Genomic DNA, 144,179 nt, shown 5'->3' with positions numbered 1-144,179 from the left:
TTGTACGATAATTTTCTGGAGCTTTTTGGTACATAAATATTTATTCCAAATTTGATTATGTCCTAGCATTTTTCAGGGGTGTTTGGGTGGTGTCACTGTGACTTGTTGCTCTGCATTGGTGTGTACATAGTTGGGGGGGGTGGGGGGGGTGCATATGTGTGTGCCCGTAACCTTTCGTCCTCCCCCTCCCGTGTGTCGTAGGTGCAGTACTCACCGTTGTCGTCTGCGCCGGACTTCGTACTCGTGGTAGATGAGAAGGTAGACGAGAGCAGGTAGGATGTTTAATTCGGGTTCCATGCTGTCCTCCTTCCTCCTGGAGTGCGTAGTGGTGAGCGTTTTCCCGTCCGTAGTCTGTTTCCGCCGTGTTTTTATCGGCGGTGCTCCCGCCCCGGAAAAGGTGGCGGATTGGTGAGTTGGAATAGTGTGGGCGGTACATTGGCTGCCGCCTGGCTGTTGGCGGTGACCGCCGTGCTGTTTGTTTGAACCGCCGTGGCGGTCGGAGTGTTAAAGTGGCTGTCTGTGTTGGCGGTTCCCGCCAGGGTCAGAATCCCATATTTTTTACCGCCAGCCTGTTGGCGGGTTGGCCGCCGCTTTAACACCGACCGCCAGGGTTAGAATCACCCCCTTATTTAGCAAGGGGAAAAAAAAAATATTTTTTCAAAACGAAAATCCTTCTTTGGGATTTTCTTTTAGAAAATAAAAAAATAAAACAGTTGGTGCAGGGCTTTGTCATGTTGCAGGAACCCAGCACCAAACTGCAAAAAGCATTAACATGAACCTCTGTGACTGCAGGCAACGTCTCCATGATTTCATTCCAAATTAAAATATGCCATTTCTCTTTTCTGGATTTTTTGATCCTATTCACCCAACTGTTGATCAGAAGTGGGTTGCCCGCAGGACCCTGACTTGTGCTGCCACTGTGAAATACACTGTCTACCAAAATGCCGCTATTTAAAAAATACGGAGCTGTTACGCAACTGAGAAAAGGGGTTGGCTGAGAAAATAGATGAGGTAAGGGGATCCTGTATTTATGCAGATATCTCTCGGTTTAACAGTTTGTAGCCCCTGTATAAATACGTTATGCCTCAAATGACTAAAAAACTCAAACCTACACTTAAATTTTTAACCTAGTGGCTTCATACCTGCATTAAAATCTCAAAGCTCTTTTAATTCAGCCTGCTTCTCAGGAAAGTTCTTAAATTCAACAGCTGCTATTCCAACAAAATGGCATTCAGGAGTGCCTCAAATGTTTCTTGAATACAGAATATTAGCACTCTAGTTGTTCATTAGAGCTCTCTGGGATGCTGCAGTTAATTACAAGGGGTTTAACTGACAGACTACTACTGGTGTTGGAAGTATATGTTTCACTCTATATATTAGAATATTTCACTGAAATGAATGAGCAAAATATTTGAGAACTCTTAGAAAGTGTGTCCTCGTTTTAGCTTTCTAGAGCACTAACTGTAAGTTCTATGATTAAAAGAACTTCCACATTTTGTTCCATTACTGCAGTCTCCGCTGCATGATAGTCCTTTCAGTTCTGCAGCTGTGATTCCATCGAGATGGCATACAGTTGTGCCACACTTTCATAATAAATATAGTATGTTAGCACCGTAGTTGTTCATTAGAAACCTGTGGTGAAGCTTCAGTTGATCACTAGTGAGTTAACTGGCAGACTGTTGTTGGTGTTAAAAGAACATGTTTAAGCCTTTATGTCAATATGCTACTGCCCTTTGAGAACCCACAGACAATGTGTTCTCGTTTTAGCTTTCTTGAGCACCAACCATTATTTCTCTGACAAAATGAACCTTCTCATTTAGTTATTTTCTAAAGGAAATGCTATGAATTTTACAGCTTTGATTCCATCACATGGCATTATGGTGTGTCATAGTTTGTCATCCGTATAGAATGTTATTGCTGTAGTAGTCCATAGGAACACTGATTAACCTGCAGTAGAACAATGGGAAATCAACTGACACGCTGCTGCTGTTGGGTATGCATGTTTTGCATAGAATATCAGACTTCATTCTCAGATGGCTGAGAAATGTTGTGAACTACAGAAAATGTGTTTTCAGTTTAGTTTCTAAAACACCTACCGTAACTTTTAGGAGAAAATCATGAGACAGAACATAGTTCAAAAAATTCAAGCCGAGGGTCAGTATTTTTCACAGAGAAATATGCACCAGAATTACTAAAATAAGTATAATACAACCAACAAATGATTTATATTATGACTAAGATATGTTATTGTTCCTAATATGTGTTCCTTTTTGTGGCCATTAAAACCTGGCATTCACTATAGTGCATTTCAACGAAGACCATGCTCCTGAATCCTGTAATGGCTGTCACAACATGTTGTCCATATTGTGACTAGCCAATCAAAGGAGGCTCCCTTTGGAACTCCCCCACTTTCCCCTGGGATCAAGGTGTACTCACCCAATCCCCTTATTTTTTAATTAATTTTCAATACTTAGGGACCATGACTCATGAAGGGGTCCTTCAGATCCTTCAGAGTTTGCTGCTGATCTGATGTAAGCCTTGTGATATGAGTGGGCATTCATAGTGTACGTCTGTGGTGCTGAAATGAAAAAAGATGTGCTTTACTGAATACTATATTGTGGGTGAAATCTGCACCAAAGAATAGTGTTGCCATAGTTACGCCTAGAGGCTAATGTGACCCACAATTCCTACAGTAAAAACGGAGTGTAGGTTTCATGTTACTTTTTCTTATTTGCACTCCTAGCAAATCAAGATTTATCATGACTCCTTCAAGCAGCTCCTATTGCTGGGATAAGATAATTACTCTGCTGGCCACATAGAGGATTAATGGCATCCCAACAAAATAGGGTGATATACCAGTGCCTGGGCTTGATCCTGGGAAAATAAAGGATGGGACTAAATGTGAATGCGATAAGTACTCTTTATAGGACAGCAGGCCTGAGAACACTCATCCCAAGGAGGAGAAAGGGGAGAAAGACAGACCTCTGGAACCAATCACATAAGGGGCTCTCTTTTGAATTTTTGGAGGGAAGGAACTAGGCAGCGTTGGCAGGAAAGGGCATGGTTTCAGGCTCTTTCAGAGGTCTTTCAACAGATCACTTTAAGTCACCATATAGAATGTCCCAAAAAGATGTACAGGGCGTTTGGGACATGGTTGGAGTTACGATTTGTCATCGCTGGACTGGAAAGAGGTGCCTACCTATGGAACTTTCTGCCCTAAGTTAAAAACAATAGCACAGGGGAGAGAAAGAGAGAGAAGATGGATTTTGCAAGAGCCTAAAAGTGACTGGACCTCTATCCATGGTGCTCGAGAACTCTATACTAAGCGTGGAAGTGACTTTACATATCCAAAGCAAGTGGTACTTGTCCCCTACGCAGATGAATTGATCTGTTGTGGGAACCTGGAGGGGAATTGTTCCCATGGAACAACTAAGGGCTGAGCTTTCAGAGATGGAACCCTCATCAGAGGGCTTCGCCCTGACTTCTGCTATCTCACAATGGCCACTGCAGCTATGGGGCCTGAAGAGTGCAGGCATAGAGGGAATTCTACCTTGAGGGGTGTGTGGTACCACTGGAGATGCTCCCTGGCTAAGAGTAACCGCAGGTGCTAGACAGAAGACAGGTCCTCACTTAGGGGCTAAAGCACAGAATAAGCAGACTACTCAAAGAAACGCAAAACTATAGCAGACAGGACATCTGTAGCAACTCCTCCTGGTGGTTAGGGCAGGTCCCCGGGAGCAAAGCCAGCATAAAAAGTGCCAAAATTGTCCTAATTGGGGCACAGAAAAGGAGGAGAGAATGTTGGGTACTCCAAGGGGACAGGCTAGGACTGGGGACATGCAGCACCCCGCTCTCAGCGCTTCAGTAATAGCACACATCCCCTCCCCTAAGTAAGTCTTGAACTCCTTTGTCTCTCTACCCTGAGATAGTCAAGTGTTACAAAGGTACTTGGTTCCCAGTAGCCGGAAGGTTTCCGACTGACTACATGTAAAGGACCCACGTAGGAATCTTGATGACTCACTGTAAACAACATAGATTTACATGATGAAAGAGGCATGGGGTGTGGATTATTGATGAATGGAGCCTCAGATAGGAGAAATTCTCTCTGAGAAGATAAGGCCAATATTGTCACGAAGTACCTGTGATGGTTGTATTTCAAATGTTATGCCCATGGGATGTTGAAACATTGCAGAAGAGTTTTTTTATCAGATGGTGGCTGAAATTACAAAAAGATTAAGAGAAAAAGGAAATTTTCTCAACTTTAGTTTTTGCTTTATATGACAGCGTTATACAATGGTACACCTTCTTCTTCTTTTCCTTTTGGCTGTAAATTTCTAGTTTAATATTTTTAGCTAACCTAAAAACCAAGAGTCATTTCTGCTTTCTATGTGTGCTGATTTGTGGTCCCAGATTGACAGTTTTCATCCGGGATAGCAAGCAGTGAGGAGTTTAAATGATCGAAGCAGTAGGATTGGAATCTATAGTTGGTGCGGATTGTTGGATCCATTGAAGTATTAATTATTATTATTATTATCATTACTATTATTACATTTATAGAGCACCACTGTTATCATGAATTTTGTGCTGCGCTGATACCCAAAACAGAGCTTCAGAAGTCTGTCAGCAAAGCCACTTAAAGAATGTAAAGCCAGGCGTTCAGTGCTTTCCTGAAGCGCAATGGGTTGTCGAGAGAGCCCAGCGGAACGGGAAGCGAATTCCATAGCTGCGCCGTCTGAACAGAGAAAGCTTGTCGGACAATGTGCACCTTCCTAGATACAAGATGGCAGAACGCAGGGGGCAGTTTGGATTATAACTCTTCAATCTCATTTATAAGTAGTGAGGTCCCGTCTGATGTATAGCTTTGTGAACTATACAAAGGGATTTAAATGTAACCTTTTTAGGCACCAATAACCAATGTGAAGTGTCCAAGTGTCCGAAGAAGAGAATACATTCATTTAATTTAAGCAGGTAGTCTGACGCATGAATAGCGAGTTACCAGTACAAGATGATTTAAGGTGGAAGATTAGATCACCAGAGGACGGAACTGGCAAGGAAGAAACACCAACGTTTTGCGGAGAAGCCGAATTAAAGAAAAACAGCTAGACGACATATTTTACTTCAGTAGATATACCTTGAGATTCCAAACAGCAGTGGAGGCAGTTGGGGTCGGGTTTCTGGGCAGTGACCACAAATCTGCAGGTGGAGAGCAAGGTGGTCTGCCTGTGGAACAGCAGAGAATCTTGTGTTGTCTCCATTTAATTGTAACATTACATCCCAGTCATAGAGAGATTTGCCACAGGCGGTTATAGAAGGCTTTCAGTGGGAGGTGGTAGACTGAACAACTGCTAAAATGATCTAAATTTGATTGACGTAGTTCACCTCTTCTCTTGCAATTCCGCTGCAATACTGTCTGGAATCAAAATAACCCAGGTGTGCCTGCTGGTCTTTTCTGAGGTTTTATGGCTATCAATGGGTTTTAATAATTTTATGGGAAATTCAAATCCAAATTGGGCAGTCAATATGAGGGAGCTCTTGGAATAGTACTCCGAAATTTCAGGTGGCTATGTTTTTTCTCAAGTTTGTAGAATTGTTTAAGGATGCTCATATAGATTAAAATCCCTATGGAGTATTCTGAATAATGGGTTTGTGTAGAAAATAGAGTTACATGGACAAATTATGCCCGCATTTGAAAATGTGATTACGATGAGTGGCCGCCACTGTTCACACAGTATACTTATTAATATTCTAATACTGTGAAATGTTGAATATATGTTTGACTAATGTAGTAATATGTCATATTAAGGGTTATGTATTAGCTTTATTAATAGTAGGCCTTAACTTAGCGAAGGTCTTGGCCTACTTGTCAGGCCTCATGTCAAGTTGTATTTCTTAACGTTTAATAAATGCCTGACCTAGAGTGTTAAATGTGCAAATGCTCACTCGTGTACAAAAGGCGGTTCAAAATGCTCATTTATAACCACAAATGCCTTTTTGGGACCTGTGTCTAGCTCCTGTCCACCAAACCAGCAGCACATGTCCTACAGCTGTAAGTAGTGACCTCTGAGTGCAGGGCCACGCTTATAGTAAGGCCCTGTCTCAGTACTCATCCCATGTCATCCCACTGAACCATTAGTGTGCTGACTTTTGCCGTGTGGCACAACCATTGTGCACAGTGAATGTGCAAGCCCTGCCCCATCTACATTAGTTCTACATGGTCTTTAGCTGTGTCAGTGGATTTTTGTTTCTGTTCCGAATCCCATGAAACTAGATGTACATGTCCTTCATCTATGAGCAGCACAGATGTAGGTCAGAATAACGAAAGCCATTAGAACAAATGGCTTTACAACGCTGTTTTTACAATGAAAATTCCATTACAACTAAAGTCTTTTGCAAATTATGTTTTTTACAACAGCTATGCCTTTACCACAAAAAATTAAGTATTTTCCATCTGATCCCTCTCTCTCTCTCTCCATATATATATATATACATATATATATATATATATATATACACATATATACATTAAAAAAACATATGTCGGTCGCCATTAGGTAGTTATAGTTAGGACCATGTTTCCATAGGAAAATAATTTTTTGACTTGCCTATATCTTTGTTGCAGTTTGATGGATCTTCCTGAAGATTTCCAAAAAAAAGTGTGCTGGTAATTCTTGTTGCACATGGAAAGTTTCGAGGTGATCTGTCAAGCGGGGACCGAGAAAAATGGTGTCATAAAAAGTGCATTTCCCTTGCTAATTCCCATAGGAGGTTTGAATATGACTTCTCCCCAAACCGCTGGACGGAATTGCACCAATCTTGGGAGAAAGGTATAGTTTGTTCTGCAGATTGTGCTTTTTGTTATTTGGTGTAAATGCGTTTAGTAGTTGTTGAGTAATTTAAGGAAATCCATATTTGTACTTCTAGGGTCGCAGTTCCTCCACAGGCGACTTCACAAAGAATAACAAGCTTGTGCATAGAAATGCAGAGCTCTGATTGGCTGCCAACAATTCTACCACAAAGTGTTGGCAGCCATCATGGGACTTGGCTTGCAGAAAAGAAGAAAAGGGGGCAGGGTACGAATACTCTGCCCCTTTATCCTTCGTCCAGATGTCCCAGCCCGACCCGGCCAGGGCAAAAAAGCATTAAAAAAAAATAGATGTTGCTGCAAATTTGCGAAATTTGCAAATTCGCAGCAAAAATGTTAAAAAAAACAAGCGCAAACTTCCACACTCGTTTCTAATCAAGCCCCGGGGTGGCCCAGGTACTAGGGGCAGGAGGTGCTTTAAAATAAATTGAGTGGGCGCATGGGGCCCCTCTGCAAGGACTTATTTAAGCTCTGGGGACTGCCACCTCCTTGGTGCGAAAGGTAAATAGAATGCAATGGGCCACACGGCCCCCCACGACCCGAGGACTATCACCTCCCCAGGGCAGAAAATGTTAATTGTAATAGGGGGGAGTCCTATAGACCCCCATGACCTGGAGACCACCACCTTCCCAGAGCTTGAAGATAATAGTATGCAGGGGGCCGCATGGCCCCCGCACCCTGGGTGCCACCACCTCCCCAAGGCAAAATGTTATAATTATAAAAGGGGGGATCCTGTAGAACCACCTTCAGGCCCTTGGGACTGCCACCTTCCCAGGGCTACTAAATAAAATAATGAAGAGGGTCTGTTACTAACCCAAGGCCCCCGGGAACACAAATTCCCTGGGGCTAAGTTAAACATTGGAGGGGGGCAAGCAAACCAACTTGTGGAGCCAATTATGGCCCTGGGGGCCACCACCCCCAGGCCCAGCACCTGCTATGGGTTGGCAGCTCCTGCCAAGTCAGAGCAAACACTCCGGTTCCAGTGGGTAGAGATACTGGCAGGGAAGGAGATGAAATGATGGTTCTTTCAAACAGGGAGCAGCATGTGCATGTTTTGCGACTCCTGTGTGTAAGAGCAATGCTGGCTCCTGCAGGAGGCGGGGAGACAACTTGGACCATGGGGGCCTTGAGGATCTCCCCCAGTCCTTTTCCCATTGCACACTGGGTGCTGTGAGGGCACCCAGGAGACACGGGCAGGCCCTGGGCAATGGGATCCCTAGGGCCTAATTCAGCCGAGGGAGGGGGCTGCGCAACCTCTTCACCCACTGAATTGAGGTTGGGCCCAGGGGACGTGGTCCCCGGGGCTGAAATTGGCCCATCGAGAGGGCTGTGCACCCCCCTTCCGCATTCAATTAGCCCTGCATCGTCCACCCTAGTAGTATGCAAGAGTCTCCCACCTTATGCCAGGAAGACGGGCTGCTTACCAAAGGGCCCCCCAGTGCATTTCCTGCCAATTTTGGTGGTGGGTTCTTGATGCCGAGGAATATAAGGATATCCCCACCAAACAAAAAAGCACTTACGTCATATAGATAAGAGGAGGGACCCTTGTTTGGTGGAGGGTTACAAATTTGTAGTCTCATTGGCCTCTTTGTAGGAGGATTCATGTTATCACAGAATTCTGGAGAAAGATGTACGAGAAACAATCACATTGCCAAACACACACATGGTCGCTGGAGGCATTTCCTCATGGTCCATTACGCAGCTGTAGTGTATAAAACACAATGGACATTTACCAAACGAGGTAGCACTTACTAACTAACCAGTAAAAATCACTTCAGTTGGGTAGGCATTCTGTGTAAAACTATGGAATCTTGTTGGATAAACAAGCAGGTGACATTTCTTTGTGGCAGAGTCACTCACACAGCTACTGACACATCCACACAGACACTTACACACTCACTCACAGATGCACTCAGACACTCAGTCAATCATGAACCCACTAAGAGACTCATGTACTCACTCACAGACCCACTCATACCCTTTTAGACATTCATGCACCCACTCACAGACCCACACAGGCTAAGGCACCCACTCCCACACCCATTCAGAGACTCATGCAGTCATTCACAGACTGATACAGAAACTCATACTCACTTACAGACATACTCAGAGACTCTTGTACCCACTCACAGACCTACTCAGACACTCACACACCCACTCACAGAACCACTTACACACTTATGCACCACTCACAGACCCACTCAGAGACTTATGCACCCACTCACAGACCTACTCAGACACTCACACACCCACTGACAGACCCACCTAGACAATCTCACATCCACTCACAGATCTACTTAGACACTTATGCTCTCACTCATGCACCCACTCGTAGTAGTTACACTAAAATTTAAAAACAACTTAGCCCTTCAAGTAAAAACACAAAGGTTACAAGGACTTTAGAGTTAGGAAACAACATTAAAAAAACTTTTAAAATTCACTGAAAAAAACAAAAGGTTACAGGGGCATTATAGTTAGGAAAGAAGAATGAAAAAACCTTAACAATTCACTAAAAAAAACAAAGGTTACATGGACGTTATAGTTAGACTTACATTTCACTTGTACAAAACCAGTGAAATTCAGAGGTTATAATCACATGAGATAACTATAATTTCTGCACCCGCAATGCACTGCTTATGACCTCACACATTACATCACTCACAACATTGTCAGTGACATCACTGATGACATCTCAAATGACATCACTGATGACATGATCCACAGAAGCACTCACACCCCTATACAATCCCTCATACACCCACTCATGCACCCACAGACCCAGAGAAGTACTAACACAACCACTCACTCATCCTTAGAGCCACTCATACACCCATTCACCCACTCATATAGGCACTCGCACAACCAGTCACCCACCCATACATCTACTCATACAACTACACTTATCCATACAGCCACTCACAGAGCCATACACTCACCCATACAGCTACTTACACACCCCTTACTCACCTATACAGCCACTCACACACCACTCACTCACCCATACAGCCTCTCAACACAGCCACTCACTCATCCATACAAGCATTCACACACTCACTCACACAACCACTTACCAATTCACACATCCATACACGCACTCACACATTCGCTCACTCATCCATACATGCCTTTACACAGACACTTACTCTATAATACAGCCACTCACTCTCCCATACAGCTACTGACACACCCACTCACTCACCAATACAGTCACTCACACAGCCACTCACTCACCCACACAGCTACTTACATACCTACTTATTCACCCATACAGGCGCTCACGCACCCACTCACACACCCATACAGACACCCAGACACCCACTCACACACAGATACACAGTCACACAGCCACTCACATAATATATGTCAGAAACAGTATCACTCCTTAGAAGTACAGAAAGTATACTATTTAAATGTGTGTAGTAGCTGGTTTTGTATGAATAAAAAGTGGACCTAACTATAATGACTCTGTAACCTTTGTTGTTTTTCCGTGATTGTCTCTATATATGCACACACTTATTATATATAGACAATTTAAATGCATATTTATTTTCTAAATATATCTATCTATCTATATATATATTTTTTTCTCTCTCTCTCTCTCTCTCTCTAGATAGATATATATATATATATATATATATAGATATGTATATTCCCTTACAACCCAAAAACCCATACCTACCCTATACCCTAACAATTCTCCTACCACCCAAAAACCCATACCCACCATAAACTCTAAAATACCCTTGACACCCAAAAACCCATACCCACCCTAAACCTAAAAATTCCCTAATCAACCAAAATTCCACCCCCACCCTAAACCCTGAAATGCCCCTTATCAACCAAAACCCCATACCCACCCTAAAGCCTAAAAACATCTCTGCCACCCAAAAACCAATACCCACCCTAAACCCTAAAAATTCCCCTACCACCCAAAAACCCATAACCACCCTAAACCCTAAGATTTCCCTTGACACCCAAAAACTCACAGCCACTCTAAACTCTAAAAGTTGTGTATATATATATACATATGTACATACTCAGATAGATATGTACACACATTTATATTTCATATAGATAGATAGATAGATAGATAGATAGATAGATAGATAGATAGATAGATAGATAGATAGATAGATAGATAAATAGATAGACTTTCTACTTATTTGCAAACTACTACATTTACCACAATTCTCATGGTAAAAAGCATCTGTGGTAAATGCACAATTGCTGTGAAAAATGTGTTCTCAAAGACTGTTGTTGTAAAGGCTTTTTATTGTGCAGACTTTGTTGGAAAGACTGTTTCCCAAGCAGCACTCACTGGCTGTGGACAGTGATCTCTGGGTGCAATGACAGCTCCAACCTTGGCACATGCAAATCAGTCTGTGTCAGTGCCCATCATACTCTAGCAGTTGGTCCCTGTCCAACCAATGCAGGTGAATACAGCCTTTCATCAAGCACAGAGACCTCTGGGTGTACCACCTGGCCTTTGGTCCAGCTGAATTCCCAGCAGCATCAAGCCCAGCCAGATACTGTTTGTTGAATGTCTATAAACTTTGATTGCCCTTCACAGACCTGAAGGACAGCTTACAAACCACAAATATGTTAAATTTGCTAAATGTTTGCCAATCTATATGTAGATTCATCAAAAGCATTAAAGATATAAGTAATTCATAAGATACCCTTTCAATAGAAGCTGAAACATACCTATAATATTAGCTTATTTAAAATGATGCCAACATTTTCACATTTCTTCAAATTCATGAATGGGTATGTCACAAAACATGAAAGGCATTTCCTGCTCCTATCGAGATTGCCCTCTCTCCCTTTCTAGTCCTACAATGTTCCTTGTGACCACCCCTTACTCCCACAAAATATTTTCCTCAATGTAAAATTTATGAATTTGTGCACATTTGTGAATTCAAGATGGTGGAAAAAGAAACTGAAATGTAGGCTTTTCACCAACCAATCCCATAAACTAAAAAAAACAAATTTAGCAGTCAAGATAGCTATCAAATGAATCCTCTGAAGTATGTCTGATACATTCCTGTTACACAAATATCTCGAAACCTACTGAATGGATTTCTTATATGCGCTAAAATTGAAAATGGTTCTTATAAGAAATTGGGTTAGTGGTTGAGGGTGGTGGAAGCCCCACTCAGGCAACAACCATAATCCTTGTCAGGGCGAACCACAGAAGTAACTAAATTAATCTGTGCTGAACTCTCTAGTAGCTTGGCACAAAAGTAGTCAAGTTTAACTTGGAGGCAATGTGTAAAGTGGTTTTGCAGCATACAAACAGTAACAAAGTGAAGACCCAACATAAGAAAAATTCCAAACCAATTTAGAACAATATGTGAAATATAATGAATACAATGACACCACAACAAATTGAATTCAATCTTTAGCAAAAGAGTTATGATTTTTTAAAGTGTTTAGTGTAAAATGCGCCTAAAAGATCAAAGTGCCAAACACAGGTCTCTGATTGCACCGGACTGGGGCAAAGTCAAAACCGAAGACTGAATGTGATGGAACACAGGTCAGGTACAAAAGATGGATTGAGCCCAGACTCAGCTTACTTTCAGATTTAGAAAAAACCTGAAGAAAAGTTCCTGAGAAAGTAGAGTTCAACGGGGCAATGCAGCAAACTGTGTACGAGGAGGACCCCTCGTTGCTGGGGAGTTGATGGACAAGGTCTTGGTGAAGCCATTGACAATAAAGGGACAAAGTTCAGAGTGGGAAAAGCTGGAATTCCTAGCTGATGTGTTTGTTGTCATGGGGAGCCTGTTGCAGTTGAGCCCAATGAATTTTTTGGAGGTCAAAATCCTTCAGCTGGGTGATGCTGAGGCCGGATACTATTATCAAGAGGGCAGGGTGAACAGGGTTTACTACTGTGGAGAAGAACGTAGCAGGAGTTACCATAAAGTCAAGCCAAGCAGCGATGTACCTTAGGCAGATCGGCTGGTAGGTAGATTTCTGTCTTCTGTCGGTTTTTAGGGCAGTTTTTGGTAAACATTTTCTAAATCCCAACTTTTCGGGTTAGAACGGAGCAGCACCTCTAACACCACTTCCATGGGGCCAGGAGCTGGAGGCACCAGTTGTGGGATTAGGACTCACTCCAGCAGAGGCCAAGTGCAGGATTCAAGATTTCTGGAGCTTGTGATGTCCCTGTAGCTCACACAGGAGGCTAGCCAACTAGTGTGTGGAATCACTTCATTTGTCCTGGGTTCAAGGAGATGGTCCAGTTCTTCAAGCAACAAGGTAGGTCTTTAAGCAGCACCAAATGGTTAAGGCAAGAAAATGCCAATTTTCTAAAAGTGGTAATTGTGACTTAAAATCTGATGGTATCATTTAAGATGATTTTAAATTATAATTCATTTGAGCCCATACATGATATTTCTATCTTCTCCCAATCAAACGTTAGCACTCATTACATGTAATAGGGTAACCCAGACTTATCCAGTAGGAAAAATGGACCTTACAGTAGTGAAAAACAAATTTAGGGGCTTTTCACTAGCAGGACATGCAAAACTTAAACGTACATGTCCGGATTTTTAAATACACTCCCCTGCCCTATGGGCCTTCATAGCCCATCTTAGAAATGACTTATATGTAATAAAAAGGAAGGTTTAGGCCTGGCAAAAGGTTATTTTGCTGGGTCAAAGTGGACGTTAAAAATGCACCACAGACTGCAGTGGTAGGCCTGAGAGACGTTTTAAAGGGCTACTTCAGTGAAGAGTATAAACACTGGTAGAAGGCACAGAGTCCTAATGCCAACAAAAACAAGTTCAGAAAACAGGAGTTGTGAAGGCAAAAGGCTTAGGGGAAGGCCACACCAAGGATGTTAGTTCTAACCTTCTTTTTTAAAACCTACTTTAACCAAAGTCCACCAAATGGAGTTATACAAAGTACTGAAGCTTAGCTGAATTTAGTAACTGGGTTCCAGATTTTATAAAGATTCACCAAACAATACCAAAGTTATTAGTAAACCAAAAAGTTCTTTACAAAGTCACTGTTGATGTATTTAAAGCATAATTTTACATTTCATAGCAACATAAAGTCAAAGATAATATAGCACATTGAATTCATGACAAAAAAAAGAAAATATCTCAAATAATATGTATAGGTTGTTTTATTTCAAGTCTTATTGGGCATACCACCATTAACCGTGATACTCATGCTTTTGAAAGTCCCTTTCTTTGGCTTACAGGTAGTTGTAATATCTTGAAAAATCAATGGTTTTGATTACAGCACTTTACAAAATTCAAGAGGTATATTGCAGAAAATGTTGCTTACATTACTGATTGCATTCTGTTCCCTCTGGTGGGGTTCAATCAGTTTTAATCAGTTAAAAGAAGCAGAAACTCTAGTTGTTGATTTTACTAGAAGTGTTGATCATAAGCTGCTTTGGTTTCAGCAAACACCCCACTGTAGTAATTATTGGTGTAAATTAAAATGTACAATCTTAATGTCAAGGAAATTAGTTCATGCAATGGCCGTGGTCCCCCTTTTGGCAACATAACTAATCTAATTTAACAGGTAACCAGGTGGAGATTTCTTTTGAACAACTTGGAAATGGAAAATGAGAAACTGAAAAAGTTGAGTGTTTATGCTTTATCATTGACTGAATCAAGGCATTCACCAGAGGGACTCTGAGATCTTTGATGAGGAGTGGCAGTGTACTACCAAGCAATTTCAGTTGCTAGACACATGATTTAGTGTGGTTTGCTTCTTAGTTTCCCAGACCCAAGTCACAATCAAATTGAAGGAAAAGGAGGGGAGTTCATAACCACAAGCCAGCGGAGACCATCTACTTTTAAGCTGGAAGACATTAGAAAAAAAATCAATTTGTCTTGGATTGAGCTTTAAATAGTTCATGAACATCCACTATTTGGTAACAGCATCTGCTAAAGTGGTGTCTGTTTCTTTGTTTGAGCAAGTATTGTGCAGCAAACCAAAAATTACTTGGGTATCATCAGCATGCATGAAAAATCTAGCTCCCAATTGCTGCAGAAGGAGAGCAATGGGACTTATTTAAATGCTAAAAAGAATGGGGGATAGGATTAACCCCCTCAACACAAAGGCTTTATTCAAGAGTGGCCTGGTAAATGGAATTGTTTTTCCACACCCCAGAGTTACATATACTAGGGGTACAGGTAACTCCAGGTGTGGGGAAAATCTGGCCCATTATGGGTTGGATTGTGTGGAGTCCCTTAGAACTGGAGAATCATCAGGGGAATCAGTAATTCCTCATTTTGGGCCAGAGATTTACATGGACATTTTGGCTGCTTTTAGCAGTCAAAATCTCCGGGAGAAAGTTAAGAGGTCATTGGTATTCCTGCAGATAGCATAATACTGAGGGAGTTGGTGACAGCAGTTGCCAGCCTCGTCACAATGAAGAGGCCAGACTGTGTACATTTATCCTTCTTGGGTCATTCTCCAGTGCTATCCAGAAACATTGATGAAGACTGGCAACTGACTGTGTGCTGTGCCGCTTTTGATTAGCTGTTTAAAACCAAGTATCAAATACCACACAAACAATATTAGCATAGCATACAATTTGTACTAAACATAGTCTTAGCAATGTTAGCGCAGGAATGGCTGTTATTTTGCTACTTTCCAAGCTGGCCATTGGTATCACTTAACTGTTAGCGCATTAGTAAGATCTCACCAATATGACTTTGCATTGACTTGCTTGTGTTGGGTACCTTGGGTTTTGTAACTTTATCGTTGTCGAGAAGTCCACCTAACTCACTGTTTTGTTTGTTGTCTTTTCAGGTGAGCCAAGTGGCAAACTTCTGGAGATCATGGTGGGAAGATGGTCGCAGATGATAGAGCATTGCGCAAGGGCCAGGTGAGTTCTTGGGTGCTGGATGACGAAGATCGGGTAACTTTCTCTGGTGCTAGGCGACAAGTTGAGATAGGAGTTGCCTTGGTGAATCCTCATGAGGCATAGAGCGTTCTATAGCTTGGGTGTCGTGTAAATGCCATGAACGTGCCCAAGATGACCATTACGGATTGCCACGATCTTGTGAGATCTCTGCAAAACCAGCAGTAGGATTCAGATACAACCCAATACAATCCCCGATCAGCATGCAGTGATGGGGAGTCTGATTTCTTAGTTGCAAGGCTGCCAAGTACCTTATAATACTAGGGGGCTGAGATTTAGTATGGCCAATAGTGTTCTGTGGCATAATACATTCAAAAGTCATACATTATAAATAACAGTACCAGGTTGGTTGACATTTGGAATGGGCCAACATTGTTTGGCAGCACAATAATGTTCTGTGGCACAAGGATTACAGATTACAAATAGAGAGGCACGATGTGCCATTGCATACAGGATACTCATGGATCAATATGGAACCTGGGAACCATGATATGTGGCCCAGGAAGGAACTGTGATATGTGCAATAGCCTGAGACAAATTTCTCAAAGAGGTACGCTTTGCATCCGCTCACATAGATCCCCTTATGTGGCTAGCAGAGTCCTAAAACAAGAAAGCACCATTCAAGGTGGTCTTTACTTCATAAAATGGACCTTATTTAAATCTCCCTACCCCAGACCTATTCCAACAGGCACTTCATAGGTGTCATTCCACACCCATGGTACCCATGGTAGGACATCCAGGAGAGCATAGAAATCTCCTATCCATTCAACAGTGGTTTCTGCAGCAAAACCAGCATAAGGATGCACAGCCATTTGTCTAGCCTGCATGTTCGGAGCCTGTAGTAAAAGCATGCATTCTCATTCCACTTGACTGCTACAGTCTTTACCTGCACCACATTCCTCTCGGCATACTACAACCACGGAATATGTAACTGATTTACCACCAGTTTGTGGCCAGGCCACCATATTGGCCATAGTGGACATATTACCCAAAATGGCACATTTTGTTCCCCTCCATAAGATTCCCAATTGATGATGTCTCTAGCGTGCCTTCTCTCATAGCCCTATCTCCCTTATCCCTTCATTGCCATTAGCGTGCCTTCTCTCATAGCCCTATCTCCCTTATCCCTTCTTTGCCATTAGCACTGAGCTAAGTTTTGGAGGTATTTGACACTGTTAACTGGGAAGGAGATGGGTTGTTTCTACATTGTTCCTGCAGTAAAAATCAGATCTACAGTTTAGTGGTGACTTGAGTCTGACATGGCCAATCTTCACTGGGCACGCTGAACACTGAGTGCCTGTGGTGGACTGGTTACAGGGACCCACGATATGTGACAAACTCCTGCTGCGCATGGTAGACGTCTGTGCAACAGGGTTGGTTGCTGCAATAGGTGTTGACTGGCCATGGTGGTTTAGGTGCAGTTGCTTAGCCCCGCGGCTCATGTCTGAAGACCACATGCAGTGGTAGTTAGTCACCTGCATTTGGGTGTGTGCCAAATATGGACAACCTCTGCTGCACACAACCAAATTCTTATGCAGTGGGGGTTGTTGGCTGCCTGAGTTACTTCCTCACTTTCACGCACTGTCTCACTTACTCTCATTCACGGTGTTATTGTCACCTCTCATCCTCTGCAGCACTTTCACTCACTGCTGCTTCCTCTCAATCACAAACAACATGCTTTTCTCATTTTAAAAAATATAAAACTTTGTTCTGAAAACAGTCTTTACTGTTTTTTTAAATTGTTTTTTAGTTTTTTGTGCTTTTACTGTATGGGGCAATACAAAAACAAAAATAAAATACAACGTGAACAATAAAGAACAAAGTAATATATATATATATATATATTTAGTGGCCTTCTAATGAAGTAACACTTGATTTTTCTGTTCTCCTGAACTTTGCTCTCTGCAAGAGTTTACCTCGTGGCACACCAAACATAAGAGTCCACATCTGCAAAGCAGGTATCAATATATTCTTGCTCCCACTGCAGTAAGTGTTTTGACATCACCTCTCCAGGAGTAACGGCCTCTTTATTTGGCTAAGGAAGATGTTATTGGCCCTTCAGCCTTTCTTCTCCTTTTGGCAGCACTGAACTGCTGACTATGCTAAGCATTACTGTGCTTGTGAATTAGAGATGCTCCAAAGCTGTTTTCACCTTGCTTCCTCTGCTCAGATTAATGTTACAAAAAGTGCATGTAGAATATTTCGTAGATCATTTTTTTTCACCATGTGCAATTGTGAATCATTTCCAGGATTCTGTTGGTGAACTTGAATCCTCCGTTAGGGCATCTTCTTCTAGTTCTTCATTTGTCATTTTTCAATTTTTCTCAGCATTTCCTAGATGCAGTTACTCAATGTTGTGGAGCCCGGTAAAAGAAAAGTACAGAAAAAAAAAAGTCCCATTTGCTGCAGAGTTTTTCGATGGCAAGGTGTGCAAAGATCTGAGCAAGAAAGTTAAGAACTATTTGAATGTGGATCGATATACATATTCAGGAATCATTCAAAGGTCTTCAGTGCTTTATAAAAACCAACATGGGCCTGGAGTTTGCCTGAAGCCATGGCCCTTCAGGGTCGTGGCATAGGGAGCCTAAGCATCCTCCTGCTCTCTGGGACTGCTGGATTCTGTCACAGTGCAGCTGTCACTTGCTTCTGTCGGTGTGGGTCTCTTTGTCCCTGGTTCTGCTTCCTGTGCTCTCCTCACTCTTTTTCTGCCTGCTCAGTCCTCCTCTTCCCAATTCCTCAGGCAGCGTCTGCCCAATGTTGCTCCCTCCTCGCCTGCAGCATTGTTCTCATAGCTCCACACCCCTATGCCTTCACCTTCCTCTACGGGTTTTCCAGCTTCACTTAAGTCAGCCGCAGGTAGGAACGTCCATATGAAGGTGCCCCTCAAAACTGGTGCACTGATGTCTACTTCCCATAGGAACACGGTGGGGGTCATGTTGGATTCCTTGGAACCCATAGGTGCCCGACTACACTGCTTCCCCTCCAAGACTGGGCAGGAGGGCCATTCAGAGACAGGGTACAGAGACAGGAAGTCCACATTCCCCTGCAGTCTACCAGGCACATGGAGAGTCTGAAATGAAAAAGGCTGTAATGCTAAAAACCATCAGATTTTATGGTTAGTATCCTTATGTTGGGCCAACCAAGTGAGAGGGCCATGATTGGTTAGGAGGAAAAAGCAATGCCCCAGGAGATAATACTGGAGGGCCTCCATGGCTCACTTGATAGTGAGACGTTCCTTTTTGATCGTAGCATAGTATACCTTCCTAGGGAATAACTTAATAATAAAAATATAACTGGGTGTAGTTCCTCACGTATGTCAGGTTGTGAGAGTTTGGCTCCTAGTCCTCGACCCAAAGCATCACTTTGGAGTACGAAGGGCAACTGAAATCTAGACATGGAAGGACAGGGGCTTTACATAGCAGTTCCTTCAGTTGTCTGAAGCTATGCTCCTGGGCTTCAGACCGTATAATTTGTTTATAGGAGTTTTTGCTTATCAATAAATCAGTGAGTGGGCTCGCAATGTCTGAAAAATGCAGAACAAATCTGTGGTAATATCCCATAAGTCCCAGGAAGGAACATATGTGTTTCTTTGTTGCAGTATGTGGGATTTTCTGAATGGCTTGCAACTTGTTTCCTTGTTGTTGCATGACCCCGTCGTGGATTGAAAACCCCAAATATTCAGTACGTGGAGCTGCAAACCCATTTTCTTTTTGGGTTCAGAGCAAGACCTGCTTGCAGGAGTGAATGAAGAACCTGTTTCAAATGTTGTAGGTGGGTTGCCTAATCAGAGCTGTATACCACTATATCATTCAGGTACGCCACTGCATGTGATTGATGGGCACTATGAAGTATGTTCCTAAGTTTCTGAAATGAGGCAGGGGCCCCATGGAGGCTGAAGGTTAGCCCTCTGAAGTGATACATACCAATAGGAGTGGCAAAAGCTGTTTTTTCCCCTGGCCTCGGGAGTGAGTGGGATTTGCCAATGCCTTTCTGGGAGGTCGATGGCAGACATAACTCGTGCTTTCCTCAATCTCTGAACTAACTCATTCACCCGCAGCATGGGATTTGTATCGAACCAGGAGATGGCGTTTAGTCGGCGGAAGTCGATACAAAACCGTAATCTTCCGTTCTCTTTCGGGACTAAAAGTACAGGTGATCACCAGGCACTTTGCAAAGGCTCTATGATATCAGCTTTTAGCATTGTTACATCTTCTGGTTCAACCACTTGCCTTCCTGCTCCTGGAATGCGATATGGCTTCAAATGCACTATATGTGTGGCTTCTGTCACTGTATCATGTGAGACCAATGTGGTGCAACCAGGGATACCTGAAATAAGGCCTAGGTATTTCTGCAACAAAAAAATCAGCTGTTCCTTTTGTTGATAATTCAGATTGGTACCCATATTAATGGAATCTTCACTAGGGTCCTGACGTGGTTAAAGGGGAACATCAAGGAGGGAGCTAGTGGTTATTAAACCTATGGGGATCACTGAAATACCCAGTTGTGGGGTCAGCTCTTCCCATTTCTTAAGTATATTCACATCATATATTTGTCCTACTTATCTACCATGGGGAATTGCTACCCTGTGTTACCAGAGTCACTTTTTCCATATGTCAAACGGGCCTTGCCAGGTGGCTACGAGTTTTCTCTTTATTGTAGGGAGTAGGATACGATCCGCTACATCAAACTCACTTAACTTGGTGTTGAACATGGCCCTTCTTAGGGGATTTCCCTGAAACGTTTTGCTTTTCCTTCCCATTTTTTATTTCTGATTCTGACGCTTTACTGCAGTGGGTAAATGAGCGTGCCTTTCCTACATATGCCAGGAAGGGGTGCTTACATGATTGGTTTAGGTGCTGTACCCAGCAGTGTCTTGTAAAAAAAGTACATCACATAACCAGGGCGAGTACAGCCCTGAGTTTTCCACCCACCAGATTAGCCTGTCAAGCATGTATCTATCTGGCCTGACAATGCAGGCCTCCGGAGGCGCCGTTATGCTGGTGCTCAGGTTGGCACCTCTAACTCCGAATCCAATCCTGAATGGGCCCTCTGCTACCCCTAGAGCACCACCTGAAGAGCAGAGCAGGTGGTAGACAGAAGGCTGGGATGGAACACATGGGTGTCCCATGCCCCAGTAGTGAAGAACCCCAAAGTGGGTTTTCCCTACCTAGGGGATCAGCTCTTCCCTGAGGTTTTGCTGATTCTGTAGCCAGTGACCTTAGGGCCCTGGGCACTTACCCACTGTAAGTCCAGTATGAAGTGCATGTGCCTTTCCTATGTTAGGAAGTGGCAATGGCCAGTATGTGCATGGTGCCCACTGGTGTTTCAAATATGCGTTGAGCCTGTCATATCAGACCTGTGTGTGCACACTTGCACCTATGGTGTTCTTAAACATGTGTCTAGCCTGTCATAGCAGGCCTGTGTGTGGGCACTTGCACCTATTGTGTTCTTAAATGTGTGTTCAGGCTGTCATAGCAGGTCTGTGTGTGCACACTTGCACCTATGGTGTTCCTAAACCTGAGTCCAACCTGTCATAGCATGTTCTTAAACATGTGTACAGCCTGTGTGTGCACACTTGTACCTATGGTGTTCTTAAACATGTGTGTGGCCTGTCATAGCAGGCCTGTGTACGCACACTTGCCCCCATGTTGATCATAAACATGTGTCTGGCCTGTCAATACAGGCCTGTGTGTGCTCACTTGCACCTAAGGTGTTCTTAAACACATGTCCAGACTGCCAATGCAGGCTTGTGTGTGTGCACAAGGGCATGTACGCTCACGGAGTGAAGAATACCCATGTGTGTTTTTATTACCTATGAGAGCTTTCCTGCCCATAGGTTAACATAAGGAAAGTTTACAATTACTCCTAGCTCAATAGTGGACTCCAGTGGAGCAGCCTCATAATCTTTTCTATCGCTGGATTTGTCCTGACAAACCCTTTCCTATGGTAAAGCTGGCTTGGTCAATAATAAGTTAGAAATGCCACTTCTAGAAAGTGGGCATTTCTATGCTCGGAAACAGTTATGTGTGCCTTTTTAACCCCTTCGCTGCCAGGCCTTTTCCACCTCCTGTGCCAGGCCTTTTTTTGGCTATTTGGGGCAGTTCGCGCTTAGGCCCTCATAACTTTTTGTCCACATAAGCTAGCCAAGCCAAATTTGTGTCCTTTTTTTCCAACATCCTAGGGATTCCAGAGGTACCCAGACTTTGTGGGTTCCCCTGAAGGAGGGCAAGAAATTAGCCAAAATACAGTGAAAATTACATTTTGTTCAAAAAAATTGGAAAAAGTGGCTGCAGAAGAAGGCTTGTGGTTTTTTCCCTGAAAATGGCATCAACAAAGGGTTTGCGGTGCTAAAATCACCAGCTTCCCAGCTTTCAGGAACACGCAGACTTGAATCAGAAAACCCAATTTTTCAACACAAATTTGGCATTTTACTGGGACATACCCCATATTTACAATTTTTTGTGCTTTCAGACTCCTTCCAGTCAGTGACAGAAATGGGTGTGAAACTAATGCTGGATCCCAGAAACCTAAACATTTATGAAAAGTAGACAAAATTCTGAATTCAGCAAGGGGTCATTTGTGTAGATCCTACAAGGGTTTCCTACAGAAAATAACAACTGAAAAAGAAAAATATTGAAATTGAGGTGAAAAAAACAGCAATTTTTCTGTACGTTTTACTCTTTAACTTTTTCCAGCAATGTCAAATTTTCGAAAGCAATATACCGTTACGTCTGCTGGACTCCTCTGGTTGCGTAGATATATAGGGCTTGTAGGTTCATCAAGAACCCTAGGTACCCAGAGCCAATAAATTAGCTGCACCCTGCAGTGCGTTTTCATTCTATACCGGGTATACAGCAATTCATTTGCTGAAATATAAAGAGTGAAAAATAGCTATCAAGAAAACCTTTGTATTTCCAAAATGGGCACAAGATAAGGTGTTGAGGAGCAGTGGTTATTTGCACATCTCTGAATTCCGGGGTGACCATACTAGCATGTGAATTACAGGGCATTTCTCAAATAGATGTCTTTTTTACACACTCCCTTATATTTGGAAGGAAAAAATGTAGAGAAAGATAAGAGGCAATAACACTTGTTTTGCTAATCTATGTTCCCCCAAGTCTCCCGATAAAAATGATACCTCACTTGTGTGGGTAGGCCTAGCGCCCGTGACAGGAAACGGCCCAAAACGCAACGTGGACACATCAAATTTTTTTAAAGAAAACAAAGGTGTTTTTTGCAAAGTGCCTACCTGTAGATTTTGGCCTCTACCTCAGCCGGCACCAAGAGAAACCTACCAAACCTGTGCATTTCTGAAAACTAGAGACCTAGGGGAATCCAAGATGGGGTGACTTGTGGGGCTCTGACCAGGTTCTGTTACCCAGAATCCTTTGCAAACCTCAAACTTTGGCTAAAAAAACACATTTTCCTCACATTTTGGTGACAGAAAGTTCTGGAACCAGAGAGGAGCCACAAATTTCCTTCCACCCAGCGTACCCCCAAGTCTCTCGATAAAAATGATACCTCACTTGTGTGGGTGGGCCTAGCGCCCGCGACAGGGAATGCCCCAAAACGCAACGTGGACACATCACATTTTTTTAAAGAAAACAGAGGTGTTTTTTGCAAAGTGCCTACCTGCAGATTTTGGCCTCTAGCTCAGCCGGCACCTAGGGAAACCTACCAAACCTGTGCATTTTTGAAAACTAGAGACCGATGGGAATCCAAGATGGGGTGACTTGTGGGGCTCTAACCAGGTTCTGTTACCCAGAATCCTTTGCAAACCTCAAAATTTGGCTAAAAAAACACATTTTCCTCACATTTTGGTGACAGAAAGTTCTGGAATCAGAGAGGAGCCACAAATTTCCTTCCACCCAGCGTTCCCCCAAGTCTCCTGATAAAAATGGTACCTCACTTGTGTGGGTGGGCCAGGTGCCTGCAACAGAATAAGGCCAAAAACTTGTAGAGATAGAGGGGATAGCACAGCGAGTTGATAAGGACATATTCTTCTTTTATACATCTTTAGGCTGACTCTGCTTTGGGGACCCACACAAGTGAGGTGTCATTTTACTTGGGAGACTGAGGGGAACGCTGGGGAGTAGGAATTTTGTGCTGGAGCGGTGATCGTACAAACAAAAGTCAGGAAAATATGCTTTTTTAAGCATATTTTGCGGTTTGCAGAGGCGTCTGGGTAAGAAAATGTTGGGGGATCCACGCAAGCCACATCTCCCTGCACTCCTTGGGGTGTATAGTTTTAAAAAAATGTCTGGGTTTGGTAGGTTTCCCTACATGAAGGCCGCACCCAGGACCAAAAACATAGGTGGCCCCTCCCCCCCAAACACAGGTCGTTTTGTAATATATCATTTTGATGTGTCCACATACGTCTGTGATGTGCCAAACACTAAAATTGTGAAAAGAAAAGCACTTAAGTTATGTGAAAAAGACCCCTCACCCACCAACCAAGTTGGTGGCATGCTTCATCATCGGGGTCCCACCTGAGACACTTAGCGTGTCTCAAGTGTGCTGCGACGCCTGATTACAGCGGAGCAGGTTTTGTCATTTATACCACACATACTGGTTGGATTTGGCACGAGGGTGAGTGATAGTTCAGTAGATCAAATTTTATTAACAAGAGATTTTACAAAAATGAAATGCACTGTTAATAACTGAAAGACAAAAAACTGAACCAATAACTCACAGCTCGTGAGCTGTAAAGCCGCGACAAGGCATCAACCGCTTTACAGTCCATTCACACACCTTTCATACATGACACGCACAAGACCATTCACACCGCCAGCCACGGGCCCAGCACATTACAACACTCACATCGACAGACAGCACCACTCAAGGGCCCATCACTTACATACGCCCAAATGCCTGATACAACAATCACACCAGCTGATGGGAATGTGGACTGGCGTTTGGCAGACACCGCCAGCCAAGCACCACCCCACCCACACCCCCAGCCAAGCCCCACCCCACGCACACCACCAGCCAAGCGCCACCCCACGCACACTGCCAGTCAAGCGCCACCCCACCCACACCGCCAGCCAAGCCCCACCCCAAACACACCGCCAGCCAAGCCCCACCCCACGCACACCGCCAGCCAAGCCCCACCCCACGCACACCGCCAGCCAATCCCCACCCCAAGCACACCGCCAGCCAAGCACCACCCCACGCACACCGCCAGCCAAGCCCCACCCCACGCACACCGCCAGCCAAGCGCCACCCCACGCACACCACCAGCCAAGCGCCACCCCAAGCACACTGCCAGCCAAGCGCCACCCCACGCACACCGCCAGCCAAGCGCCACCCCAAGCACACCGCCAGCCAAGCGCCACACCACGCACACCACCATCACTTTTTTTTGTTTATAAACAACAAAGAAACCACTAACTAATTATAAAATAAGCACAAAACTACAAACACAAAAGCTCTAACTAAATACATGACAGAGATGCCAACCGTGAAACATATGTAAATATAAAACAGACAGCTTACGCTCACGGTATTTCCCAGAAGTTTTTCCTTGTGTGGTAACTTCTAAAACAGCTGGGCACACACATCCCGGGCTTTGAAGGGCATTCGGGGCAGTACATCCGGCCTTCCCTCCGGATTAATCTCCGGGCACATACTCTACATTTCTTTGTGGGCAAGTCTTTTTTGGGAGTGGGAGGAATGTGATCTGGAAAGTGCCGATCTTTCAATCTAGCCACATCCTCCACCACTTCTACTCTAGGAACCCTTGCCTGTTCCACCACATTAAGGCTTTCTATCACCGACTCCTGAAATTGAACAAATGTCATCCTTGACTCAACTGAACAATCCTTGAATACAATAAAGGCATTAAAAGTTGCCAAATGAAATAAATGAAGGGCCAACTTTTTATACCACACGTAAGACTTACGAAGAGCAGTGTAAGGTTCCAACCTCTGATCTACTCTATCAACACCACCCATGTGCCTATTGTAGTCCAAAATGCACGCAGGTTTGCGCACTTCCGCAACCTGACCCCAAACAGTCACAGGGGAAGTACTCTCATCATGGATGGTAGATAGCATATATACATCCCTCCTGTCTGAAAATTTCAGAGCTAGCAGCTCATTATTCCGCAAGGCACTGCACTGTCCCCTCTCAAGTTTTTTACAGACAAGCTCCCTTGGATAGCCTTTCCGGTTAGAACGGATTATGCCACAAGCAACAGTGTCCACTCTAAACAACTCCTTGAACAACTGCACTCCAGTGTAGAAATTATCTACGTATAAATGGTGACCTTTGTTAAACAGCCATCTACCAAGTTCCCACACAATTTTTTCGCTAACTCCAAAAGTGGCCAGACAACCAGGAGGGTCAATACTGGAATCCCTCCAGTGTAGACCCGGAAATTATACACATATCCTGTACTGCTGTCTGACAGCATATACAATTTAATCCCATACCGTGCCCTCTTACTAGGAATGTACTGCTTAAAAACTAAACGCCCCTTGAAAAGGACCAAAGACTCGTCCACACTTATCTCTTTGCCTGGAACATAGACCTCTGAAAACCGATCTACAAAATGATCAAGGACAGGCCTAATCTTAAAAAGACGGTCACAATCAGGGTGATCTTGTGGCAAGGCTAAAGCATTGTCTACAAAATGCAGCTTACGAAGAAGAAGCAAATACCGATTACATGTCATAGTTGCAGGAAATATAGCCGTTGCCATCAAGGGACTAGTAGACCAAAAAGAAGCCAGTGACGGCTTCCGGATCAACCCCATCAAAAAGTCAAACCTAAAAACTTTTTCATCTCTTCCAGATATGTGGGAACCCACTGAGTAGCTCTAGACTGAGGCTTAAGTCTGGCAGCGTTGTCCCGCAAATATTGCTCTGCATACAAATTAGTCTGCTCCACAATCTCTTCCAAAAATACATCGTCCATAAACAAGTGAAAGAAATGGACAGGCAAAAAGTTTTCCGTATTAACTCTACACCCTGGGAGACCAGTAAATGCAGGTAACTGTGGCTGCTCCATGTTTGGGGCAATCCAGGTGTCAGGTCTTCTAATGGGAAACCCTTCAGCCCCAGGCTGCTGCACTCTTGGCACATCAATGTCCTCCTCTACAACAGGCCCTTCATCTGCACTGAGAGTAGCTTCCTCATCAGAAGAATACTCTTGGACAGAAAACTCACTTCCAGAATCTCCCACTTCCTCCTCTGCCTCAGATGCAGAGTCAGTCTTGTAATCATGGCCTGAAGACGACTCAAAGAGCATGCCAACAACCTGCTGAGCGGTCACTCTGCGGCTAGCCATGATCCTCACTAACAACAAATGGATTGCCAACAACAACTAGCACTAAAATAAGTAATAAACAAAGTGTAGCTTTATCACAAAGAGTTATGTACTAAAAAAACTATACCACTCACTTGCCTGAAAAAGCTACTCACCAAGCAACTACTCTGCACAGACACAGTAATCACCAATGATATCCCACTAAAAAGAAAAAAGAAAAAAGAAAAAAACAAATTAGACATATGACAACACAAATATCATTGTGCTCAAATCTAAGGACAATTTCACACACAATACTGCATTTAGTACACCACCTACAAACATGTCATTCATGCATGTCAACAATACTCCTTTGGAGTAAATTGCTTTCACTTACCTAAAACATGCAACTATTCAAACTGAAGGACAACTACTGCCAAAACCGCAAGGATCCACAGCAAAGGAAGCAAAAGCGTTGAACTAGAAGAAAAAGAAGAAACAAATTGTTATAATCACAAATACAAATACTTCGTCAGTTGACAAACACCCCACCACCAAGAACTTAGAAATTGTCCCTGGTACCTAAGTGGATTCTGCCCCCCTCTGGGTCAGATGGGCGCAAAAACAAATTGGCCAATCTGCCCCCAAGGGGGGCAGAGATGGGCAACAGCTCTGTGCCCCCTTTAGGGGGCGACCCTTCCCAAAGGGGGCACCCCCAGCACAAAACAAAAAAAAGGGAAAACAAAATATATAATCCCTGGTGTATTGGTGGTTTCTGCCCTCCTTGGGGGCAGATGGACCTACAAAAATAGGCCCATCTGCCCCCAAAGGGGGCAGAAATGGCCAATACGAACTTTCCCCACTTTGGGGGGGCGACCGTTGCCCAAGGGGTGCCCCCAAACACACACACACCACACAATCCCTGGCGCCTAGTGTGCTTCGACCCCCCCGGGGGCCAGATCGTCCAAAAACATGGCTGGTCTGCCCTCGGGGGGCGAAACAGAAGAAAAATCGTCGATCTGCCCCCGGGGGGGGTGAAATACTAAATAAAATAGACCCCCGGGGGGCGACCCTTGCCCAAGGGGTTGCCCCCAAAATAAACTTATAATTAAGAAATCCCTGGTGTCTATTGGATTTCGTCCCCCCGGGGGCAGATCAGCCGAAAAATCGGCAATCTGACCCCAAGGGGGGGCGAAATACTAAATAAAATAGACCCCCGGGGGGCGACCCTAGCCCGGGGGGGGCGACCCTTGCCCAAGGGGTTGCCCCCAAAATAAACAATAAAAACAAAATCCCTGGTGTCTAGTGGATTTCGCCCCCCAAATCGTCAATCTGCCCCCAGGGGGGGGCGAAATACTAAAAAATAATAGCCCCCCAGGGCGGCTACCCTTGCCCAAGGGGTCGACCCCAAAAGAAACTTTTATTTACAAAGAAATCCCTGGTGTCTAGTGGGGGGGGGGTGAAACACAAAATAAAAAGGACCCCCGGGGTGGCGACCCTTGCCCAAGGGGTCACCCCCAAAATACACAAAGAAAACAAAATCCCTGGTGTCTAGTGGATTTCGATACCCCCCCCCCCCCCCCCGGGAGCAGATCTGCCGAAAAATCGGGCAAAATACTAAATAAAATACCCAAGGGGTCGCCCCCAAAAGAAACATACCCCAAAAAATCCCTGGTGTCTAGTGCAGATTCCTGCTCCACGATCGCGGGCCCTGCCCGCGATCGTGGAGCAGGAATCTAGTGAAAACAGGCACGGGGGAAAGGAAAAACACTTTACTTTCCCCCGTGTCTTTTACCCCCCCCAAAACCCCAAAAAAGGGAAGGACTCACCTTTAGAGGTCCTCTCCCCTCGACGCGCTGGAAGCAAATGGCTTCCAGCGCGTCCCGGCAACACTTGATGACGTTGGCGCGCTGTGCGCGTGCTGACGTCATCAGATTGCCGGGGGGGAGGTCGGGGGTGGAAGGGGAAGGGCTTCCCCTTCCATCCCCGCCTTGGGGGGGTGGGAGGGATGCACAGGGGGGGAGCGCTAGCGCTCCCCCCAGTTCCCGTGCCTTGGACGAGGTGACCTCGTCCAAGGCACACGGGAATTGTAGCCTTGGACGAGGTCACCTCGTCCAAGGCACAGAACCGGTTAAATTGAACTCTACTCCACGCTGGAGGCTGGAGGAGCACATCTGTGCATTCACCAGCGACAGCTATAAACTTTGGGCACACAATTGTATTGACAGACCTCTGCCATTTGAGGGCCTGGCTGGATAGATTGGATAGAGAGGTTTTGACACTTGGCCCCACTAAAGATTAAGATCTGCATTCCACTGCCCCATGGCAGACAGTACTGAAATTTAGGGGAGACATCTGTGGTTGCCCTTAGACACCACTGCATACCTTTCCATCTCAGACCCAAGGAAAAAGCTGAGCTGATGATGTTGGAGAAGGCCGACATCAATGAGAAAGTGGAAGGGCCCACACCATGGGTGTCATCCATCCTCATCACACGCAAGCCCAAACAACCAGGGGATATTGCATATGCATCGATATGAGAGTCCTGAATACTGCCATCACACGAGAGCGTCACCTGACACCTACTGTCAACGACATAGTGGGAGAACTCACAGGCTCCCAGTAGTTCTCGAAGATGGACCTTCGCTCGGGGAACCACCAAATCCTTTTCACACTTGAGTCATGTCACGTAACCACCTTCTTCACTCACCTGGGACTGCACCAATACAAGTGCCTGAATTTTGGCATCTCCAGCACTGCAGAGGTATTTGAGGACATTATCTGACGTGTGCTGGCAGAGCTCCTAGGCATCCTGAAAGTCAGCGACAACATCATGGTTCATGCCCCCATGTTGGAAGAAAACTTCCAATGACTACGGACTGTGTACCACCGGCTGTGGAGCTGCGGCCTCATGCTGCAAAAAGAAAAGTGTGAGTTCTTGAAGGATGAGATCTGTTTCATGGTTACTGCTTCTCTGACCAAGGGTTCACTCTCGACCTTGCCAAAGTCAGCAACAACTAGAATGGCACCAGCCCCCTCAAATGTTACTGGAATGAGGAGTTTCCTATGGATGGTCACATACTGTGGCCATTTCATACAGAGCCTGACCCAACTTACCAGGCCACAGTGGGAACTCACTAAGACGTTGCACCCCTGGCAGTGGGGTCCCAGGCAGGAGAAGTCGTTCCAAGACACCAAACAAGCCCTGTCTGCTTGCATACTTCAATCCCAGCAAAGAGACACCGAGCTGTCCATCGATGTCAGTCTTACTGACCTTGGAACAGACTTATCCCAAGAGCAGCCATGCGGAGAATGGGCGCCCACTGCCTATGCCTGTCGCGTACTCACCCCAAAGGAACAAAGGTATTCTTACATTGAGAAACAAGTGATCGCCATCTAAAGGGGCTGCCAACATTTTCACATCTATCTGTACCAACACCCTTTTGTTGTTAACACAGACCACAAACCCCTGTTGCTACTCTTTAAAGGCTCTGCCCAGGATTAAGAGGTGGATACTCTAACTTCAAGAATAACATTTCTCTATTGAATACCGACCAGGCACCCACAACCCAGCTGATTATCTCTCAAGGCATGCACCGCTGACTACCCCTCAAGAAGCACAGGAAGCCAAAGCAGCCAAAGAATATGTGTGGGATGTAGTGGAGAGATCGCAACCACTACCCGTCTCCTTGACTAACATCATTGAGGCTATCAAGGCAGATGACTGCCTCCAACAAGTGATGACCACCGTCCAGTCTGGAAAGTGGGACATCACAGCCACGCTCTTGCAGAAGATGGCTGAAGCACAGAACACCCTCAAGCAACTGCAACACGTGAAGGATGAACTCTTGGTCTCAGCTGATGTGTGTCTACTCTGAGGACCCTGACTCATAATGCCCACCAGCCTGACCCAACGAATGGTGGATCTGGCCCATGGATTACACCACGGTGTTGTGAAGACTAAGAGCTGTTATGGAACAAGGTATTGTCCCCCAGCCTGGACAAAAAAGTGGAGAGAACTGTCCAACAATGCAGCCTCTGTCAAGGCACCTGAGGAAACGATCCTCCTTCACCCATCATCACTGAGTCCTCACTGATTGCCCCCTGGATACTGGCATGTGTGATGGATGACTATTCTCTCTTATCAGAGGTTAAGATTGTAAAAACCACCTCTGCCAAAAAAAAATCCTGAAGCTGGAGAAGATCTGGTGACCTACGGTTTGATTAAAGAGCTATTCATGGATAACGGCCCTCCCTTCAGTGGCCAAGACCTAACCAGATACCTTGAATTCAGAGGAACCAAAAATCGACGGATAATCTCCTGTTAGCCTCAAGCTAAAAGCGAGGTTGAGTGGTTCATGAGGATGATCACTAAGGGGCATACTTATACTCTGTTTGCGCCGAATGTGCGTCAAAAATTTTGACACCCATTCGACCCAAACCTTGCCCCATATTTAAACTTTGATGACCAAGCCCGTGGACGTCAAAATTCCTAAGTGTGCGTCATTTTTTGGATTTGGGAAACTGCCTTGCGTTATTGACATGCAAGGTAGGCGTTCCCGCCCAAAAAATGACTTTAAGGCCTGTGCGCCTTATTTATACTCCAGTGTCATTTTGACGCACAGGAGGGGGCGGGCCTTAAAAAACGGCGCACAGCCTGATGTGCGCAGTTTTTTAACGCCTGGGTGAGGGCAGGCGTTAAGGGACCTGTGGGCTCACTTCCATGGTCTCTGACCATGGAAGGAGTCCAGAGGTGCTCTTCCCTGCCCCCAGGGACACTCCCTGCCACCCTCACCCACCCCTGGAGGACACCCATGGATGGGGGGACCCATCCCAGGTAAGTACAGGTAAGGTGAGGTAAGTTATTTTTTTTATTTTTTTTAAAGTGGCATAGGGGGGCCTAATTTGGGCCCCCCCACATGCCACTGTGCCCAATGACCATGCCAAGGGAACTGAGGTTCCCTGGGCATGGCCATTGGGCAAGGGGGCATGACTCCTCTCTTTGCTAAGACAGGAGTCATTTCAGTGGGGGTTGTGCATCAAAAAATGGCGCAAGTCCGGTTTGAGGCCTGATTTTTGCGTCAAACCTGACTTGCACCATTTTTTGACGCACAACCCCCATTTTCCCCTATGCCGGCGCTGCCTGGTTTGAGTCATTTGTTTTTACTCTGACTAGTCCGCAGTGCCGGCTAACATCATTCCTTAAATTAGGTGCCCGCATGGCGCATAGTAATGGCATTAGCTGGCGGTAAAATTGTTGACGCAAACCAGTGCCGGCGCTGTTTTGCGTCAAAAAGTATAAATATGGGCCTAAGACCGTCAGAATAGCGCAGACCGAGCAACAGTATGTGGAAAGTGCCATATACACTTTGTTGAAGGACTACAGGTTGACACCCCACTCCACTACAGGGGTAGCGCCAAGCACTCTATGTTTTGAATGCCAGGTGGTTGATGTCATTCCACACCACCCAACCTAGAAGATGGCCTCAGTGCTGATGAACCATCACTGTTAGAAATTGGGTCTCTAGTATGCAGTGGTTTGCACCCTGTCCAAGTAGGGACCCTCACTCCAGTCAAGGTAAGGGAGTCACACAGCTGAGATAACCGCTGCTCACTCCCATAGTAACTTGGCACGAGCAGTCAGGCTTATCACAGAAGCAATGTGTAAAGTATCTGTATAATCACACAGTAACACAGTGGAAACACCACAAAAGTATTCTACACCTGTTTAGAAAAACAGTGAATATTTATCTGAGTGAAACAAGACCAAATCAACAGAAATCCACCATACACAAGTAAAGAGATCACTTTTTAAAGGCAGAAATGAGTTATAACCCATAGGAATGAATGACTGCATCTTTTTAGCACAAAGTACCTCGGATACTTCTAAAACAAAGATGATGCAGACTGCATGGGAGGTGAGGCATCGAAAAGCAAACCAATGAGTTGGTTCCTTACTGCGCAGGGGAGGTGATGTGTTGACTCTTTCCTTGCAGGAGAGGTGATGCATTATTTCCTTACTGGCAGGGGAGGTGATGTGTTGATTCCCAAACACACAGACTCGGTTCCTTACTGTGGTGCGGGGTCAATGAGAAATTGACACCCCGGAGAGGATGCAAGGAAAATCCAGGTGCTCTGTGTTGATGGAGCCGCACTGAAACAGGCTCTGCGTCGATTCTGCGGCCATAAGACAGGCACTGCATCTATTCTTCAGCTGCGGGATAGGTGCTGCATCAGTTTTTCTGCCACAGTGCATCAGTGTGTGGATTTTCTCCTTCAGGTCACTAGCTTACACTTCTACGGGCCCAGGGACTGGAGTTGGCAACACTTGACATGTCACAACTCTCAGCAGAAGAGCCTAGGCACTGGCAGATGAAGTCTTTGATGCCCCTAAGACTTCTTAACAGGAGGCAAGCTCAGTTCAAGCCCTTGGAGGACCTTATAAGGCAGGATGTAGAAAGCAAAGTCCAGTCTTTTCAGTCAAATGACAGAAGCAGCAAGCAGCAGACTATCACAACAAAGCAACAGGCAGAGTGGCATTCCTTCCTACAGCACCTAGCTCTTCTTCCTGGCACACTGTCCTCAGTCCAGAAGTGTTCTAACTTTCTGGGGTCAGAGGTCCAGTTTTTATACCCATTTCTGCTTTTGAAGTAGGCAAACATAAAAAAAAACATTTGTAGTGCCCCAGACCCCACCTTTCCTGCCCTGGCCCCAGACACACTCCTGGGGGGTTAGAGACTGCTTTGTGTAAGGACAGGTACAACCCTAATAAGGTGCAAGTGTCAGTTCCTCCCACCACTCTAGCTCAGGAAGACCCATCAGGATATGCAGGGCACACCTCAGCTCTGTTTGTGTGACCGTCTAGAGTGCATTCACAAACAGCTCAACTGTCATCCTGACCCAGACATGTATGCCACAGACAGGAAGAGGCATAGAATGGTTAAGCAAGAAAATGCCCACTTTCTAAAAGTGGCATTTTCAAAATTACAATTTAAAAACCAACCGCACCAAAAGATGTATTTTTAAATTGTGAGTTCAGAGACCCTAAACTCCATTACTCGATTTGCTCCCAATGGGAAATTACCCTTAAAAAATATTTCAAGGAAATCCCCATGTTAACCTATTGGAGAGATAGTCCTTCCAATAGTGAAAATCAAATATAGCAGTATTTCGCTATCAGGAATTGTAAAAAATACCAGCCCATGTCCTAAGTTTTAAAATGCACTGCACGCTTCCCCTGGGGCTGCCTTGGGCCTACCTTACGGGTGACTTACATGTAGTAAAATGGAAGGTTTGGTCCTGGCAAGTGAGTGCACTTGCCGGGTTGAAATGACAGTTTAAAACTGCTCACACAGACACGGCAGTGGCAGGTCTGAGACAGGTTTACAGGGTTACTCATGTGGGTGGCACAATCAGTGTTGCAGCCCCCAGTAGCATTTGATTTACAGGTCTTGGGCATACCTGGGGCACTCTACTAGGGACTTACTGGTATATTAAACATGCTAATCATGGATAAACTACTCACCAATACCATTTAGACAGAGACCACTGGCACTTTAGCACTGGTCAGCAGTGGAAAGTGCCCAGAGCCATAAAGCCAGCAAAAAACATAATTCAGCACAGGAACAAAAACAGTTTGTCAGAAGCAAAACATTTGAGGATAACCCTGAAAAAGGGCAATTTCCAACAGTGACCAAGCTCACTGAGAAGAAAAAAAAAAAAACGTCTTGTGTCCCAGAGACGGCGAGCGAAAACACCAAAACTGTCTGTGGATGACAGGGTACTCTTTAAAGACAGACACTGGGGGAGCAGGATCTGGCTGCCTTTTGAATGAAGATGATGGAAAGGCTCCGAATTCAACAGGACCATGATAACTGGGGCCAGAGGCTGAGAGAATGTGACGCAAAATGTGTCCCATTTCAAGCTGTTCATAGAAAACCCAGACAATGTGCCTGACTCCTCAAGTGAGCATGCCACTCATAGTGAACATGGCCCAGACACAGATGAACTGTCAGTCACTCACCGCACTCCTGAGATACTGGCCTCTCTGCAACCATCTAGATCTAAACCGGACCCCTTTAGCCACCCAGTCACAGAGACAGAGCATGGATAGTTCAAGTCTGCCCAGCCGAGACCTGGTCATGGTCTACAGAGATATCATCTCCTGCAAAACCCATTACCCGCCCAGCACTTCCAAGACTATGTAATGGACTGACAAGTAAGCAGACTGAAGATCCATTGTGTTTTTGACAGTATCCTTTTTGATTTTTTGTTTTAATAATCTATGATATGTTTCAGGTGTTTACTCATAACCTGTATCTTTGTTTCCCTCGGAGGACATCACAGCTTTAAGTTATATTTGCAATTTGCCATGGTACCTCACACCAGCATTGTTCCCAGCCCGTTTTGCATTTTTTCATTTTATAATGAAGGAGGAATGTAATGTTTCAAGCTGCCCAGGGGTCTTCCATGGCCCGCTTTGGTTTGGTCCGTGTTCATGTGAACGCGGAAGTATAACTAACCAGGTAGAGCTGCGCAGGCCTCCTCCACCACTTAGGCCCAGTGGTCGGGGCACGGTCCCCGACATAACAAGATTGTGCCTCACTTCAGGGAGGTACGGAATTGGTAACTCTTTGTGTGTTACCTGGTATGTCCGGTGCAACTCAAGTCATCATGCACCAGATGTAGAGCCTCATTCCAGGCAGGTATGGAATTGGTAACTCTTCATGTGTGTTCGGAAGTGACTGGTGTGACACAAGTCATCGGGCACCAGACATTGTGCCTCATTTCCAGAGGGGCACGGAGGAGCAGATTCATGTACGGGAGTGCACGGGTTGGCTGGGCCCTATTGTGAACAGCGAGTGTTCCTCTGTGACCTTCCTCCTGTGCTTAGCAGAAAAGGACCTGTACCAGAAGGCATCTTGTGGAGACCTTCCCAAGTGTGGGCCAAACCTCCAATTGACGACTGAAGCCGCAGCCTGTTATCTATTTTTTCTCTCACCTTTCCCTCAGGACCCTGAATAAGTGTGACTCCAGCTGCGATCAAATCTAGTACCCAGGAAAAGATTTCTTTAATCTCCAGCAAGTGGAGACAGGGTAGTAGGGATGGGTTGAAGGGTGGAGGATGGTTTGGTCCCACAGGATCTTTGATTAACAACTGACCTGCTGGATATCAGGGCACCACATTAGTGTGCTGGGAGCAAGTGTGTGTGCGAATGCATGCTGTACGAGCCTGCCTGATATCCGTGGCACTGCGTAGCAGTGTGGAGTGAGTGTGTGGGAGTAACTGTCTAAGATCAACTGCACCGCTCGGCAGTGTAGCCGTACATGGTGTTTCCTTGCCACAAGATTATCACAGTTGACATTGGTTTTTACCCATGCAGCCTAAGCCTACAAGGCTTTTTAAAAGAGCTGTAATTATTGGTGTGTACACATTGCTGCTATTGTTGAGAATTGGGGTGCACCCTATAACTGTGTGGTATTGAACTGGAATAACTGCTAGGGTAGGTGTTGTGCTGATAATGTTTTGCACCACATGAGGGTGTCGGGAGGGAAAGAAGGATTTTTCCCAAGTGTAAATATTTCTAATGTTGTTTTAGCACAGTAGGGCCTAGTACTGCTAGTGATATTTCCGAATGTGATTTATGCCCAGATGTACATCATTTACATATTACATTAGTTAATGTGTGTGTTGAATACACATCTTCTTTACAAACACAACATGAGAAGTCTCTTTTGTGACGCTTAGTGTATTTATTGGGTAAGAGTGCTGTGTCAATGCTTGACACATTGCTCCTGTGATAAGCCTGACGGTTCAGTGCCAAGCTGCCAAAGGGTGAGCGCAGATTATATAGTGAGTGTAATCACCCACCCCTGATGGGAGGGATAGGCTAGGGCCTTGCCTCAGCCAACCAGAACATGCCAGCCCCAACACTTGATCTCCTAGTCATACACTTGTTTTTATTTATATTGGGATTTTTCCATATTCTGGTGTACCTCCTCCCAGAAAGAGGATAAAGTGTCTCTCACTGTGGTGCTATACCTCAGAAGGGGTTTTTCCTCATCCTCATCCTTCACTGTTTTACAGCCTCAGCCAGTAGGGTAGAAGGCTTCCCCCGAAAAGTAGCTTAAAGAGAGAAAACCCTGTAGTCTTTTGCTTGTAGGTCCTGATGGCAAATAGAACTAGGGAGGTTTCCTGCCCCAATTCCTTCCTTATTCATGTATAATTTGTCTTAACATTGTTTTAATGGTCCAGTTGTACCACTCTACCAGTCTATTGGTCTGGGGATGGTACACAGCAATATGGATCTGTTGAATACATAATATTTTACGGACCTGGTTCATTAAGCATGACATAAAGGAGGTTCCTTAGTCGGTCAATATCTCATGTGACAACCCACTGAAGAAAAGAAGGATATCATGGCTTGAGCCACTGCTGAGTGGTCATGCTGATCAAGGGGATTGCCTCTGGATAACGAGTGGCATAATCCACTAGGACTGGGATGTACTGGTGACTCTGTGCTGAGGATGTCAATAGACCCACAACGTTCATCACAACTCAGCAGAATAGTACCTCTGTGATTGGGAGGGGGCAAGTGGGACTTTTGATACTCTTGGAGGATCTACCAACTGAAAGTGGGGACAGGTTGCACAATACTGAACTACTTCCCTGTATAGTCCTGGCCAATAAAATCTCTCTAGTAAATATTTCAGATTATGTTCTTGTTTATAGTGTCCCCTATGCCTACCTGTGGGGAAGATGTGGAACCCTTTTCTCTAAAAGCCACGGGTACCAATAACAGCTCAGTGTTATGTTCCTTATTTTTTACAACCCTGTGTAACAGACCACTGTTTATACAAAAGTAAGGACCTACCGGTGCAGGGTCCTCCTCCTGTACTTGCCCCCAAGCATGTTACAGGGTACCGTTGTCTCTCTGGGCTGTCCAGAAGGTTTGTGGGGGAGTCTAGATGTCCTCTGGAGAGGAAAGGATACAAGAATTTAAAGGTTGGGAGGATAGCTGGAACTGTCTATTTTCTATCCCTTTCTCCCTTTTACTCCCTTGAGTTTTGGAACCTCCAATTTTGATTCACATAAAGGGGCCTCTGGGAGCCACCCTATTACTGTTTTATTGGGTGATAGTTCAGCTAAATATATGTCAAACCATGGAATGTCCCTTCCTAAAATCACCTTTTCTGGTAGATAGGGCACTATTCCCACCTTACGAATTTGGGGATCCCCTCTCACTTCGAGCAACACCTCTGCTAGGGGATATGTTTTCTTATTCCCCATACACACAAGTCACTTGTGCACACTCTCCTTCTTTGACCTGTGCAGTGGGAATGAGTTCCCTACTAATTACTGTATGGTGAAACCTTGGGTCAGATTTACAAGGCCCTAGCGCCACTGGAGTGCCACTTTCAGTGATGCTCCAGTTGCACTTTTCACTGAGCCATATTTACAAGGAGGTTTTAAGCCGCTTTTTGTGGTTTAACGCCACCTTGTAAATATTGGCCCCTCCGATGTAGTTTTCTGTCTCAGAGCGGCATGCAATAGGTGTTGCTGTGGGTGTTCCACCGCAACACCCATTGCTTTGGTTTACCAGAAGGCGTAAATCTGAGGCAGCACCAAAATCTAACGCCACCCCAGGGGTGGCGTGAGCATGGCACAACGAGGAGGAATACTTTTATTCCTCCTCATGTTTTGCTCTTTCTATGTGCGCTAGAAAGAGCAATATAACATAAATGATTGTGAAGGTGTCCCTTCCTGCACATAAACAATCTATCACCTCAACGTAGACACCCTTGCACTGTGGTGCAAGGATGCCAGCGTGGGTGCAGGCAGCTTAATTCAGAGACAGCGCAGGGGGAAACACAGGGGTGCGCTGTATTTACAGGAATACCTGCATTTCAAAATTGACGTGGCACGGCGCTGCTATTTTGGCACAGCACCGTGCTGCACCCCTTTGTTGTAAATTTGGGCCCTTGTGTCCAATAAGGATCCACTGGTCAACCATTCTGGTAAATTCTTTTCTTATATCCTTCTGATTCTGCTCCTGTATCCTGGACCCTACCCCTGGTATACCCAACCTCCAAGAGCTCACTAGTATTGGCCCCATAAGGGCAGGCTATATTCACCTATTCTGCGCAATAGAAGTATAAAGGTCTTTGTGACTGGCCTACCCCTCCCAATGGTACTTTCACAGGGGCTCAGGGTGGGTGGTATCCCGTGATCTCTGCCAAAGGCCCCCCTTCCTGACCTATACCTTTGGAGTAGACTATTGCCATTCGTGGTGGTTGTACGCTAAATTCAGGGGAGCGGAGGAAGGCACAAGCTAGGTTCACAGAAGTAACTACTTTACTGTTTTACCCATGTTTGGGAAGTCAGGGCCTCAAAGTTTTGCTCCAGATACACCTTTTCTGTTATTTTTTTCATCTGCTGCAGTACAAGGTTGAAGCCACTGGTTGCCTAAATCTGCCTAAATCTTGTTTCCTCTAATACAAGGTCCTTGGGGTAGCCCCCTTTTTCCATTTCTCCTTTCGGAATTTCCCTCGGTAGTACTAAGGGTCACATCCCAACCTCTCTAATATGACTCTTTTAATGTTTGCATATGCCATTGTTCCGTCAGGATTGGAAGCTTGTATTGCACCCATCTTTCCTAGGTCTTTCCTAGGGCCAGGTTGCCCTAGACACTACCCTTTCAGATTTACAAAAAAAATAGTCTGAGTCACCCCCTTCCTGAAATTTCTGTAATACCATCCCTGGTACGTTATGGTGTACCTGTGTGCTAGAAATGGCACCAGTCAGGCACAATATGGATGTCTTGCGCTCACTGATTAGATATCATCAAGGTAGCTTGATCCTTTAGGGCTGGCTGTAATGCCTCCCTCTCTTTTTGGGCAGCTTGCGTTTATAGTTGTTAGGCTTTTCCGGATATGTGTCTATAATATGTTATTTCCCTTGGTTTCTTCTTTCAAGTACTCCTACGTCCTTTTGTCGCGTAGGCCTGAGGTCTAAAGAGATACCGTCCCCATCTGGTTCAGGGCTCAGCCGTCTACGCAAGTAGCTGTAGTGAAGCTTGCAGCAATCAGCATACAGCTGTTGTCCTCTGGCTCTAATCTCCCTCTTTCGTGTCTGGGACTAAGGGGTGTTTTTTTATAATAAAGCAGCTGACATTCTAAGAAATGGTCCCCATGTATGAGTGTGTGTCTGCGAGTGTCTGCAAATGCTGGAGACGCAGTACACCACTTTTGTTGGCGCTCCTATCTGACTGTACCCTTGGAGAAAGCTCAAAGTGAACTACATGTCCTACTAAGAACGTGAGGCTTTCCTAGGCAAAGAACAATGAAATAGAGAAAAAATAAAACAGCACCGCAAACATAGCTTTTGCTAGAAAAATAAAGCAATGCTGAATAAATTGTAAGCGGTTTAAAGTGCACACCTGCAGGCCTAGTTCGCTCAAACAATGTGTCAATTATGACAAGTCCAGGAGACACAAGCTGGAAGGAAGGACAATTTCAAATACCACTATGTGGCATGTGGAACCAAATTTCAAAAGTCAAAGTCATTTAGGAAATCGCCAATTATATTCAAGACAATGGAACCCAGGAGACGGTCTACTTCAGCAGGTGGTAAGATATCCAAATCATGTTCAAGGAAGACCACAGAGCACTCATGTTCCAGAGCCTGAGCTTCAGCTGAGGCAGCAGCATTCCGTGTCATGCCCACTGTAGAGTTAAGAGTCGCAGAATTCACAAAAGGCAACTCATAAATGGCTTTCTGTAGCAAATGCACCCTCAACACGCATGTCTGACAATGAGCCCTCATCGGGAACATCAACAGATCAGCATCCAATGAAAGTAAACACTGCGTAGAAAGACAGACTTCCAGTGCATATTCAGAGAGGCACCAGAGGCATCAAAACACGAGCTGCACACAATCCAAAACTGGTTGAAATGACATAGACTAGTCACACTCCAGCTGCTGCAGGAGAGGTACTCCGAAATACTGCATCATTCATTTACGACACATTTGCGCTCGTGGTAGCACTTTCAGTCCTCCTTGCGGTGAAGCGACAGCCATTGCACAGAAAAAGTAGCAACAGCAGAATGCCACCAATTATAGCCAAAGCAATCGGGAATCCCCGGAAAACATTAAAAAAAAGTGAATGTATCGCTAAAGGTATTAAACTGAATATGTAGGAGAAGGTGTGAACAAAACCAGGACCAACAGCCTTAAAAAAGTGGGCGATTCCACTTGTACTAGACGCATTGAATATTCATCCCACGAGTTCACCAAAGTGTCTCGGAAAATTAGTATTTAAAAGGGACTGAATCTCCGCAGATGACCTAACAACTTGAAGCACATAGGTCTCGCAGGCTGATGTATGCGCCACATGTTTTTGGAACAATAAGGCCTTCAGTCTGCTTAACTTGTCAAAATGAAAATCAGAAGTAGTAATATGGGGCCAGATGTCTGTTACTCCTTTGAATTGTGCGGGGGAGGATGTTCCCGCAACATCTAACAAGTCTGGAGACGGAAACAAAATAAGGTGTTCCGGCTCACATTCCACAACAGCTCTCACTGTTAAGGAGCACATAGCTACCATTGGAGAGCAACTGGAACACAGGTCTAATCAAGGATACTGGGACTCCCTTCAGATAACAAGCTAAATTTGTCGCGGAGGCATTACATGCCCCATGCAAGATTAGCTGTTTACAAACCATCGAACGGCTCACAGAAGTCTTGCATTCGCTGCCGCTAAGAAAGACTTCTTTCATGCCATTGAAACATTTGTATGAAAAGGGAAGCTCCCACAACTCGTGTATGTAATTATCTCCCAGCCTTTTATATCTGCCTACCGGAATGTGTTTCAAGCAGGATGTAAATTAAAGTGTTGAAATAGGAAGATTAATAACCCAATGTATTAACCATTCAGCAGAAGGTACCGCAGCCACAGTAAAAGGCAACTTTTCTTATTTCTCTATTCTCAACATTATATATGTTGCTTCCTTCTTAGCCATCATTTGTTGCTGTCGCATTAAATTAAGGGGGTCATTTTGACCCTGGCGGTACGGGACCGCCAGGGCTAAAACGACGGAGGCACCGCCAACAGGCTGGCGGTGCTTCCAGGCGTATTACGACCGCGGCGGAAGCGCTGCGGAAGCGCTGCGGTCGCACCGCCGGGGCCGGCGGTATTCCGCCACTTTTGCCCCGGCGGTGTTAATCCACCTGGGCAGCGCTGCTTGCAGCGCTGCCCAGGGGATTACGAGTCCCCGACCGCCAGCCTTTTTCTGGCGGTTTGCACCGCCAGGAAAAGGCTGGCGGAACGGGCAGTCGTGGAGCCCCTGCACTGCCCATGCCACTGGCATTGGCAGTGCAGGGGCCCCCTGAAAGGGCCCCATGCAGCTTTTCACTGTCTGCTATGCAGACAGTGAAAAGCGCGACGGGTGCAACTGCACCCGTCGCACGGACGCAACACCGCCGGCTCCTATGTTGCGCCCGTGATCCCCGCTGGGCCGGCGGGCGGAAACCAGGTTTCCGCCCACCGGCCCAGCGGGGATCTCCAAATGGCCGCGGCGGGGGTGCGGCTGCATTGGCGGCCGCATGGCGGTCAGATCTTGGCAGGCGGCTGATGCCACCCGCCAAGGTCGTAATGATCCCCTAAATGTTGAAAAAATCTCCCTTGCGCTCACATGTTGCCAGGGTACACAACCTGCCTTCAGTGTTTGTAATGTCCAACCTAACTGCATGATGGATCATAGCTGACTTTGTCCATGTTGCAGAAACGATACATCACTATGTACTATATCTATTGCAGAGGACACAATGTTATTTAGGGTGTAAATGCGGTCGGACAAGGTGTTAATTACATTATCTACGACGGCTAATGCTTTCTGTAAATTTTCTTGATCTAATTGCCTTAACCGGGCAGCCGCTTCTTGTTGGGAAAGTTTCCAAATTTCATTGTATGTTTCATATATGAAGCGTTTTCTGCGCTATCTTCTGGGCAGGAGACCAAGATGTTCCTTAAAAGCATCTAGTGAGGAGACCTTCATCCATTGCTGGCATAGTTTCCCTACACTATATGGTGTTACAATACCAGAGTGTTCTAAGTATATATAGCAACGGTCAAGCCTATTAGTTCTAAACCCGCCCGAGGAGTTTACAAAACGCGTATGGCACCCATTGGTGTCTACAGGCCACAATAACACCCCACCAGGACATGATAACAATGTGTTATATGGTCCATTTTGGACCCATTCATTAAGCTGATCTTCAGATGCATTTATAAACTTTTGCCATTTATTAAATTCTGCAGGGACGGGAAGACTGGGCGCATTCAGTTCTTTCATGTTCACTAAGTCTAAACAGCTCTTTTGTTGTACTGTTTCATTTAAGAATATCATCTAAACAGGAATCACACAAGTGCTAAATAAAACTTCTGTACCTCTAATTTGCCAATTTTTTGTTTCCCATGCACTTCTAAAATCAATCGAATTAAGCCAATGTTCATAACCTTCTATGGCCAGTTGGGAAACAAAGGAATCCGAATATATTAACTTTGTATCAGTCAATAATACATGCAAATCTTCCATCACTGGCAAATTGAAATAATATGACTCAGCGTTCTTGACATTATGTCCAGAAAAATATGCAAACTTTTCAATGTATGTTTTTGAATTGTCTGTTGGCGGAGTTGGCAATGTTCCCATTGTTCATAATTAAAAACAGTCTTTGGGGTACTAGCTGTGTCAATGAAATTATGTCCATAATAATTATAGCAGAACATATCTCCATAATTTCCTTTGAATTAGTACACATCATCATTTTCAAAAAACTGTATAATGCTGCAGATCAGACATCATAGTATCAACTGTTTTCACATTCCAGTCATCAGAAATCACTCCGGGTGTAATTACATCAGTCAATGAAAGTTTGAACACATAAGGAATTTGAGTGATCTCTGTAGGACCATATATGTCGAATAAGACTTTATCCCATACAATCCCGGGAATGGGCACTGCTGTAATGTTCACTAGGGACAAGTCTCTGCGTATTTTACGTGAAGAAAAATGTGGTTTTAAACCTTCATCCACCTGTTCAACTGTACAGCGATCAGGAAGGTAATGACCATGAATAAGAAGAAAAAAGACAATGACAAACCCAATCCAAAGGAGAAAGGCAGCCACAGTCAACGATAACCATAGATGGCTCCATGGACGAATTAAATAGTTAATTTTTAGCCAATATATTAGCTTATGTGCTCTTGACAGGTCAGTCACAGTTGCGGCAGATGGGTCTGAAGAAAAGTCATCAGCATCGACGAAGTAACCATCATCTGTACACACAAATGCCAGTGGTGTTTTCAAAAGAGGAGAAACTGCTGAAGATTGGTGGTGTGTAGTATGTTACAACATCCGTTTGTGTGGAATTTGTGGAAGGTTGCTCCATATCAGCAGTAATCAGTGAAGTAGTAGTCGTCAGTGGAACCATTGAGAGCTCATTTTCCACCATCTCCAAACTCAGAGAGGTATCAGTATTGTTGATGATGACTTGTAGGGGAAGATCCTCGTAGGTAGTGGGAGGGATTTGGGTACTACCGTGGAGCCCCCTGGGTCTGCTGTGCAGGATCAGCCACATGGTGTAGTTTGACATTGGCGATTGAGACAAAGCGATTCTCTTTCGAACCACGCACCGGTGGTAGAATGACAGTTCTGGTACCGTGTATTCCCAGGACTGGGACCAGTGCTTGAGAGGAAGGACTGAACTCCTTTTTCAAAGCAATCTTTTCATGTACTAGATCCCCTAGCTTGGGAATCCAGCCGGTAGATGTTACTGGTACATCCCTAATTGCAGAGGAGCAGCACTGGCAGATACGTTGTCATCACAGAATTGTTGTAACTCCTGCAAGACAGTGACACGTTCATGTATGTCAAAAGGTGTATCTGCCTCCTCCATGCCAGGACCATAAAGATCTGTAATATACATACGAGTTCCAAACAGGGTCTTGTATGAAGTACGCCAAGTACGCCCTCCCAGGAACCTTCTAGGCAGATTACTAAGGGCCTCATTCCGACCCTGGCGGTCTATGACCGCCAGGGTGGAGGCCGGCTGAAGCACCGCCAACAGGCTGGCGGTGCTTCATTCAGTAAAGCCGCGGTCACCCAGCTGGGTCCGGCGGTTTTCTGCCGGATTTCCCCCGGCTGGGGGAATCCTCCATGGCGGCGCTGCTTGCAGCGCCGCCATGGGGATTCCGACCCCCTTCCCGCCAGCCTGTTTCTGGGGGTTTTCACTGCCAGAAACAGGATGGCGGGAACGGGTGTCGTGGGGCCCCTGGGGGCCCCTGCACTGCCCATGCCACTGGCATGGGCAGTGCAGGAGCCCCCTAACAGGGCCCCACAAGGATTTTCACTGTCTGCATTGCAGACAATGAAAATCGCGATGGGTGCAACTGCACCCGTCGCACCCCTGCAACTACGCCGGCTCCATTCGGAGCCGGCTTCATTGTTGCCGGGCCTTTCCCGCTGGGCCGGCGGGCGATCTTTTGGCGGTCGCCCGCCGGCCCAGCGGGAAAGTCGAAATGACCCCCGCGGTCTTTCGACGGGGTAACTTTGGCGGGCGGCGTCCGCCGCCCGCCAAAGTCAGAATGAGCCCCTAATTGCTCTCTGAACTCCATACAGGTGTGTAAGCCAACTATGACCCGTGCCTATACTCTAGCTATTAAGGATTGCTTTAGATAGCGGTTTCATCGTTCCATGACACTAATTCCCCCAGGGGGAAATGGAGACAAGTAATGCAGGTGGACCCCTAATGAAGCAATAGTATCTCTGTAAGCCCTTGAGGCAAAAGCAGGGCCCGGTCCTAATAGAAAGCCGCAACAGCATATGCACCGACAAAGACTTGCAAATCTTCAATAACAGTTTGAGCATCAGCCGAGCGTTGTGGCCAGACTCATAGAAATCTGGAACATGAGTCTACAGCGACTAAAATGTATTTTTATGCACTGTCTGGTGTCAGTGGGCCACAGTGGTCCAAGTACACACATTGTAAAGGTTTGTTGGAAATTAAGAGGGGTGTCTGTGGTGGGCGCTTGACACTGGGGCTTTTTATTTGTTGACAGATGTCACAACAAAGGACATACTGTTTGGCCTGTTTGTAAAGACCTGGCCATCAATAGCGTAATTGCAATATTGAAATTGTAGCGCCCACACCAGCATGTGCAGATGCAACTCCGTCATGCGCTGCTTTTACTAACTCTGGTCTCAGGTCTTTGTTACTCGGAACCCCACTCGGGGAATTTCTACTTCTGCGTCAGACATGCCTCCCATCCAGTAGGAATATTTAGTGGGATAGGCTTTGGGCATAGGCGTGCCCTCAGCCATCGCTCCTATAGCCGCTAATGTTTCATCATTCATTTTTGTTCTAGAGCATGTTACTGCTGCGACCGAAGCCAATCCTACTGCCCACTTTGCTGCTTCATCAGCCAAAGTATTCCCTTCAACGTGTATTTCAACACGCTGGTGTCCTAGTGTGTGTACAACATGGACATTAGGTAGTTTTTCCTTCAGATCTGCTACCTTCCCCCACAGAAGTCTGTGTTTTATGATATTCCCTTTTGAATCTCTGAACCCATTTTGTCGCCAGTAATGCAGGTATGCATTGAAGGACTGGACACAGTAGTACGAATCTCGGACAATTAGAGTCATCTGTTCTGAATCCGTATGTTCCAGTGGCATCACCAGGCCCCTAAGCTCTGCAAGTTGTGCGGTACAGTTCCCTAGAGTCTGTGTGTATGATTTTTCTGGATGGAGCTTGCCATCCTTCATTTACCCACTCACGGCTGCGCAAGCAGCTGAGTACTGGTGTTTGGTGCCTACAGCAAGTTGTGCTGAACCATCGGTGTACAAAATTGTTTTGCATTGTTCAATAGGTAATGTATCTGCTGGGACTGGATATTCAAGTTTGTATTGTAGGAATTCTGGGGTCTGTAATTTGGAATCAAACACATAATCAACATCAGTGGCCGTCAGAGACGTTGCCCATTGAATCCAACGTGGATGTAATGCTTTAGCATTCGGAACGCCTGCTTTGATAGCAGCCTTAAGTGCTGGTACTGGGGATGAGACAATGATGAGTTTTCCTGGGGCCAGAGGTCTCTCTTTAAGTACTGCCATCTGAACAGCAGTGAGAATTTTCTCAGTGGGAACAAAGCGTTGTTCGTATGTAGAACATAGGCTGTAGAACATAGGTGTGATTTATATGCAATTGGGATGGTCTCACCCTCATTGAAACTCACATAGGTGAAACCAATGGCACCAGCAATTACTCTGATGACCAAATATTTTTTGTTGTCCCTTGTGTGCAGATGTTTTGCTTCTTTTTGTAATGCTTTGAGAATGTGTGTGTGTTTGACTGTCCAGAATTTACTGGTAAAGTCAGGATGTATTAGGTCACAAAATGGTTTAATGCATTGTGCATAGTCTGTAGTGTAAGTTCTGCCAAAATTCAGGAAGCCCAACACTGATTGGAACTTTTGTTATTGTATTTAGTGGTTGTAGTTGAGCGCATTTTTCTAAAAATTGGGGCGCCAGGCTCTTGCCTTCATCCGACAACTCGTATCCCAAAAACAGGACACTTAGAAAGTATATTTTTATTTTTTTGAAATTTAATTTGTTGCTGATTTTGGTGAATCGACAAAAACGTGGATTACCCGTCTTAAATGTTGTATGAGGTCATCATACGTGAGGTATATATCATCCACATAGGAAAACGCCTCAGAGTCTATGTTGTGTAATATTGATGTCACACGAGCTGAGAACAGTCCAGGACTGTTCTTGTAGCCTTGTGGGAGTCAGCAAAACTATATCTGAGAGCCTAAAGCCCTGAAAGAGTGTTAAGTCCCTACTTTCAGGTGCTATGTTTTGACAGAAGAACCCGTTGGATATATCCAGGGTTGTTTTATATTTTTTCGCACAATGTTATTCATTAGTGCTGTACTATGTGTGTTTTGTATAGCATATGTTTTTGTGTGGCTATTTAACTGGCTATAGTCTAAGACTATTCTGTATGAATGGTCTGGTTTAGCGACTGGAAATAATGGATTATTCAATGATGAGCCTGAGGGTTCAATGACACCCTGGTACTCTAATTGTGTGAGGATTTCCCTCACTGGGGTTTTTGCATCATATTTTAATGGATATTGAGGTTGAGGCTGAGGTTGGGATTTTATTGGTAATATGTGGTAGGGAGAATCTTTGTCCCACCCTACATAATTGCGCTATAGTGCAGGTGTCTACACCACTGCTCAATCAATGGCATATTTTTCTTTCGGAACAAGGGGCGAGAAGGATTTTTCAATGATGTCCTCTCCATGTTGGAGTTCACGGACAAATACAGGGGGCCAATCTTTTTCGGCCAGCAGAATATTATAAATAGAGATGACACAATCCCAAAAGATGGTGTCTATTATGCGTTCGATGTCCCCCCCTAATTGAATAGTTACTTTATACTATTTGGTGTGGAAACACTCATGCCCGCAGTCTCTACTTGTAGATAATCATCAGATGCTCTAGAAGATCCCGGCGAACTATTGTGACTTGTGCTGCACTGTCTAGCAGTGCTAGCGCCCACTTCTTGTTCTTTAGTAAACCCTCTTCTTGAGTGGCATGTCGTATTGCAACTGCTGCCACTTTTTTCTTTTTAAATTGTGGTTTTTGTTGTGGAAGTGTCTCTTCTTTTTTAACAGAAACTTCTGACGAGAGTTGTGAGTCCTTTCTTGGTTTCACGTACTCGTTCCGCTGATCTGACGACCCACCTCTCTCACGATTTTCCAGTGAGTCTTGAAAGGAATGAGATTGGCGTGTATCAGTTTACTGATATCTGTCAGGCGTCTTTATATTATCCCTATTTCTAAGGTTGTATCTATTTTGTGGGGTCTCCAAATGTGGAGATTCTCCTCTATCTTTTTTAGGTGTTTGTTGTTTTTTTATCCTAGCCTTTTTCCGAACCCTCAGGTGTTTGTTTAGCAGCATCCTTATTGGATCTACCCTGTACTTGTTGCTTAGTCGCTCTGGCTCCCAAACTGTCTCTACCTATACTGGAATATGTTTCAGCAATCATTTTTGGCAGAAGACGTTCTTGATCCTGTACCGGAACATCACAGAGCTGCATGCGCACTGTCAGTGCAACTGCTTCCCCTTTAATGTTACTTAATATGATCGAACATACAGTGGCAAAATTACCTATTAATTGCATCCCCAGATGTAGGGCAGGGGCTGCCCCGTATTCATCTTGAATTTGTTTCAACATCTCCAGGAGATTGGCAAGCGTTGGTGTACTGTGTATGGTTGTGTAGAACACAGCAAATACCGTGCCCCATGTATTGCAGTTTTCAATTGTGGGAACCATCCCGAAAGGCAAGCACATTGTCAAAATTATATTTCTATCCTGAGGTCCTGTATGGGGAAAGACTGCTTCCAGTGCATTTATTTTTTGACCTAACCAAAATGGAATCTCCTCCCGTTTGATGGGTACTTCACCCATGATCAAATGTACAGTTGCAGGATTAATACCTGGCGTTGCTGCACGTGCTTGTGCTAGAGCAGCTCGTCCTGGGTTTGTGTTTAATGTTTGCATTACAAATTGTACTAACAATCTATATATTGTAATGATCTCTGTATATAAGAGTCGGACCTCAGCTACCGCCAAGCCTGCTGCATCAGGATGTGGTGTATATGTGGCCAATAGAGGTCAGGTCAGACCAGCATTACTCAACGGTTGTATGGCGAAGGGTGCCATCAGGCCAATTATTGTGGTCTTGATAAGATTAGGGTATTTCCAAATATGCATAAGCTCTGTATTGTGCAGGTGGATTTACATGTGTATAGTTATGAAATGTATTTGTGTTCCCATCTACTGCTGGAAAGGTGACCCAAGAATAAAAGATTTCTGTTCTGTAGGCTGCATGGGCTTCGACAACAAATGTAACTGGACTTCCCTCGGCCGTTAGGCCACTTGCCAATAAATGTGCAGTGAGGGGGCCTCTCATATTTACTGTTATTGCTACCTGTTGAGGGTTCGCCATAATACTAGTTTTATGTGTTCAAAGATTAGGATACCAACTGGGGATCAATCCTTTTATGGTTCAAGCTTGAACAACCTACAGCTCAGGATAGGTCCCACCCTCCTTGCTGATGAGGAAATCCTCAATACTACGGACGTCTCCAAATATAGTATCAGGGTGTCTTTTGCCTTCAGTGAGACAGAGATACTTAGGAGGATTTGATTTTCCGTGCCTGACCAAACATTGGTGACGCCATGTCACGTAGGTTCTTGTTAGGATAATGAGGCTACTGGATTTGGGCGGGTAGGATCTCCTCGGTTGTGGGTACTAAGTCCAATTCCACACCAGGTGACACCTATCAGCCTAATCTGGGGTTTGCAGCTAACTAGCAGCGCCCTATCTCTGACCGAGATGATTGTGGCAACCAAGGTCATGGCAAGATAGACTCCCCAGGGAATCGTAGTACATCAGATCGCATCCCTTTCTCTCAGTTACCAAGATCTCACTCAGGCACAGACAACGGAGGCAGAATATATTTCAATAAGCATTTATTAAGATATCTGTATCTTAGTTAAAAGCAGGTGCATAGCAATAACGAGGATTATAAAAGACAATAGGAGCAGGTATGTGACTACAAGTGTAAAACACAAAAGCAGTCCTACCATGCTGTCTAAACAGGGGAGTGGATCTATAGCCCCTCATCTACACTAAGTATGCGCACAGCATGCTATGCCTAATCTGCCCTTCTGGTTTCCCCTTGGGAGAACATCATCTCTCATACCTGAAGAAGAGGCCTGAGGTCTAAAGAGACACCGTCCCCATCTGGTTCAGGGCTCAGCCGTCTAAGCAAGTAGCTGTAGTGAAGCTTGCAGCAATCAGCATACAGTTGTGGTCCTCTGGCTGGAATCTCCCTCTAACATGCTTGGGAATAAGGGGTGTTTTTTATAATAAAACAGCTGACATTCTAAGAAATGGTCCCCACGTATGAGTGTGTTTCTGCGAATGCTGGAGACACAGCATACCACGTTTGTCGGCAACTCTATCTGACTGTAGCCTTGGAGAAAGCACAAAGTGAACTACATGTCCTAAGAACGTGTTGCTTTCCTAGGTGAAAGAACAATGAGATAGAGAAAAAATAAAACAGCACCACAAACGTAGCTTTTGCTAGCAATATAAAGCAACACTGAATAAAACATAAGCAGGTAAAGGGCACAGCTGCAGGCCTAGTACGCTAAAACAACGTGTCTAGAACATGGCTAAAATAGCTATACAACACTTTCCCCTGTCTGGTCTTGGCATCCCTTCAGGTCTCTCCTTTTCTCCGTGCTCCCACCTTCTTATCTATCCCAAGATCAGGAGTAATGGGCCCTCAAAACAAAACATAAAGTATGGTTCAATAATTACGCCTATTATGACTGTAGGGTTTTAATAACTAACTCATGCCCGTCACCAGTTCTTTGTGCATAAGTTGAGGTGTTGCTTGCAGGGGTACACCAGTGCTCACAATTAGCCTGTGTCCTGTTAGCTGCCCACATGCCAGTCCACCACCTCCAAAAACAAAGTGTCCTGGAAAATTGCCGGAAGCCACGGCCCTCCAGGGTTGTGGTGTAGGGAGCCTTAGAAAGCTCCTTAACTCTGGGATCATTGGATTCTGTCTCGGTGCAGGAGGTCACTTGCCTCCATTGTTGTGGGTCTCTCCACCCCCGGTTCTGCTTCCTGTGGTCTCCTCACTATTTCCTGTTGGCGCTGTCCTCATCTTCCTGGTTCCTTCGGCAGCGTCCTCCCAATGCTGTTCCCTCCTCTCCTGTGGTGTTGTCCTCGAGGCTCCACTATCTTCGCCATCCTCCATGGGTTTTCTGACTACACTTTTCAGTTGCGGGTAAGAACAGCTGTGTGATGTTGCCCCGCACAGTGCTGACGTCTGCGTCCCATGGTAACACAGTGGCAGCCATGTTGTTTTCCTTGGAACCCATAAGTCGCCCACTGTAGACCCCTGGTAACATATTAGAGAGTACCTTTGCTCAAGGCCTAGTCCTAGTGACACAACGAAATGGCAACATATGAGGGCACTTTCGCTCAAGACAATTCTTAGTCCTTGTGACACAATGAAATATAAACCCATGAAGGATGTAGCACCTGCAGGTGTCCATTGGCTCCGCACTTGCACCATAGGCTGCTGTAAATGTGGTGAATGCAATTTGCCATAAATGTGGGCCAAAGAATTTGATAATTGTAACGGAAGTAGAAATTTCAGATAAGATCTTCCATTAACTGCAATAGGAAGTACTGTATTTATTTGATTATTTGCACATGTGAGTTACGATATGTGGGGTCAACTAAATGCAAACTTAAAGAACGGTGGAGGGAACGCAATAAAATGAGAGATATCCCCTTGTGACACATCTGATGAAGACACAAAATGTGTCAGGGGGTGAGAAGATACAATTTATGGGCACCAAGGTCATTAAAACAGACGGAAGAGGTGGTGATATGGAACAGAAACTAAAATCCAAGGAAACCTACTGGAGCGCTAAATTAAAAATTGCCCCCATGGGCTATAATACAAAACATTTTCTCTTTTCTATAATGTGAAGTACTTATGTTCATCTAATGATATATAATAGTTTGTTGTCCATAAATTTGAATTTTAAGAACTGCAGTTATTCCCAATAGGGAGATTTGGAGGATATGGGATTGACCACCATAGGACTTTTTGAAGTCTAGGTAGTTTCTGCTATTTTGCTAATTTAGATATTCTTGAAGAAAATGTGAAATATGAACTAAAGAATAAGGGCTTGAACACCTGAAACCATATTGTGTGAGAGATGTGCTTGCTGAATGACATGGGTTTAGATCCATGTGTTAATAATGTAAGAGTGAAATATAGCATTATATTTATTTGTAGGGTACTTTAGTTGTAGACTGGTGAATAATCTTACAACAATATTGCAATAATATTGGTTTATAATTTCTTATCAATATTGTAATAACATTGGTTTATGCTTTGGGGGTGCAGTAAAATTATTTCCTGAAAAATTGGGTCTTTAATTCCTCAGACTCCATAGTATGAAGGGTTTGGTTTGGTGAATCAGATTTGGGAGTCCCAGGTTCAATTCTGGGTGTCGAAATACATAATTATAGTGTTCTTCATTTACGGGTCACTTTAGTTGCAAAGCTGTGAATAATTTATAAAAACTTTGCAGAAACATTGGTGCAGGCATGATGTTTTATTTGGGATCTCCCAGATAAAGACTCACTGAATTCAGGTTGAGTATTTTTTTGTTTTTATTTCTTTTCATTTATCCATGAAGAACTTCCGGGTAACACCGCATGGGTAGTGTTTCGTCAAAAGGCTGTGTCAGCACAAATGTTTTTGCTGGTGAGTGTGGGGAAATACTGTCTTTACTGCATGTGATTTCTAATAGAGCTGAGAGCAAGAAAGGTGGGGTTGTCCTCTTAGTGAGCTGACTACTATGATAGCAACCAAAAATAAAATTAAATAGGGAAGTAATATAACAGGCCATAGCCTTGGTGTATTTATTGAAATTTCATTGTGAGTTAATTACTTTTAAAGGGGGTTTTGATTTATGTGATAGAGTATTTAGTGTAGACTGATTTTTATCAAAAATGTTATTTTACAAATGGGCTTAAATATAGAGTTTAACAATGAAAGTAATGGTATAACCTGCTCAGATGTGAATTTATATATCACTCTTATTGTAAATGTATGGCAGACCAACTACAAATGTTTAAAGAAGTTGAATATTTCTTGAATTTTCCTTGTAACCTTTTTATAGACACCAAAATGGGGCAACTTAAACATTGGATATTGTAATTTACATAATACTTCAGAATAAGAAAGTTTTTAAATTATCATCAAAGAACTATAAAGTATGAAAACAGATCTATGATATAAGTTTTAGAACATAAGGCTTTTTGATATGAGGCATAAAATTGACATGGATTATTTGTTTTTTCATATACAGAAAAATGCTAAGATTGGAAGGTAGGGTTGTCTAAATGTATGTGTAGCCACTGTATAATTCATGGGATTGAATTGAATGAATAATTGTGAATATGGATGTGATTAATAGAATGATTTTGACATATGACCCTTGAATGCATCGAACTAATTTGTCATCCGTTTTCTTCTCTTTTTTATTTTTTCTATCCTTTTTTTCCCTCTTTCAAACTTGTTTTTTTGTACAATTGGTCTCCACAAGTGATGAATTAATAGGACATTGAATGTATTATCAGGACAGTCTTTCATGTGAATTGATCACTGTGATGGTATTATTTCCATGTATCTTATATTCTTTTAAAGTCATTTATATTCTATTTACGAGGTTAAAGACTTTCTCTCTGTCTTTTTCTTTTCTTTCTTTTTTTTTTATCGGATGGGTATTTTTCTCTGTGGTCTTATAATTATATGAAACTATATACTATGTAAATTTTGAAGAGTATGTAAAATATGTTTGATTGTAATATATGTGTATGTGTTTCATATTACTTACACCCCTGAGTAAAAAAGTGTGTCCCTCGAAATGTGTTGGCGGGCAGCACATTTGGATTTAAATTGAATAAATGTGTATTTGGAAAAATAAAATAAAGACTATTGTGAACCATTGTGGGCTATCTTAAGTGAATGAATTAACTATAATAAGAATTGAGTATGTACCTCCCTATGATGGATTTATAATTCATTTTGGGTTCACTGTACTCAGAAAGGAAGTCCTGCATATCTGGCCTTGTGAAGTGGCAGACCCAGCCTCACATCACCATAGCATTGTTCCTATTATAGGAGCAGGGAAGAACCGTGAATTCTCAAAAAGCAAAACAATGAAAGAGGGTATTTGATTGGTTAAACACTCCACACCAAGAAAAAGTAACAGAAAACGTCCATATTTTATAGAACAAAAGATTCTGTGTTTTGTAGGACACCATTTTTACTTTCTCTCCAAAGACTGAGAGAAGCAAGTTTCTGCTCTAGCTGAAATATCAGCGCAACAACTTGGGCAGAGGCAGCAAACATAAAAATCAAGCCAACCACTATGGTATAGAAAGAAGATATTGGGCCCTATTCACAAACCACATTTTGAAGTATTTTAGTGGTACTAGAGTAGTACTATTAAAATACTAGAAAATGCTATTTACAAACCTACAAGTGTTAATCTCTACTGCTAAGTCCCCTAAATTTCCATGGGGAGATTCTCACACATTTAAGTTTAAAATGTAGTAATAAATGTGGAAGGGACCAGAGAAGTCGCAGGAAAAGGGGGCATAATTACTACCTAGTGGGAGGTGTTCAGCGAGGAGTAAGGAGAGCTTAGGGAAAGTTAGGGAGGCATTTAGGGTGGTACATGCACCCACCCACAAAAGAATAAGCCCATTGTTATTCACAAGCTGCATTTCTAAAGTTACTATAGACAAAAGGGGGCTGTATCAGTAGTAAATTACTCCAGCCCAGAACTGAAGTGAATCTACCACCAGACATATATATTACTTAATATTAAAATATTTTAACAATCTTCTTTGAATTTCTTTTATAACATTCATTTAAATAAAAAAATGTAATTTGATTATTTTTTATTTAATTCCATACATCACTTTTGATCATTATTAATTCATTAAAAAATGTAATTTTTCCCCTGAATTATGACAGTGGATTTCCATCATTCCCAGACATCACAGAAAATCCCAAAATGGCTGACAGAGCAAAAGGTTGTGCTATGCAAAACATGTGTTTCTGTCTGAAAATAGCATCAACAAACGGTTTGCTATGCTGACTCCCCTCTTTCCAGCTTTCACAACCAGCAAAGTTGTAAAATAAAGCATTGTTTCACCAACGTTTTTGTAATTTTCGAAGTGGTTGTCACTATTTCATATTTTTGCAATTTTTTGGGGAAGAAATGTGAAATCCATCGGGGAATCTGGAGAACTATTCATTTCTGAAACGTAGACAAAATTCTGAATTCAGCAAAGGGTAAATTGTGTAGACTGCTGATGGTTTTTCCAAACGATATCAAAACCTAATGATAGTAAGTAGTAAAAAATAGGTGAGGATGTTTTTACCTGTACTTTTTTTGACCAAATGGCTGATCTACCAAAAGAATATACTGTTACATCCGTCAGAATATTTGGTCACAGGAACATACAGTGTTTGTTGATTGCCCACAGACACATGATACCCAGAGTGAACAACCGAGCTGTAGTTTATAATTTGTCATTGTTTACCAACCTTGCATTAATTCATAAATTAAAATCTAATGAATGAAAAATGGCTTTTGAAGAAAGCTATACTCTTTTAAAATGTGACCAAGAATCTGAGTTTAGGAATACTGGTTGTTTGTACAACCCAATATTTGGGGTTACCAATCATTATGGTTCCCCTGTTTTGTTTCTACTGATTTTTACAGACAAATACAGTCAGAAAATCTTTTTTTTCCTGTGTGTGTTTACTTTAAAATGTGGATAAAAATGGAAAGTATGTTGTTTTTTGAGTGAATCTAAATGCTGTAAGTAATGACTGCCAGGCCAATAGCTTTGAGGATTGACAGGCAAGGAGGTTTAAAAAAAAGACATTTTAGGAAGGAGGCTTAAAAAGCAGTAGATATGCACAAGGCTAATAGTAAATTATGGATTGAATTATCATACATGGGTGTTTATATAATTCAAATATGTGAGGCCCCAAAATGCAAATTTAAGACATCAAGATTTTTCCTTGGAATTTCAATGATTCTGGGGAGGTGAGTACCTGAGTCTAGGATCAGCTGGCACCCATGGAAACCGACCGATGTCAGACATTTCTCACAACTAGACACCTGGGGAGCCCAGGGAGGTGTGGCTTACATTGATTCTACCACTTGTGTGGAAGAGCATTACACCTGCAATGGGAAACTCCCTAAGACAATGCAGAAACATCAAGATTTTTCCATTAAATTTCAACCGTAGCTGCAGCATTTGAGTGTGGCATTGGCTGGCAAGTTTAAAGAACTATCAACCCCAGACTAGGGTGACCACCTGGCATGGAGGCAAATTGTGGACAGGACTGTAAAAAATTCAAGACATAGGATCAAAATTCAGGACACAAATTCAGAACGAAGGGTCAAAATTCAGGACAAAAATTCAAGAACAAACATAAGTTTTACGTATACATCCACGGAGAGGCCATAACCCACTATGGTATCAGTGCATTTATTTACTACATAGCACTATTTATTCACTATGGTCTTTTTGGGATTGCCTCCTAGTATGCTACATTCAGGTGTCACATTACGTCCTTGTTCAGTACTAAATTAATGCCCTTCAGCACTGTGTCAAGGCAATCACCGATACCCAAATCTACCCAGTCTTTCTTGGAGAGAAAGCAACAGCAAATTTCTGCTTATGTTTCTAAACATCTCAAAACCACTGGCAAACAGTGTAGTAACCTTATTCTAATTCAAACAAGTTAAACAAAACATCTGGCTCACTTCAGACTCCAGTGGACTTTAAACTTAAAAAATAATAATGAGGCAGAGCAGATGGTGTGGGGACAGTCTCACACCTAATGTCAGGAGATGAGGTACCCACGACTTGTCTGTAGGCTCACTGCACTAGAGTGTATGTCCGGGACTCTACATTTATCTCAGAACTGAGAGCGCAGACTACCAATCAAAGACATTAAAAGAAGAAGATGAAATTGAGATCAGATGGGAGATCCAAAGCAAATTTTCAAAGAGTTGTTGTTAAACACTGGATAAATAAGGAAGAGAAGAACAAGGTAGGACAATTCCTAAAATCAGACAAGATGGGTCCACCAAGAGTATCAGAAGGTATTGCGAACCTGGGGAGATGTCTTAACAGAGAGGAGAGAAACAGAGGAGGCACCATCAAGTGGTTGAAAAAGCAGCACCCACCCACACTGGCAAACCCTTCTGGTGATATGGTCCACTGTTTGTGCTTGTGAAGGGCGAGCAGGGGCGAGACCCCTTGCAAGGTTGAGCTAGGCAATAGCCCACTCTGCCTATGTTTTCAAATGGTTTTGCAATTGAGCAAAAGCCAAACCAGTGATTTGGCACTCCCATAAGTGTCAAAGTACATGGAGAATCTTCAAAATATTTGGGATGTAAACTGCACAAACAAAATTTAAGGACACGAGAAAGATTGTAAGATGTAATTAGTGTTTTTTTAACATATGTCACTGTCTTCCCCTTTGGATCCCTAGGGATTAATATGTATCATTTCCCTACCGATCTGCACAATGGAAATCTGGGCTGAGTGACATGATTCCTCCAAGCCCAGTTTGCTTTTTGGTATTCTCTTCCGCTTTCAGTAGTGTACCATGTGGCACTAATGAAGATGGTGTGCTACCAGATTATTGTATTATTCTACAAACCTTCCCCTGCTCATCCCTCATTCCTTCTTCAGACATGCCACACATCAGATTTGGTCACTGGAGTGCCATCGGGTAGCCCTTTCGCCTCTAAAGCTACAAGTGACTGCCGGTGGATTAGGCCTTCTAGACTTACAATTCTATTAATTTGCTGCACAGCTCCAGCGGGTGGCTTGCTGGCTGTCTTGCCGCCCCCCTGCATGAGATGGGGTTTATCTGTAAAGACTTTAAGGAGAGCTTACTACACTACTCATGGTTTCCTACTGACCAGCATCTGAGGTTATCCTGCCCAGCTTTCCCTGCCTTGCTAGAACCTACAAACTCACTGACATGAAGAAGCCCTACGCTTCTGCAGTACCTCTGCTAGGTCTTCCAACTTGCACAGGACAGCTGCGCTCAGGGCAGCTTCTTCAGTGGCATGCTGCAGGTGTCTTAAAATTGGGGGATTTGTATGTGGATGGCGAGCTACTAGATTACCAAACCCTTGTGGCAGACTACCATCTTCACCCGGGTCAACTTCTTGTTTACAAACACATTAAACAATCATTATATGGCCTATTTCATATCCTCCACCTATGACTAATCCCATAAGATGTGTGCCAGAAACGCTACACCAGAGGGAGTGGTGGTAAACTAATAGGATGGGTGTACAGACCTTTTCTGCAACATGGAGACCACTGCAGGGCTTCTCGCCATTCTACCTGGGAGACTGATGTGGCCTAACCTCTGGAAGAAGTGGAGAGGGCTAAAATACTGGACTTTCCCCACAAAATATCATGAGATGTCATTTTAAATACATTCAGAGAGCTTCCCTGGGAATGCATTCCACCTGTTGCTTGCCACTGGCTTTGTGGTTTGTAACTCACACATAGTGCTTCTAATTTGCTGGTTTTACATGTTTTAGGCTGTCAAAATTTTGTTCATCCCTTCCCTTGCCCAAACCTTATTTACAGTATCTTTTTGAGTGTTCCCTTTCTGTAAAAAAAAGTCCTGTACAGCTTGTTCTTATCTCATCACATTTGCTATGCATTCAAAGAACAAGGTCAAATGTCTGGCTCTGTCTTTGGTGGGAACTTAGTGTTTACTTTTCTTTCTCTGACTTAAAGTAGAGAGCATTTAAATGACAACCTTGCTGGATACTGGGGGTAAGAAAGCATTTTATTCTCACACATGACAACATTTAAATGAACTGTTCAAGGATTTCAGAATGTATCAGAATTAGGAACACATATGTATCACATTTTTATTAATTCGGAACTGTGCTGGAAACAAATACCTTAATATGATTAAAACAAATCATTACATTGGGTGATGCAATTTCCACACACCATCGCCTGTTCACTGCATAGTTTGATTATTAAAACTGTATGTCTATGCCAATGTAATGGTCATTTCAATAAAAAAAAGTTGTTTGTAATGGCAGTGTTCTTCTACACCATGCATACTCCACTCCACTGTACTCTGCACTACTCCACATCACTGCACCCTACTCTGCACCTCTCCGCTTTACACCACTCCATGTCACTACACTCTGGGATACTTCACTCTGCTCCACTCTAAACTGCTCCACTATATGCCACTTAACGCTATGCCTCTCTACTGTACTCTGTGCCACTCTACTCGATACCATAGGCACCCTACGCCACTGCACCTTTGCATGCTACACCACTTTAGGCTAGGCCACACCAATCTACTTTGCAGAACTCCACTCTATGCCACTCTGCAACACCATTGTATGCCACTGCACTCTATGCTAATACACCATATGTCAATGCACTTTACTTGGTAACACTCAATATTATGCCCCCGCACTCTATGCCAATACACTGTACATCACTCTAACCTACTCTGCACCACTGTACTCTGTGGCACAACACTGACACCACTTTACTCTATGCCGTTACACTCCATGCCACTGTATGCAACCGTACTCTACCTTGCACCGCTCCACTCTACGCCACTTTACTCTACTCTGAAACAATCTACTCGGGTGCCACTGCACTCTATGCCATTGCACTCTACCCTGCACCTCTCTACTCTATGCTACTGCACTCTACCCTGCACCTCTCCACTCTATGCCACTTCACTCTACTCTGGAACAATCTACTCTGTGCCGCTGCACTCTACGTCATTGCACTCCACACCACTTTACTCTTTGCCACTGCACTCTAATCCACTCTTCCCCACTGCACTCTAAACCACTGCACTCTACACCAATTGTCAACACCAGGACAGTGCGCGCTCTACGGGCATCTAGAATGCAAAAATCCAACACTCGCAAGATAATGTAATTTATGCATTGTGATGATATGTTATTGTTTAACCTTTTGCATTGCAGAATTCCATCCAAAAGATTCATTTTTAAGGTGCTTATAAATACTGTACATTTGCAATGTATTGCTGCAGACATTCAGAGTGTGTTAGGGTGTGGTCCCTTTCCAGGGCCTTCTAGAGACTTTCCCTGCAACATGCCTGGGCGTGGTTCTAGGCTGGGCCAAGACTTTTTAAAAAGAGAGTCAGCCCAACTTCCAGTGCTCACTATTCAGAGGTCCCGGTGCAGAGCAGCAGCTTCTTCCTGAGCTCCTGTCCCGGCGGCCTATTTGGATTTTCCAGTGTTCTGCACTCATCTCTCATTGGTGATCACTGTTTCCAGGCGGTAAGACGGTGTTTGGGCATTTCCCAACACCGTAATTGAGAATTTTCATATTCTTGATTTTAATTCTTAAATGAATAACAGATTACTTGTGTGCTGCCATTTTTTTACATTTGTATGGTGGTTTGCAAATAGGGAGGACGCGCAATTTATTCCATAAAGATTTGACTTTGTTATTACATTGTTGTTCATTGCGCGCTGATATTTCTTGACATTTACATGATGTTTTACGAGTTGGCAAGACGTGCAACTCGTTTCATGAGCATTTAACTTTGTTGTTCATTGCGCGCGCGCTACCTTTTCTTGACATTTACATGGTGGCATTCGAATCGGCGAAACGCGCGATTCACTTCTCATGTGTAATTCATGCTGTTCATTGTGCTCTACCATTTTCTGGCATTTACATGGTGGCATTCGAATCGGCAACACGCGCAATTCTTTCCTTGAGTGTTTTTTCATGTTATTCATTGTGCGCTACCATTTCTTGGCATTTGCATGGTGGCATTTGAAACGACAAGAAGCGCAATTCTTTCCCTGAGTGCTTTTCATGTTGTTCATTGTGCGCTACCATTTCTTGGCATTTGTATGGTGGCATTTGAATCGGCAAGACGCGCAATTCTTTCCTCGTGTATAAATAATGTAAATTACTGTGTGCTACTATTCTAAGACATTTTCTTGGTAGCATTTCAAGTAGACACGTTGTGTGATTTATTCCTTGAATCTACGTTGTGTGATTTCATGGTGCACAATCCTTTATGGTGTTTAATACTCATATAAAAATCTGCAATGTGCGCAATTCACTTCCCAATGTTTTTTCTGAGATGAACACAACAATACCAGAGTTCTAGATGTAATGCTGTGTGTTCCTGATATATATTCTTAAAAGGAGATTCATATGGTTGTTTAGAAATTGCTCAGAGTGTTTCCTGATTCTCATGCTAAAGAAAGTACTCGAATCTGAAAGTCCTATTTAACTTTTCCTGTTTCCTCCTCAGGCATTCGCTCATCTAAAGCCTAGACAGTTTTAGGACTATTCTAGGGTTGTTCATGTTTTTCGGAAAAGACGAAGCTTAGAGTTGTAGCATGGTACTGATTTCATGAGATATAATTTTGATGTTGTGTTTTAACCTTTTGCTTCCTACAGGTCTCCTTCCCAGCTGTTCCCGTCCTAATCCCATTTTCCCCACTTGAACTCTCTTAGACTCTGTGATAAATCTAATCAGAGTATTGGAGCTGACTTGTGGTGGAAGTGTTGGGAACGTTCACAGACCCCAAGGATCTGGTGACTCTGACAGAATAGTGAGCCCACGAATTATTATCCTCCTGGTTTGTGTATGTTCTCAGCATGGCCACACTGGACGAGCTAGTCAAGGCTATCACCCAGCTCCAGTCAGAAGTGGTATCATCAAAGGATTTGACAAATAGTCTAGCTGAGAGGGTGAGTCAGTTACAGAATAAGGTTGAGAAGAAAGAACAAAGTCCCACAGGTGTGTCTTGGCCAGGTACTTCTTCTCAGACTTCTGGAGGTAATCCGACTAACATTTCCCTCAATGTTCCTTCAGCCATTCCTTTAGCACCCCCAGAATGCTTCTCAGGTGATCCCTTGAAAGCGCAATCTTTTCTGGTTCAAGTGGAACTTCACTTCACCTGCAGACCACATACTTTCCCCGATGCCCAGTCTAAAGTAGCTTTCTTGTTGTCATATCTGTCTGGAGATGCAGCTACCTGGGCTATTCCTCTTGTGCGTAAAAATAGTCCCCTGTTGTACAACTGGAAAAATTTGGTTCGTGAATTTGAGAGAGTTTTCGATCGTAGAACTGTAACACAGTCAGCAGATCGTGAATTATTAGACTTACGCCAAGGGAATCAGGACTTAGGCCCTCATTCTGACCTTGGCGGGCGGCGGAGGCCGCCCGCCAAAGTCCCGCCGTCAGGTTACCGTTCCGCGGTCGAAAGACCGCGGCGGTAATTCTGACTTTCCCGCTGGGCTGGCGGGCGGTCGCCTTCAGGCCGCCCACCAGCCCAGCGGGAAAGAGGCTTCCACGATGAAGCCGGCTCGGAATCGAGCCGGCGGAGTGGAAGCTGTGCGACGGGTGCAGTTGCACCCGTCGCGTATTTCACTGTCTGCGCAGCAGACAGTGAAATACATTTAGGGGACCTCTTACGGGGGCCCCTGCAATGCCCATGCCAGTGGCATGGGCACTGCAGGGGCCCCCAGGGGCCCCGCGACCCCCCCTACCGCCATCCGGATCCCGGCGGTCCGGATGGCGGTAGGGGGGGTCGGAATCCCCTCGGCGGCGCAGCAAGCTGCGCCGCCTTGGAGGATTCAATGGGGCGGCGGTACACTGGCGGGAGCCCGCCAGTGTTGCCGGTCCGACCGCGGCTTTACCGCCGCGGTCGGAATCCCCATTGGAGCACCGCCGGCCTGTCGGCGGTGCTCCCGCGGTCCTCCGCCCTGGCGGTCTTTGACCGCCAGGGTCAGAATGACCGCCTTAGTGTCATATTTAGCCAACTTTAATCGGCTGGTCGCTGAGACATCCTGGCCTGAAGAAAAACAAGCGGCCTTGTTTTACAGGGGACTCAAAGAGGAGCTAAAAGACATCTTAGCGCAAATCGACCCACAACCTGCAAACTGTCAAGATTTAATAAACCTTGCCTTGAGGCTTGATCATCGTTTAAATGAACGAAAAGGAATGCGTAAAAAGACTGAAAAACATTCTTGGCATGCTCATGATAACAATGACTCAAGAACTCCGAGAGAAAGAACGGTGGAACCGATGGAAATTGGAACCATCAGGAGACCTTTGACCAAAGATGAAAAGGACCTACGCAGAAAAAATGGGCAATGTCTCTATTGTGGGCGGAAAGGTCATTTCGCCAAAGATTGTCCAATCAAAACAAAGAGCAAGCGAGGCCAGTTCAGAAAGTTGCAACCAATGCATCAGTCGAGTCGGGAAATCTAAAGCACCCAAGTTGCAGAGAAGGGTTGCTCTTGGGTGTCACCGTGGATCCTTCACAATCCAAACCTCTAAAATTGGGAATAAGAGTTCAGGTCAAGAAAAATACCTATTTCAAGAAGGCTCTAGTCGACTCTGGGGCTACCGGAAACTTTGTTGACGCCCAATTGGTTCGCGCATGGGGGATCCCATGTATTGAAAAGAAGACCCCAGAAACCATCCAGGCAGTTGATGGAAAACTCTTGACTGGAGGTCCGATAACTCTTCAGACTGTCCCCTTGACAATAATTTGTGAAGGTAAAAATCAAAGAAAGAAACATAAAGAGGAACTCATCCTTGACGTGATCCATGCTCCCAAGTATGGGATCATCCTTGGCTTGCCATGGTTAACTCATCACAATCCAGAGATTAATTGGGCAGAATGAAAGATCGTGTTCTCATCAGTGCTATGTAAAGAACATTGTCTCCAAAGGACTCAAGAATCGAAAGTTCGCCATTCTTACATAGCTACCGCCGCAGAGAAAGAAGTTCAGTTGCCCAAACAGTATTCGTCTTATGAAGATGTATTTGATGAGAAGGAAGCAGAGAACTTACCTCCTCATAGATCTTATGACTGTCAAATTGATCTAGTCCTAGGGGGGATACTTCCCAACTGTCGTATGTATTCCCTGTCAGAACATGAAAATCAACATTTACGAAAATACTTGGATCAATTCTTAGAGAATGGTTTCATCTGCCCCTCTAAGTCTCCCACAGCTTCTCCTTTGTTTTTTGTTCCAAAAGCGAAAGGAGAGCTTCGAACTTGTATCGACTATAGGGGCTTGAATAAAATCACCATCAAGAACAAATATCCTTTGCCTCTAATTCCGGTCTTACTGGAACAAGTAAAGAAAGCAAAAATCTACACGAAGCTTGATCTTCGAGGTGCTTACCATTTGGTCAGAATGAGAGAGGGTGACGAATGGAAAACGGCATTCAAAACAAGATATGGCCTTTTTGAATTCACTGTCATGCCTTTTGGTCTGTGCAATGCTCCAGCAGCATTTCAATTTTTCTTAAATGACGTTCTTAGAGAGTACTTCGATATCTTTGCCATAGTTTACATTGATGACATTTTGAGATACTCAGACAATGAGAATGAACATGTTCAACATGTCAAGAAAAATTTGGCAGCCCTTCGTAAACACCATTTATATTGCAAGCTAACCAAGTGTGAGTTTCATGTTACCACAGTTGAGTTTTTAGGGGTTATCCTTACCCCTCAAGGCATGGTGATGGCAGAAAGGAAAGTAAAAGCTGTATCTGAATGGCCCATCCCAAAGACTGTTCGTGATGTACAATGTTTCCTGGGCTTTGCAAATTTTTACCGGAGGTTCATCAATCATTTCTCCCAGACAGTGGCTCCAATTACTAAGTTATTAAGAAAGAAAGAAAAATTTGTATAGTCCCCAGAAGCAGACCAAGCCTTTTCAACTTTGAAAGAAGCTTTCTCCACTGCCCCAGTCTTGACTCATCCAGATGCGGATCAACCTTTCATAGTGAAAGCTGATGCTTCAGATGTGGCGATAGGAGCAGTCTTGTCACAACGAAACAAAGACACTGGTCAGCTTCATCCTGTAGCTTACATGTCTCGGAAGTTGAACGAAGCCGAACAGAACTATGTCATTGCTGAAAAAGAGCTTCTGGCGATTCGTGACGCCCTTAAAGAATGGAGACATCATTTGTTGGGAGCTAAATATACTGTCACAGTATATACTGATCACCGCAATCTTCAATTCATGAGTTCTGCCAGACTTTTGACTCCTCGGCAATTACGCTGGATGCTGTTTTTTGCCGAGTTTGATTTTGTGGTAACCTTCCGGCCTGGTAAATATAATCGCAAAGCTGACGCCTTGTCCCGCCAAGAGTCTACCACATTGCCTGCAGTTCAAACCTCCAGAGCTATCATTGCTCCTGACAAGGTCCTATGTATCATAAAAACAGAAGATTTCTTTGAAGACATCCGCAATTCATTCACTGTTGAAAAATGGAAGGCGTGGGCCCAAGCAGATCCGAAAAGATCAATCAAGGAAGGATTACCCTTTCACGATGCTCGTTTGTTCGTGCCCACTACCAAACTTCGCAAGATAGTGTTTCATTGGTTGCATGTTATACCTACAGCAGGTCACCCTGGTACTCCTAAAACTCTTGAATTAATCCAACGCTATTTTTGGTGGCCTACCTTAACAAAGGATGTAAAAACAATGGTAAACAACTGCGAAGTCTGTGCTCGCACTAAAACAAGTCATTCAAAACCGAAAGGGTTGTTACACCCACACCTAACCCCAAGTTGTCCGTGGGAAAACATCTCTTTAGACTTTATTACAGGTCTGCCAGTGGTTCAACAGCATTCAGTAATTCTGGTGGTAGTAGATAGTCTCACGAAATATGGACATTTCATTGCCTGTAAGAAATTACCCACCTCTAGTGAACTGACAACTATCTTACTGAATAGAGTGGTTCGTTATCATGGACTGCCAAAAGTGATCCTCTCCGATCGGGATCGCAATTTGCCTCCAACTTCTGGAAGACATGGTGTAAAACACTCCAAGTGACATCTACCCTATCTACTAGCCACCATCCTCAAACAGATGGTCAAACGGAGAGACTAAATCAGACTTTGAAGCAATACCTACGTGCTTATGCTGAAAAAGCACTTAATTCATGGACGTCAATGCTCTGGTTAGCTGAGTTAGCCTATAACAACTCCTTCCACACGTCTACTGGCGTTACACCCTTCTTTGGTTTGTTTGGCTATCATCCTGACACCTTGCCATCACAATTCCTCAAGAAAGTTCTCTCACTCCAGCTGTGTCAGAAATCATTCAACATTTGCATCAAACTCAGAAATCGATTCAACAACATTTAGAAAAAGCCAAAAAAAAATACAAAAAGCATTATGACAAGAAACATTGTGAGGGACCGCAGTATCAACCTGGTGACAAAGTGTGGCTTTCCACAAAACATATAGACTTCAAGAAGAAGCACATGTTCAACCCCAGATTTATAGGTCCTTACACTGTTCTTCAGCAAACCAATCCTGTGACCTATAAACTACAATTGCCAAAATCATTACGGATTCATCCAGTGTTCCATACTTCCCTCTTAAAATAGGCAGTCCAAAAGGTCCACCTCATCCAGCTCCTGTTCTAGTACAGGGGGAAGAAGAATATGAAGTCAAGAAAGTGTTGGACTCTAAACTGAGAGGGCGTAACCTATGGTACTTAATCTCATGGGAAGGTTATGGCCCTGAAAGTAATTCATGGGTTTCCGGATCTGATGTTCATGCTCCAGTACTTGTGAGACGCTTTCATCCTCTCAATCCAGATAAACCAGGCCCTAGAGCGCGCCTGGGAGAGGGGAGTACTGTCAACACCAGGGCAGGGCGCGCTCTACGGGCATCTAGAATGCAAAAACCCAACACTCGCAAGATAATGTAATTTATGCATTGTGATGATATGTTATTGTTTAACCTTTTGCATTGCAGAATTCCATCCAAAAGATTCATTTTTAAGGTGCCTATAAATACTGTACATTTGCAATGTATTGCTGCAGACATTCAGAGTGTGTTCGGGTGTGGTCCCTTTCCAGGGCCTTCTAGAGACTTTCCCTGCAACATGCCTGGGCGTGGTTCTAGGCTGGGCCAAGACTCTATAAAAGAGAGTCAACCCAACTTCCAGTGCTCACTATTCAGAGGTCCCGGTGCAGAGCAGCAGCTTCTTCCTGAGCTCCTGTCCCGGCGGCCTATTTGGATTTTCCAGTCTTCTGCACTCATCTGTCATTGGTGATCACTGTTTCCAGGCGGTAAGACGGTGTTTGGACATTTCCCAACACCTTAATTGAGAATTTTCATATTCTTGATTTTAATTCTTAAATGAATAACAGATTACTTGTGTGCTGCCATTTTTTTACATTTGTATGGTGGTTTGCAAATAGGAAGGACGCGCAATTTATTCCATAAAGATTTGACTTCGTTATTACATTGTTGTTCATTGCGCGCTGATATTTCTTGACATTTACATGATGTTTTACGAGTTGGCAAGACGTGCAACTCGTTTCATGAGCATTTAACTTTGTTGTTCATTGCGCGCGCACTACCTTTTCTTGACATTTACATGGTGGCATTCGAATCGGCGAAACGTGCGATTCACTTTTCGTGTGTAATTCATGCTGTTCATTGTGCGCTACCATTTTCTGGCATTTACATGGTGGCATTCGAATCGGCAACACGCGCGATTCTTTCCTTGAGTGTTTTTTCATGTTATTCATTGTGCGCTACCATTTCTTCGCATTTGCATGGTAGCATTTGAATCGACAAGACGCGTGATTCTTTCCCTGAGTGCTTTTCATGTTGTTCATTGTGCGCTACCATTTCTTGGCATTTGTATGGTGGCATTTGAATCGTCAAGACGCGCAATTCTTTCCTCGTGTATAAATAATGTAAATTACTGTGCGCTACTATTCTAAGACATTTTCTTGGTAGCATTTCAAGTTGACACGTTGCGTGATTTATTCCTTGAATCTATGTTGTGTGATTTCATGGTGCACAATCCTTGATGGTGTTTAATACTCATATAAAAATCTGCAATGCGCGCAATTCACTTCCCAATGTTTTTTCTGAGATGAACACAACAATACCAGAGTTCTAGATGTAATGCTGTGTGTTCCTGATATATATTCTTAAAAGGAGATTCATATGGTTGTTTAGAAATTGCTCAGAGTGTTTCCTGATTCTCATGCTAAAGAAAGTACTCGAATCTGAAAGTCCTATTTAACTTTTCCTGTTTCCTCCTCAGGCATTCGCTCATCTAAAGCCTAGTCAGTTTTAGGACTATTCTACGGTTGTTCATGTTTTTCGGAAAAGACGAAGCTTAGAGTTGTAGCATGGTACTGATTTCATGAGATGTAATTTTGATGTTGTGTTTTAACCTTTTGCTTCCTACAGGTCTCCTTCCCAGCTGTTACCGTCCTAATTCCCTTTTCCCCACTTGGACTCTCTTAGACTCTGTGATAAATCTAATCAGAGTATTGGAGCTGTCTTGTGGTGGAAGTGTTGGGAATGTGCACAGACCCCGAGGATCTGGTGACTCTGACACCAATGCACTCTATGGCAATGCACTCTGAACAACTGCAATGTACACCACTACACTCTACTCTGCACCACTGTAGTCTGCAACACTGCTGTCTATGCCACTCTTATCAGCAATACAGCACTCTCCGTCACTGTACTCTACACCACTCTACTTTGTACTACTGCTTTCTGTATCAATACAGTCCACGCCACTGCATTCTATGCCACTCTTCTCTGCATCACTCCACTGTACGCCACTGCACTCTACAGCACTATACTCTACTCTGTACTGCACCACTCTATGCTACTCTGTTCTGCACAACTCTACGCCACTGCACTCTGTGCCACTTGAGTCTACACTTCACTCTAAGCCACTGCACTATGAACCACCTTACACTACTGCCACTCTATTGTACACCACTCTACTCTGTGCCTCTGCACTCTCTGCCACTCTACTATGCACCGTTCCACTCTGCACCACTGCACTCTACTTTACACCACTCTATGCCTCTGCATTCTAAGTTGCTGCATTGTACGCCACTAAATTCAATGCAGCTCCACTCAATGCCTCTACACCACTGTATTCTGCAACACTCTATGCCAATGCACTCCAAACTAGTCCACTCTACTGTATGCCACTCCAAACACAACACTCTCTGCCACTCTACAACACTCTACTCCACTCTTCATCATTCCACTCTACAACACTGCACCCGACTATCCTCTATGCCACTAACTTTTAGCCATGCTGAACAGCAGCCACTCTTTTGCATATATGAGACCTATTGGCTTTGCCATTGGTCGAAAAGTACTATGAGGTCCCAAGGTCCCTGAAATCACTGTGAATGTGCTAATCATTATTTTAAACATGTATTACACACAGCATAATGTAGGCTGCAACAAAGTGTGCATGTTAATTTAAGTTAAACACTAAAGGTGCTTCTAAACTATAGATTTCAATAATATACAGATTATACCTAGTGCAAACATTTTTATAACTGTCAATTAAAACCACACACTCCGCAGCTCAGCTTGGAACACTCTTACAGTACCTCTCTAAAAGAAAATATCTTTGCCTTCAGAAAGCTTCAAGTGACTCCTTCCATTAAAGCCATTACAGGCTTCCAAGCCCCTTTACATTTGGAGATTTACCAGTTGCTCACATTTGCATTTCTTTCAAGAAGAAGGCACCCTGGTAACAAGGCCTGCTTCTTATCTATCTGCCCCTCCCTTGGGATCACAGCACAGAGACTATCTCTTACACTCCAGCTGGGGAAACTAACTTGTCAAATTAACTTTTGGGCGCTTGCTGAAAAGCTCAAATTACGCACTTATGCCATCTGTTAAGCCATCCATCACGTACAACGGACAACGGACAGCAGAGCTAAGTTAGGCGCAGTCCATGAAAATTATGGGTGGGTGGTAACCCTACCGCAGACATTTTTTTAAACTCCACCCTGCATGGATTCCACTAAATATTCTTGCCTGGAAACATCAAACTTTGGCTAAATTCACAAATTCCTGAATCTGCTTGGATTAACAAAAGTCCGCAAACCCAGTGTTTTCACACTTCTCCCGATAAAAAACAGTACCTCTCATTTATGTGTAAGCTTATTGTTCACATCAAGCACTTGTCAAATCTCAGACGTTGTGAAGCAAATGTACTGTCAATTTAGTCTTTGGTCCCTCCTAGAACTGCATTGTTTACTCATCTATAGGGGATAACACTTTTATTTGGAGAAGTGTGGGAACACAGAATGGCACGACTTTGGCCATTGGTTGTAAGTACTAGGGGTGGACATAACTCCCATAATTCCATGCAGCATATTCACACTTAATTGCCCACAATTCTATGACATTACACAAAAAGAGTAATTCTGCATTTACCACTATTTTCTTAGTGCAGAAATGCACTCTTGGATCTAAAGTGTTGTCGTACACAGGTCCAGTGGTGTTCTAAAGAGGGTTCCTATGGGTGCTACTTCTGTGGGTAGCACTAGCCTATGGGTGGGGGGGTGACTATTGCCCCTCCCTAACCAATAGGAAAATATTTCCCAAGGGTATCACTACCCACATTTGCAGCAGTTCCTGTGTGCCCTACTGCATACAAGTAGTGTGGGCCACGGAAATGAGCAACCTCTCCCCTGTGGTCATGTTAAAACAGTTCTGGGGGCAGGTCTTCTCCCACAGGGACTGAGCATGCCTGACTAGAAAAAAGAGGGCCCAGTCCAGGTGTCAGCTACCATTTGCCTGTATCAAGGTAGGCCTCTTTGATCAAGTTAACAAAGTTCCTTGGCACAGCCCAGTTGGTCAGCTAACAGCTAAAGCTGCTACAATGAAAATTATTTTTAGGGCCTGTTCACTGTAAGGATGTGGTTAACCGTAACATCTTAAATGTCTTACCACGCACTCTGCCTCAAGGGCATTAAGGACTTGATATTGACCTGTTAATATTTAAAAGGAGGGTGTAGGAATGTCAAAAGGGGTTATAGTGACAGGTCGAATTTGCCGTTTTAAAGCTGCACAGATAGGCTACAATGTAGGCCTCCAGTCATGATTTCACTATTACTAATAATGGGTAAAACAAAGAGTGCTGTTGTCCATTAATGACAATTAAATTATTGACCATGGGTACATGTTGTACAATATACTAGGAACTTATAGGTAAGTTAAATATGCCTATTAGAGGTATTGTGAATTTCAACATGTTTAGGGGTCAAAGCACCTGCAGTGAGGGCCTAGCCTCTAGAGTTCCAGTGCAAAAAACAGCCTCAGTCCAACAAAATCTGGGTGTTCATGCAAAAAGAGGCATTTTCCTCCAATATGCACATTGCCCATGGACTCTCCGTAAATATACAATTTTCTCTTGGAAGGGCATTTTCCACAGCTGTAGAGATCACCTCAGACCTCCCTTGTGGTAGGGTATGCCTAGTCAGCCCTTCTATAGTCCATTTGCTTTTTTTCCAGAACTGTTTGTGAAGTTCACAGCAGTCTACAGACATCACACAAAATTACAGTATGGTAGAACAGAGAAAATGTTATGCTCCCAATGGTAAATGCAGGCTTATGCCACACAATAAGTGGTCAAATAGAAATATGTGCAGCCACCTAAACATGGCAGCCACCTGATTGTAGTAACAATTTTAAAATAAAAAAGCATTTATTGATGTGTCTATTTTATTAGTGATGTTTCTTAAATAACAAGATTTTCGTAGGCATCATGCATTTATATTATTATTATTCTTTGTGAAACAAGACAAGAATAAACCACCACTCAATCAAGCACCCACGTTGTATGCAGTTACAATATTTGCTAAACACTTTATAACAGCAACTTTAAAAAGGAGGCACAGAACAAATCACCGCCCAACTCGGCGCTCAATGTGCAGGCAACAATAGTTGGTGTCTAAAATTAGTGCAAATAATAAATACAATAAAACATACATTGAACCGGGTTAGCCACTGAAAAAAGAAACTATTTTTAGGTATATGAAATCACTCAAAAAAGAAGGTAGACTCAGGGAGTAGATGACTGATCGATTGTCCAAACTGTACGATGTGGTGGTGGAATCAAAATGTAGACGGCAAAGTAAAAGACCAATTGATCAAGCCCTCGAAACAAAACCCCAGCTATGCACTTATGTTATTTATATAAATTTCGTAGAAAAAAAGCATTACATTAGTGTCCCAACACAGCAAACGCTATCTCAAAGGCTGAACATAAAAATGATTTCCTAGAGCCTAACAGATTGCTCCATCACTGGAGAGAGGTATTATTCTCTCCTTTAAACTAAACCATCAACATGGCCATGAGATGTAAATGTCCCTTTAAATAAGTAGTAACCAAGACTCCTTTGTCAACACTTTAAGGGCGTAGAAAGGTAAGACCAAGGTTCTTCTCCTGGATCTGTATTTTGGGCACAGGGTTTGGTGCACCTTCACATTTATTGACTGATTAATTTAAGGAGGTCAAACCAGCTGACTGGGTGAAAACAGGTACTATATTCTGGTACAGGAGAATCCTGTGAATAAGGCACTGATTCCATCTATAATTCCTCAATTGTCAAAGACGAAACTTTGAATAGGAAGAATTTACTGTATCCAGGAAATGCAATCTCTGCAGGGTTTGTGTTTACGGTTACCTCTCTTTAGAATTCAGTGCCCTGAGTGTGTGCTTCGGATGACAAACAGTAAGATGAATATTTACGTCTTTGATTTTTGCCTGAAAATCGAGTGTCCTTATTATTTTAAAAGCAGGAGACTGGTAGTGGCCACTTAAAACTCCTGTAGATTTTAAGCGGGCAGGTGAAGAGAAAAATGAAGAATCGTCAAACGGTCTACATCTGAAAAACGAAGCGGTCACGTTGCATTTTTAAATGCACTTCATTCACAGCCACCAAACAGACGTGGGAAAGGATATATTTCATGTTTTTAGCAGCTGGCTTTATAAGAAGTGGATGTCTCACTGTCACGCATTATTCAGACAGAGCTTAGCCCATGATTGATCGCCTGCAGAGCTCGGTTATGTGGAAAGGAACAAAAAAACATTTCTGCTTTATTGGATCCCAGGAGACTCAGGAACAGAATGAGTTTTGGATTAAGGCAAACAAGGCAACCAATGAGAAAAAGTATCACGGTTTAATATGATAATAAAAGAGAAGTACAAATTATCCCAGGAGCTATGAAAATCGTTAACCCCTGATACACCCCATTACTACGATATCATTATGTGTTGGCAGCTTTTCCTGGCTGAGCTCGACAACAGTCACTACTGGATCTGCGGCCCTGGCATCACCGTCTGCGTTCATGCATAGCACAGATGTGCGTCAATTACGATGCATTCACTAAAATGCACACATTTAACTGGAAAAAAACGTCCGAGTTAGAGCATGAGCTGTCTAACCCACAGTAAGGAAATGGTGAGCAACGATGGTCTCGCTGCGTTTCCAAGCTGTGTTTACCTCATACACTATAACAAATTCTGACTTAAATGTAGATACTATTAACGCAGTGCCTTCGCATAAAAACAGGCGCACTCAGATTCCCTACGGAAAGCCGCTTTATGTCAGACTTCCTCACGGTGGGGGTCGTTATCATAAGAGCTGAGTTGGCTCAGTCTTGGGATAGAATCTCAAAAATTTTGTGCTGGGTTAGCCTCACAAAAGTGAGGCTAACCAGCACGAGATGTTTTTTTCCTGATTCACTTTCCAGTGCAAAACTTGATTTGCGTTGGAAAGTACCCAAAAGTAACTAAAAGCAGCGAGAAACGCTGCTTTGCATTAGTTTGCTTCAAGGTGGCATTATATGAGTAGTACATGGGTGTTCCCATTCAACTACCCATGCTTTGTGATGCTAAACCCTATCTGCCATCATTAGTAGACAGGGTTTAGCGCCAAAAATTAAAGCAGCTGAAAATCAGGGGTTAAAAGGAGAAAGCGTTTCATTTCTCTTTTCTTTTCCGACTTTACATGTGTGCTGCACTGCACACCACACATACAAAGTAGGTAAACGTTTTTTACTTGTCTAGCCATAGTATTTTGTACAGGAAGGGTATCCCTCCTGTACAAAACCTATGGTAGACTGAGAAAGGCACCCTAGCGGTATGGCGCTAAGGTGTATGCCTGGCTATAGCAGATGAAATCAGCGCCGGCGCTAGGGAGAGGGGACGAGAGAGCCATTTCTGTGTGAATATGGTGCTCTCCTGCTCTCTCCCTGTCACACAATGCAGCGCAGCATTTTTGACTGCTGCGCTACGTTCAGTGACACCTTCGAGAATCTGGGCCATAGTAGCTCATTTACCATTGTCTTGTTCATCAGAGCATAGGAAATTGCTGTCTTAAGGTGAAATAGCAGCAAAGTCACACCTGAAACAAAAGGTTCCATCACTTTTTATCAGGGAGAGATGATAATGAGTTTCCCCATTGAAAATGAAAAATATGTTCGACCTCAGCTATAAATACATTTTCCTGTTTTGCTTGATATTTTACCTTAAAAACAACAATGAGTACATTTTGATTAGCACTGATTAGTCAACAGTTTACTACCCTGTGCACAAGTAATGTTAGACAGAGCTTTTCTCTAAATTTTCATTTGATTTTTATCAAGTTCTATGCAGAACTATTCACAGTGCATGGAAATCAAGTGTATTAAGGTGCCTTAGAAATCCTGATATATATTATGTAAGATAAAAATAACAGAAGCTTCTAGATGATCAGATCATTTATAAGAAAAATAAACTCATTTTCATTCTTACTTAATTAAACATTGTTTCACCCTTTACAGATCTAACTAGAGGCAGCTTTAGCTTTAGCTGTCTGGCTGGACCTCGTATCAGCACAACACATAACAAACGGAAAAGGGCTTTGGGTCATCCGCCATCAAACATTAGATTGTTTGGGTGAGCCCCTTAAGGCATAAGTCAGCAAGGACATCCATCAATTTTGGGACCAGTCACGGCATTTTCTGCTTCTTTTGTAACTAGAATTGAAGATGGAGTGAAAGTAGTACTTTTTTTGTTCTTTTTTAGATAAGCTATGTAGAGTGCGTCCCAGCCGGTACAATACTTTGTTTTAAGATGCACATTCTGAGGGCTGGGCATGGCCTGAGAACATAAATAAACGGAGGAAGGACCGCTCAAGGTCACTCCTCGGCACACAGTACCTATCTTTGTGTCCTCCATGCCTGTGCGATACACTGTGTAGCCTAGTTGAACAATTCACCCCAGTGCAACATACACTGGCAGCAAGTACCATTGGGCACCCATGGGCAGAATATATGCCACCCTGTAGAAACAGTAAAAGAAGTGTATGGCAGTAACACCAAATAAGCAAAGTCAGAGTCACATAAGTGTGCACTGACATTGACTCTGTGATGTCTTTGTAACAGAAGTAACAAGCACCGGCAATGGCAGAGATTGGCAGTACCTTTGTGAGAGCATTGATTGATGCAGGGGCCTATGTCAATGCTATGGACACATCACAATTTGACGGGCTGGTACCTCGCCCCAGGTTAGTGCCAATGAAAGCGAGGATCTACACGTAAGGCGGCACAGAGCCACTACCTCTGAAGTGATCGTGGAAGTCACAGTGGTGAACGAAGGTAGAACAAGTAGGGCTCGATTCCACATTACAGAAGGAATCACCAACACGCTGTTAGGTTGCCACACAGTGGAGGATTAAGTTCTTGTCTTGTTTGCCCAGCAAGTCCACGAGTCACATGCTGCTGCCATAATGTTAGAATATCCTCAGCTGTTTGAAGGGTTGGGATGGCTGAAAGGCACCAAGGTTCACTAACACGTAGATGAGACAGTGAAACCCACAGCACTTCGACACCATATGATCTCGTTTCACTTCCGTCCACTGGTGAAAAAATTGCTGTAGAACCTAGCTTAGCAAGAAGTGACTGAGAAGGCCACCGTCCTGACCTTGTGGGTCTCGCCGCTAGTGATTTCCCCAAAACCCAAACAGCCTGGGTCAATTAGACTGTGCGTAGACATGCGTCCCGTGAATAAGGCCATCTGGAGGGACCGACATAGAACGCCCACAGTGGGTGACATTGCAGCAGTTCTAATTGGGGCCGCCGCCCCCGTACCAGCACTGCCCTCCCAGCAGCCCCTCAGCGAGTTTCCCGTGCCCGCTCACCCAGGAGGGTGGACATCTCCTTCACCCCAGGCACCTCAGGCCCTGCCCCAGTTAGCCCCGCTGCCCTGAGTAAGGAGGCTATTGACCTCCTGCGATCCATCTCTGTTTGGCAGTCAACCATTGTGAATGCCATCCAGGGGCTGGCAGCCCAAATGCAACAGACAAATGCGTTCCTGGAGGGCATTCAAACTGGCATGGCGGCCCAACATAGATCAATCCAGGCTCTGGCCTCCTGATGGCGGCCACTGTCCCTGTTTCTAGCCTCCCCCCTCCAACTTCCTCTACCCAGTCCCATTCCCCTCAACCCCAACCTAACCCTAGCACACAGGCAGACAAGCATGCCCCCAGGACAACACACAAGAGTGGAAATGGCAAACACAAGCACCATACTTCATCCCACAGGCACTCACACAAACACCATCCAGATGCAGACATACCAACATCCACTGCCTCCACTGTGGCCCCCTCCTCCTCATCTTCCACCTCCCTCCCAGTTGCGCCTCCACTCAGACCTGAATGCACTACATTCTCATCCACTACCCCCATCACCAGCACACCTAACAGCACACGCCCCTTTCTGGCAGTCACCACCCCCACTTCCATGCACACGTCCCATGTGTCCTCTCCCACTGTGTCTGTGTCCCCTCCTCCCAAAGTACACAAACGCAGGCACTCAGACACCCAACAGCCATCCACCTCACAACAGCATCCATCCCATGCACCTGCACCCAAACACAGCAGACTGACACCTCCTACAACCAATCCCGCTTCCTCCACTCCCAAACCATCTCCCTCTTCCCACCCCAATGTCCCTAAGAAGCTTTTCCTCGCCAACATTGACCTCTTCCCTACCCCTCCCCCCGTCCCTCACATCAGGCCAGGGTGGTGAAGACCCAGGCAAGCACCTCAGTCACCCAGTCCAAGGGCACAGTAGTGTCCACAGCTCCACCAGGTGGGAGAGGATCCCGGGCACCAGGCAGCCACTCTGAAATGGTGGCTGCACCAAGCGCTGCAAGGAAGGGCAAGGAGGCACCCCCAGCTGCTAAAAGGAAGGGCAAGGAGGCACCCCTAGCTGCAAAAAGGAAGGGCAAGGAGCAATCCCCGGCTGCTGACAGGAAGGGCAAGGAGCAGTCCCCAGCTGCTGCCAAAAGGAGCAAGGAGATATCCCCAGCTGCTGGCAGGAAGGGCAAGGGGCCTGCAGCACCAGGCAAAAAGGACAAGAGGCCTGGTGCTGGGACTCAGTCGGAGCCCCCACCACCAACCATGGTGGTTTAGCCATCCCAGACTGCAGGGGAAGGGCTGGAGCCTCCCCCCACCACTGCTAGCACCGCCAGCAGCAGCCCCAGTGGGCAGCCGTCCGAGGCTGCAGGGGATGGGCTGGAGCTTCCTCCCACCACTGCCAGCACCTCCACTAGCACCGCCACCAGCAGCAGCAGCCCCAGTGGGCAGCCATCCGAGTCTGCAGGGTATAGGCTGGAGCCTCCCCTCACCACTGCCAGAACCTCCACAAGCACAGCCACCACTGCCACCACTGAGCAGCCGTCACCGCTGGCAGACAGTGTGTAGTCCTGTGTCCATGGGCTGTTGTGCGGCCTGGCACCAGCAAATCCTGTGGGTCTGACACCCAGCTGAGAGACCGTGACCTTGCTGTCCCCAAGATCTGCATCACTGGGCACAATGCCCCCTCCAGAACCAGTGGAGAAGCCATCTACTCACACCATCCTTCCCAGGATGAAGCTGACTGGGCACAATGCCTCCTCCAGAACCAGTGGAGAAGCCATCCACTCACCCCATCCTTCCCAGGATGAAGCTCACTGGGCACAATGCCCCCTCCAGAACCAGTGGAAGTGTTCAACCACTTGAGAGACTGTGGCCTGGCACTCCCCAGGGCCAAGCAGTGGGCAAATCACCCACTTGAGAGACTGTGGCCTTGCACTCACCAGGACCAAGCAATGGCCAAATCACCCACTTGAGAGACTGTGGCCTTGCACTCCCCAAGACAAAGGGCACAGGGCATGTTGCCCCCTCCAGGACCAGTGGCGCTGTACCATCTTCCAGCTGAGGTGCCCCCCCATTCCCATGGACATTGAGGACTGGGCAGTGTAAATTTGTAGATACGTAAATACTTTTTGATTTGGATGCACGTATTTATACTATTTTATCTTATTACACTCACTTTAATCTATTGGTGTTGTCCTTGCATTATTTCTGAGGGGTATGGGGTACATATGTTATATTGCTGCATCTGCTTGTGTGTGCGTGTGTCACTCTCTTTTTCCTCCCTCCTCCCCTGTGTGCTAGGTGGAAGTACTCACCGTGGTCGTCTTCACCAGCGCTGGCGTTTGTAATGGAGCAGAAGGTAGACGAGCATGGGGAACACATGCAGCTCGGGCTCCATGGCAGCGTGGTTCTTCCTTGAGTCTCCAGAGGTGAGTCGTTTCCCTTCTGTGTTCTGTTTCTGCCAGGCTTTTGATGTCGTTGGTACCGCCCCAGAAAAGGTGGCGGATCGGTGTGTCATATTACTGTGGGTGGAACATTGTCTTCCGCCTGGCTGTTGGCGTTACCGCCGTGGTGTCTGTTGGTTTCGCCCTGGCGGTCGGTGTGTTAAATTGGCTGTCTGTCTGAGCGGTTTCTGCCATGGTCATAATTCCATATTTATTACCGCTGGCCTGTTGGCGGTATTACCGCCGCTTTATCACCGACCGCCAGGGTTGTAATGACGGCCTTAATTATTAATCTGTACTCTAGTCATGATTGTAAGATAGCCAGAGCCTTCCACAGTGAAAATAGCTTTTGTGGCCTTGTCATGTTACCATTCAATTTCTACATGTTCCACTATTAAATACCATGCAAACTACCTTGTGGCTACAAGGCCTACAAGGGTGTGACCTTGATATTTGAAAATGAGGTCCTTCCCCAAAAGGCTATTTTGACAGGTCAGACTGCAGGTTTAAACTGCAGCAGTCAAGCTACACTGGTAGGCCGGAAGCCAAGTTTACTCTGTCACACTAGGATAAATGGCACAATAAGTGCTGCAGTCCACATATGACATTTAACTTTCCATACCATGAGTGTATTCCTGCACCATATACTATGACATTGTAGGAAAGTTACATTTTCCAATTAGAGTTTTCCAATTTTACCACATTTTAGGATTCAGAGCACATGCAGTGGGGCCTTGTTAGCAGTGTCCCAGAGCACAGAGTGAAAAAAGGGTACTTTCTCACAACATTGATGAATTGAGATGGGATACATTTATGCAACATACATCAAAATGTTCAATGTACTACAAATGAAAACACTCTAAAGTTTGTACTTATACTTGGCTCCAAGACAAGCATTACCCACTAAGAGACCTCATTTTGCATTTTACTCCTAACAAATCAACCACATATAAAAGGGTAGGGGAACCGCACCACCATTTTGTAGGGCCTGATTTATGATTTGACAAGGTGGTGGAGGACAATACATCTGTCATCCTAATGGGTTACCATCCCTCAAATTTAGAGATGAGCACCGGCCAAGTAGTTATCTCTGTACATTGAAAGGAACCACCAACCCATCGTTTACATTCACTGTACGAAACATTTGGTGGGCACCAGCTGTCAGTCTTGATGGTTATTCACCAAACTTTTTCAAAGTTTTTGGGTTTTATAAACAAAAAGTTTGTTTTTAAAAAACAAGAAACTAATGACCCCCACAAATTGGGAGTTTTGTCCCAGGGTGTGGGGCTCATTATTTCTTTTGTCCCTCATGGTCCATCTTTACCTGGGTGTGATAGATTAAAAAACAATTACACCTAACACTTGAAATAGAGTGAAAGGTGTAATGCCCTTCCTTAGACTGCCCTTACTCTATTGAGCCATCCGTCGAAGTTTTCCATTGATGGAGTCAAAAGGGGTTCTATTGATGGAAAACGGAAGGTCTGCCCATCTCTAATGTTTTAACAAACGTAGTGACACCAATGTACCTAGCTCCTGGTCAAATTCTATCATTGCCTCTATCTTTAAGAGAAGGAATTGCACAGAACCACAAAGTTATTGATCAATATCCCATATTGACACTACAATCAAGGTATTGGGCAGAATCATCTTTAAAAGAACTAGGCCCTGGCCCAATGAGCAACGCATACTCAGGTGATTTTTGTGTGGTTGATACTTGAGGTTGGAGGACACCTCACCCTTGAGGCCTCACCTCTAGTTCCCTACCTCGGACAGTGCCCTGGTTTGTGTGTATTGATATTTGAGTGGAGACATTGCCATTTCTAGAGTAAACACTGTGCTCACTGTTAGGAAATGTGTGTAAAGTGGAATGTTATGGAACCAAGTTTGAAGACATGTGTAATTTTTTAACAAAAAGGGGCATGAAGTTAGTGGTGCAGTACATAATAATTTAATATGATTGTGGGTGAAAAATGTAGAAACCTATAAAGAATGTAGTGATGTATCATTGTTATCAATTACTGATCAGTTTGTTCAATATATGGAGGAGTAAAACAAAACGTGTTTACTTTGGAAGAAACATGGAACAGTAACTGTGTGGAAATTCAGGAAAAAATGTAATTTCACAACTGATGTTGTTCTTACTGCCTATGGTGACATTTTTACCACTGGAAAACCTTGTTCTGTTTAGCTCTACTATCCTTGTTTTTGATGGCAAAATGATCTATTTACTTAAGCAGCAAAAAGTGCTTTATTTTTATAGGGAGGGTTGTTATCTACTTGAGCAGTGAGTACCTGGCAGGCATAGTGTACTAGGTTCAAAAGATGAGAAAGCCCCTGAGGAGTTATTATGCTCTTCAGCAAGGGCTAAATCAACCCAAGCAAGGTGTTGAGGGTGCATAGCCTTGAAATGTCACCACATCCCAGTGATACTCATGCTGTATTGGCTATCTTGCTGTCCATGTTGAACTTTATTAATTTCACAAATCAGCAAATACAATTAATAATTTTTAAAGTTTGTTTTTGTAGTGATGTTGTAGTTTATTAATGTTGATATTGTTTGTTATGATGTTAAATTGTTTTTTTTTAAATAAAATGTTTGAAGTTACTACTGGTATCTTTTCCTAATAGCGTTTAAAGAAAATTGACATAGTATTCTAATGTTGACTTAAAGTGGCAGTTCATTCCTCAAGAACTGTAATTTTTCTCCTATATGTATATCTATGTTTAAGGTACTATAGAGGGATTATCACTTCTTCCTGCTGTAGAACACATATTTTTTATAGAAGAGGCAGGTTTTGGTATAGAGGCAAATGCATTATCATAGTTACTAAGCATTACTTTTGCTGGTGGAGAGGGTAATTCTTTTGCACATCTAAGTATATATTCTTGTTACCATGGAGAGAAGTTTCAGTGCAGAACTTCTGTTTTTGTGTACATAGTATTACACATGTCTGTCCCCATAAGGAGATGTCTGAGAGAGAGGGATGCCCTTACATTCAAATGTGCACATTGGTTGTGCATGACACAGTTGTCAATAGAGTGAAAACTCTATTTTACACTCTAGTAATGACAACCATTATCATGAAGAAAAGTATGAGCCGGGACAGCAGTCTCTACCCACATCATAGTTTGCACATGTGTAACTCTAAGGAGATGTCACAACTGAGAGGGCAGTGTGTTTTAATATCACAATCTCTATCGTTGGTATGCAGGCTATACTTATAAGCATAAAGGTAATTTCAACTGCATACTTTACTTGTACTTCTTTCACATTGGGGATAGGTGTGACCAGAAAGGTAAGCCACTTTTCACACCCTAACTTGCACAAGTATTTTCCAAGGGACACATCAGAGGAGAGAGGCCAGTGTCTCTACAAACTATAATACGTTGAGTTATCATGCAAGACACTTGTCTCAGGAACCAGGGCATTTCCCCCTCACAGCTGACTGTGTATACCTGTCACCATGAGAATAGGTATGAGTAGGGATATACATTTCTCTCAGACCCTACTAGAGACACCTCTTACCCTAGTAGGATAAGTTAGCAGAGAGATGACTTCCTTACCAGACAGCACTACATATCGCTGTTGTTCTATGGAGAGGTATGAGGACAGATGCCACTAGTGTGCTACACCATAATATGGTTCTCATTTATGAGGCCCTAGTGGCATACTGCCCCACTTTTTTAAGCTCTGGTGGCGAGGTGTGCCAGCCGATATTTACAAGGCCACGCAAAGCCACCTTGTGTGGCTCTTCATGGCCTTGTAAATATGGACCCCTTTCACGCAAAGCAATGTGTGAAATGGATGTTCCATGGGTGTTCCTTGAAATGTTCTCATGCAACACCTAGGAACCCAGAGGAATCTGATGCATTCATAAATTTACAAGCCTGAGAATGCGTCAGATTCCTATGCCACCTCAGGGGTGGTGTAAGAATGATGCAATGGAGGGAAATATCTTTGTTTCTACCAGTTTTTCCACTTTCTATATATGCTGCATTTTGCAGCACACATAGAAAGAGGAAAACACCTCTTGTGTCTGTTTTTGTGCAGGAAGGCGTTCTTTACTGCACAAAAACTATCATCCTCGCAACCCAGGCATCCTTGCACCATGGTGCAAGGGTGCCTAGGCTGGCGCTTGGCAGCAATTTGTGCGCCTGCGCAGGGAGAGAGGACAGAAATGCACGTATCTTGTAGATATGGCGCATTTCTGCCCTTTCCCGGTGGTGCTGGGTGGCACAGCAAGGCACTTGCTGTGCTCCCCTGCGCCACGGGCCTTGTAAATGAGGCTCTATATATCCAAGTTGTCGTGAAGTTAGTGCAAAAGACAAGGGGCCTGAATTAGATTTTGGTGGAGGGGAATACTCCATCACAAACATGCTTGTCTGCCATATTACAATCCCATAATATCCTATGGAGATCGTAATGTGGTGGACCGTATATGCATCACTTGTCTGATGGAGTATTCCATCCTCCAAGATCTAAACCAGGCCCAAAGTTTCCCTACATACTGCTGTATATATCTGTCAGGCTAGGGATAGCTTCGAGTAGACAGGGACATTGATTCCCACACACTAATGAATGTTGTTATTTTCCTGTGGGGAAATGTCACTGGGAAGGCTAGTACTTGTTTTACTTAGTATGGAATAGCGAGGTCTTATATGTGAGGTGAGTACCATACCCATTCTACTATGCATACTACTGAGCCATGGGAAAGGTGAATGGAGAGGCAGTTTTTCTTTACCCCCTACTCTACACACTAGTTATCATCATGCAAGGTCTCAGTGGAGATGCCAGTCTCTCCCCATAGTCTAGTGGTTTGGATTTATAAGGAATAACTATTGTAATGAAGGAAAATGCAAACTTTGCCTCTAAAGTGTTTTTATGGTCTCACAAGAGTCTTGCGGGGGCACAGGAAAGTAAAAATGTGGAGGGGTAACAAAAATGTGGTGCATGTAATTTATACCTATTACAACAGGATATGTTCAGTGAAAATTCAAATTTGATTATAAAACTAGGGTCTCATAAGGCGCTCGTGAATGCAAACATTGTCCCCTCAAAGAAGCTGCTGTGGACTCTATGCCTCACTCTCGCAAAAGGCTTGTGAGAATCACCCATGCTATGTATGGGAGCATCATGGCTCTCATGAGTGTCTCGCAAGAGTCATCAAGAAGGAAAAAAGGGGTACATTGTAGAAACAGCATACATAATGAAAGTATAGGATAGCTCTAAAAAGAGCTTTTTCAAGTAACAATTTTGAACTGCATTTTTTGTGTTTTTTAACATGTTTAACTTTTTTTTCATATTGCTTTTAAAAGGGATAGCACAAAAACAAGCAACTGGGAGTAAAAAACATCTCCTTCAAAACAAAGAGGGCGGAAAGAAGTAGAATCTTTTTTTTTTTAAACCTACTGCCTCAGTGAAAATTTATGATCTTCGACAAGCCTGTCCCATGCACCACAGCTTGTCTCAGAAGAAAAAATAATCTCCTTGTATAAACAGCAAAAAAGAGCTTTGTTCAGATATGCCGGGTTGTTATCTGCTTCTTTCGTGAATACCTGGCTAGGCAAACTGTCACCAGGTTGAAAAGATATGGATGCCCCTGAGGAGTTATCAAGCTCTGCAGCACGGTCTAACTCAACCCGAACAAGGTGTTCAGGGTTCATAGCCCTGAAATCACACCCAGTGATACTTATTGAATATTGCTTGTTCCGGCTGCCTTGCTGAACTCTTTTTTGTATATATTACAAGTTACATATATGGCAATATATGGCAGACACTTTCTTCCCACAAGGTCTCATCTGAAAAAATTGCCAGGCCAGGAACTCCCTGGGTGGCTGAGGTAGCTGACTTCCCAGAACAGGAGGAGATTTCTCATGTGAATCACATTCTGATCACAGAAAATCAGCAAAGTCAGCGTGGTAGCCAAAAAGATGTAGTCAGAGAAAAACCCAATAGGAAAATGATGCAACAAAGAAGGAATCTTTCTTTGCTTAATAAAGGCATCCATATAAACCAATCACAATCCTTCCATGGGATGTCTTTCCTCTTGCGGTCGTCGAATGGGTGTCTTGCAAGAGACCCACAAGATCGTAAAAAACAGAAAACATTCTTAATATCTTTAATGCAACAAAACATCATCTGCTTTGTAATTTAAATAACTCTTCTCATGTCTTACTTTCCTCACAACGAGAAAAACACACTGTTTTGAACTTAATTCCAAATGTACGATCTCACGAGTGGATCGCAAGAGGCAGGCAGGAAGTACAGCCCCTCGTAGTGCACACAGGGGATTGTGTGTTTGGCTCCTGCAATCGCCTCGCAGGAGTTATGCGTTTGCAAAAAAAAAATATTAATACAATATGTAGAGTATACTCACTTTACCATCAAAGATTATCATTCAATAATAACTGACAAGATGAAAAATAGCTCTGTACAACAGATTAGAACGAAATTGATAACTCTACCATCTTGCGAGTCTCCCGCGACCCACCTGTGAGCCTCCTGCGAGAGCGATCACACACCTTTAAAGTAGTGAAACTACATAGTTTACAGAATAGGAAAACTGATCAGTGTCAGGTTGGAGAATTCCTTGGCTATTTTGAAATATTATTTTGTGCGCTTGGATGCTGAGTTGATGTAGGTGGTGATGGTTTCTCTCCGCGCTATGGCCTCTGTTAAGTAGGTCCTGGAGGGAGGGGCGCGGGGTGGTGGGAGGTGGGAAACGGCAGGAGGAGGGAAATGAAGACGAGAGGAGACAGAGCATAAAAGGCAAGCAGGGCAGAAACAAGTGGAAAAGAGTAAAAATGGAGCAGAAAAAAGGGGGAAAAGATTCAGAAAAGAGGGTAAAAGGAGCAGAAAATTAGCAGAAAAGAGGGGAAAGGGGCAGAAATCAAGCATAAAATACTAAAAACTGAGCAACAAAATGAGCAGAACAGAGTAAAAAAGGAGCAGATAAGCAGAAATCAGTCAGCAGAGGGTGGCAGCGGGCAAGCTGGACATGAGACTGTCACTAGGGAGCTGGCAAGAGGACCTGCTCAATGGGGTCATGCTGCAGCCTCCATTAAGCAGGTCCTGGGAGGAGGGTGGGGCCCTGGGTGGTGGGAGGCAGGAAATGACAGAAGGAGGGAAATGGAGAAGAGAGAAGGAGCAGAAAAGGCAAGCAGGGCGAAAATGAGCAGAAAAGAATGAAAACAGCTCAGAAAAAAACAAAAAGAAAAGATGGGGAAAAGAAGCAGAAAAGAGGGGGGAAAAGGAGCAGAAAATGAGCACACAGAAATAAGTAAAGATGGAACAATAAATGAACAGAACAGAGGAAAAAGGAGCAGACAAATGAGCAGATACCAGGCAGCAGAGAATGGCAGTGGCCAAGTTGGATAGGAGACTGTCACTGGGGAGCTGGCACGAGGATCTGCTCAATGGGTCCCTCACTGTGGCCTTCATTAAATAGGTCCTGGGGGAGGGTGGGGCATTGAGTGGCGGTAGGTGAGAAACAGTGGTTGGAAGTAAATGGGGACAAGAGGAGAAAGTGCATAAAAGGCAAGCAAACCAAAAATTTGCTAAAAACAATTAAAACGGAGCAGAAAAGAGGGGAAAAAGATGCAGAACAGAGTGGAAAAAAAGGGCAGAAAATGAGCAGAAAAGAGGGGGAAGGTGCAGAAAACAAGCATAAAATAGTAAAAACAGAGCAGAAAAAGGAGCAGAACAGAGAAAAAAGGAGCAGACAAGCAGAAATCAGGCAGCAGATGGTGGCAGCGGGCAAGCCGGACATGAGAATGTCATGGGGGAGCTGGCAAGAGAACCTGTTCAATGGGGTCATGCTGAGGCCTCCATGAAGCAGGTCCTGGAGGAGGGCGGGGCACTGGGAGGCGGGAGGCAGGAAATGGCGGGAGGTGGGAAATGGGGAAGAGAGGAGATGGAGCAGAAAAGGCAAGCAGCACAAAAACGAGCAGAAATGAATGAAAACAGGGCAGAAAAACAAGAAGAAAACAGGGGGAAGAAGGAGCAGAAAACTAGCACGCAGAAATAAGTGAAAATGGAACAAAAAACAGAACGGAGGAAAAAGGAGCACACAAACGAGCAGAAGCCAGGCAGCGGAGGGTGGCAGTGGCCCAGATGGTTAGGAGACTGTCACTGGGTAGCTGGCACGAGGACCTGCCCGAAGGGCCCCTCACTGTGGCCGCCATTAAATAGGTCCTGATGGGGAGGGTGGGGCGCTGAGTGGGGGTAGGCAGGAAACAGTGGTAGATAGAAAAAGGGGAAGAGAGGAGAAGGAGCATAAAAGGCAAGCAAGGCAACAGTGAGCCAAAAAGAGTGAAAACAGAGCAGAAAAACAAGCAGAAAAGAGGGAAGAAGATGCATAAAAGAGCAGAAAAGGTGTAGAAAATGAGCAGAAAAGAGTGAAAACGGAGAAAAAACCCAGCAGAACAGAGGAAAAAAGGAGCTGTCAAATGCTCAGAAACCAGGCAGAAGAGGGTGACAGTGGGCAAGCTTGACAGGAGACTGTCATGGGGAGCTGGCACGATGACCAGACTCACTGAGACACCTATATGCCCACTCACAGACCCACACAGACACTACCATGCCTATTCAAAGACCCACTCAGACACTTACACCCACTTGAAGTCCCACTCAGACAGTCACACACCACTCACAGATGCACAGGAACAATCAGACACCCACTCACAGACCCACACAAACACTCCTATGCCCACTCACAGACCCACTCAAACAATCACACTCCCACTTACAGACCCACACAAACACTTATACACCCACTCACTGATCCACTTAGACAGTCACTGACCCACTCAGAGACTCACGCAGACACTCACACACCCACTCACAGACTCACAAAGACAGTGTCACACACACTCACAGACCCACAGGGGCACTCAGACACCCACTCACAGATCCACACAAACACTTATGCACCCACTCACTAACCCCCTCAGGCAGTCACTCACCCAGTCACAGAACCACACAGACACACCTACATCTACTCACAGACCCACTTAGACATTTACACCCCCGCTCACAAACCCATGCGGACAGTTACACACCCACTCACAGACCCACTGAGACACTCACACACCCAAAGACAGTCAAATACCCACTCTGAGATCCAATTAGATTCTCATGAGCCCACTGCAGACCCACTGAGAGACCAACTTTGACACTCACACACCCATTCATAGACCCACTCACAGACCCACTCGGAGACTCAGACATCTACTCACAGACCCACTCACAGACCCACTCAGACTGTCACAAATCAACTTAGAGACCCACTCAAAGACCTGTTGAGATACGCACCCACTGTTAGAGCCTCTCAGAGCGTTACAAACCCAGTTACAGACCCACTCAGAAAGTCAGACACCCATAGCAGCACTGATGTCAAACACCATGAAACACATTCTTTATTGTTAGTGTTGTATATTGGATGAGTGCTTTTGGTTTGTGAATACGCAATAGATCCAAGTATTTGAATTAGATTTTTTTTTAAAGGATTTGAAAATTAAAGAAACCAGTGTTTGGAAAAAGGATTGTCTCTGAAAAGAGCCTTTGTGCTTATGATATGTAGATGATTACTTCATATAGAAAGGGATGCAGTCTTTCAAATTGTCCAGGCTCCCCCTATTACCTTCCTCTGTGAAAGTAACTCCATCCTTTCTGTATATTCCATCCATATCAAAGCGTACATTGTTGTGATATATGGATCCCATGTTGTGGTCTATGAATATTTATTTGTGGAAAGAATTTGTTCGACCACTTCCACTTCTACCTTTGGCATATGTTGGGAAACACAAAGGCAGTGTTTGAGGAAAGTGCCATTAATTTACCAAAGATATCATTAATTATGATTTCCAGTCCTACCTCAGTAGTTGTACCTAGGTCATTGCCACCACAGTGCACAATCATGAGGTCTGGATGTTAGCAGTCCATAAAGCTTTCAACCAAAGGCAGCAATTAATGCCACTTTAACCCTCTTTGTCCAACCCAACTAATGTCTACATAAGGTAAACTCAAGTTCTTGTCAGTGCCACTCTTTCTAGCAATCTCTGGGCCAAAACACAAGCCTATGATCCACAATTCAAACTCTGAGCATTTTGGAGAGAAGCTGGAGTGGCACACATGAGAAGGCTGCAGCTGAATGAGACAGATTTAAAATGAAAGGCAGTTAAAATAGAGGATAGCACCTAAAATGTAAAAGGTCATAGTTAATTGGATAATGTACATATGCTGGTGGCTAAAAGTAGGAAGTGATATTGAGATAAAATTAACTACTTGTATGAGTGGCTTTGGAGAAATAGCAAAAAAGTAATGCCGTTTGGGATATTCTCATAATTCCAAACACTCAACCATACCTGCTACAGTTGAAGTTGAAGCTAGTATGCTGATCTCAGAAAGTTTGACAACTTTTGACTAGTGCTATCAGAGAATGTTTCAAATGTGGTCACTATGGAAATGGAGTGACAAGAACATGGGGGAAGGGAACAAAAAAGACTACACTGTTAACATTAAAGGAGAGTGGTATAAAAATGCTGAATAAGGAGTCTTTGAGTTCAAATTTAGTAATTTATACAAAGTAGCTTGAAAATGTCATTGTTTATCAGCAGATTATGAAGTGGATTTAGGGCTCCTTTTTGGACGCACAGATCTGCCCCACTTTTCTTGAGGACCACGCTGAGTGCTGCGGCAGATCGGCAGATCTGCCCAAAACCCCTACCAAATTGGGTTTTCGAACAGGAGTCTAATTAAGACTGACCATTCAGAAGGTGTAACATAATCAAAATATGAAAGGAAGGTTGTGATTTGTTTTCTACATAAGTATCACTGAAAGCAAAATTGAAAAGGTTGCCATTAATGGTTCCTTTGTACTGAGAGTGATATGCCATTCCTGTGCTTATTAGTTCACATTTTCAGTGAAAAGAGATTGCAACTGATATTGACAAAATAATTTACAGACCAACAAAGACATTTAATTGGTATGTGAGTTAGGGTGTACCTTTAAAAATAAAATATTCTTGAAAAGGAAAATGTGACAGGACATCACCACGATGAAGGCACGGGCTGATGTTTGAGCTCCCCAGGGGGACTCCAAAGAGAATAACGTCAGCATGCCAGGAGGAGTGTGCAGACTTCAGATGGAACATTAATTCCCGGAGTGAAAGGAAGGGCCGAGGGGAAGGCGAAGAAGACGACCGACCGAAGGAGGAGAAGGCAAGAGAAGTTCCAGTAGAGATGGAGAACCAGCCCCGGAACAGAGAATGAGATCCAAGGAGCAGCAGAGAAGATTAGGAGACACGTAGAAGCCAGCCACATTCCTGGAGGGACGTGGCTTCATCAGGTATGTGACCGCTTGCACGGTCAGCTTACTCCGCTACTAAAACTGATGGGGATGGTCGGGAGGGGCCATGGAGCAAGAAGGCGGGCATAAAAGTGACGGGAAGCCCTGGGGCACATATTTTCTTCAAATTATGCATGGTGAATCCCACAACAATAAGAAAAGCAATGGGAAGCCATGGGCACATATGTTTTCCAAATCTAAGCACGGTGAAACCCACAACAGTAAGGAAAAGAAAAGAATTTATTAAAAAAAGAAAACACAACCAAACCAACAAGGATCCACGATCCCCCCCACTCTCCCTTTGGCACGTGGGTAGCACTTAGCATGTGTAAATAGTTGTGCTACACAGAGGGAGTCTCTCACAACTCCTTCCCTATCGCATGCAAATGAATAAAAACAAACAAGATAGAAACACTTACCTGACAATGGCTTGTTGTTGTTTTTTCCCTTCCTCTTGCTGGCTACCTGAGGGCCAGATACAAGTGAAATCCTGATGACCTAAGAGGATAAAAGAACAAAAGAAACTTTAACCCGGGAAGAAAGGAGGAGAAGAACAGAAGGACTAGTCTTACAGAGTTATACACACAACTATATCCACTGAATAGGCTTCTGCTAGGGAATACAAATAAATACCATTTTAATAGTCACTCCTGGTTTAGCCAATTTCTTAAGGGTAAATAGAAGCCCGGTGACCTCCTTGGGAAAAACAAACCCTATGAAAGTATGATAGTAAGGAAGAGAACAGTGAACACCAGAGAAAGAAGAACAATTTGTAAAGAGTAAAAACACATTTTATCAAGTTGCTAAAACCTAACGTGTTTTGGAAGTAGATGTAGATGATTGATTAAAATAAATAAATGAATAATATACATTTTGTTCCCCACTCAGAAATACAAGCAGGTACTTATACACCAATTTTCAGATTTACAAAAGTGACTATAATCACCTTACTAGTATAGCCAGAGAGTAACTGACACACTTAGAAAAAGATACATTAAACCATTAACACACACAGAGATTTACTCACCTATTCATGTAGTAAAATAGCCTTTCACACCCCCATCCAGGTATATTGTGTGGTTTACTCAGAGAGATAAAGGGCCATTTCTGAATCCGGGAATAACTCTGTTACAGACAGATGTAGACAACCATACATCCAGATATAAAACTAGGACTAATTTAGCCACTGATATAACTATTTTTACAGAGGCATTCACACATCTACATAGCAGTTATGTGCCGAAAACGAACAGAGCCACTTTCACACACAATTAAATACCCAAACTCTCCCTAACACAGCCAGTAAGCAATCCATAGAGGCACTTACGTACCCATATAGAGATCCATAGAGTTAATAAGACAGTCAGTCATAAACTGACATAGTTACTTACAAATCCTGTGACCCAGCCACAGAGGCATTCATACAGTCACTCAGATATGTACTCAAGTACTAATACACCTAGTTACTTATCCATACATCAACTCATAAATTCATCTATAAATCCAAAGTGACAGACTTACAGTGCATAACCACTAAGGTTATACACCTAGTTATAGTCTCAGAATAGTGCTTATGATCCCAAAAGTAGTATAGCTAGATAGTAACTGACATACTGAGAAAGACACTAAGAAACCTATTTACACATCCACTAACATACTCATTGACACTAATGCAGCCACTAACACCCCCAGGCACACACTGATGCAGGCACTGACACACCCAAGCACACACTGAAACAGCCACTGACGCATCCAAACAAAAACAAGTGCAGCCACTGACACACCCAGACACACACCGATGCAGGCACTGATACACCCAGCCAAACACTAATACAGCCACTGTCACACCCAAGCGCACACCAATGCACAAACTGACATACCAAGCCAAACACTAATGCAGCCACTGACACACCCATGTACACACTGATGCAGACACTGACACAACCAGCTAAACACTAATGCCGCCACTGACAGACCCGGGCATAGACCTAGTCAGGCACTCACACACTCAAGCAGACACTGATACAGCCAGTGACACACCAACCACACCCACTGACACACCAGCCAAATACTAGTACAGCTACTAACACACCAAGGCACACACCAAGACAGACAATGACACACTCAGCCAAACACTAATGCAGCCTCTGACTCACCCAGGCACACAGCAATGCACAGACTGACATACACAGTCGAACATTAATAGCTACTAACATACCCAGGTGCACACTAATATACTCACTGGCATTCCCAGTTACATAGTGATAGAGACAATAAGACAGTCAGCCAAACACTGACACAGCCTCTCAAACACCACTATACAGATATGAAAACGTTCAAACACTTAAACCTATGTATATACATATAAAAAAAATGAAAACACATAGGCCCTCATTACAACCTTGGCGGTTGGACGAGTCCGACCGCCAAGGTTGAACCGCCAGGCAGCTGCCCATGCGGCCAGAAACCCGCCGGCCGCATTTGGACATCCCCGCTGGCCCGTAGCATTGCAGCCAGCTCCTAATGGACAGTGAAAATCGCGACGGGACTGTGCCTGGGGGCCCCTGCACTGCCCATGCTAAGTGCATGGGCAATGCAGGGGACCCCAGGGCCCGCGACTCCCCTTCCCACCAGCCTTTCCATGTCGGTCTCTACCGCCATGGACAGGCTGGCGGGAAGGGGAGTCATAATCCCCAGGGCAGCGTTGCAAGCAGCGCTGCCCTGGCGGGTTATAACCACCAGGACAATGATGGCAAAAAAACACCGGTCCCAGCGGTGTGACTGCAGTGCTACCATCGCAGTCAAAATAACACGAATTATACCGCCAGCCTGGTGGCGGTACGATCGCCAATTCAACCCTGGCAGGCTTTGATCGCCAGGGTTGTAATGAGGGCCATAGTTAGCTCTTTCTTTGACTAGACGGAGAAGATCTCAAAAGAACAATTTTTTTCATCCTTTTTTAACCCTTTTTGTATATAACATGAATGATAAATTTGGGTGCACAAAAATAACACCGATTGCTATGAATTGCAGCCAGGTATTGAGCCACCAAAGTAGTTTTCAAACCCACTGGCATGTGGCACTTTAAACAGTGGGTTGCGATATGTGCCAAATCATTGCAGACAGCTGAAGCAGGAATAAGGGTGCAGGAAAAGGTGCAGATGATGTAGATGGTCTGGCACCCACAGTCTTCTCACAAACCATTCTGTTGTATGTTCTCTCATGGATCACTTTTAAATGCTTCCACATGGAACTGGTTCCATAGAAATACTTTTAGCTGGCACCTCGGGACAGCTGTTTGACGCAGATTGTGCACTGCACAAATCATGCTGCAACTTTTCTTTCCCCTGATCGGATTGTAAAACCACAGGATCCTCAGCCTCTATAGATGTCATTTCAGCTGCCATTATAAGATGAAATTCCTCTTCAGCTCAGTGGTAAAAGGAGAGATGGAGATTTCCCTGTCTTCTTCTGTGCAGAGATCATAGTAAAGAAATAGAATTTGGGTGTGGGTTATTTTAAACCTCGGTGTGTCCCTAATGTCAATCAGAAGAGTCGTTTTGGGTGTGTCATAGCAGGGACTCACAGATCTAGTCCGTAGATTCGCAAAACACATAAATTAAGTAAGATTTGTCAAAATCATATATATGGTGCCATAATAAATATGTTCACCTTGATGTCATTAATTAAATTAGAGGGTCATGTACACTTAAACTAAGGCCCATATTTATACTCTGTTTGCCACAACTTTGCGTCATTTTTTGATGCAAATTGAGCACAAACAACACCATATTTATATTTTGACGCTAGACACATCTAGCATCAAAATATTGGAGAGGGCACCATTTTTTGGATGCGTGAACCTACCTTGCCTCAGTGGAAGGTAGGTGTTCCCATCCAAAAATGGCGCTATCCCCATTTCCCCATATTTATCCCCCATGCTAAAATGACGCACGGGTGTGAGGCAGACCCAAATAATGGCGTTAATCTTGCTTAGCCCCATTATTTAACTCCTGGGTCAGACCTTTGGACCTTTGGACCCATCTCCATGGTCAAACACCATGGAATGGGTCCACAGGTGCCCACCCAAGCCCCAGGAACACCAACACCCACACCAGAGGGACACCACAGGATGGGGGACCCCATCCCATGTAAGTAGGGTAAATGTGGGTAAGTATTTTAACTTTTTTTTTTAAATGCCATTGGGGCCAAACAAGGGGCCCTCTGCATGGCACTGGGGGCAAATGGTCTTTTCTAAGACAGGAGTCATGTGTTAGGATGGTCGTGTGCCTGGAAATGATGCAAGGCTGATTTCTGGCATTTTTTTTGCCGCTAACCAGCCTAATGTCATTTTTTGATGCACAATCTCCTATTTCCATACCGCAAACCCCACCTGGCTAACGTCATTTTTGTTGATGCTAGCCCAAGCTTAACGCCGGCTTGCACCATTCCATAAATATGGCACCCTGCTGGGGCTCAGGAATGGCACAAGCTGGCGCTAAACGTTTTGGTATAAAACTTCATTAGCGCAGTTTTGCACCAAAAAGTATAAATATCGGCCTAGGTTTTTTACATTTTTGACAAATCACCTAATCTGAATTTGCATATTTACTCCAATCACATGATCGAAATTCAAAAATATAGAGTACTTGTAGTCCTGTCTTACTTTGTGGACTAAGTGAAAAACTGCTGTTTCTAAAAATAATTAAAAATAAAAAACTATTTTTAATCACTTGTGCCCTAAGGTAACTTTAACTCGCTCCCTCGCCACGCACGGCTAATTATTCCACATCACTCATGGCATCTTCTATGATATCATTTATAATACCACTGCAACATTTGCAATAAAATTATTGATGAGAAAACTGTATTGGTGCTAGGCTGCCAAAAGGGTTCCAGAGCAGGGAAAAAGGTAGGAACATGCCATTTTGCCTTAAATACAGCACATTCCTGCCCTTTCTCTGTGATGCCATGCAGCACAGCAAGGTGACTTGCTGCACTACACTATCACACTCTGATAAATAGCCCCCATGGTTATTATGTTTGCCTCCTTATCAGTGTGACAATATATTGGCACAAACTACTTCATACACGTTGTTAATTTGCACATTATCCAGTCTCCCTCAGAAATGGTTTCTCCTCCCTGTATTGAAAACTTTAAACACTAGAAGATACAGAGAGGCAATTTTTTTATACAACTTTCTTCGGAAAGTAGGTGTGTGGCTGTAATTAGTTTTATATGCTCAGCTTTGAAAATAAGGAGACGTTACAGAAATGATAACCCTATCAGTGCTTTTGATCAATGAGGTTAGAATATCATATTGTATTATTCAATTCACATTTGTTTGATATTTTTTTAATTCTGATGTACTGTTATGGAATAAAGATAATTGAATTGAAATTACCAATTATACCAAATTGCATAAAAACATTTCCAAGTTAAACGCTACTCACGCAGACACCAACAAAGAGAATCCAAAAAGTATATACATTTTTTACCAAACACAGCAATATAGCTATACAAAACCAACATTAAGGGCCTGATTTATAACATGGCAGATGGAATACTCGGTCACAAACCTGATGGATATCCCGTTGGCCGTATTACGATCCTCATAGGATATAATGGGATCGTAATACTGACGACAGGAAATCTGTCACATTTGTGACGGAGTATTCCCCTCCGCCTAATTCTAACTCAGGCCTTAAATACCCTCAATATTCAGTGATCTGACTAGATCAAACACACACATGCAATCTAGAATATTCTTCTTTTCACTGAAAAGGTAAAACTGGGCAAAAACTGTTTGTTCTGCTAATTTCCCTTCCAGAGTACTGTGATATAGCCCTCCTCCGGTATTGAATTTGCAGATTTGCTAATATGAGTTGGTCATTTTACAGATTTGGAAAATGATTTAAATGTCTTAGCTAGCAGGGTAAAGATACCCTTAAAGATACCAGCATTCTTTAATAAAAAAAGTTCCAAGGTCCTGTAGCCTTTGAAATCCTGTTAACAACATTGAGTTGTGCTTCTAACTAAACTTCTTAAGCAGTGGGCAACTCTTTTGTAGATTTAATCAGCCCCAAGATCACACTTCTTCCTCTGAGTTTTCCTAAAATATGTTTTATAACAGAAGAAAAGGCTCTAGTAAACCATCTATCATCTCTAAGAGAGATGTACTTTCTTCTTCTTTAGAGGATCCATTCCCTCACAGTTACACTCTATGGCTTGCGGCTAGATTCCATGCAAGGTCCTCACCTTTTTATTACCCATGCACACAATGAGGATAGTGGAGGATCTGTCCTCCTAAGACTGGTACATCAAAAAGAGTGTGTCGGTAGTTTTTGTATATTCTTTGTCCAAATCATATGTCCTTCATTATGAATGAAAGCCCATACACACACAATAGACACACGCACTTACGATCACCTTCCGCATCAGTCATCTGCCTCTTGAGGTACCCAAAATCAGTAAGGAAAAACAAGAAAACAAGTAGTTTCCTCCTTCAGTTCCTCTTATAGGAATAACCACCAACATAGGATTACCTTCATAATACCTTCCCATCAAAAAAGAAACAAACACCCCACAGTTCTCCCTGCATCACCTGCCACCTCTTCACTATCCCACAGAATCCAAAAAGTGGACTATGTAAATCATTTTAATTGAGTAATTTTTGTAATTTATGACACATATATGCTATGTCTAAATGTAACTGTGACATCACCTTCTCCTCCTTATTTGTGAACATCCGTCAAAACATAGGCAGGATCAAAAACAGAACTTAGAGACCCCTGAGCATGTCTCCTATTTCCACAACAAAAAAAAAAGTGCTTGTAGTCTGTTGCTAAATTGCCCAATTGTGCCACAGGGAATCATAACTGTGACTGAGACTGAGGCCCTGATTCACAAATGTAACTTACACTTTTGACTAAGTTCACACTTTTGACTAGGGGCCTCATTACGAGGTTGGCGGGCCGACTTTCGGCCCACCGGCCCCATGGAGAAGAGACTGCCACAGAGCTGCCGGTCTCCCCCCAGGCTGATTACAAGGTTTCCACTGGGCTGATCTGTGGAAACCTTCTCATGGAGCTGAGGCCAATGCTGTTGCACAGTAGCAGAAGTCTTCATTCCAAGGGTGCTTGGCAGGGGGGTCCCTGCACTGCCCATGACATGGTCCCCTGTGGCCCCCAGCACTGACTTTCCACCAGCCTTTTCATGGCGGGGTCTCCACCATGAAAAGACTGGTGGAAAGAGGACTTGTGATCAGCATGGCAGCACTGAACTGACCATGACTCCGACCGCCACCAACCCATCGGAAACCATGTTCCTGGTGGTGGTCCCCTTGGTGGTCTGACCACCAGGGTCGTAATTTGGCAGTCGGACCTCCAGTAGGGCGGCAGCCCAACCGCCAAGGTGAGTCTGGCAGTCTTCAGGCTGCCAGACTCTTAATGAGGCCCTAAGTTTACAACTTTTCACCATTTACAGACTGCACTTATGTAGTAACTTACATTTTTGTAGTAAGTCCAGCACTACACATGGCCAACCACTGGTACTGCAATGCTTTCCTATAGAAAGTCATGGAGGTAGGGACTTATACAAAATAGTAAGTTACTACAAAAGTGCAGTTTGTGAATACTGAAAAGTAGTAATCTTACTCAAAAGTGTGAATCCCCAATTCACAAACTGCGGAGCCTCTGCAGTCATAACAGGGTCTCCACAGTCATGGTGGAATTTCCACTATGAAAACTGCAGTGTTCAGATCCCGCCCAAGACTGTGATGGGTCTTTGTGAATCTGGCCCTAAGTTACCAGATATGTGCAGTTTGTGAAGAGCACTTTGGAGTAACTTTTGTAGTAATACTGTAGTACTACAAAACATACTACAAAGTGCAGTTTGTAAATCAGGCCGAGAGACATTACAATTCATTGTGGCACAATAGGCCACTCTACCCGTAGACTATGAGCACTTTTTGACATCCGGCCATGTTTCTATAAACTGCATGTGGTTGGTGAAACATTGTCCTGCTGTCCATGAATCAATACACTACCCGCTTTCCCAAGGTAAGTCAATGGTTTATATTCCAAAATTTAAACAGTAAATATATTCACACAAGTATCTAGGTAAACTATAGTTCTTTAGCCAAATGTCTGGAGTCAAATTCAAAATAATTTAAATAATTATTTAAATGTATTTAAATAGTTTCAAGTAGATAGAATAGTCCAAAAGCTATTTTGAGAACTCATTGTATAAAAACGGAGGTCCTTATTTGTCTAAGTGTTCTTATAAGTATACATGCCTAAGCCAGAAGCATTTGTAACTATTGAGTAAAATGTTCAAATTCCTTTAAACAAAATATAATTTTTTTGGTTGTATTTTGGATGACCAAAAAGCACTTTTGGTAGCAGTGTTATAGTACACTCTGGTGGCAATATATTCCGTTGCTCAAATTTCTTAACTCTGAAGTTGATGAAGATCATATTCTCATACCGAGCACCAGGTTGAGGTGTTCCACAGTACTCAGTGCTTTTCGGTCAAATTGATCTCAGGGTTCCTGGAATAGGTAATTTGGGATTGCCATCACTAAATAGTTGAGAGAATCAGTTAATTTTAATTGAATTGACATTACTGCTGCTTTTTCAACTAAAATGGAAATTGCTGTCATCAGCTTACATGAAAACACTTACTCGATCTTAGTGAAGAAAAGAAGCAAGAGGACATGGGTAGGATTTGAAAAGTAGTGGGGACAGTATTGATGTATGCCAGATTGAGATAGCTCCTCAGTAGAGTCCAGACTACCAGAGACGTTGTAGGGGAAACTGGTCATTGACACTGTTAAGGGAAACTGACAGAAGTAAAAGAAGTAAGATCTGCCCCGCTACCATCCACACTGTGTCAACATTGTGCACCTGCATGTCAGCCGAGATGGGATAAGCAGTTCAATTCAATTCAATAAATCTTTGTTCCATCTTTAAAAAGGTCCGTACAAGTAGAGAATGAAAACAATACAAAACAGCATCATAAAATTAAAATACATATTTGAAATTAGATAGGACTAGACAAGTCATAATTTTATATATGGCATTGTCATTACCAGCTCTTAAAAAAACACACACCCCTTAATCAGCTACCACTCTATGGATTTCCTGCTGCAGATTTGCAACTTAAAAAAAAAGGACAGACACAAAAACAGATCTGCTAGTTACCTAGCGACTGAAAATACAATAGGGCCTCTTTATACTTTTTAAAAGCTAACAGTTTCACAATGTGCTTAAGATAGAGAAAAAAGAATAGGCTATAAAATGTATGGAATAAATTAAAATGCAGCAGCAACTGTACTGCCATATCATCGCAAGGACAACTTGGAGTCCTACCCCTTATCCCCCTCAGGGAAGCACAGGAGGCACCATACTGTGCCTGACTTGAAGCAGAAAAGGAACGACTTTCCTCAAAGTGTAAGCTCCAACTTTTGGTATGGGGGGGTACTCCGTGCGATGGGGTAACTAAGAAGTCGCATTCAGAATGCTGCTGTAGAGCACCATCAATTCTTTGGAAAAGACACACCTCTGCAAAACAGGACTTAATCTGCCTCTTATCAGACTTACAGATGGACTGTGGTGCAAAAAAGAGATCTACAAGACCTATATCAGCAAAGGACTTTTTAATGTAGCTGAGCCCCAGTCCTGATTAAGACAATCACATATGACCTCCTTATTGAAAACAGCATTGGTCATAGTACAGACTCTGACTCACAACAATAGAGGGGCCAGCATAATAAGGTCAAAGACATAGTCCAAATGAAGCTCTGAGTGCAAAATAAAATTCAAACTGGAGGGTGGTAGATTCATTAATCACCTACAACTCCATCTTTCCTCTCCCTGTATGGTGGAGGGATTATGATAGCCCCCAACCCCATAGGTGGCCATGTGGACACATTGCATGCTGTAGACCTCGAGATATGGGGAGATGGTGCTCCTGCCACCCTTCCGGGAAAGGATCAGTAGGGAGCCTGCTGCCCTCCCTAGTTTCACTTGTGCGGTATTCACCTGTAGTTGCAAGGAATTAATTGTGTCAAACATAGGCCCTCATTATAACATTGGCAGTACAAACCACCTACTGCTGCGGCGATGGCTGCCAAAATACCATTGCCACGGCTACCACCCATCCGCCAAATTATGACCGTAGCGGAATTCCGCCAGAAGGACGGCAGACTTCTGGCTGCTGCCATGCCTGAGGATAGCGGTAAAGTATACGGCCTGGCGGTGTTCTGCTGGCGGACACTGCTGCATCCCGTCTTCTGCTGGAGGACCCCCTGAACTCAGGTAAGTCGGGTGCTCCAACAGGGGTTGGGGTGGGGGTGTTGTGGGTGGGTGCGTGTGTGTATGTGTGTGCGTGGACACGAGTGTGCATGTATGGATGTGTGAGTGCGTGTATGTTGTGTTGTGTGAATGCATGTGTGCATGTATGTATGTAAGTGTGTGTGGATGTGTGTGTGAATGAATGTATGCATGCGTGGATGGATGTGGGTATGAGTGTGTATATGTGTGTGTTCGATGGTGCGTGAAGGTGCATGTATGTTGGGGGGCGTCTGTTTTGGGAGGAGGAAGTAGGGGGGGAAACTGGGGAGGGGGCGGGAAAGAACCCTATCAGTGACACAGAAGGAATTCCCTGTCACTGATAGTGCCTACCGCCATGGTTTTTGTGCTGGTAAGGAAGCCACGAAAACCATGGCAGTAGGCAGGGTCATAATCCCATGGGTGGGCTAGTGACGGCCACCTGGCTAGAGACTGAAGTCTCCAGCCCGGCGGCTGTTACCACCGTGGCAGACGGAATGGTACATTGGCGATTAGGCTTGAGCCAAACCGCCAGTGTCGTAATATGGGGAAATGTACCGCCAGCCTGTTGGCAGTACATTTCTCCATTTTACCGCCGTCTGCCAGGTTTGTAATGAGGGCCATAATATTCAGATACCAAAACTACGCACTGAGCCTAAGCACTGCTCTTGTGTCCCCATGGAAGACAACACTTCCTTCCTGGGCCGCCAGCCTCTATCTGAGATTTCCTAAATTTGGTCTTCATATCAAGGCTGCCCAAAAATATAACAAATGAATCAACAAGGGTGCGCGAAGCACAGGGTGTCCTGGCCATTAATACCATGTCAACGGGATATAATAATGCCAGAACAGGAGAATTTGCAATCCTAGGGACATCATATAACAAGAAGTGATCCCCTTTTTTAAAGATTGGCACTATGATGGATAGGGGCCAAGACTCCGAGATCCAGGTGCAGAAGGACTTATTGAATACATTTACCAACAGGGGAGCCCATAGTTCAGGACTACATTTAAATTAGGCTAAGATCTGGTGCTTTACCATTTGGGTCGGAATTAAGATCATCCACGACTTCCCGGACCGAAACCTGAAAAATTGGGGTATGTGCTACAAGCGCCCTTATCCTGTGATTGCATGCTATATCTTCGGGTATGTAATAGATCGCTGTAAAGTGCTTGACCCAATCCTGAGCAAACTAAGCAGTTGTTCCAAGGACCACTGACCATACTCCTGCCAACAACCACTTTGCCCTTAGCAATAGCAACCACTGGAACCAACGAAATAAATTAGTTAAGTAATGCATTATTAATATTTTACGTGGACATCGCCCTCCCAATTAAAAATATTACCAATATGTTCTACCCACAGTGCAAATATACTTTGCGCTGGAGCATTCCTAATCAGTTAATACATCATTGACCTTGCAGTGATGCAAGGGCTTGATAGTTGTATTTGTTTCTACTGAATGACTTTTCCGAAATGGTGTGTGCTCTTTAAATAATGCCCCTTTGATTTAGAGGGAATTATTCACTGAAAGCATTTTAGTCAGAAGAAAGGAAAATTTGCAAGTATATAAAATCCTGTAAATCAATGTTATTTTATGACTTTGTATGCAGGCAAATACCGCGTTCTGCTTTTTGATCACATTTGTATTATATTTGAGTGTATATACTGGGACGCAGCATTACAAAGTATATAAAGAATGTGTGCAACTGGTATGAAAAAGAAAAAATGTAGACAAAAATTTCCGGGTGTGATCCAATCAGGACTACTGATGTTAATGATTTAAAAATGTTCACATAACTAAATGAAGTACCTACCTTCTGAATTCTGGTGGGGTATTTGAATACCATAGTCACACGTGCATTGTTCAAACACGTGAATGTACATCAGTGGCCACAAACAGAACGAATGAGCACTTTTTAAATCTAAACATAGGCCCTCATTCCGACATTGCCAAGCGGAAACCGCCATTTGGCCGCTCAGAGGCCATTCAGGAGCGCCCGCCGGCCCAGCGGGAAAGGCCCTGCAACAATGAAGCCGGCTCCGAATGGAGCCGGCGGAGTTGCAGGGGTGCGACGGGTGCAGTTGCACCCGTCGCGATTTTTTCACTGTCTGCAATGCAGACAGTGAAAATCTTTATGGGGCCCTGTTAGGGGGCCCCTGCACTGCCCATGCCAGTGGCATGGGCAGGGCAGGGGCCCCCAGGGGCCCCACGACACCCGTTCCCGCCATCCTGTTCCTGGCGGTAAAAACCGCCGGGAACAGGATGGCGGGAAGGGGGTCGGAATCCCCATGACGGCGCTGCAAGCAGCGCCGCCATGGAGGATTCCCCCAGCCGGGGGAAATCCGGCGGAAAACCGCCGGACCCGGCTGGGCGACCGCGGCTTCACAGCCGCGGTCGGAATACGAAATGAAGCACCGCCAGCCTGTTGGCGGTGCTTCAGCCGGCCTCCATCCTCAGAATGATTCCCATAGTGTCTAGAAATGTCGATTTTTTATTTTGATATCTGGAAATACGTCACGGGAGAGAAAATGACAATTCCAACAGAACACGAGGCAGAGTAACAATACAAATACTAGAATCCACGCACTAGAAGACCGGACCCCAGAACCACGCAGCTCATCTTTGGTGTAAGATGTATTTTTGCCGTCTCACAACCCCATCAAATGGTCTTGTTTGTCACATCTGTTTGTGACCTCATCAAAAGCAGCTTAGCTTCTCTGAGTCTCTCGATATTCTTCTGCATGGTTAGAGGTATCTATTGTTGAAGATTCAGAGAAATAAAAAATACGTCAATCCACGTATTAACCATCTGCCTTTGAAATTGCTAAATATACAATCTAAAGAAAAGCACAACTGACTTACTGATGCCTCCTGAAGTGACACAAAGTCAATACTATGGCAACTGCACACAAGGAATAGGTTACAGTTGGAATTACACATACCTTCATTAGGCAGAGTAATATTTTTAAGCACCAACCGGCATGGTTGTTTGCACTAATGGGAGATAATTGCTGTCTACTATAGTTAACATCTTGAGCCAGAGGTGAGGATGCTTGCTAACAGCTGATCAGTGGCAATTATCTCCCTTGAGTGCTTTCGCACAATGGAGCTACTGCTGTTAAGGAAAAACAGAAAGGGGAATTGTTTGCTGTTATTTCTTTGCAGGGCCACTTTGCATCCACCTCCCAGATGCATGGAGTACATTCTACAGTCCATGCTCTTCGTGAAGACCCAGGAATGTAAAGTCAACTAGATCTTTCACTGTTGTGTAATTTATTGAAATTATAAAAGTTCAGTCTAATGAGTGCTCTGCACCAGATAATTAATCATTTCTGCATTGCCTCATTATAGGCCTGTCCTATCTTTTTATGTGCAAGCATGTCCTATATTTTTATGTGCAGAGTTCTCCGCCCGAGTGCGAATTCTCTGCAATCGTCAAGTTACTATTAAATCTTACTTTGTGAATACCGAAAAATAGTAAGCTAACACAAAAGTGTAGGTTTATCTTTGCGAATCAGGCCCATATTGCTTAATACTTTCCCCAGGTGGATATTCTGCATAGTTAATGGGTGTTAATATTATGTTCTGCGCCTCAGGCCATGGAAGGACTTGGTTGAATTTATTTCAGTTAGCAAACACTTAAAACGAAAGATTGGTCTCATGCCAGTACCCCGTGTGCAGAACTCCACTGCACTAGTGTTGCCAAATGAAAATGTAAAAGGCACGTAAGAAGTTTAAGTACTAAGGGCCATATTTATACTTTTTGACGCAAAACTGCGCTAATGCAGTTTTGCGCCAAAAAAATTAGCGCCGGCTAACGCCATTCTGAAGCGCCATGCGGGCGCCGTATTTATTGAATGGCGTTAGCCGGCGTTGCCGACCGGCGCTGCCAGGTGTGCGTGAAAAAAAACGACGTACACCAGGCAGCGCTGGCGTAGGGAAAAATGGCGTTTGGGCGTCCCAAAATGGGGCAAGTCAGGCTGAGGCAAAAAAATCGTCTTAACCCGATTTGCGCCATTTTTTTGGGGCGCCCAGACGCCATTAACATGACTCCTGTCTTAGCAAAGACAGGAGTCATGCCCCCTTGCCCAATGGCCATGCCCAGGTGACTTATGTCCCCTGGCCATGGTCATTGGGCATAGTGGCATGTAGGGGGGCACAAATCAGGCCCCCCTATGCCACAATTTTTTTTAAAAAAAAATACTTACCACAACTTACCTTTTCTTCCCTGGGATGGGTCCCTCCATCCTTGGGTGTCCTCCTGGGGTGGGCAAGGGTGGCAGGGGGTGTCCCTGGGGGCAGGGGAGGGCACCTCTGGGCTCATTCTGAGCCCACAGGTCCCTTAACGCCTGCCCTGACCCAGGCGTTAAAAAGAGGCGCAAATGCAGGGTTTTTTGCCCCGCCCACTCCCGGGCATCATTTTTGCCCGGGAGTATAAATACCACGCACATGCCTGGGAGTCATTTTTTAAGACGGGAACGCCTACCTTGCATATCATTAACGCAAGGAAGGTGTCCACGCTAAAAAATGACACTAACTCCATGAACTTTGGCGCTAGTCGCGTCTAACGCCAAAGTATAAATATGGAGTTAGTTTTGCGTCGTAATTGCGTAAAAAAAAACGATGTAATTTCGGCGCAAACTGAGTATAAATATGCCCCTGAGAATCATGGCCTACTGCGGTCAAAGTAAAACTGTATTCTAGCTGCGGATTCACAAAGCATCATGTTAAATTTACAATCTAAAGTCGCCATTACAGGCGGGCCTGAACATTCAGACAAGTTTGCTCATGACTGGTGCGGAATTCATACCAGATGCTAAAAGTTCCACATCTACATTATTTTCCTCAGGTGCACTTCCACAGGTGAAGCTAACAGAGATGTACTGGGCTAAAAAGACATGGCACATACTAAAGTACGAATGTTTTTGCCAATTTCTAATGGTAAAGCATTTAAAAAGTAGTATCTATCGTGCATGCTAAATTCAGAACCAAGGAGTATTAGATTTTAGATATGCAATAAGTACTGCACTCTCCTCCAGGGCCGTTGTAATTAGGACCACAGTGTAATAGTTTTTTTGTACAATTCTGGCTTTTAAAGAATTTAAATAGTACTTTGCACTCCAAATGTGTGCGCAAGGTACTATACATAAATAATAGCCTTCTATTCACATTCATCTAGCCCTCTATTTAGTCGTGTGACTTGATAGCAAGGAGTACAACCCATAGAAATAAAAACTGTGGACTTGGACATTACCACTTTTAGGGCCTCATTTACGAGCACCTGTTGCAGTGCAGCACTGCGTCAAAATTGGCAGCTCCGCACTGCGTTACTTCAGAAATGCAGGAATGCGCCATATTTACAAAAATACGTCAGACCGCTGTGTTTCCCATGGCACTGGCGCTAAATACAGCTGCCTAGTGCCAATGAAGACACCCTGGCACCACAGTGCAAGGGTGCCTGCATTGCAGGGAATGATTGTTTATGTGCAGGAAGGTACCCCTTCCTGCACATAAACAATCAATAATGGCGATTTGCCAGTTCAATGTGTGCTGAATTCTGCAGCACACAATGATGTAGCAAATCGTCATTATTTATTGATTGTTTAAGTGCAGGAATGGACACCTTCCTGCACATAAACAATCATTCATGGCATTGTGCTCTGTCTATTTGTGCTGCACACATAGAAAAAGTGACACATAGAAAAAGCAAAAACAAGGAGAAATAAAAGTATTTCTCCTGTTTTGCCCCTGGGGAGGCATTAGTTTTTAGCACTGTCTCAGGTTTACGATTCCTCGTAAGCGTCAAAATACAATGGGCGTTGCAGTGGAACACCCACAGCAACACCCATTGCATGCCCGTTCCACGCTAACTGATGCGTGTGAAGGCTCTGTATTTACAAGGCGCTGTTAAGCCACAAAAAGTGGCTTAATGCCGCCTTGTAAATACGATGCAAGGCATTGCGCCACAACAGCGCCGCTAAAAGTGACGCTCCAGTGGCACAAGGCCCTTAATGTTTTTGTCTCGTTTTTCTACACTTAGAAAATATTTTTCAAGGTGGACAAATACCTGCCACTAAACCCCCATAAAATAGGAGGGTGTTTGTCACAACTAGTTTGCTAACTCATATCGGTAACTATCTTCCTTGAGCAATCTTTCCCTAATGGAATATTAACTGTCAAAAATAGAAAGGGAGTGGAGCATGGCTGGCTGGGCCAAGATGGCCAACTCGTAACTCCTGAGCTCCACGCTAGCCAATATGTATCTTGTTCAGGACACCTTTGCCGGGGACTATCAGCTCTGAAAGGGCCCCCGCCTGGGAGACGCTACTCCCAAGCTGCAGAACAATGGGCGGCACTACCCTGAAAGTACCAGGACAACTGTGTTCTGTGGCGGTGACGGGCTGCCGGTAGGCGGATGAGCCTTGACTGAGTGATGCTGGAGCAGGGAGTGGCCTGCACAAGTAAAGTGGCTAGGAAGTGGCCATGCACAAAGGAAACAGCTCAGAGCCGGGGTGGAGGCCTGAGCACATAGAGGATAAGTGGCCTGTGGCGACCTCGGTGGAAATCTCAGCTGGGCATTTCCCACATGGCAGAGTGTGGGACAGCACCTAGGCAGCACCGCTCCCCTAGCAGGACCGAGGGAGATGCAAGACTAAGAGAGGAAGCACAAGGAGGTCCATGCCGAAGGGGCCCGGCTGTGTACTCCCTCTGGATACCTGGGAGCAATAATGAGCAAACCAAAAACCAAAGCCCAGGGATCACAGCAAAACCTACACAATCCCCAGTTGGATTACCTGGAAGGGGGGATACCCAATGCAACTAAGCCTAGACAAAAATCCCCATAGCCACAGAGAACTCAAAGATTACCCTACAGTGGGAGATTGGCACAGTGTCCGTGGAGTTGGGCCTACTGCACATCGTAAATCGGGCAGTGACCTGCGCGATGGGGCACTTCATGGGGGGCCCTGCACTGCCCATGCCAATTGCATGGGCAGTGCAGGGGCTCCCAGGAGGGCCCCGGAGCACCCCTTCCACCAGCCTTTCCCTGGCTCGTTCCCCCGCCAGGGAAAGGCTGGAGGAAAAGGGATCATTATCCGAAGGGCAGCGCTGCTTGCAGCGCTGCCCTGTCGGATGATGATTTCCTCCACCGTCAGGCTGCCTGACGGTGGTAGCCTGTGGCGGCCCTCCCTGGGCTCATTATATGGTGGTTCAGACTGCCGTGCCCGTGGCGGTCTGTGCCGCCGCACCCGCCAGCATAGCAGTCTGAACAGCCAGGGTTCATAATGAGACCCTTAATTTGGGGGCACAACTTGATTACTGAAGGGGTCCTAAGTGAAGATGGAGACCCTAGTTACCCTCCTTTCCATATTGGCTCTCTGTCTCAGATGGAGGAGCTTGGTGAAATGCATACCTGAGGTTGTGCTACAGGGTAGGTCATTGGTATCTGTTTCTCACCTGTGGGGAGCCGACCCTTGATATAACTTGCCCCAAGAAAACACCCAAGTACAGCTATGAATGCAAGGGGGCCAATACAGCACAGAGACATAAGTTTGCTCTCATCCCGAGCCTACCCCACACCACTCTTCACTAGGGATCTGAATACCTATTTTGACTTTTGAATATTCATGTTTAGACGGTCAGACTTTGCTGGACTATCCTGTCATTGAGGTGTTGGGCTTTTGTGGTTTCTTGCAGCTGGATATAACTGTTGGGAGGGGTGGCGAGAGTGGTGTGGGGGGAGCCACCAGCTTTTTTAGATTACTTCACCTTCCATGGCTGGTACACAACATAACGACAAACTGATAATGTGGAATATCCATGGGATGGGGACAGCATCAAGGTGCCACAAAATCCATATGTACCTTAAGAGGCAGGGAGTGCGCATCGCCATACTCCAAGAGACACACCTTAGGAAGGTGGAGACTGAGTGTTTACAGCATCACTGGCGGAGGCAGGTCCACAAATACTGGGTTGGGTGAGGTCAGGTGTTCCCTTTGAGAGCACAACATTCAGGGTAGACCAAGGTGGGCGTTATGTCTTAGTGGAGGGGCGATTGAGTGGACGAAAGGTGGTGCTGGGTAGTGTGTATGCACCCAAAAAGGACTATGGCCCTCATTCTGACCTTGGCGGGCGGCGGAGGCCGCCCGCCAAAGTCCCGCCGTCAGGTTACCGTTCCGCGGTCGAAAGACCGCGGCGGTAATTCTGACTTTCCCGCTGGGCTGGCGGGCGGTCTCCTTCAGACCGCCAGCCAGCCCAGCGGGAAAGAGGCTTCCACGATGAAGCCGGCTCGGAATCGAGCCGGCGGAGTGGAAGCTGTGCGACGGGTGCAGTTGCACCCGTCGCGTATTTCACTGTCTGCGCAGCAGACAGTGAAATACATGTAGGGGCCCTCTTACGGGGGCCCCTGCAATGCCCATGCCAGTGGCATGGGCACTGCAGGGGCCCCCAGGGGCCCCGCGACCCCCCCTACCGCCATCCGGATCTCGGCGGTCCGACCGCCGGGATCTGGATGGCGGTAGGGGGGGTCGGAATCCCCGCGGCGGTGCAGCAAGCTGCGCCGCCGCGGAGGATTCAATGGGGCCGCGGTACACTGGCGGGACCCCGCCAGTGGTGCCGGTCCGACCGCGGCTTTACCGCCGCGGTCGGAATCCCCATTGGAGCACCGCCGGCTTGTCGGCGGTGCTCCCGCGGTCCTCCGCCCTGGCGGTCAAAGACCGCCAGGGTCAGAATGAGGGCCTATGTCTCCTTTCTGAGGCTACTCTCAGTGCAACTGGGCCACATGGCTGAGGGGCCACTACTCACTGGGGAAGACTTCAATTGGATTGTGGACACCACTCAAGATAGTTCTACCCCTCCAATGCTCAAGGAGCCTGCCCATCAGACGGCTGAGGGCATGAGGGACTGTAGGGCACACTGGGAGCTAGATGTCTGAGAACGCAACAAGGCTCAGAAAGGGACTACTTATTCTACTCTAACATGTACAAAGAACACACGGGAAGTGATTGTTATGTGTGCTTCAGAGGGCTGTGCCATTATTTGTCTCATACAGAATATCTTGACCACACTGTCTCAGACCACAGTCCCCTCCTACTGTCAATCCATCATATGGATGAGTACCTGGCAGTCCTAACCTGGTGGCTGCAGCCAGCGGCCCTAGAAGACGCCCCACATCATGACCTGCTGAACAATGTGATAGTGCAATACTTTGCAATGATTCAGGGGGCCGCATTGAGCTGCCTGGTTAAGTGAGAGGCTTTCAAGGTGGTGGTCCGAGGTCATTTTTTGACCCAAACATGGGGCGCGCCAAAATCTTAACCAAAAGGTTACATGCCTAGATGGCATCCTCCATTGACAGGCTACCACATTAGGCCCTGACCAAGTTGCCCTACCCAGGCTGTTGAAAACCAAAGAACAATATACCATTGCTCTGGAGCACCTGTGATGCAACGATTATAAGGAATTTCTCAACCAGGCAAGCAAAGATATGGACAGACCGGGGCAACTGCTAGCCTGGCTTATATGGCCGAAGACAGAGGCACTCCCATCACCAGCCTGTTATCCTCAGAGGGAATGGTGCTCCACTGCCACACTGATATTAACTTGGCATTCCATGACTGTTATGTAACCCTATACCATCCGGGGGGCACTACCCTGCGGGAGACCGTTGGGGTTTTCCTGGACAGAATGGCACTCTGACACCTCTCCACGGCTGAAGGCTTAGGTGGCCTGATCATGGCTCAGGAAATTAAGTGTGCTATCAAAATGCTGGGTCTGGATGGCTTACTCATCGAGTTCTATGCAGCATATGCTTCTAGATTTCCTTGCACCATTTTTTCAGTCCCCCTAACAGGGAAACGCCCCCCTTGACTACATTATGCCTGGCGCAGGCACCATGTGGTGCATGGATTTACAAAGTGGCGCAATGTATGCATGGCACAACTGTGAAAATTTGGCGTGGGGAAAAATGCCACTTTAGCGCCGTCTTAGCATAATAAAAATTATGCTATGGTGGCGATAAGGTGGGGAAAGGACTCTTGAATCTGCCCCTAATTTTCTGGTGGTCAGTGATGGGGCCGTAATTGTGCTTCAGTATAACTGGTGAGGTCCATATATCCAAGATTAGGAGCATTGTCCTGTAACTATAAGACTAATAGTCAAGTAACTAAATATGACTGCTATCTATGGCCATGTAACACTGCTAATGGTAATAAACTGTTATAATCAGGGCCGGCTTTTGGGTTGTGCGAGTGATGCAACCGCACCGGGCGCCGACCTCAGGGGGGCACTGTGTTTAGCAATTACTTACGAAACTAGCGATTTAAAAGCACCTGCTGAAAATTTCCTTGTTAGCTTTCAAGAAATAATTAAAATGTCAAGATACCTCTTGTGATTAATGTTCCTGCTAAAGAGAGAGATCAGAGTTTTGCATAGTGGCAGCTTTGACTCAACATAAAGTAGCATAGAGGGTTAATATGCCTGCTGCAAAAAACTGAACTATTAGTCATATTTAAGAAAATTGGCTCTGCATACAGTGCAGCGCCACTTTTCTTGCACCCCTTACCGCCCCCTGACGCCACTATGTGTGTGTCATATTTAAAATACGGCGCACCTTGGCAGTAGTTAGGGGACTAACGTCAGAATTTTTTACACTAGTCCAGCGCTTTGCAGGATTAGCGTAAAAAATGTTCATGCTAATCTTGCAAAGCACCCAGAGACCCATTGTAACCAATGGAAGCCTCCTTTTAATGCCTGCTCTGAGCAGGCATTAAAAGTGCTGGAAAATAAATGAAGCAAAAAATGTGACAGATTTCTTTGCGTCATTTTTTTGCCCCCCCAAAATGGGGGGATGCCCCCTTTGCATTCATTATGCCTGGCGCAAGCATAATATAGCGTAAAGGGTTACAAAGTGGCACAATACATGCATTGCACCTCTTTGTAAATATGGCACAGAGTGCTTGGCCTTCTAATGCCACATTACTGTAAAAAAAATACAATAATGTGGCGTTAGAATGGCACTACGGGCTCTTAAATAAGCCCCATGGCAGTGCTTAATTTGTGCTTGTTGTTTCCGGTGCGGCGCACCAGCACTTCTATTTGAGAGCCTGCGCTTATTTTTCTGCCTCGAGCATTTACTGCGAGAAAAAGACACATATAGGAAATACGGAAGAAGAGAAATGCAAAAAAGAGTCACAATGGGGGAAAAAGCAGAAATCCGCAACAGTGAGCTGAAGGGGCAGGGAGTGCTTGTAAATGGATTGAAGAGGCCCGAGATGGCTTCAGGATTACGCTGCCTCTGTATTACATGTTCACACATTTAATTGCAGCAACCGTGTGTTTAAGAGGAGGGCTTTGAGCACCGGCACCTTTTTATTTACAAATTAAGCACCGCTCTATGGGGCATATATTTGAAAAAGTGGTGCTGCACACAGTGCTTCACCACTTTTGTTGCACCCCTTAGCGCCCCCCCCCAACACCACCATGTGTGCGTCATATTTAAAATACGGTACACCATGGCAGTAGTTAGAGGACTAGCTTCAGAATTTTATATGCTAGTCTGGCGCTTTGCAAGATTAGCATAAAAAGTGTTGACGCTAATCCTGCAAAGCACCCAGAGGCCCATTGTAACCAATGGAAGCTACCTTTTAATGTCTGCTCTGAGCAGGTGTTAAAAGTTCCGGAAAAAATGATGCAAAGAAATTTGTCAGATTTCTTTGCGCCATTTTTTTGCCCCCCTTAACAAGATGCCCCATTTGCATACATTATGCCTGGCGCATGCATAATGTGGCGCAAAGGGTTACAAAGTGGTGCAACGCATGCATTGCTCCACTTTGTAAATATGGCGCACGTTTTTGGCCTCCTAACGCCACATTAGCTTAAAAAAAATTACACTAATGTGGTGTTAGAATGGCGCTATGGGCTTTAAAATATGCCCCTATATTTGATGTGGCTAGCTGAGCGGATTAGTAAAGCCAGTCTTTACAAGTACTTTAAAACATATGAATGTATGTAAAAGGGGAGCGATGGAGAGATGAGGGGCACATTTGCCAGTGGTAGTGAGTGAAACCGAGGAGAAGGTCATAGGGTGGGGGGGCGCTACAATAAACTGTTGCGCAGGGCGCCATCAGTCCTAAAGCCGGCCCTGGTTATACTATATTGTCCTGAATAACCCAATAACAGGGTAAGCTGTGGAAGTGTAGAAACCCGTCTTGTGAATGCGTCATGAATGTATATGCATGAGGAAGGTGCTTAACAAGAGTATATGCACGGGGAAGGTGCACATGCATGATTGGCAGCTTTACAGCAGGTTTGTCGTGTCACACACACACATATGTGGCATTACACAACATTACTTTTATTTTTTTTAAGACTTGGATCATTTGGAGCACTGCATTTGGGAAATTGTGACATATGTGTAGTTCTCGTGAATATTTAAGTCCTGAGTCTTAAGAAATTTGGTGTCTGCTAGATGGGCCGAAAGAGCCCTTTACTTCCTTTTTCTTTTCAGTGGTAAAAAATTCTTATGAATTTTTAGAACAGGAAACACCCTTTCATGACCAATGGCAAGTTTGGTATTATAGTAATGAGTAACCGCTATTATTGCCCACTCTTTTTCTTGATTTGTCTTGTAGTTTTCCAGGTAATTTCAAATGAGAAGTCACATCTAGTTCAGGTGAGAGCACCAGGCCTCACATCTATGCATGGAGTACATGAGTAGATAGACAGGGACAGTTTGACTGGTTTGACGAAGGCCCCAGTCCCAGATGGCTTTTGGCGAGGGTCGGAACATGTTGGCATGATGAAAGGTTTCATGGGACACTAATTCCCTTAGAAAAATTTACTTTCAGTTGTATCGGTACACTAGAATAAAAGGAATCTCCTTTGGGGATACTGGGAGGTATTTTAATAGTATTCTTCTATCCTGGATCCCTGTTTCTATCCAGTAATTTACTTATTAATAACTCCCTCCTGCGTTGAGTTCATCAGGTGGTTCAGTCCACCCTGGTGGCATTGTCCACGTTGGGGAGAAGAAGCCGATGATGAGCACAACACTATTAGGTGTGTGAGGCTTCCTCTTCCATAAAAGGAATGAACCCCATGTGGCCTAACACCCTGTATCTAGGCCTCAAGTTGAGTCTCTTTTGAAAAGAGAACCAAAAGTGGCCGTCTCTGTTGTAGCAGTCACATGTGGTTGTGTTTCCTTCCTCTATCCAGTACCACACTTTATTTAAGAACTACCAATTCTGGTTGAGTCCACCCTGGTGGTATCATTCTACCTACCTGGGTTTTCGGGTGGGGGAAGACTCCCAGTATGCACACTTAAACGGTGTTCATTAGGGTCTGATTCAGGGTCACCCCCAAGTGCTTCAGGATAGCACCCTCCAGTACAGTTGGAGTTGAGCGCACCTCCATGTCATATGACTTAAGTCGGTGCTCAAGTGTGCGCACCGGGGAGATCTCCAGTGCTCATTTCCATACATTGTCACAATCCTATGAGGGGCTCAGGTATGTCATGTGTGTGGTTGAACTGAATGTACTTGAGGTGAAAAGTTCGGGACACCTTCTGCTGGTATGCCAGGATTCTACCCCATTCGGGGTCAGAGATGTCTCAGCCGAACATTAATTCCCACTTTGCTCTTAGGGTAACAAGGGGCTTCCTACCCATTGTGTTCAATGCTTTGTAGAACCTTGGGATCAGGTGTGCTCCCGTTACTAACATGATCAGTGATTGCAACACAGCATGGGTTGGAGGTTCATCGTCATCCATGCTCCAGAGGTCACAGAACATGCTTGATAGGACTTCATAAGTGTGGAATTGGCCCAATGGCAGTTCAGCCTGCCCAAGTAGTAGCAATCACTCACCGTCACAATCTTTACTTCCGTCCATACAGTAAGCTGTCCTGCAATGAAGTATGTCAGTGGGTCACTGTGTGTCAAGCCCACCAAGGGTAAACCAAACAGATGATGGATGGAATGCTGAACAAATCATTCATCTCTAGTCACAGATCTGGGTTTAATCCATTGTTTTTGTGCACATTTTGCCTTTCCAGTTTGGATCCAGCCACATGCAAATCATTCTTGACCCTGCTCCCCATGGGACAGTTCAGCTTTAACTGCCAGTACAGGTCAAACAAGCATCCTGGGACTGGTTTTGGGCTATCATCCCTCATCAGCCAGGCTAGCTTGAATCCAGTGGCATAGCAAGAACAGGATCCAGGTCTGGGAATGCCCTTCCCACTTAGGGCGACAAATGCAGAAAAAAACATGATGGACTAAATGCGGAACCAATCAAACATTCACCCCCAATCACAGACCTGAGTTTAATCCATCAACTCTTTTGGTCACCACACCATCCCAGCTTGGACCCAGCCATATCAGTCTTGACCTTGTTCTACATGGGAACAGTCCAGCCCAAACTGCCAGGCCAGGTCCTCCCTAACCAAAAAACAAGCTTCCCGGGACCTTTTTTGGGGTATCACCCCTCATCAGTCAGGCTAGCTTGAATCTGGTAGCATAGCAAGAGCAGGACCCACGTCTGGGCATACCCTTCTCTCTTAGGGCGACAAATGTAAAAAGAACAGATGAACATCTATTCTTTTTACCTTTGAAGCCCACCAAAGGCAGCACAGGAGCATAAAGAACACTACTATGCAACCGCCTGATGCAGCTCTGCCAACAGTGTAGTGCGGCAGACTGTAGGAGCCCCGGCAGCAGAATCATTAGTGCTGGCACAAGCTGGCCCTGATTTTGCTCTGGCCCCAACCACCCAAGTTCATTCTGAGTGATCCTATACAGTCACTAGGTAACCCACTTGAGTAGCACAGCTTTAAAAAACAACTCGAAGTCTGGGACTCCCAGCCCACCGTCCAATGATGGGAAGCAGAGAGTCTGAAGTGAGACCCTGTGGCGGCCTCCATCCCAGATAAACTTCTAAAGCAGGGAATCTAGCTGCTTAAACCATGGGGCAGGTATCCTCACTGGGAGGTTCACAAAGTAATATAGGAGCATCTTTGAGACCGCTATACGACCCATGAGAGGTAGTCAAAGCAATCTCCAGAAGGGTACGCAAGGCCTAAGGGATTGCAGTGCCGTTCCCAGATTTCTCTCCTGGAAGTCCTGAACCTCTTGGGAGATCTAAAAACCTAAGTACCTAAAAGTGTGGGTGCCCATAGCACACCCGAAAGAGGCCTAATAGGCAGTGGGGTGCCCTGAGCCACAGGGGACACACGTCTCTGACAAGTTCACTCTGAGTCCTGAGTGAGTTCTGAATTCCTCCAGGAGTTGCAGCATGCAGGCCACATCTGTTTCCCCATTCGCTAAGTAGATCAGTAAGTTGTCATTGCAAAGGGATCTAATATGTTCGCTTCCCTCCACCATGATGCCTAAATGGCCACCCCTGCCTTGTTCCCCAATTAATGCCATATGGCTCTGATATTGTGCAACATTTCTTTACTCTGGCTATGGAGCTAGCATGAAACAGCCGCACCAACTGGTCCAATGCTCCATTTTTTTCGGCACTTTAAACTTCTGCTCAGAGTAGGCATTAAAAGGGGGGCTTCCATTATTTATAATGGGCCCCTATGTACTCTGCAGGAATGGCACCAAAAGTCTCTTGCAGATTACATCAATAGCGTAAAAAAATTACGCTATTGCCCCCTAATCTGCACCATGGTTCGCCATATTTTTAATGTGCGCACACATGGTGGTAATAGGGGTGCGCTAAGGGGCACAAGGAAAGTGGTGCTGCACTAGGTGCAGCAACACTATTCTTAAATCTGCCCTTAAATTTGTATTTAGTTCTTGATTGTAAACCATTATTGTCACAGAGAATGCCATGGATACACTTTCCATGTTCTTGTTGTTATACTACTACTTTAATTTCAATGCAGACTGTGGCAGTGATGGGAGCCTTTACAATGGGTCCAATTCACGCAGCAGTTGAGATACATTGTTTCTGCTTTGGGTTCCACTGTGGAGCAGGGAGATGCTTTGGTTCCGCTGGATCCAGAGAGGCTGGCATAGTACCTTAAGCCCACTTGCAAGGGTCCAAGGCTGGATTATAACCACTTGGCAGCAGTAAACGCACAGATGCAGAGTCCAGGTGCAGACGCAAGGTTGTTGGAAGCCTGTTATGTCCCTGAGGCTTCAGATCAGAAGGCCAGTCAACTAGCCCTCTGAGTCACTCTGGGTTCTGGGTTCAAGAGTTGCAGGTCCAGTCCTTTTCAGCCAAGAAAGAGGGCGGTAGGCAGCAGGTCAGCGCAGCAAAGCAGGAGTTCAGCAGCGTGCAGTCCAGCAGAGTGGCAGTCCTTCTTCCTGGCAGAGTATCCACAGCTCCAGAGGTGTACTGAAGTGGTGGTGTCTGAGGTCTTAGTTTTATACACAATTGTGCCTTTGAAATGGGGAGAAGCTTCTGAATGCATGTCTTTGAAGATCACAGATGCCCTGCCTTCCCTACCTTGGCTCCTGACTAACTATAGGGGGTATTGCGTCCTTCGTGAGAAAAAAGGACACAGTCTACTCAGGAGTGAGGCTGGCCCAGCCCCTCCCTCTGATCCTGCCAGTGACAGCCCTTCCAGTCACACCCAAGCTCCCACTGTGTGTGGCTGTCTAGGGGGAATACACAAAGCCCAACTGCTAACAATGCCCAGTCATGTGACCTGACAGGTCAGAGGTATCAAATGGCTAGGGGAATAAAATACCAACTTTCTAAAAGTTGCATTTTCAGAATAGTAATTTAAAATCCGACTTCACCATAAATTAGAATTTTAAATTAGGGTTCCAGACACACCTAACTTGAACCAGTCACCTCTTCCCACATATAAAATTTAATTAGATAACTCCACTGTTATCCTGTGGAAGGGGAAGTCCTTGCAGCAGTGAGAAACAAATGTAAGAGTTGTTTACTATCAGGACATATAAAGCTTAAAATTGAGGGGCATATTTATACTCCGTTTGCGCCGAATTAGCGTCGTTTTTTTCGACGCAAATTCGGCGCAAAACTAACGCCATATTTATACTTTGGCGCTAGACGCGTCTAGCGCCAAAGTATGAGTAAAGAGCGTCATTTTTTAGCGTGAACGCCTTCCTTGCGTTAATGAGATGCAAGATAGGTGTTACCGTCCAAAAAAATGACTGTGCCGCAAATGCGTCGTATTTATACTCCCGGGCAAAAATCACGCCCGGGAGTTGGCGGGGCAGAAAACCCCGCATTTGCGCCACTTTTTAACGCCTGGGTCAGGGCAGGCGTTAAGGGACCTGTGGGCTCAAAATGAGCCCACAGCTGCCCTCCCATGCCCCCAGGGACCCCCCCTGCCACCCTTGCCCACCCCAGGAGGACACCCAAGGATGGAGGGACCCACCCCAGGGACATTCAGGTAAGTTCAGGTAAGTATACATTTTTTTTTTTTTTTTTTGGCATAGGGGGGCCTGATTTGTGCCCCCCTACATGCCACAATGCCCAATGACCATGCCCAGGGGACAGAAGTCCCCTGGGCATGGCCATTGGGCAAGGGGGCATGACTCCTGTCTTTACTAAGACAGGAGTCATGTAAATGGCGTCTGGGCGTCATTTAAAATGGCGCAAATCGGGTTAAGACGATTTTTTAGCGTCAACCTGACTTGCGCCATTTTTAAGACGCCCTAACGCCATTTTTCTCTACGCCGGCGCTGCCTGGTGTACGTGGTTTTTTTCCACGCACACCAGGCAGCGCCGGTCTGCTTGCGCCGGCTAACGCCATTCAATAAATACGGCGCCCGCATGGCGCTTCAGAATGGCGTTAGCCGGCGCAAAAATTTTTGACGCTAAACTGCGTTAGCGCAGTTTAGCGTCAAAAAGTATAAATACGGGCCTGAATGTCCAACGTTTTAGTTACAGAGCACCTTGCCCTTTGGGCTACTTAGGGCTCATATGTAATAAAAGGGGGTATAAGGCTTGGCAAGGTGGCTTAAAAGCCAAGCCAACATGGCAGTTTAAAATTGCATTCAGTTTGCAGACCTGGGACATGTTTTAAAGTGCTACTGAAATGGGTGGCACAATAAGTGCTGCAGATCCACTAACAACATTTATTTTACAGACACGGGGTACATAGTGGATCACTCTGCAAGGGCCTTACAAGTAAATTATTGATGCCAGTTGGTTATAAACTATTGTAACCATGCTTTAGGGGAGAAAGCACAAGCATTTTAACACTGGTTAGCGGTGGTGAAGTACACAGACTCCTAAGGCCAACAGAAACAAGCCCAGCAAAAATGGAAGAGATAAGGCACAAGGTATGTGGGAAGACCACCCTAAAGCTGACAGGTCTAACAAGGTAGTTCCTCTCACTAACACGTCTAGCTAGCTAGGCTATGAAAGATGGCTAGTGAGAATTTGGTAAATGGGGGCAACAGAGACCTCTTAGTTCATATCCACTCTGTTGTTAGAGCATGTACTTTGAGTTGATGGTTGAAGCCAAGGAATTGCTCTGTTTTGAAGGCACCAAACATTTCTTCTAATGGGTGTGGTATTCAGTGAAAACAGCCAATTTAGTTTACTTGGTACATGCGGTCATTGTGATGTAAAAGAAAATCAAGAACTTGGGGCCAGATGTACAAAGCGTTTTGCATGGCGCAAACTGCAAAATTCGCAGTTTGCGCCATGCAAAACGCGCATCGCGATGCACATTTCGATTTTGCCAGTCGGTACCGACTCGCAAAATGGGAATGCGACTCGCAAATTGGAAGGGGTGTTCCCCTTCCTATTTGCGATTCGCACCGCGATGCAGAATTGCTTTGTGACCGCAAAGCAATTTGCAGTTAGCACCCATGTGAAGTGGGTGCTAATTCATTCGCAAAAGGGAAGGGGTCCCATTGGGAACTAATGGACTACTGCCTGCTCTGAAAAAATTAAACCAAATGGTTTCATTTTCCCGAGTGTATTGCAAATCGTTTTCCTTTAAGGAAATCGGGCTGCAATACAAAAAAAAAACTGCTTTATTAAAAAAACAGTCACAGACATGGTGGTCTGCTGTCTCAAGCAGGCCACCATCCCTGTAAGTACAGGGAATCGCAAGGGGGTCGCAAATTGCGACCCTTCTCATTAATATTAATGATGTGGGTCTTTTCGACCCCCTTGCGATTCACAGATGGTGTCAGGGACACGATTCTGCATATGGGTTTGCGACTCGCAAATTGCGCGTCGCTCCGACTCGCAATTAGCGACTCGCAAACCCTTTTCTACCTACATCTGGCCCTAGGAGTGATTTAATATGAAAGCTCAGAATTCAGTACTAGTGCTTGCGCTGTTTTCCTCAGCTCCCAACTCCACCCCATGAAAAGGAGAGAATATGTTTCGTCTGTTTTGACTAATACAATGTAAATATTAACAAAAAATAACATTTAAAGAAAGCACAAATATGCTTAGCTTTAACCCAAAAGAATCTAAAGAAAATCATAAGGGCTCTTTTAAAGTGCCATCAATTGCCTGATTTCTCACCCTACTGATCAAGCGGTTACCGGGTCTCACTTAGAGGTAGGACAACCACAAGCCTGAGCTGGCTTCTCTGTCAGAAACCCTTGACCTGACAGCCTATCATCCGCCGAACCACTGGATGAAAGTGGTGGTAGCCCCACCCTATTTGCGGTGGGTCCATCCCCTCTAAATATCCCTGCCAGGCTTGTTGGCCCTGGCCATTAAAAATACGAGGGGCTGACTCAAGAAGAAATCTCCCACAAGTGAAGCTCCTTGTTATTGTACTATTGAGAAACAATCCCCATGTTAGGGTTGTTTCTAAAAAGCAAAATAAAGTTCCTACTGAACCAAAAAAATACACGGTGGCCTCCTCGGCACCGAGCTGTAATGAAAATGCAACTGCAACGCAGCAGACGTACTTTCTTTTTGGAGATCCTCAGGAGACAGGTAGCAATTTTAAACGGATGGTTCTTCGCGGGGGTGGGGGGGTGGGGCGGTGGGCGGGGGGGGATGGACGCCTCGACATCCACTATACGCTATCCTGCCAGTGTAATGGGACACACTCCGTGCTCTAAGTGCACTTCTAATTCTTTGATTTTCCCAAAAAGGTTCATGCAATGAATAGTTGCCAAAAATTGAAATATAATGGGAACAGATTGCTAAAATGTTCCTGTTAAATAAATGTGATGTAAAAAGATATCAACACAACTATTTCCTAAAGATATCTGTAAACAAAGAATTGTATGAGTGTCGTGAAAATGTTTCATTAGTAAAATCCAGTGCCTAAAATGCATTAATACAACTATTTAAAAGGTTTTGATATCCACATTACAGTAACAGAAAATAATGTAAAGGTAGGTTTGACATTTTGCATATGTTGCAGTTCATTGCTCTTGTCTCACAGCACTGTGTGGCTCGGAAGTATGTCACATTTGCAATGAAAAATGTCAGATATTCTCTGCTCATTATTACCTACTTCGAGGAGACAAACGTTTTATTTAGACAAGCCATCTGCTCACGTTAATGTACATTCTGATAGTGTACATTTCCATACGCAACACTTGTAAATGGGCTGTTATCAGAGTAACTAAGGGGCATATTTATACTCTCTTTGCGCCGAATGTGCGTCAAAATTTTTGACGCACAATCGGCGCAAAGCCTGCCCCATATTTATACTTTGACGTCCGACTCCGCGGGCGTCAAAGTTCCACCATGTGCGTCATTTTTTGGAAGGGGGAACCAGCCTTGCGTTAATTATATGCAAGGTAGGCGTTCCCTTCCAAAAAATGACTTTAAGGCCTGTGCGCCTTATTTATACTGTGACGTCATTTTGACGCACAGGAGGGGGCAGGCCTTAAAAAACGGCGCCCGGCCTGATGGGCGCCGTTTTTTAACGCCTGGGTCAGGGCAGGCATTAAGGGACCTGTGGGCTCAGAAGGAGCCCAGAGGTGCCCTCCCATGCCCCCAGGGACACCCCCTGCCACCCTTGCCCACCCCAGGAGGACACCCAAGGATGGAGGGACCCATCCCAGGGAAGAAAAGGTAAGTTCAGGTAAGTTTTTTTTTCCGTAAGTTTTTTGTGGCATAGGGGGGCCTGATTTGTGCCCCCCTACATGCCACTATGCCCAATGACCATGCCCAGGGGACATAAGTCCCCTGGGCATGGCCATTGGGCAAGGGGGCATGACTCCTGTCTTTGCTAAGACAGGAGTCATTTCAATGGGGGTTGGGCGTAAAAAAAAATGGCGCAAATCGGGTTGAGGCCTGAATTTTGCCTCAGACCTGACTTGCCCCATTTTTGACGCCCAAGCTCCATTTTCCCCTACGCCGGCGCAACCTGGTGTGAGTCATTTTTTTTTACGCACACCAGTCCGCTGCGCCGGCTAACGTCATTTAATAAATAAGGCGCTCGCATGGTGCTTTGGAATGGCGTAAGCCGGCGGTAAAATTTTTGACACACAACTGCGTTGGCGCAGTTGTGCGTCAAAAAGTATAAATATGGGCCTAAGTGTACATTTTAAACAAAGGTATTGTCCATTACATCTGATGCCGCCAACAATTCGAATGCCAACATCAGTTTGCATGTGTATGCTATTTCTTAATAGAGTTGCATTATTGTGAAATAAAAAATATGCCTCTTCACTTTTTCACCCAGTTCACAGAGGTGAGCAGTTTTTCATATAATATGGGATAAAGTACCCCAGCGTACATTATAAGGATATTGCAAGTCACTGAAGAGTTCCATAATCACATAGAATAACGAGGCTGAAAGCTGAGTTCTTTTGAAAGGTTATGGACATCCGAAATATCTTGCAAAATCCTTCTAATGTATGGCAGAGAGTATTTTATTATCTATAGTACATGGTTGTAGTATATTGATGCTATGTGCACGAGGACCCTTGTGGTTCTGGGCGGAGTCTAAACAGGAAACACTTGACATGCAGGAAGGTGCCAAGGTGTGGTTCTGGAAAATATTACATAATATTGTATGTGAATGGATGTTGGAGAATAAAGACATGTTCAACTGCAGCTCCCGCATGTGGTGTGATTATGTACATACTCCATGGCTGGGGAAGATGTTACAACTGGCAATGAGTAGGGGATTTTGAGCCTGTGCAAAACAAGACTACTCCCCCTGAAAGTTTGCAACGGTACAGCAAACTGCTTGTGCATGCTGTGTGTGCCCAGAATCAATGCAAAGCAGTCTACAACTGGCACACATAGAGTCAAAGCCCTATTGCAGCTCATACACGACCGCAGAAGCAATTGAATGCCCGGAGGAATACGATAAGGAAATCATCAAATATCTGAAAAACCTTGCAGGTGATGGAGTGAAAGAAGTGCTAAAGAAAGTTTCACAGACTGACGTAACCTACCGAACAGTGAAAGAAGCGCTAGAAGCTCAAGTTCAATCCAATGTATATTATCTAAAGGTATATCTTCGACCAAGCATGACAACAGAGAGGTGAAACAATGGATGAGTTTGTTGAAAGACCTGACACACTTATTAAACATTGCAAGTTCTGTGACTTTACTTATGAAGAAGCCTTGCACCTCTGAATCATCGATGGCTGCCTTTAAGATTCGTTTAAAAGGTGCATTTTGAGAGAAACACTGTCTAGAACAAATGCTGAAGGCCTCGAGAGCAGAGGAATGAGCAGAATGACAAGCTGCTGACATGGAAGCAAGGACAGTGTACAATGAAACAGAGCTGACTATGAAAAGCAAGCACAAGCACAAAACAGATGAATGTAAGTCGATGTTTTAGAATAAGACAAAATTATGCTTCCAATTGGATTGTTGTTTCCCTTGAAAACAAATGTCCAGTCCGAGGACAAATCTCCAGATACTTCATAACTATGAGTCTAGTTAATAAAAAGTTGTGTGTCTCGACAGAATGGAAAATTGGATGCGAGAGCGTACCAGAAGCACTCTCACCACACCCACAAAACCAAAAAGCAACATCAACTACCTAGTAGAGACTAGGCAAAATCAATCATTGCCAAGTTCTTCATACAAAGATTCTTCAATGTCGCTGTTGAGTACCAGCGAAGAAGATGGGTGTGTGCTGATGATGTCCACCAAAAGACAGCATGTACATGTGCGGCTAGCTGCCTGTGAAGAAGACCAAAGTTAAAAACAACTCATCAGACAAAGCGCTGAAGTTCTTTAGGACGCTGTCCCAGGGCCACATTGAAGGTAAATGGTCACCTCATATCCTTCATCATTGACAGTTGGGTATTGATTAATATGCCAGTGGAAAAATTCAACAAACCCTCACCTGTGCCACGCCTTACTCCTTCAGACACAAAAGTATACACCCTGGCAGCGTCTAAACTGCTACAAAGCCAAGGGTCTTTCACAGCAGTTATGCAACACAAAACAAAATCAGTAAAAGCCACTATTCATGTTCTACAAGGAACCTTGTCTAGTGCATTTTTGCTCAGTTTTGCCACAGCAGCTAATAAGGGGTCATTATCTCTCAACTAACCTCCGTGCTCAGGCTGAGATTATGAGCCAATTCACATTGTTTGATGGTTTGGGAAAACTCAAGAAAATTAAACTACAACTTAACTTCAATGAAGACATTCATCCGGTTGCCCAGTGCCACCTTACAATTGCTTTTCATCTGCGAGAAGCTGCAAAGAAAGAGCTGGCAACACGTTTGAAACATGACTTCATTGAATGTTTCACAGGCCCTACACCATGGGTTTCACCCCTAGTAGTTGTGCCAAAAAAAGGACAGCAGTGGAGCTCTGCTCTTTTGTGTTGATATGCACCAGCCAAACAGAGCCATTGAGAGGAAGAGACATCCTGTTCCCCATATAGCAGACATGACCATGCAACCAAATAGACCTAAAGTTTTTTCCTGTCTTCCCACTTGCTTTTCAACAACAAAGGGTTCAAGGAGTTTTTTTGGGACTCAACATCAAACACCAAAGGAGTACATACCCCTGGCTCCAAGCCAATGGAGTAGTCAAAAGATTTAAGGGCATCCTCAAGAGGGTATTCCAACAAGTAACCATAGAAGGAATTTATCTGAACCAAGCTATATGACAGGCTGCCTGGCCCTGTCAGTCAACTCTTCACTCTACTACGAATGAAAGCACAGCTACCTTGTTGTTTGGGAGAGCCATCAGAACAAAACTACCTCAGTGTACATGCAATTGATCAGTGAATGCTGACAAACTTCGTGACACCAATGCTTCTCATAAGAGCAAACTGAAAGCATATGCTGATCAGAGATGACACTCCCAGGAAACAGTCTTTGACAAAGGAGCTTGGGTACTGATAAAGGAGAAACAGAAACAAAGACAGACATACCTTTCAGCACTGGCCCCTTACAGGCTGTGTCATGCCAGGGATACATGGTGACAGCACATCATCCTGGAAAACCCATCACTCAGGACACATCACACTTTAAACACCTCCTCGGCACTGCCAGCTCTCACAACTACATTGGAGGTGGCCACTCAATCAGGTCCGACTTCTGAGCCGGAGACTGTACCACCATTGGCTGATATGGGTGGATCTCAATCACCTCAGATCACTCCAGCTGGCCGAGCAGTGCGAGCTCCTCACAGACAGATTGAGAAGATGTGATTTTAAATGATGCCTGCCACCTTTTTATTTAAAAAAGGAGCAGATGTAGCATATTGATACTATGCGCACTAGGGCCCATATTAATAATCTGTTTCCACTGAATTAGTGTCAATCTTTTTGACGCTAATTCAGTGCAAACTTATCTCCATATTCACATTCTACTGCTAGACCTTTCTAACGTTAAAATATTGGGGTTAATGTAATTTTTTGGATGCGTGAATCCTCCTTGCGTCAATGAGGTGCAAGGTAGGTGTTCCTGTCCAAAAAATCACTCTAAGCTCCTAGCACCATATTTATTCACCTGGGCAAAAATGACGCACAGGTAGGAGGCGGAGCCAAAAAATGATGTTAACTCCAATTTGCGTCATATTTTAACACCTGGGGCAAACCAGGTGTTAAAATGAGGCCCACACACCACTACTTAAGAAAAACACACAGAAGCAACATTACAACCTACAGGACAAGATGGAAGTGCTACTGCTCCAGTTTGTGAGACGATGCAGAGGACAGCAACAACAACAGCAACCACAACCACCAAAACGCGGCCCACAAAGGCAACGCAGAAGGCAGGACAAGGTATTCAAAAACAGGATAACCCTCCATGGCCTATTGGAACAAGACATCATGAGAACATCCAGACTCAACTGGCAAGCCAAACTACACCTGCTGCACCACATTGAGTCACAAATCACAGCCAGCCTGCAGACCACACACAACATGACACCTGTGACAAAGCTGTTAGCTGTCCTGCACATGCTGGCAAGTGGCTCATTTCAAACAACTGTTACCCTGGTTGTTGGTGTGTCACAGCCATCATTCTCTGCGTTTCTGCCAAAGTTGTTAAGCGCAATAATATCCCTGATACCGCACCACATCAGCTTCCCCAACACCCAGCAAAAGCAGCAGGAGATAAAACAGGGGTTCTTCCAACTTCATGGCTTCTCGCATGGGCTTGGTGCAATTGACTGCACCCATGTCTGACCTGTGCCACCTGCAGCAAAAGAGCACTTATACCGGAATCGCAAGCACATGCATTCCTTTAATGTGCAGGCCATAGTGGTCCACCGGGGACTATTCACAAACATTTTGGCCAAGCATCCTGGGAGTGTCCATGATGCCTACATATTCCGGCACAGCAGGATCAATGTGGGTAAGTCAACAAACCTAGCAATATACACACAACACACCAACCCTGTAGGACACACAAGACATACACCATTACAAAAACACATGGCCAGGGTAACACAGATGTGCAGCTAACAACACATATGCACCATGCTGGAGCACAGCACAATCCGTGCACACCACAAACACATACACCCACATATATGTAACACACCCACAACTTGACAGGCACACCACATGAAGGACAGGTGCAGATATGTACCCTTTGCCAACAGAAGAACTACACAAACCAGTACAAGTGACCACAGGTTGCCTACTATGTACCCTTCACACAGTACACCAAACAAAGAATAGCACAGCAATGTCAATGGCATACACCATGCTCATGTTACGTAAGACTCACATAGGCACAGATCACTCAAATCATGCTGTGCAAGTCACTGCCAGAACAAACTTCAAATGCCAGACAACTGGTGCCAATACCAACTACAGCTCATCAACACATGCCTGACTTACATGTAGTGTGCATATACATCTGCCTGACGCATTGGGTCACACATGTAGGAATACTAAATTATTGCCCATCACATACCATGTGCCAGATTTGTGAGAAGTGGCACCACACTACTGTAGTGCCACCTCACATGCACCACTTACTCACCCAAAACACCATCATGTCAGTACCATAAAAAATAACTGGCCCACTATGGGACAGAGTCACTGTTAGACAGTGGAGAACATGGACCTTATAGGAGTATAGAGGGCATCATTGACCTTATATGCACTGTGCCAAGGGGCACATTTGCTAAGTAGCTGAGCTGCATCCCATTGCCTACCCTGTGCTTGTGTTGATAGTGTAAATGCTGAATCATGATTTGGAAGACAGGAGTGACACCAATAGTAATGTTGATCATCCAGAAACAATGGGATACACACCGTTAAACACCTGATGGCTGGCACAAACATCAGCTGCCACTCAGGATCACTAAGGGACTTATGTAAGAGCCCCCAGTGCCAATGTCATGGCCTGCACTGTATGTACAAGTTTGTGGATGACCACTCTCTTGTGGCTTGAAGCCACATTGTAAATCCATCACCCTCCCACGCAGCACTTAGCGTGGAATGGGCGTGCAATATGTGTTGCTGCAGGTTTGTCACCACAAGATACATAGCACGGTGATGCTGACTCAGATGTAGGTGTCACCTAAAACCTGAGGCAGTGCTAACATCAAACACCACCCCAGTTTGCAGGTTGCAATAAGGAAATAGACTGTGATTTGAACTCATATGAATGTGCCATCCAATGGATGCCCATACTGCTGTACACACAGAAAGAGCCAATTGGCCATCAAAACAGCATATATATAGGGAGGTGTCCCTTCCTGCACAGATCCATCCACCTCCATAGGGCAGCTAGCCAAACACCCTGGTGCAAGGTTGGTAGTGTCGGTGTATGCCTGCAAATTAGCCACTAGCGCAGGGGACAATAAAGGGTTGCCTAGTAACATGTCACACATGGTGCATTCCTGCATTAGCAAAATGTTGCAGCACAGTGCTGCTAATGTTGGAGCTGTGTTGTGCATTGTCACTTACTAATTTAAATGGGCCTAAGTGTCACACTTCATCTGTAATGACACATGCCAAAATGGCTGGGATGTCCAGGCTCTGTAGTGCTACCATGTTGCCACCACATATGACCCCATTGTGTTGTGAGGATATGTCATGTCCCCTCTATTGATAGCACACTGTCACAAAGATGCACCACACAACGCATGGTACATACATTATGATCATCAGTTTGGATTCCAAATCATATGTCCCAGGTCCTTGAGCCAATACTCAAGATTGTCATGTCCAACAATACCGTGCTAAGAAAACTGTGCACAAGGCCAGGAACTCACACCATCCCTGTAGAAAAGTACCCTCTTTTTGGCATGTTACCCTAATTTATGCTTGATATCAGTGTGTTTGACTGTGTCACTGGAGTCCTGCTAACCAAGACCCCAGTGCTTATGCTCTCTCTCCTCTCAAATTTGTAACTACATACTGGTAACCCAGTATTTCATCCCAAATTGGCATACAGATCACCCTGTATAAGTCCCTAGTATATGGTATCTAGGTACCCAGGGCATTGGGGCTCCAGGGGATCCATATGGGCTGCACCCATAGGGAGCCCAGGCAGAGGCTTTTGCAGGACTGCCATTGCAGCCTGCGTGAAATGGTGCATGCACCATTTCGCAGCCATTTACACTGCACCAGGTCACTTATAAGCCACCTATATGTCAGGCCTTCCAACCCTGAAGCCTGGGTGCAAAGTACCTGTGTGTGAGGGCACCCCTGCATTAGCAGAGGTGCCCCCACATCATCCAGGACCATTTTCCCAGACTTCGTGAGTGCAGGGACCCCATTTTACACGTGCACTGGACATAGGTGAATATCTATGTCCAGCTTCACAATGGTAACTCCGAATAGGGCCATGTAATGTGTCTAACATCTGGGAAGTGTACCCCAATACTGATTCTGGTATTGGTTTTACAATTCCATGCATTCTGGGGGCTCCACAGTGGACCCCCAGTACTGCCATACCAGCCTTCTGAGGTTTTCCAGGCAACCCCAGCTGCTGCCACCTCACAGACAGGTTTCTGCCCTCCTGTTCCTTGAGCAGCTCAAGCCCAGGAAGGCAGAACAAAGGATTTCCTTTGGGAGAGGGGTGTTACACCCTCTCCCTTTGGAAATAGGTGTTACAGGCATGGGAGGGGTAGCCTCTCAAAGCCTCTGGAAATGCTTTGAAGGGCACAGATGGTGCCCTCCTTGCATAATCCAGTCTACACCGGTTCAGGGACCACCAGTCCCTGCTCTGATGCGAAACTGGACAAAGGAAAAGGGAGTGACTATGTATGGGTGGGCGTACCTTGGTGGATGTCAAGGACAGTTGAGATGATGGATTGCATGGCCATTCCCCCTTAGGCACAGGGGGAGAGGAATACCAAATTTTTAGGTAGATGTGATGCTCACAGTGAAGGTGACAGTCATAGTGATCAGACTTGCATGTGTACCTATCAGCACTGCCCCTTAGGGTTACCAACTTCATACCGTCCTCCCTTCAAGTTACTGGTGATATATGGTTGAAAATTGACACAGATGATGAGGATGTTTGGGTCTGATCTATGTGAAGTTTGCGCTGCCTTTGCATTATTACATATTACGCAAAAGCAATGCACACCTCCATGTGTTTGGTTCACATTCATGTTTTACGTCGCTTTGGTGTCAATGAAATGATGCGAAGGTAGCGTTTCCATTACATTTATCAGGGCCAATGTCTTTTCTGGAATGTGAGTTGGAGTGCATGTGTAATTAGATGTGGAAGTGTAAGCTAATAATCTGTACATACTCCACACAATGCTGACACTGATGGTTTCCTGTCTCCATTTAACAGCTACCAACATGACCAATGAAGAACTGCGTGCATTCCAAAAGAGGGCAGTCCGGTACCGCCATATCCTGGCAGTGGAATCTGGGTTCCAGAGGATGGCACACCACTACTGAGCTGAGAAATCAACAGATAAATAGCAGGCATTCACACAAGGGGGGCCCACACTGGCAGAGGCCACACAGAAGAGACCCAGTTCCACAGCAGTGCAGGGTGCACAGCTGCCACCACGTCAACACCCACCACTGCAACAACTTCAACCTCGGTGCATCAGCCCACACCAAATGCTGCCATGGACCCTAAAATGCTGCAGGATCTGCAGAGGGATATTTCACTTGTGTTGCAATGGTTGGACAGTTTGGAGAAGGAGGTGGCTGCCAATACAAAGAGACTGAAATACATTAAAAAACCTTCAAGAAGATCAAATTACGAGTGTCTTCGGAACTCCCAGTTCTGTTCCCTCCCTCCTCATTTTTATTCATGTTTTATAGTGGATTATAGGGGGTTAGTGTTAGGTTAGTGAAGGTATGTAGTTTTGATAGGATAAGTGGATTTGGGGGTGTTTTTTTTACTTTTTACATGTTAATTGGTGGTTGGGTGGGTGACAGGTCATTTTGGGGTATATATTTGTATAAAACAAATACAAAAAATATATATTTGTTTAGATATAGTTAGTATATATGTGGTATAAGTTTATATTGTCTTTCATGTGTCTCGTAACATAAGGGGGATGGAGGCCCAATGTTTAGAGTGTGGTGTTAAATGTGTTAGGTAAGTTTAGCATAGGGTAGTTAGGTTTAGTCGTTGGTTAAGTATAGTTAGAATAGGTTAGTTTAGGTTAGGATAGGTTTTCTTGATTTGTTTTTGTTTAGTTTCATTATTAACAAACATTTTTGGGTACTCCTTTACTTTTTGTGTCATATTCTTGTGTCTCACCAGGGTCTTCCCATGAGTGCATAGTGAAAATTGTGTGTTGGCCTAGGGATTCCATCCTGTCTCCAAATCCCTCTTTTGACATGTTCATCACCTGTTCACAACTGAGCTGTCACATTGGCAGCAACAACACATTTACTTGTCTATGCATCTGCCATTCAGTGTATCCACCACTCAAGGTGACTATGTTCACTTTGTATTGGACAGGTTGGTGTGGTAATTCAGCTGTCAGTGTTAGCGGCCTGCGTAGGAATGTTGGGCACCTTGGCACATCTGACAACAGCCTACATTTAAAATCTATCCTGCAAAACTGACCAGTGGCAATTACAGATGAGGTTAAGTACCTCTGTTTCACACCAATGTGTTCTATTGGCACTCCCAGTTGACGATATTGCCCGAGAACTCTTTCACAGTTTTCTGGCAACATGCCATATGTAGTAAGTGAAGCATACACGTGTTCTACATTTTTTACATACTCAGTGAATTGCTTGTAGGGAATGAGACCAGCATTATCGTTTATCACGTAGGAACCTTGGGCCAGATGTGTGAAGAAATGGCCTTGCGAATCGCAAATATCGATTTTTAAGAAATCGCTATTTCCGAGTCACAATAGGCCATGTATCATAATTGCGATTCGGAATTAGCGATTTCTTAAAAATCGCTATTTGTGGTTTGCGAAGCCCAATTACAGAATCGCAATTTGCATTTTTGCAAATTGTGATTCGGTAATGGAAAATCGCAAATTGCCAGAAATTGCGAGAAAGCACACCTGGAGGAGCCTCATGACATCACAAGCAGGAAGTGAGTCATCCCAGGCAGTTTCAGGTGCCACACCCAAACCAGCACTCAGAGAGAGTCAGCCCAGCCACACTGAGCAAGTCTCTGGAGAAGGCAGCACAGCTGAACAAACATGGAAACCTCTGCCCATGGAAAGGAGAAGGGAGAAAGAAAGCGCGAGCTGAAATTTAGCGTGCAAGAGCTGGAGGTGCTGACAGAGGAGGTGGTCAGGAGCCAGGACCGGTTGTTTGGCAAAAGCTCACTCCAGGTGCCTGAGAGTGAAAAACGGAGATTCTGGGCAGAAATATAGACAAAGATCTGCGCTGTTGGAGTGGTACAGCGCTCGGTAGAAGAAATCAAGAAGAGGTGGTATGACCTGCAGTCCCGTGCCAAGGAGAGGGTGGCAAGACGACTGCAGGAGGCCAGGAGCTCAGGAGGCGGACCACCCACAGAGACACCCTCCACCCCGATAGAGGACCTAGTGGAGTCCACACTCCTCCTGGAAGCAGTCAGTGGGGTCACTGAGATTGACACCTCCGGCACACCAAGTAACAGCAAAGGTAAGTGCAATATTGAAATGTAACCCCATATGTGTATGCACAAAAGCCCCTTAGGAATTAGCAAGTAATGTAAAACATTGTGAGAAGTAGTCCTTTCCACATCTTAGAAGCAGCACAACAATGCCTTATGGGAGTGGTAGTCCACAACCCAGAGCTGAAAGTAGCACATATAGGGGGTCATTCTGACCCTGGCGGTCTTTGACCGCCAGGGCGGAGGACCGCGGGAGCACCGCCGACAGGCCGGCGGTGCTCCAATGGGGATTCCGACCGCGGCGGTAAAGCCGCGGTCGGACCGGCACCACTGGCGGGGTCCCGCCAGTGTACCGCGGCCCCATTGAATCCTCCGCGGCGGCGCAGCTTGCTGCACCGCCGCGGGGATTCCGACCCCCCCTACCGCCATCCAGATCCCGGCGGTCGGACCGCCGAGATCCGGATGGCGGTAGGGGGGGTCGCGGGGCCCCTGGGGGCCCCTGCAGTGCCCATGCCACTGGCATGGGCATTGCAGGGGCCCCCGTAAGAGGGCCCCTACATGTATTTCACTGTCTGCTGCGCAGACAGTGAAATACGCGACGGGTGCAACTGCACCCGTCGCACAGCTTCCACTCCGCCGGCTCGATTCCGAGCCGGCTTCATCGTGGAAGCCTCTTTCCCGCTGGGCTGGCGGGCGGTCTGAAGGCGACCGCCCGCCAGCCCAGCGGGAAAGTCAGAATTACCGCCGCGGTCTTTCGACCGCGGAACGGTAATCTGACGGCGGGACTTTGGCGGGCGGCGGAGGGCCATAATGTAAGAGGCAGAGCGACACACAGAAGAACACAACACAGTGAAGAGAAGTACCTGTACCTTTATTACCATTGTGTGACCTTCATTGTAACAAACATAACTGACATGCTGCATATTGTCGTTGCAGGTGGGCCAGGCCCACCTTTATTACCATTGTGTGACCTTAATTGTAACAAACATAACTGACATGCTGCATATTGCCGTTGCAGGTGGGCCAGGCCCAGCAGCCACAGCATGTGCCAGTGTAGGGGAGACAGAAACCCATCCTGCTTCAGACTCCAATACGAGTGGGTCTCAGAACATTTCGCCGCTACGACGCAGGCTTAGGGCACTGCCACTGCATGAACTGAGTCAGGACTCTGATGAGCAGCAGGAAGGCCCACAAACACCATCCCCAACTGGCAGATGCACCCAGATGCAGAAGCCCCGTTCACAGCAGACCACAGCACCTCGCAAGATGCCTACATATGCAGGTGCACAGGCTTATGAGGCAGGTGAGGGATCCTCCTTATTTGGTGGCCTGGAATCGGCTATGTTGCAGCAGCAGTGCCTGCAAAATAAAAAGATCACGGCATTACAAAGACAGATGCAGCAACTTAATGCTAACATGGGGGACCTGCATCGCCAGGTGGAGTGCCTGAATGTCAACATTGAACAGCTGCATGAGGGACAGGTCCAGACATCTCAGGACACAAGGGAGCTCCCAACTGCTGTGAGGGAACTATGTCAGGAGCTGCGCCATGACAGGGTGAGCCACCGCAGGCAGGAGCGATGCTTCATGATCATGTTTGGGGGATTTTGTTGCTCTGTGACTAGGGGCCAGATGTAGCAAGCCGTTTGCATGGTGCAAACTGCGAAAATCGCAGTTTGCGCCATGCTAACGGCCGAACGCGATGCACATTCACAAATTGCGAGTCGGTACCGACTCGCAATTTGTGAATGCGACTCGCAAATAGGAAGGGGTGTTCCCTTCCTATTTGCGACTCGCATCGCAATTCAGAATTGCTTTGTGACCGCGAATGCGGTTGCAAAGCAACTCGCAGTTACCACCAGTGTCACACTGGTGGTAACTCATTCGCAAAAGGGAAGGGGTCCCCATGGGACCCCTCCCCCTTTTTGAATGTCGACAAAAATATTTTTTCAGAGCAGGCAGTGGTCCTATGGAAAACGGGCTGCAAAATTTAAAAAAAACCTGCTTTATTTAAAAAGCAGTCACAGACATGGAGGTCTGCTGACTTCAGCAGGCCACCATCCCTGTGAGTGCAGAGACTCGCTATGGGGTCGCAAAATGCGACCCACCTCATGAATATTGATGAGGTGGGTCTTTGCGACCCCATAGCGAGTCGCAGACGGTGTCTGAGACACCGTTCTGCATCCGAGATTGCGACTCGGAAATTGCGAGTCGGACAGACTCGCAATTTCCGAGTCGCAATCTCAGAGTTTCCTACATGTGGCCCTAGGCTGGCTAATTCCACGTCCCTGATTTTACGTCGTGCAGTGGCTGCACAGGTTGAGGCAGCACACAGCAGCAGGGATGTGGCTCAAGGACTAGTAACAATCACCAATGTGATTGACAATATCATGGGAAACAGGTCAGCCACACCTAGCGAGCTTGGACTGGGGGACACGGAGGACACATCCAGCCTCAGCAGCCTAGCTGGGCCCGCAATGGACACCAGACAGCGCAGTGCCAGGCACAGCACTGCCACAGAGGCAGACAATCGAGGTGCCAGTGAGGCAACTGGGCACTCGAGTTGCGTGCGTGGCCGAAAGAAGTGACTGTAGTGGCCACAGGGGACTGTATGTGTGTCTGGAATTAGTACACTATGAAGGAATAGTGCTTTACTGTGAACTTCTATTGTTTTGTTTAACAATCACTTTTGTTGGTATTCGTTGGACTAACATTACCTGACATTAAGGTAATAAATTTACTCACTACAGGTACATTTGTCAGTGGATTTGTGTTTTCATACTTACATCTGAAATGGTTGTGTGTGATGTCAGCACGCCTTTGCCTTCCCTCTGCTACACTGGTCCTGTCTGCTGGCTGTAGGGGTGGTATGGGATCATCCTCCTCATCTGAGTCTGGCTCCGATATTTCCACTGGTATGCCCCTGGTGGTAGCCATATTGTGCAAGATTGCACAAGTAGCCACTATTCTACATGTTGTCTCTGGGCTATACTGTAGTGCCCCTCCACTTTTGTGGAGGCACCGGAAGCGACTCTTCAGCAGGCCAAAGGTGCGCTCCACCACGTTGCGGGTCGCCCTGTGTGCTGCATTGTATCTCCATTCTGCTGGTGTTGCAGGATTGAGGTAGGGTATCATCATGTAGATGGAAGGGACAGAGGGTATGTTGAGGGTATGTTGAGTAACTGAGCCATCTGACATCAGCACGCCATCAATGCGCCAGTGTACAGAAGGACAATACCTAGTAGATATCCTTCACCAAACTCCCCAGCTAGCAGCCTTGTGTGAATGCCACTGTAGCGAAAGATGTATGAATCATGGGTGCTCCCTGGGTACCTGGCCACGAGATAAGTTATGATATAAGAGGTATTGTATATCACCTGTATATTCATTAAATGTTGGTATTTACGGTTGCTGTACACATACTCTGTGGCTGATGGTGGACAGATTGCAACATGTGTCCCATCTATGACACCTAGGACATGAGGGAACTGTGCTATCTGGTAAAAATCTATTTTTGTCTGCTGTATTTCCTGTGGGGTGTGGGGGAATCTGATGTACTGGTGTATTCTGCTTAGCATGGCGTTAATAAATGCATTGAAAAATCTAGAGAGGGTGCTCTGTGAGACCCCTCCAGCTGCTGCTATGACCCCTTGATAGCTCCCTGAGGCAAGTAGGTGGAGGGAGCATAATACCTGCACATGGGTGGGGATGCTATGAGTCCTATGTGTTCTGCACTGCAGTATGGGTTGTAGCTCAGCTATCAGGTCAATTGTCATGGCTGAGTTCAACCTATGTCAAATAAAGAGAAGGGATTGGAGGATTATCTGGTCCAGTGTATGACCTCCAGTCAACCTGATAATGAAATATAATACACTGTTCCAAAGCTGATACAAGGAAAAAGAAAAGGAGTCCTGATAATCAGGAGCAAAAGTCCTCACACACCACATATGGTGTCATGCTTCATCATCGGACAGCTCCTCGTCAGGCCGGCGCTGCAATGCCTGACGGGCACCCCCCGAAGGGGGGCTCTTTGCCGGAGATCTTTTTATTAATGATGAAGCCGCGGAACCAAATGTGGGTCCGAAAAAGAGGAGGAAAAAAGGAAAGGACAAAGTAAAATTGGCTCAAAACCCTCACTAAATGGTTTATTATTTGCTGTTGGGAATTGGTCAAGATTAAAAGAAGTTACAAGGGAGTGAAACAAGAGATAATGCTCAGGCACTCGTACAAAAAATCAGGGCAAAGGAAGACGGTAATTATCCGAAATCCCTCAGTATATGGTCAATATGCGGTCGACATGTTTCGCGTCTCTTATGGTCCAAAAGGATCCCCTGACGCTTCTTCAGGACCTACTAAATCATTGGATTATTCCAATTGAAAATAAAGGAAACAAATATTATTATCCCTTTTCTCAGCTCCTGCAATCTAACGCTCACAGTCAAGACGTCATCAGTCACTTACTAGAGATAAACCGGACTGGCTTTTCTTTCCTATCAGTCACCCAACTCCATTCTGAGAGAGGGTATCATGGGATCACGCAGGCCTGTTGCCCGGTTCACAGTGAATTTGTAGTGTTGCCGGAGCTCAGTGGTGCACCTACCCCCGCGGCTGCGTTCCCGAAGCTGTCCGATGATGAAGCATGACACCATATGTGGTGTGTGAGGACTTTTGCTCCTGATTATCAGGACTCCTTTTCTTTTTGAGTTCAACCTATACCTCTCAAATATTTCCTCCTCTGTCTGGTCAAAAAGTGTAATGCGCTCTCTGAAAATGTGCTCCTGTCTCCTCCTCCCTCTCCTCAAGCCTGCCAAGAGCCTCATCCTCCTCGCCATTACGTAGAGTGCAGCAATTGTGGAAAAGAGTCTGAGGCATTCTGGGCCTCTTTATATAGGTTGCACTTGGTTACCACCTGGTTTCACTTAGTGGTATTTTGCATGTGCAAAATGCCATTCTGCGAAAAGTCACAATTTGCGATTTTTTGATGCATCGAATTGCGACTTGGATTTTGCGAATCGCATTCTGCGCCTCGCAATTTCCTACTTGAAATCCCAAATCGCAAAATGCGACTTGCAAAAACATTTCGCAACGCAAAAAATCAAAATTTTTGCGATTTCTTATTTTTGGTCTGCAACTGCCTTTCATGCATCGCAGACCACCTTTTTGCATTCACAAAGAGCCGAATTTTGCGATTCGCACCGTTTGAGAATGCAAAAACGTTTCATACATCTGGCCCCTTGTGTGTAGATATGTGCCTCCATATTCCTGCACTCTTGTACTGACACTCTGTGACTAATGAAATGGTTACACACATCACAATTCCCAAGAGTAGTAGATGTGTCACAATGCACAAATACATGCTGTTTGTGTAGGAGGTGTTTATTTACAAGTGTCGTAGTGCAATATTTACAATGTCCAGTCAGTGACTCCATTAGTGAAATCCATACAATTGTGACACAACACAAGTCCAGGGTTCAGAGACATGTCATAGGACATGCTTGGGTGAAGTGTTGTTAAGTGCTGAAGAACATGATTTGCCAATTTGTAGGTGAAAGACAATGACAGTCCATAGCAGACAGGTCAACAGTGTGTCTTTGAAGAGTGCACATACCCAACTGTCATAACACACATGATTTCAAGCACAGGACAAAGGAAAACACTGGCCATGTGGCATGGGCTGGTGCAACCGGGAACTCTTACGGGTGAAGATGATCTCTGTTCCACATCTTCATTCTCCGATGTGTGTGGTGTCTCTTCTGTCCTTGATGGTGGTGGTGGGGAAGTAGAGGGGGCCACACAAACTTCATTGGTTAGAGATGTGGACTCCCAATTCCCGGCAGCTGACATCTGTAGAACAACATATGGCATCAGTGCAGCAAGGAGGAGCTGCTGATTTTTGAGGATCGCAGCTACTGTGGTAGTCAACCATGTCTGCCCTGAGGGAGGTCACTTCCCGGTGCATGAAGTCTAGCTTGTTCGCAATCACACTGCTGCCAGTTTCTGAGGGCAGTTGTTGTAGCCTTTTCCTCATGGCAGCAGCTATGTCCCTCAGACACTGCTGGACTCCATGCATTGGGAAGTGTGCGCCTCCTTTGGCTGCAGTCTGTTCAATGGCCGTAACGAGGCATGTGCGCATACCCTCTAGGCTGGCTGCCATAGTCTGCATCCCCACCCGCACCTACTTCGTCAGCTCCCGCTGGACTCCTACCACTGTCCTCTCAAAGCTGAGTCCTCAGCTGTGTCGGTGCTGGCAGGTCGTACTATTGGGGTGTTGGGTGGCGCATCTGGGATGGATGCTACATTATTACTCCTCCTTGCGACTGGAGGTGGTGTCTGGAGGGATACGTGGACTTCTTGGAGGGTCTCTTGGCTGATGGTTGTCAGCTGGTCATCCAGGTCATCGGGGTACTCTAGGACAGGCAGATCAGCAGGAGAGCCGTCATCTTCTGCAATGAGATTGTGTAAAATCAATCTTTCTGTGTTGTGGCAGTTGATATGTCATGTCACTGACTTGCTATTGGAGGCTCATCGTCATCTTAGTTCCCAAACATTGTTCCTGTACATCACAGTTGCAGTCTATCAGCCCTTTGCCCCACCTGAGTGTCACATGAGGGAAGCTCAGGTGGTGCAATTGGCTGCGTCAAATCTACTATGTTTGATGCATATCCTTTTTGTGGATTTACACAATGTTGTCATTGCCAACCCTCCCTATGCATCCATTTGCATGGTAAGGCCTTGCAATGGGTGTTGCAGTGCTCAAGCCACAGCACCACACATGGCAATATGTCCCTGTCCCAGTCTTACATGTTTCACATACACCCCTGGGGTACTTAAACCTTGCACCACCCCAGGGATGGCATTGCCAGGACACTATGCTCTTGTTACCATTGATAGCTTCTCATGTTGATGTATGTGTGCTACATTGCACAGCACACATGGACCTAGCAGAGTTCAAATTCATATTCTGTCTGTGCAGGTAGGTACACAACTATGATCTACCCCTCAATGCAGCCATCCTTGCACTATGATACATGAGATGCAGCATGGTGGCAGTGAAGCTAATTTGACACAGGCACCTGGGTAGACCCGGGGATGGCCAGGATGGGTAAATTTTTTGCTGTGTACATCATTATGTATGTGCCATTGCCTGATAGTAAATGCGTTTATGGACATAGCCAGTTAACTGGAGTTGAACTCAGGTCAGGGCCTCAAGCTAGTTTGATGGTGATTCTGCAGGTAGTCATACTGGTCCCTCATTTCAAGTGCGGGAGCTCCCATGACCATCTGACTGCCATTGTCTATATGACCACCCCCAACAGTGCAGGTGGTAGTGACAACTGTTGTCAATGGGGAATGTCCCATGGGCCAATGGCCTGGCACTGGCAGGTTTCCAGCAGCTTACAGACTGGCAATGCCATCTGTCTTATTATACCAGACCAGTATTACGTTCATTGCTACACTCCAGGTCTGTTCCTGCTTTTCCACCATCCTTTGCATAGCGGTGAAACCCCCACTCAAAGGTTGGTGGTGATGTGGAGTGTCCCTGGGTGCCTCTGCATAGCCTATGCACCTGCCATAGGCAGTGCAGGGGGTCCCATGCCCTGCCCCTTTGCCCTTTCCACTGCATGACTGGCAGGGCTAAGTGTAGCATGTCCTGTCACACCTAATGCACCCCAAGACTGGCACTGACTCTATTTGATCCATCAACAATGTGGTGCTAAGTGCCCCACTGAGCTACCATGAGAAGATAGATTTCCACCTGCCAGCCTAACATATGACTCATTATGCCAACCGCAAAGGGTATACTGCACTGGCAGTCTTACCAACACCAGACTTGCCCATGCACCATCCCCCGCCCGTCAATGTGGAATTATACGCCATTATGTTCACAGTCATACATCATATGTTGTATGTGTGTGTTTATGTCCCCATTCCTATGTGTCTCACATGGCTGTGTCAGAGTAGTTGAGGGGCTCAGCCTGTAACTGTTGTGACCTACGGTTTGCTATCTGTGATACATATTTTCTGTAGTGGCATATTTCTGTTCAGCATCAAGATATGTTGTTCCACACTACACCAGTTCAGTTGGTCTGGGTAGTGGCATGTTTCCAGTGATACAGGACCAGCCTACTATTCCTCCAGCGCCTGATAAGATTATGGTTCCCTGCACCCAGGGGTCATCCTTACTGCATGATGGAGTGGTGGCTGCCTTATGTGGATGTGTTGCCAATGTGAGGGTGGTGGTGCTACCAGCACATGTCTAGGTACTGTTGGAATGGTTGCAATGAATTGTGTGCTGTTAGATGCAGCACAGATGTGTTTGAGCAATGAAGCAAGGCAGTTGCAACGTGTTACTGCAAGGGACACCACCATGACGTAAACCCGGGAATGGTATTGACTGGCTACCTAGTCTCTGAAGTCTTGGTCGTTTTGGTAGGGTTAATATGACTATATGCAGGAGATGTTGTGATGACACAAACAGAGGCACAATCATTATACATGCCATCCATCCCATGTGCTGCATATGTACATGTAGGTATTTAGGCCTGGTGATTGACATATGACCAGGTTGTGTATGTGTTGTGGTGAATGGCACTACCAAGCCATAGGTACATGTGTAGCTTACATCAGCATGGTGCAACTTGCTTCATGTGCAATGTGTCCCTCTGCGCTCCTTTGACATGCATTGTGTGAGTCCTGTGTGCCTTCCCCTTCTTGCACTGGACAATTTAGCATTAATTTCCCCTATGCAACTTACCTTGCATTTGTGGTGTTTCCTGGTAGTCTTTGCTGTCCTATCCCACGACTCCAGTGACCAGTTCCTCTGGGATGACCACTGAAACCATCTCATCCATCTCGTCCAAGTCCTCTTGTGGTGCTGGACTACCACCTCCAGTTTACAATGCTGCCTTCCTGTTCCTTGCCATTTTTTGCTCTGTTACGGTTCTCCTCACCTCTGCCACACTGTTAATCTTGTCTACTATCTGCTGCAGGATTGCCTCTCTCCTGCCAATTGGCAATTTTGAGGTGATGAAGAGTTGATGTTGATGCTCTGTCACCTCTGTCACCAGTATTTCATGCTCCTATGCACTGAAATGACACTTTATCTTTTTCTTCTCCCTCCCCTGGGTCTTGTTTGTGTCCTCCTGGCTGGCTCCTGGTTGATTGGGGTCACTCTGGGAAATCTCCTGGCTTTCTAGCTCCATTTTGCCTTTGCTTTGCACAGTTTTCTCCGTTAGTGTCTGTATTTGATGCTAATGTGTGCGTTGCCATTTTGCGATATGTTTACGTGCCATAAAACAGGTTACAGACATTTTTCCAGTGTTAACGTCATTTTTCCTTACGACAAGGCACAATTATTAACGTAATTTCTTTTTACTCTAACCTATTTTTAGCACCACCCAGCGTCATAGTATAAATATGACACCCGGGTGGCGTTTAAAAATGGCGCTAGCCAGTGCTAAACTTTTTGACGCAAAACTGCGTTAGCGCAGATTTGTGTAAAAAAGTATAAATCTGGGCCTAGGACACTTGTGGTTCTGGGCAGACCCTGAACAGGAACCACGTGATATGGGGAGAAGTGTCAGGGTGTGTTTCGGGGAAATATGAAGTAATGGTGTATGTGAATGGATGTTGAAGACAAGGTGCAGGGGTGCCCCGTGCTCTAGGGGGCCCCCTCAGCACCGTTTACTGTGCACGAGCAGCAGGCCTCTGGCTTGGTACTGGTTAGGGATGAGGCACCCTCCATGTACTTTGCAGGAGGCCCCCTCAAGTTTCGTTACGCTACTGATCGGAGAATAAAGCCATGCTCAATTGCAGCTCCCATGTGTGGCATAAACTATTTGCATGCTCCAGGGCTGGGGAAGACACTACAATGGTTGTACCATCACTCTTACCACAATCTGCTTAATTCTTTGGTATCTTGCTCTTTCATGTTTAATGCAAACAAGAAGAATAAAAGCAGAAGTGCATTGCGAAATTAAACACACAAAAAAACTAAAAAACCACAGTTGGACATTATTGCACCTAGATATTACAATCAGTTAAATGTAGTCAGGTTTAAAAATGCTGTGGTTCAGATTGTGTAGAAACAGGTGAGACTCTGTTGGACCGTAACATTTTAGTAATGCTTTTAGTGACCCAGCCATCAGCAGAAGGTTTCATATTAAAAGCATAACGTACAGAAAAGCTGCAATAACACGTATTTTAAAAGTGCTCATATTTCATTTTTTGGTGGACCTCATTGTGTACCAGGATTGACAATGTGCTAACAAGATTTAAATCATGTTGAAGTATATTTCAAACATTAGGGTAACTGCTTGTAGCTAAACGAAATTGATTTGATAATGTTTAACGTGTGATTTATGTGTTTAAAATTACGTGTGCATAAAAATAAATGCACTTCTTTATTGTACCTAATGTGATGCTTTAACAAAGATAGATTGTTTTCAAATTATTTTTGTCTTCTTTTGTATTTTGTCTGCATGTGTTAGTCAGCTCCCACACATGCATGCCCTAATTTGGTTAGTGATAGGGATAACGCATGTTCAACCCTAATTATTAATTCTCTGGTTTTTTTGACATGTCAAATGTCAACATAGTCTGCATCCTCTGAATGAAACGTTTCAATTGCTCAAATATTAACATTAGTGATATGTGTCATTCTGCTTGAGTGATTAATGGTGTTGATCCTAAGTAGATTATGGCCCTCATTATGACATTGGTGGTAAATCCCGCTTACCGCCACTGTGACGGCAGCCAACATACTGCCACAGTGGCAGATATCCGTTCGCCATATTATGACACACACTCACCAAACTGACAGAATACAGCCACATACACAAATCTGCCAGCCCAAAGGTCAGTGGTAAACTGTCAGTACCAACAACCATACCGTTATGCCAACAAAACAACAGCCACCACATTATGACCCACGAATCACCACAGTGGATATTCAACAATGGTAAACCATTAGCGTTACACACCACCACGCTTAGAATGGATAACCAAATACTAAAATACACAACATTGGCCAATTAAAAAAACACACACCTGACACCATACACACACCACACACACCCACCCACACTACTATAAAACACACACCCACATTACCCACAACCCCTTATGAATACAAATCATTGCCACCAGATAGACGTCAAGACCACTGCGACAACTACACACACACACCCATACATCCCTCAAGCACTCCACTACGCACACCCAACCACATTACCCAACACCCACACATACACACACCACACAACACCCATGGCCCCACAAAGGCATCCCCGTTTCACAGTTGAGGAGTTGTGGGTCATGGTGGAGGAAATAGTCAGGGTAGATCCACAGCTCTTTGGAGCACAGGTCCAGCAGATATCCATTGCAAGGAAGATGGAGCTATGGCAGAGAATCATGGACCGGGTGAATGCCGTGGGACAGCATCCAAGAACAAGGGACGACATCACAAAGAGATGCAATTACCCACGGGGGAAGGTACGTTCCGTGGCAGCAAGGCACCAGCTCGCCATACAGAGGACTGGTGGTGGACCCCCACCTCCTTCCCCACAGCTCACAGCATGGGAGGAGCAAGTCTTGGCAATATTGCATCCAGAGGGACTCACTGGAGTAGCCGCTAGTAAGTCAACATTTACCACTTATCACCCCCATCCCTGCATGCCATCTCACCCTCTCACCTTCACTCACATTACTCCACTCCATCCCACACACTGCACCAACACAGATGACTAACCCCAATGCCAAGCCCTGCATGCCATACCAGTGCATGGACAGCCCGCCCAGCCCTGCATGGACACCCATCACCAAAGCATGCACAGCATAGGGGAACTAACAATCCCACAATACATCACCATACACATTCAAAGGTGGCAGGGCAACAGCAACAATAGAGGGG

This window comes from Pleurodeles waltl, chromosome 3_1 (assembly GCF_031143425.1).
Source record: "Pleurodeles waltl isolate 20211129_DDA chromosome 3_1, aPleWal1.hap1.20221129, whole genome shotgun sequence".
In the NCBI taxonomy this organism is placed as follows: domain Eukaryota; kingdom Metazoa; phylum Chordata; class Amphibia; order Caudata; family Salamandridae; genus Pleurodeles; species Pleurodeles waltl.
Note: the sequence above shows the minus strand (reverse complement) of the source record.